Genomic DNA, 144,179 nt, shown 5'->3' with positions numbered 1-144,179 from the left:
AGAAGCTGCTTGCTTTGGCTGCAAACATCCTGCAGACTAAGGTGTTTTCATAAAAAACAAAATGGCAGCTCTTCTGTGCAATGAGGTCCACACATATCCTCAGCAGATGGTCAAGGTACCTGCAGTGATTTAAACCTGCTTCCAGATTCTAACAGGTTCCCCTGATGGATGTGCATCCTTCCCTCTCCTTTGGCACACAGATTTTGTCACTCCCAGCAAAGGTTTCTGTTGCATTTGCTGGGAACATCCTGACAAAGGCAGGAATGATGGATCTGACTCCATGTTCTCAGAAGACTAATTTATTATTTTATGATACTATATTAAAGAATGCTATACTAAACTATACTAAAGAATACAGAAAGGATACTTACAGAAGGCTAAAAAGATAATTATGAAAACTCCTGACTCTCCAGAGCCCTGACACAGCTTGGCCCTGATTGGCCAAAGAGTGAAAACAACTCACAGCAGAATGCAATGAAACAATCACCTGTGGGTAAACAATCTCCAAACACATTCCACATGAGCGCAACATATGAGAAGCAAATGAGCTAAGAATTGTTTTCCTTTTTCTCTGAGGCTTCTCAGCTTCCCAGGAGAAAAGTCCTGGGACAAAGGGATTTTTTCAGAGAATGAGAATGCCACAGGTTTCACTCAGCATGTACGGATGTGCCACAACTTGACAGCTATACAATTTACCCTCCCCAACAGAAGACAAAAGGCACTTATGTCCCATCATCCTCACCAAATCCTGGCCTGGCCTAAGATTGTAGAAGCACTGAAATTTCTATTTTGCTGCAAAAAAGCAAACTCAAAGTTGACTAATTTTTTCCTTCTTTTTAAAAGGATCTTGGTGCTTGAATTAGGGCCCACTTCTATTCTGTAAAAGAAAAAACAGTTCTTATCTCATTTGCTGCTCCTATTGTTGTGCTCGTGTGGAATGTGCTGGAAGATTGTTTATCTGAAGGAATTTGTCAATTGGATTCTGCTGAGGGATGTTTTGTTTCCTTGGCCAGTTGGAAAAAGCTGTGTCCTGACTGTTTTTTCCTGTTTCAATGATAGGTAGATGAAAAGTACATTTATCCTGGGAAAACTTTTAGTACTCTCATTTAATCTTAGCATTCTCTCAATTCACCTTTTTCCTTAAGATATGATCCAAACCCTACTATATTTAATAGAAGAGGTTTTCATTGACCTCAGCAAGCTTTGAATCAGGCCTGTAAATTAGAGTCTGACCCCTTTCACAGATTTTATTATCTTTGCAGCCTATCCTTGCAAAATTAGGACACTGTGGGCTCCATGCTTTACAATTCTTAAAATAACTGCCAACAGATAGTGCAAACCATGCTGTTCATTTCAGGATATCCTTGAACCCTGGTTATTTGTCTAATTTTACTCCTGCAGACCTCTTGGCCCTGATCAAGCTTCCTTCATCTCAGTGGTTCTAGGCCACCTGTCTTGCTGTCAGGTTAGGAAGCTCAGGCATGAGAGAAAAGGATGGAACTGCTTGGCCATCTAGTCTCATATGAATAATTTAAAATAGAGTTTTTAAAAGTAAGTTTTTCTTGTACTATATGAAAGGAAGCACAAGATGAATGGTTAGCAGCAGCCATCCTTGACTATTACAATGGAGCATGTAGTTAATATTTAGATAATATACACATTCACATGCAGAGAGAACAAATGGTTTGAAGCAGAATTTCCAGATATCCCCAAGACAGGGGATATCCCGTGGTTCCCTCAGATGACAGTGGCAGCCCTTCAGGGGAAATAAGCCAACCAAACCCGGCTCAGCCTTTTCCACTTTGCAATGAGCAAATTCCTCTTCAGCTGCACCTCCCAGCCACAGTGCTCAGTGCCAAGGGAAAAGGTGTGTGACTGAAGAAACATCACGTTCTGTTTACAGCCAGTCAGTGCCAGATGTCTGACCAGACCAGAGGAGAGAATGCTAAACCACATTCCAGTAACTCACAGGCAATCCTACTGCAGTTCATCCTCACTGAATCAAAGGATTACAGCCCACTGTCACACCTGTAAGGACACTCAGGAAGAGGTGTTCTGATTTAGCAGCATTTAAAACACTCTGTTTGGAGGCCTGAGTCCACACACAGGGAGGCAGTGAAAAGTCAAGGGTAGCAAATTCCTGTTTTTCTGCTTTTCTGCAGTTACAGAGACTGGCAGAGCAGCAGGAAGCCTTTATGTCACCCACACCATCTCACCAGACAGCTTTGTAGCACTCTCATTCAACCAAACCTTTTACCATTAATATCATGTAGGTCTTGGGGGGAAATGTAGACAGAGACAAAAAACGTTTCTAAACTTTTCACAGAAAGGGACAAAGAAGAGTTAACTATTTGTTGTTTGAGAAGCTATTTGACTGGTGTATTTAATCATTCTATAGGATCAATTTCTATCAGAAAAATAAAATGCTTCACTGGACCCCAGGTGACACAATAAGAGAATTCAGGTTTTATTTGCATCTCTTTGCAAGTGACTGACCAGTCAGGGTGATTTTGTTGTTCTTTCCTACTCTGCTTTGCCACAACTGCAGAGATTTCCATTGTTCTGAGCTTTGAAGTTTCCAGAGGGTTGCAGTGAGTTTCTCTATTGGAGGCTCCCTCTTGGTGCCTCTAGGCTTCCTACAATGTTTCCTAACAAATAGACCTGATTTTAATTAAGGGAGGTAAAGAAAGAGCCCAGATGCTCTGCAGTCTCACAGGTCCCTGCTCAAATCTTGTGTCAGAGCAAACCCAGTGGCAACAAAGCATTGGCCTCATGTTGAACCAAAATTATTCATTCCAGAGGGAGGGAAACACTCTGGGTTCACTGGGGTTTGGGGTGCAGTTTGCTCCCCTGGCAGCTCCTTCGAGTAAAAAAAACCACATTTACTAAAAGCTCCAGAAATATCCTGGATGGATCTTCTTTCCATCATGATTTATTTTGCCTGCTCTTTTGAAAGGCTCTAGTTAAGACAGTCAAAAGTGACCTAGAAGCTGATGCAGCTGTTTAGCCCCTGAATAACTTGTGGTTAATTACAAATATATATAACTAGCACAAGCACTGTGGTAAACTGATGTACTGTTGGAATTCACACAGAAATCATTGCTTACAGCTTTCCTAGAAGTAGAACAAGAGCAGGAGAATGATCACATTGAAAATAAATGGAGTCAAGTTTTCTAGGCAGTCCTGACGGCTGTCTATTAGTGGGGATTTACTGCAATGAATGCATGGAATTAATCCAGAATTTAACATTTATGCTAGTTTACATCTGTTTACAAGTCCTACTTCCTATTCAATTGAGTAGCATGACTCTTTTCTCACATCAGCCAGGAATATCATTATTAACTGATAACAACCTCAATTTGCAAATTACTTAAGTCTAATGGGGCTATATTTCATTACCATACTGGCTGTAATTCCAAGCCAACATTGATTAGTGACACAGTTCCATTTTAATTCATTGCTGAGAAGTTATTTATAATATCCTAAATATTTGACTATGAAAGAAATGTGCCCTTTTGGCTAGGAAAAGGGTCAGAAGAAACCCAACACCACTGTGTAAAGAAATTAAAAGCTGAATTCAGGACTTCCTTGCCTACAATCATGTAGAACATATAATTAAAGAGCTACATGCCCAGACAAAGTTCTACACAGCAAGGAGGTATTCTTCCCCTTACATATCTGCTTCCTCACCATATCAAGAGCATACTTAGCCAAAACCTGTTCTTCTATTCCCACTTTCAAGTCCTAAAGAGGTAATTACTGCAGCATGCTATTAATTCATTTCCAACCTGTGCCACACAAGTGTCTGGGTCAGAACTCATTTTTTCCCCAGCACCAGGCAACAGGAGCACAGCACATCCTTCCACAGAGCTGTCACAAATTCAGTGTTTCTCCAAGTGACACAATACCCTGTGTAAGGAGCAGAAGGACGCAGGAACTGCTCTGGCATCTGTAAGGACAGCAGCAGATGCACCCACAATAAACCCAAGCTGAAGAGCTCTGGGAAGTTCACCATTATTTGCAGCTCCATTGCATTTGCAGACTGGATGTGCAGCCAGTCTGGACAGCTGCCTTCAGGACCAACTTCCTGAAGAAGTTATATTCCTCCCAGGGATTAAAGTTTGTGCCTTAACCCAGAGTCTGAAATGCATCCAGCTGTTTTTCAAATTGGATTTTTCTCTGTCAGCCTGATTCCAGTCCTCGAACAGATCAATGTTATAGTCCATTGCTTCCATTGTCTTCTCTCCCCTTTTAGGACAGCTCCTGTTTTCTACCTTTAATTGCATCTTTGTGGATTAATGCTCTCCAGCTCAGACCTGGTTCCTCTCTCCAGCAGCAGAAGATCAAACCTTATCTGGTTAGTCACTCCCACCTGAGAGAGTTACCTGACAGCAAGAAGGCAGCAAATATAAACACAATGTGCATAATCTCTTTCTAGCAGGCCCTTTTCCAAAAATTCTTTTAGATAAGTACAGCAAGTGAAGTTGCACAAGTTTTTTTTAGCTGGGTCACTGCCCATGAACTGTTAGGAAGCAACCCTGGCAATTTACTTTGAATGGGCCTTGGCAAACAGTCAGCAGCACTCAATCTCATGGAATGCCAGAGGCTCTTTTCCATTTCCTGTATTTGGGACATTTCACACCTTCCAGAGGATGCTTATTTAAGCATAAGACATCACCTCAAACTGCTTTATCAGGAGCCAGCCATTCAGAGACTGAGACTTTAGTCCCAGAATTCTGCTACCAACAAAGTATGAGCCAGGAATCCTGGACTCAGTAATTCACTCAGTAACAGTTTTAACTCCAGCAAATGCTCAAATCCACCAGAATCCAGAGGGGAATTATTTGCAACTCACCATGGTAACAGTGCACCAAGGCCAGCTATAAAAGTTCACCCCTCTCCAATAAATGATTTTCCTACAGGAATAAACAGAGTATCAACAACTCCTTTTGCTTCTAATACAGATGTCATTACCATGCTTTGGAAATGGTGTGGAGGTAATTTGTGGTATTTTGTTGTTGGGTTTTTGGGTGGTGGTGGATTTTTGTTTGGTTGGGTTTGTTTTTGTGGGGTTTTTTTGTTTGTTGGTTTGCATTTTAAATTTTTTTCTTTTTAATTTTTACATTCTTATTTCTGTGTCAAACCAAAACACTGAAGAGCTCTTTGTGCAGCCCCTGTACAAGCCAAGCCTGCTCCCCTCAATGCCAACAGAAGCCTTACAATTGACTTCCAGGGAGAAGAGCATATATTACTGTTGTTAAGCACAGTAATAATTTGTTTCACCTTCACCCATGTCAACCTCTTAAAAGGTTTATATTTATGGGCAACAGTGTCTGCTCCTCTCAGAGGGGTATAGCCTTAACCTGTCATTTGATTTCCCACTTGATCCTGTGCACACACGGAGGCAAAGAGCAGCACTGAGGTGTGTGGGTAATGACTCCCCTGGATAAATCCATGCATATTTTACATTACAGGGTGACCCTTGCAGCTTGGGCTCCTTTTTTCCCACAAAAAGTGATTTGCATCAGGCTGGCTTCCTTCCAGATGGAGACCAGGAAGGGCCCAGGGAGGTTCCCACAGGACACCCCCAACATTCCAATGGCCTCAGTGTGACATTTTGAGTGCCATTATGTGACACAAAACCATCCTTCAGCAAGGACAGCTGCACAGCATTAGCGCTTTGTTCTTATCTGATCCACAGTATGATTTTTAGTTCATTTAGTTTGAAGTAGGAGGCAAGGAGAACATCTGAGTCCCATCACAGTAGGCACTACACACCTGCTATGCATTTCTCTGAGTCTTGCTGCTCTGAATCCTCATGTTATCTCCCAGCTTCACCTTACACTTCTGATGTAGTCATTTATTGCAAGAGCATTTCTAGGCTAGCCTATTTCTTTCTAATGGAACAGCTGAGATAAAAGCAATAAACAGGCTCAAGAATTGAATCCTTTCCTGCATCTCCACAGATTGCTGCAAGCTGCATGTTCAAAATGAATTGCAGTGATGCAGTTCAAGCATGTTTAAAGTAATGATCCATTCATTCCCAGGTATGGGGCTTTGGCAGGTAAGGCAAATAAAACAACTTATCTGGTTTGCCAGGGAAATGGCTGAGAAACATTTGATTCTTTCCTGCCTATAATCCATGTCTTCTGATGGCACTGAAGGGAGCAGCTTCTGTCTCCCTGTGCTCTCTCTCAGGTGGGCTGTGGCGCTGCTTTGCCCTTCCACCACTTCCACAGCAGGTGTTCCACACTGATTTCTGCTCTCTGTGCTCTCCCACAGGATCCAAGAATTTGATCCAAAACTTCTGGCAATGCAGGCTTTAGTTAATGCAACTGCTTCACATACAATGGGCTCTGCCCTTGTGGCTGCTCATCTGTTCCTGGCTACCCCTGCTCCCTTTATTCCCTGCTGGTGCCCACCACTGGTTCTGACTCACCTGATGGGTTTGTGATTCAATGGTTTTCTCACCCAGATGCATTGCTGCTCTGAAGCACCCTGTGCACACATATTTCACATGAGGATGGCCCCTCTGGGCCCCTTCCCTGCTCACCAGGGACAGCTATACAGTTATCTCTGCCATCAGCCACGGTCTCAGCTCCCTCCCCACATCTGACAGCTCTTTAGAAGGGAGCTTGATAATACTCACATTCCAGGCACCCCTTCCAACAGCAATTACTCTGACACGAGTTGTGGAACTGAGAAATACCTTTTATAATTACCAAATACCTTTTGCTGCTGCAGCACAGGTTCTGCTCAGGCTCCAGGGCTCGCAGGGTTATCCACAGCAGCGTTAGGATTTCATCTCCTGCATGAACAAATCCAGCCTTGTGTCCTGTTCAGAGCCCCATGGCACTGCTGGTGCCTCCGGCTCATGGTCTCAGCTTGCCCCCACAGCAGGCACAGCTGCACATCAGGAGTTCCTCAGACCACACAATTTGTGATTTTTATAAAGATCACGAATGCAAAGTATGGAAACAGATATAGAACTGCTGAATGGAGAGCACAACAAACCATTGCTTTCCCCCATCTCTGCCTAAATTACACCATGCTAGAAGGTAGCCACACTGGCAGAGCTGGTATTGCCCTATCAGTACTCTGCAATCTCCTATCCAACACTCAAATACCACTTCACACCTCAAAAATTTACCTTTACTGACAGAGACTATTAACAAGTTAATAGGACTTCAGGCCATTCATCAACAGTCACACAAACTCTGCTTTAACATAAATGGTAAGAATGGCTCATTAATTATGTTCACTGTCCTTAATGTTCAAACATCTCAATAGAAGCAGACTTCAAAAGTAATTAATATTCAAGTAGCTCAAAGACTTAAATTTGCATATTAATCATTGCTTTCTAAGTCACGTGGAAAGGTATTTGAAAGGCTGGGCTCTGATCCTGTTAAAATAAAAGTGTTAGAATTCTTAGATTTTCAAAACCTTTTGGGCAATGGTTCTGAGATCACAGATCCTCTTTTTGCTTCTCCCATGACAACTCTGGGTCCTTCAATGAAAACTGGGACTTGAAAGAATTTGATTCTGTTCCTGGTGCAGTCCTAGGAACCAGACTGAGGGTGCACAGCCTGGAGTGATGCACAGCAAAGAAATGTCTGAAATGGTTGAGTTTTCAAAGCAAGACTCTAAGTACATCCAGGGTTAAAGCACAATGTTGATTTTGCTGCTTGTGTGATTGTAGCAGAGACATTTCCTAGCAGAATTACCTTGATTCCCTCCCATCACCCTGGAGTCCTAAACCATGTAGTATTTGTTAAATTAAAATAGAGAACAACATCCATTCTATTCATGCATACACACACAGCAGCTGAAATGCACTCATAGCCTCTAATGTGTATCTTTAACACAAAAGCTAAAAACCCCTTCAGACATCCCACAGAAATACAGAACAAACACATTTAGCAGTACTGGAGGTCTCTCACAGCCTGGGAGCCACAGGGAAGCAGTTGAACCAAGTCCAGGAACTGAACTTTACCCCCTAAAACACAAGAGCAGGGAAAAATAAAGATCCCAATAGTCTCTGCCAGGGTAAACAAGGATGAGAGGTTGGGGGATCTTAACTTCTCCCCTCAAATCTGCCAACTGCACAGCAGATGGCATTGCCAAGCATAGGTAGAAAACATAAACAGGATCATTAAGATTTCCCATAGGAATAACAGTATGGCATGTTCAGACTCCCATCTTTGTTCCTAGCAAAGAAACAAACAAACCAACCCAACAAATGTAATGATGAAACAAAATGTATAGTGGAAAGATAGGAAAAAAATTATTATTCAATCCTTCAGGTAATTAGTGACAATCATCAACTAAGATAATTTATTAAAAGCAAAAGTTTAACAACTGTTTCTAATCCATTTAAATATACAAGAACATCCTAGGGAATCATATAGCTCCTTCCTTGAATTCATCAAGATCTATTTTCAAATCCTGTGCTCTTTAGCCTTCTGCTCTACTTCAAAGTTAGTTTCATAACTTCAGTTGTGCTGTTTACAAATTCAGTTGCAGTGGTGAACTAGCCATGAAAACACTGGACAGAGCACAGAATCCCAGCTCTGCCATCCTTACTGATGGCTTTGTTTAAGAACATTCAATAGCAGAGAATAGTGGAAATCTATAAACTTTATTCTCATCATTTTTCAAATTAGAAGAGGCATTTCATTACCACCAGGATTTCACCCATGGCTTCCAAACACAAGGTGACAAGACTAAAAATGTTATCTGGAAAAATACTCCAAAGAGGCACCTCAGAAAGCACAGAATGTTATACAGGAAATATATGTAAGAGTTAAACCAAACTTCCCCCCTCCTCTTCAAGAGCCTCACTGGCTGCCTTTTCCAGACATCAGCCCAACCCAAATAACCCCAGACTTTCCCATCATATCTCCTCTACCAGGCCAGCCAGGCACAGCTCTCAGCCTGACTCCTTAACCTGAAGTGGACAGTGTTATCTCAGTTTTCCATCCTCATTGTTTTATACCAGCTTTACCTTCAGCTCTAGTGCTGCTTCTCATTTCCTGTTCCCTAAATGAAGAGAAAATTAGGTTCTCGGTGCACATCCCAAATCCTATCTTCTTTCTTTTCTGCCAAAAATAGCTCATTTCAGCAAGCTCTCTGGAATCATCACACCACTCAGATTTAGCAAGGCTGTTTTTATAGCCTGTTTAAACAATATATTTGATGACATCCCATCTGCAGCTGGTCTGAACCAAACCAGAAATACTCACACAATATTTGTTAAGCTACTGTCTCCACAGTTAGAAACATAAACTCGGTAACACACGTGGCATTTCCTTCAGAACCCCTTCCCTGCTCATTTCAAACACTTAACAAATACTCAGCTAAAGTTAGACACCAAGATTTGCTATGAAAGCAGAATGCCTTCAAAATCTTCAAAATAAATTTAAAAGAACTAAGTCAAGTTTTTGGTTCCACCACAGCATTTCTGGCTACTCTGAAGCTGCATTTCACCTGCAAAGGAACAAATCAGAACATAATCCACTGCCATTGAGCAGCACATTTCAGAGCTGAGTTAACATGGGAAACAGATGGAAATGATCTTCAGGAGCAATGAATGGCTAAAAACCACCACTTTGTACTCCATACAAATATCAAGTGCCTTTTGTCAGGACTCTGCTAGTAAATCTTAACTCTGTGTGTTAGCATCAAGACAGAATTTCAGGTTGTTATATTGCAAAAGGTATTGGGGATTTCCTTGAGCAATCTCTGAGCTAATGCCATCCATACCTTTCACCAATGCACGTTACTCATTCAAGAGAAATCCTAAATGTGCTGCAGCCTTCTTACACCCACCCATTTTTCAGCAAGGCATTAGCATGTCACTGAGATTGCTGCAAGAAATCTCTTACACTGGAAGTTATTATAGATACTGCATGCTTTGGTTTGGGGAGGTTTTACTCTTTCAGAAAAACACAATTAAAGGCTTTAGGCTCACAGCAGCTGTCAGTGCTTGTTTTTAAAACACAGTCAAGGTTTTCTGTTCCTCAGTAGATTTTTCTTCCAGTCTTACCCCACATATTCTCCACAAAACCTGCTGCCTGCTAACTTTTGCTACTGGCAGTGCCATCAATATCCATCACTTGCACAGGTCTCTCCTCCCCTCTGAGACTGGAATTACAAAAGCTCTTCCTGCATATATAGCTCTGTGTCTTGCAGAGAAGTTCTCAGAGCCCACATCTCGTTTTGGTTTCAATAATTTCCAGTAACATCTGACCTTGCTGAGCATGCTGTTGGCAATGGTGGAAATAACACAGCTTTCCATACTCAGTGCAGGACACAAGCATCCTTTTCTCTTCTGGCTGCTCCTTCTGCTGCAAACAGTTCTGCTTTTCAGCTTTTACTCTTGCACAGGGCTTTTACAAGGAAAGCAAGAAACAACTGCCCCAGAACATTGAAATGCACATTTATTGCATTCATATTGCTGTTATATTATTATATTCACATTGCTACTATATTATTGTAAAGTCCTGTGCCTTATAAGCAGCTCTTCTCAGCAGTGTTGTTCCTGCTGCTTAGTCAGGACTCCTCCCAGGCTCTCCCTGACCAGAAAGCCCACCGCCTTTTATTCCAGTTATCTTCACTAGCCACAGCTGCTGCCCAATTAAGGACATCACAGCTGTAACCCATCTAGAACAACCAGGATTGGGGCAAGGCCACTTATACAATACATAGATTTTACAGGGACTCCTACAGGGACTCCTACTTCTTCCTTTGCTTTTACTATCAGATATTCAAATACAATATATACATTTCCCCACAATACATGTTTTTATCCCAACACAATACATATCTTTCACTGTGACTCAAAGGCCACGTTAAAATACATACATTTTCCCATGACTCAAAGGCCACACACATAGCTCCTTACTCAAAGGCCATGTTCTTCACAGCTCTTGGCTGTCTTATCCACAGCTCCTGGCTCAAAGGCCATCCACAGCTCTTGGCTGTCTTATCTCTGCCAAGTATCACATTGGGGTCACCACTTATTGCATCCATATTACTGTTATATTATTGTAGAATCCTGTGCCTTACTAGCAGCTCTTCTCAGCAGTGTTTTTCCTGCTGCATCATCACAACTCCTCCAAAGCTCTCCCTAACCAGAAAGCCCACCCCCCCTTTTATCCTAGTTGCCTTCACGAGCCACAGCTGCTGCCCAATTAAGGCCATCACAGCTGCATCCCATCTAGAACAACTAGGATTGGGGCAAGGCCACTTATACAATACATAGATTTCACAGGGACTCCTATACACAAATTATTTTCTCAGCCTACTTATATAAAGTGTTAGGATACTGTCAGGGGTTTTATCTCCATTTTGTTACCTATGAGAAGGTTCATTGCAAGTGTCTTTCCCTACCAGGTATGTTTATAATGCTGGATTTCTGTACCAGCCCAGCCACAGCCATGAACCCATTGCGTTCAAATGTGCAGCTCCTGTTCCTGCTGCAGCTCCTCACTGCACAGCTGCCACAGAGGCCTGCAGGCAAATGGAACAAAACAATCTGCTCTTCCCCAGCACTGTGTGGAGTCCTAAACGACCTGGATGGGTTGGGGGATCTTAACTTCTCCCAGGTAAGCTCCCTACATTTCCAGTCCCATATTCCCATATATTCTGTCCACTCTTTCCATTACTCAGGATTTCTGCAGAAGCTCCTGTCTTCACTCAGCCTTTCTCCTGGCTTCATTTTTATCTGCAAACAACAACTTTTAATTTACCTTTCTTTTTATTCTAAAACCCTTCAGCTTCTTCTTCAACATCTCCAAACTTACTGTAGTTTGTAATAATTTTTTATTTTCACTTTCCTTCAACTGTGCAGTGGAATGCATGCACCTACAATCTTTCACCTGCCAGGCATGATGAACTCTAAGTAAATATTTCATATATAATTTTATATCAAATATCTCACTTGTCACCTTAAAGGATGTCTGCTTTTACAGCTCTGATATAGCAAGGCATGCACCATAAAGAAGTTGGTCTGTTAGCAAGGCTTGGAACTCACATTCCCTGGAAAGGTCTTCCACAGCCCAAAAACCTGTTTTGCTTGATTTGTTACAAGTTACTCCTGAATAAGCACCCCAAAGACCTGAGGACTTCCAAAGAGGATTACATATTCTTCTACATTAACAGCTGAGCGTTTTACACTAATACCACTGCTTTTGGGCTTTATTTAACTCTGCCCCATCTCCCAATGGCAGAATAATACCAAATTTCTTCTTAGCAATACTGTGTAAAGCATAACATTTATTAATTTATTGTGCTACTTTCCAGGCAAGCCAATCTAATAGACAATGCTTGGGACTAAGCAATATGTATTGTAGTTACCACACATATTACCCCTTAAAAATTCATGTACAGCAAACAGAACAGACACTCATCTCAAACATGCCAGTATAAAACCTTTGCAAACAATAGCTTGTGTTTTTCTGGTATTTTTTCAGCTTTAAGTTTATTCCACATCTGTTATAGCAGAATGAGAAAGTGGAATGTGGCCCAAGGACTACTTCTGACAAATCCTTTCCTTTATTAGTAGAAACAATGTTATTCACCATAGAGCATATGTTCCTTTAATTATGTTTTTGAGCAAAAGTATTAATGACATTTTGGCCATATGTCTAGTTATTCTTCTCAGAGTAAGCCTGGGGATTTTTGGTACATATAATGGTCAGAAACTTTAATTAAAAGTTTGAGATTTCAGCATCTCTTATTTAAAGTAAAATAGAAGCCAAATGCAGACCCATCCAATGATTTTGAGCAGTACTCAGCTACTCAAAATCATTTTTATGATTTTCCAACATTCCAGCATTATGTAGGCTTTTGAAGAATCTATTTATATCAATGGTACACCTTTATCAGGATATGAATAAATGGAATTTTAAATGTTTACCTCTGTCTATCCTTGTAATTCCAACACAAATCCTTAAAGCATGGGGAAATAAAATGGGATGGAAATTTGAAACAGAACATTCCACTGGTTTTGAGGAAGAAGTAAATTTTGTAATCTGGTCATCGTCAACAGTGTCTTTGCAAATTCTTTCATGACTGAAGCAAGGTATTGAAAAAAGAAATACTCCTAATTATTTCTATGTTTCTTCTGAAAATTATAGACAATCAAATAGCTTTCAAGAGTCAAGCAACTACCAAGATATTCTATGAAAATTGCACACATGGATTATAATATAAACTTGGATTAGCATTATTCTAGCAATGAAAATAAATAGGCCATACTAAAACCAAGTATAAAGCAAAAAAATAAATAGGCCATACTAAAATCAAGTGTAAAGCAAAAATTCAGCATTTCCTTAAACCATCTGATATCCATATTGTCCTCTTTGCCTGCTTTTGTATTGCATCCTCTGAATACCCAGAGAGAATAATGTTACCTGTACTTTCTTTTATATCCACAGCTTCCTTCCTTCAGCAGTCTTAGAAAATGTGTTCAAAGCCACAGAAGCAAACAATGCTGGTGGTAAGTTTGTGTTTTGGGAGGCTGTACTGTGAATTGCTGAAGATGAGGAGAGCTGCACCAATAAAAATCCCCAGGTACATTAAAGAACAAATTAAAGACTCGGGTCATGCATTCGGTTTGGTAAAGTTTAAACATATGAATTTTGATATCTCTGAACATTAAGTCCAACACCTGGAGCTGTTAGAAAGTTATATACTTGCAGACTAAACCTGCCTTAATCCTAGAAGTGCAAACAAACCTGTCAATAAAACCGTATCTTAAGCATGGTGGATTTTGAGAAATTGAAAGAAAAGGTAAGAATTTCCTTTTGTGCTCAGCATAAAAGCTTTCAAGCAAATGAAAATACAAGACTTAAAATATTTTCTTATTTAAGTATTATTGCACACCAGATAATATTTCCTTGAGATAATAACAGTTGCTACCCAGAATAGCAAAGAACATCTTCATTACTATAAAAGAGGCACGTCTCCAGGCTGTCATGAAAAATGCTCTCATGATTTAAAAATGAAAATGGTCTTGTTAGTGGAAAATCTGAAGAAAGGTGTAAAACAACCATATGAATTAGAAATTATTGGTCTTCAGCTCATAACTCATGCTGTAAAATCAAAATCAAAATGGTAATTAAAAAAAAAAAAAAAAACAACAAAAAAGTATCTATAGCCTTGGGAAGCTCAACTTCATCCAAAAAGCACAGTGAGGATTCCTGTATTTCCAAGCTTTTTATTACTAATGGGTAAGGCCAGATTGGTAGACCTGGTTTTAGAATCAGGAATAAACTTGATCTAATTCTTTCAGAAGTTGATCAATGCTGCCCTGAAATAAAATAAACTGAAGGTTGATACTTCTAATGGCTCAAACAGCAGCTCTTCCATCATTCCTGATTATTTATATGGGGAGGGAAAAAATATTAAAAACTCCATTAAAACCCCAATTTAATGGTCTTTTTTTTTTCTCCTGTTTTTATCTTCTTACCCTAAAATTCTGACTCAGCTATTACTTCAGGGAGAGTAGGATCAAGCCTTGAATGAATAAAAACACTCAGTGGACATGGAGGGAAATATGTGTCAATCTGAAACTAAATTTCTGTGAGATACTTCTGCTTAGTGCATTTGAAACAATCAAATGTTGCTGCTGAAACCTCAGGACTGCAAATACAGTATTAACTAGAGTCACAATAATAATGACATAGTTTCAACACAATTCATCATTTTCATCATGAACACAGCAGCAAATTAATGAAACCCATCCAGGCCCGTGCCTGATGCTGATCTACAAGTTCAGCTAACACAAATGAGCAAAGCTATCAGAGTTTCTTTCACACACTCGATAAAATGGAAATATTCAAATGCCCAGGGCCTCCTGTCTGGTGCAGGCGATGGTTTCCCTGAAGTGATGCTGCCATCTTGTGAGGGAAAGGCTTAAATCCACTTTTATTTTCATTCCTAAGATGTATCCACAGTAGATCTGGGACACACAGGACAGGGATGGCAGGGAGGGGGAGCTGGACATTGGCTCTCCCTGCCCAGAAGCAGCTCTTTGCACACAGAGTGGAGAGGACAGGCATCCCTGGCCAGAAATTAAGGATTCTTCAAAGCAAGCTCACCCTTGGTGGAGCAGAATATTCAGATTGTAGTGGGACATTCAAAACAAAGAGAACTTGCATTTCAGGTGGAAATGAAAGCAGAGGAACCATGGGCGGTTCACGCTAAAAGTTGGTGAACTCCACTTCCCTTCTTCTAAATTCCACTGTACAGCTGGTACCTTGTGCTGCTAGACTGGGAAACCCAAGCAAATTTTAAAAATGCCTTTTGCATAGCCAGGTATTCCATCCATCCACCAGCCCTTGACATTAGGGATCAAGGGACAGGGTACAGCTAAAGTGAACAAAGTAATCTCTTGAGTGTTTCACCAAATAACACACCACTGTCATTCTAATTCTGATATAATATCTTACATTCTTCTGAATCTCTGTATTCTAATTCTCCATACTCTCATCCAAATGCACACACACCAGATTTCAAGACAAGAACTAGAAGCACCTACAGTTGGATTGAATTTCACAGCATGGGCTAAAGAAACTGACTGCTATTAAATCTAGAGTGAAATTTCCCAACAATGCTTCTGCAGCTGAAAATGCCACTTCAAGTGTTGCGTGCACTCAGCGTGAATCTGTTTTGGAAAAGGAATAAAGTAGTTTCAGTATGATCAAAATATTCTGACTTCATATTTGTGAATGGAGTATTTAAATCTTCTACTTCCACATTTATAACATGTAATGCAGAAAACACAATTTTATAACGTTTCATTTCTTGAAAGCAACTAGAACATGTGTGGTATTCTAGAGGCCATACACCACAGAGTCTGTGTACATTCAGTTTTCACATGGGTGTACAGAGAAATGTCCCTAAAATTAATTTTATTAGCACACCTAAAGGTTTACTGTTGCTAGAAAAAAAAATCACCTGCTATCCTGGCTGCAAAATCCATGTTTTTCTGCAGACCCCCCACACCAGAAATAGCATCCTGCTGTTTGGGTTTAGAGTTGTAGCTCTAAGCAGTGACCTCTCTGCTCTCCCAATATGCAAACTTGTTATGTTACAAGAAGGTATTTTAATAATCCCTCACAGGTGTTACTGAAATGAATCTGTTCCTTTGTAGTTGGAGCAGCTGGTGAGGAGACAGTGCCCACCACACTGCTCTTAGATTTTATTCCTGCTCTGTCACAGGCTGTTACAGCTCTGGGTCTTCATTTATTCCTCTGGAAAAAGAGTGGAAACCACCATGGTGCCCTGTCCTTCAACAGCACAGCTATTCACACAGAAGTAAAAAGAAGAAAAAAAAAAGTTTTGGAATCTCTGAAAGAAATGACTACAGCCTCGATTATCAGGCATTTTGGCAGTTTCCAATTGCAAACTATTTTTGTGGTGTTGTGAGGGTGCTCAGGACAAGGTGAGAGATGAGAATTTGACTCCAAGTTCTCAGAAGGCTGATTTATTATTTTATGATATTATAAGAGATTATAGACTAAAACTGTACTAAAGAAAGAGAAAGGAGACATCAGAAGGCTGGACAAGAATGAATAATAAAAACCCATGACAGACCAGAGAGTCTGACACAGCTGGACTGGGATTGGTCACTAATTAAAAACAATTCACATGGCACCGATCAAAGATGCACCTGTTGGTAAGCAACCTCCAGACCACATTCCAAGCAATCAGATAATTATTGTTTGAATTTCTTTTCTGAGGCTTCTCAGGAGATAAATCCTGGTGAAGGGATTTTTCAGAAGATGTCATGGTGACAAACTATGTGCAATGCATTCATTAGCTTGCAGCACACCCCAGCAAGCATGGTGTGAGCCAAGAATACATTTTTCTCTCTGCTGCTCCTTCAGAAGGGCTGGAAGAAGAGGGGAAGTTCTGCCCCAGGCTTTCCAAAGAACAGTTTTTCACTGGGAAACTGTAAACCAGACAATCTGGTCCTACCTAATTATAAAATGTTTTTGTTTCTTGACTTAACAGCAAGATCTGCTCCTTGTAATTACTTGGAAGAGCACTGAGTCAAAAGATACATTCTACTGCCTCCTCTGTAAAACACGTGGCCTTTTATTCACCACAACAATGGCCCTGAATTTTATTTTTAATTCAATATGCTTAGCGAGTCTGGAGTCTCTACACTCTATATTCAATTATCTAATCTGAAATCACAGCCTAAAATAAACTGTGTTCATCAGAGATTAGAATATGTTGTACTTCTCCATCTGCAAAACTGTTGTGGACTTTGGGCAAGAGCCTCTGAATCCTTTGATGCTCCACATGCCCACGTTAATTCCTGTAAATATGAATGTTTCTGGCCTGAGAGAGGAGCAGGTAAGGGGAAAGGATGATGTGACCCACACTCACAAGCAAAACCCTCTCATTGTGTTTCCTGGTACTGGCTACCCAGCTGATAAATGGAGCTTTTAAATTTGCTGGTGTCTGAGAACTCTTTGAAAAATGGATTCAGGAGATGTATCTATTTCATTGGGAAAGCAACCTTACACTGCCAGCATGCAGGTGTTCTTTCAAAGCTCAGGGGCTTTGGTTTTAATGTGATTTATCTCTGTATCTCACCTCAGAACGTTGGTCTGCCCTCAGGTATTTCACCTCTCCCTCACACCTGAACTTTGCTGTTTTGAACCTATTAAAATTTAAAATAGAAAAAAAAAAAAACAACAGATGCATTAGAGCAGTGGAATACAGAGGACATGTTTGCAAGGGTGGTGTGTACACACTGTTATTCCTCCAAAACATGAAAAACCATAAAACCCATCCAGCAGACCAAGCAAGGACATATCCAGAGTCACCAAATGCCCTGTGGGGACTCAGTGACAGAGCCTGGGGTCACTGTGGGGATGCAGTGACAGAGCCTGGGGGTCACTGTGGGGACTCAGAGCTTGTGGTCACTGTGGGGATGCAGTGACAGGACCTGGGGTCACTGTGGGGACTCTGACAGAGCCTGGGGTCACTGTGGGCACTCAGTGACAGAGCCTGGGGTCACTGTGGGCACTCAGTGACAGAGCCTGGGGTCACTGTGGGGACTCTGACAGAGCCTGGGGTCACTGTGGGGATGCAGTGACAGAGCCTAGGGGTCACTGTGGGCACTCAGTGACAGAGCATGGGGGTCACTGTGTCCCCACAGCCCCTCTGCAGCCCTGGCCACCCAGCCAGCCACAGCCAGAGCCTCCTGCAGGGCCCGGGAACAGCTCTGGCCACCTGGACAACACAAATTCTGCTCCAAACAACTCCAGGAGTTTGGGAACCAGAACAAGAACCAAGAGGTCTGAATCTCTGAGCTCCCCTGAGCTGATTTGAGCTTCCTACAAGAATTCTCATGTCAGAAAAACCTTTCCTTGGCAAGCAGTGAATTTTCACACCTCTATTTGAAGTGCAAAGGAGGTGAAAAGACTAAGGTACTTCAAGAGTTGCAAAATTCTACTTCTGTCTTCTTTTTAAAGCCTTTTTTTTTCCTTTCTTCTTTTGAAGGAGTGTCAGTTGTGGCTACAAGTTCATGGGGAAGATGTACAGAAGTATCTCCAGCTGAGCTGAGCCAAGTACCCAACATAGCTGCAGGGAGATGATCATTATCGGTACCTGCAACCACCATGAATATTCAGATTTTAACCCCCTGGGTCCCTTCTTCTAAATGGACTTCTTTACAGAAAAGTTCTGTCAGCAAACTGAAAGATCACTTTCTCAAACTGGATGAGTTCTTACCAAAAAAAAAAAAAAAAAAAAGTTTAGAATGAGAATATTTAGAATGAGAATGTTTCTAAGCATTTTTCAGTAATGCAATTCAGCAACTTGAAATATCCATATGAGTTAAGATATAGCTCCCTGCTCAGCCAAACATGACTAAATAGGAGACATCTTGTTCCCTCTGATTCACAAAGTACATCCTGAGAATACTGTGGTGAAAACTTTCTATGCATTTATTATCTGATGAGTTATATGTGATGAAACTGTTTTTAGCTGTTTATACAAGTATGGTAAGGGATGCAGAATTCTAAACATTTCCAGGACAGTTTCTGGAAAAAAGGTTATTTCCTGAATCAACAGCTAAGGATTGAGACCTATTCAGGGTACAGTTGGCCCTCCCTCAAAAAATTAAACCAAAATACTAAGTGCTTCACCTTGCTGGTATAATATATTGCAAACATCAATTAAAGAATGACTACTTACCTCAACTGAGGCTTTAAGAGAGATGTTTTCCTTTTTAATGTCCACAATTGTCAATGCTACACACAACCAATATTGCTACTTAAAATATTATTGTCCAAAATGAGATTTAAGAAAAGCAGCAGACATTAAAGAAAACAAAACACAAAGAAAAGTTACCAAAGAAAGACAATTTTATTTTAATCACAAGGCTGCTCAAACCCATTAATTTCTAGAATAAATTACCTTCACCTGAACTATTCATCATACTTAAGCTTGTACTGGTTAAATGACTTTCTTTTTATTAATTTCTTCTTTGGTTATCATTCCTGGCTCCAGTAATTATTTCTGCACAGCAAATAAACACACAACAATACACACAGTGAAATAATTACAGAGGAGCTAAAAATTAATGGAACCTTTCACCACAGAAGCAAAGGAAAAAGAAGTCCCAAATTACTTGGAATTTTGGGAAATGCAGGATTTCTCTTGCAGAACTTCTCTATAACAGCAGGAAGCCTCCAAAAAGTGTAACCCATCCAGCAGAAAGTCCAACACCCAAAGCAGTGGTGCTGAGGTCCTCTTGTGTTTTATGGAACATCTGAATAACAAGATGAAAAGGCAGGGCAAGATTAAGAGAAGGGCAGCCTACAACTGTTCTGTTGGAGCTATGCCTTAAATATTTCATGAGGTTACCTCTGAAGGTTTAAAAAAGAATGTATGAGTGATGCAGATTGCTAGATGAAGGAGAAGGATCGTGTTCCCTGCATAGAAATGCAATACTGAATTTTACATTAATACAGGGCTTTCTAGAAAATATACAAGAAGCACCAAAGAACTTTATTTAAATAACTGCATTATTTAAATCAAAACCGAGTAGAAATTCTTTTGATGAATAAGAAACTAATTTGCCATGAAAGATTAACAAGACAAGCAAAATATTTTCCCAATACTTATGCTATTTTTGGACTAGTATTTTTTGTAAATAGCCAGAACACACAGCATTTCTTTGACATTCTCTGAACTCCTTTCAATTTGATAGCTCCTAATCCAACAGTCAGTTCAACCTTCTGCCTCTCTTTTTCTTGCCTCCCAACACAACCAACTGCACAAACAGAGATTTGCTAGGTGTTCCTTGAAAATAAACACATTCCTAAAACAGTCTAAACATGACCTAAAGTGAGTTATTGCAGGACTTCACAGATGCCCAGGATGAACACTTGTCACAGTACCAAGTGTCAGAAAAGAACAGCACAAAGGTTTTTCTGTAATGCTGACCTTTCTTTCCAGTTACCAGAACCTAACATTAACATTGAAACATGGTTGTTGAGCCTGAGTTATTCAGCTAGAACCTAATTAAACTATTCCCAGCTCAGAAATTAGAAAAAAAGTATATTCTTCCAAGACACACTAACTGGCTGATGTTGTACAATGGAGCACAGAGGTCTCTGGATGTTATTGTGCAGAAGGCTTGGGGAAAACACAGACCTCAATAAGATAAATCAAACATTCTTTATCTCTGCTAGAGGTGTAATAATTTCAATGTAAGGGCACACTTCTTTACAATCCACTCACTATGTTCTGCTATACTGAAATAAATCAGCCCTAGCAACTGCCAGTGGATCCATGTAAATACATTCCTTGTGGTTTGCTTAGCAGTGGAACACAAAGATGTTTTAGTCTTATTAAATTCCTGATAGGTTTGGGTGTTTTTCACCCTGTTTTCTGGCACTGGATTCATGTCTGGTGTTCTGGAAAACCCAGCATCTGAGTAAAGAAACAAGATTAATGTAGCAGCATCTGATCATAACATTAAATATTTATTACTTGGTGAAATCACGATTTTCCCTTTCCTGTGACAACACTACACCTGCAGGAAGATGTTTAATTGGTCCAAATATTTACACATGCTTAGAAAATACGTGGAAATGTTACCAGCATCTCCTAGTGGGGAAAGCACTCATTATCATCACTTCTAATTGTGCAAGGCAAAGGGAGGCCAGCTGGCTGAGTCAGCCTGCAGGTATTTCCCTGCTTCAGGAGGAGTAGGGAAAAACTGTGGATGGTCTCGGCTTGCCTTGCTCATTCTCTTGAGGCTGAAGAACTGTGGATGGTCTCTGCTTGCATTGCTCACTCCCTTGCTGGGAAATTCCTCTTCCCCATCTCACTGTCAGGCTAAGAAACCTGACTCTCTTCACCACACATTTCTCTGCTCAAAGAACATTAGGAAAATTTGTAAAATACTTCTACATCATCGGGGAACGGAGAGGTAAGGGCAGTGGGCAGGGCTTTCAACTTCTATGTGTGTCTATTAAAGTTAGCTTACTGAATAAATAAAAATACTGGCAGAAGCAGCTTCTGGGTTTAGAAAGCTCTGGTCTCTGCTCCAAAGCACCACATTTACCCTGTTCCCAAGGGTCTGTGATGTTAGGAAAATTAATCCACAAATGCCAGAGGTTTATGTCCAAAAAGGAGGCAGAGGAGTCCTTTTGCTTTATTCAAATAAAGGGAGAGGCCGTGGGGCATTTCCCTGGTATCTCTCAGATTTTTGGAGGATGCTGCCTCCTTTTTATCCCAATTTGCGATATTTCCCTTCTCTCATTCCCCATTTCGGAGGTACTTGAGAGGCACAGACTTCCCAAAACACCTGATACCAGAGACTTCCCTCTAACAGATAACCCTCCATTTAATTTTTAATTCTTACAGAATTTAGGAGTTTGTCTTCCCCATTGTTTTTTTCATCTTTCAATGCCTAATTTCATTTCTCAGCAAACCTAAAGCTTATTTGTAAAAGCAAATATCTTTTTCCATTCATCAACCAGTGGAATCCTTCCCATTGTTTCTTTTATCTCCCAGTCTAGTTTTACCTACAAGGTTGTTTGGAAAGACAAATCTGCTATTCCTCTCAGTGGCAAGCTCCCTTACCCCATGGGCTTCCCTGAATGCAGGCCCTGAGCTCCCAGTTCCCGTTGCCAGTGCTGTCAGGCTGGATGACAAAAGGGACACTGTGCTGTGCACAGATGTTTATCCCAGTGCCACTGGCTCCCAGTAAACAACCAACAGAGAGTCCTTATGCAATTTCCTGCTCTCCTCAAAGCTCTCTCCAATTGCAGCCCCAAAGCAGCTCCCAGCAGAGCCACAGAGCTCCTGGCTGAAGGTGTCCCACACCTACAGCTGCCTCTGTGTGCCTTATATTAGGCTCAGCTTTTCAGCAACAAGACTATTGTGAAATAGAAAGGACACAGAGATTGATTTATTTCACTTGATATTAAAGTTTTAGCGTTTTTATAATAGATTTTTTTAACCAAGGTTTCTCAATTGTCACTGCCTAATGAAGTATCAGGAAGTAGCTTTGTTGCTTTTGCTTTCTGTCCTATAAAAGCACCTGGGAAAATGTTTTGGTTCTTCCCAGAATGTCTTTGGGTACAAAAACAATACAAAAACCAGCTGGACAGTGTCCTGCTTGTTCTTTTGAAGATGCTGATTCCTTCTATGATCACCATCATGGCTATCCATGCATTTTCCCAGGGACACAGGTTTCATCTGTAGAGATCACATTTCACTCTCTCTTTTTCACTTTGTCTCTCATTATTTTCCAAACCTTTTGGATTTGCCTTTCACCTTGCCACATCCATTTCTGGGAGGTTCTTTATCATCACGTTAACCTTCAAATTTACATAACTTCAGCAAGTTTAGTTCCTTCTTCCAGGTTTAACTGGGAGAGCTTAGGAAAAGAGAGAAGTCTTGAAATTATTGTGAAAAAAAATCTAGTATATACAGTAATTTGCAAAATTTAAAGTGTCATAAGTGGCATCATGCATGGTAAAGACTAATGTTCACATGCATCTATGTGATGCTGTTCCCACACTTCCCACATTTGAAATTTCCATCTTCTTTTCACGTGCTCACTGAGCACAAGGAAACATAGCTAAATATGCTGTTAGAGCACGCTATTAAATTTAAAATGGTCTCCCTGCAGACCCTAAGGAATGTGAATCTGTTCACCTCAAACCTCTTAGCACAGTGATAGATGAAGGTCTAACTGTGCTCTCCAGAAAACCTTGGGTTGCTGGTTCCTTTAATGACATCAAGGCACGTTATAAATTCAAAGAAGAAAAAACATCAAGCTGCAGTTAACATTTCACAAAAGGATTCTAATATCTAACTTCTTCTAATGTACAGATACACCCAGTTTACAGCAGAAGAGACTGTCTGAGTTACTCTCAGTTTTGAAAACCAGAAATTTCATTCTCTGGGTAGCAGCACTCATCACTACTCTAATTATCTCAGGATTTGTATACTTGATACAAAACTCTAAGCTCAACTATTCCAGCTGTGACAGTGTGGACTTAAATGTTTGCTAAGTAGAAATAAATAATGCAAATAGGCAAAGGGACTTCCCTTTTAGAAATGGAAGAAAAAGCAAAATTGCTAATGAAATCTAAGTGGATATTCCAAATCATAAACCTCAGCTATTTCCAAGACTCAAAGCTGCAGCAACACTGAACATCTCATGTACCTAAACAATAAATTACAGACTGCTGTGATGTACTGCAGCAAACAGTCAAGGGAACAACAGGACTAAACATAACCTTGTATTCAAAATCAAACTTCTCACCCTCAAGCCTCAAGGCTTTAGACAGATGAGGTAGGAGAAAGTGCCTTGGGTTTGTATTTCATATCTCTCTCTCTAGTTCTGCCTGTGAATGTCCCCCAGCTATTGCAGTTTTAACCAGATTTCTCCACACTGCATATTAGTACCAAACTAACTCTGGTTGAAACACCACCTTCCCCAACTACTGTTTTACAACACAACAGTGACCAGAAAAATGGCATTAAGCAATCCAAGTGAACTGAGTGGCACCATTCTCAGTCATATGATGGAATTAAAATAGCCAGAGCAGCACTAGTAACTTCTCTGGAATCTCAATAAATAATCACTTTGATTAAAGATTTTAAAAAATTGCATGTCCACTTTAATTCTTGGTGCTTTCAGTTTTCCCCTTCCTCAATTAAAAAGAAAAAAACCAGTTAAATATTTCATCCTGAGGTAGTGCCATGGTTTAAGCAGCCAAAGGACCAGAATCAGATTAGCAGTGAGGCTTTGAGAAGCATTTCTTATGCCATAAATTTATTTCCAAAAATTAAATCACAAAAGCATCTTCAAAACAACTTTGTATGAACATTTTTTCTGTTCATTTCAACATAGGAATTTTTGGTTTCATTACCTGTCACAAAAAGCTGCCCTTTCAGTTTTCAAAGTGCTGTTACAGCCAAGGACTGTACAAAAGGACTCCCCTGAAGACCCTGTTAAATCTACTTTGGCTGTACAGAAATGTGGAAATCAAAGAGGAAAAAAGTCCTTGGATGTGACAGGAACCACCATCCCAGGCTGCCAGGAATATGGGTGTTATCATGAGGCAGTCAGCCCAAGCTTCATTAACCTCTCCATGCCTGAAATGTGTACTGCATTAGTGCCATCCTGGGTAAATTCAAATACATGACAGTGAATAGCATGGAGATACAAAAAGCAGATTAACAAAAGACAAACTACACTTTCAGCCTGTCTCTGAAGGAAGAGACTAAGGGAGTAGCCATAAAATAAGGAAGAACAGACTGAGGAATGATCAGGGTATTAGCAGAAAATCTGCAGTTAGAAAAGTATGTCATCATCATGCTTTCATTTTTCTTAGAATTCAGAGGTCAGAAGAGATAAAACCCCTAAAAGACAAATACATCTGCTTTGATTATCTTTGTTTATAACTTCTTGGGCAGTAGGGATAAAAAGCTTCTGACAGTCTGAGGCTTGCATTTTCCCCATTTGGGAACCCTGCCAGACTTCAAAAGGACAAACCTGCCATACAGCCCAGGTCTGGGATGCAGAGCAGGATGGGAGCTTTATTGTGTGTGCAAGTTTTCTTGTACGCAGAAACAAACCTAGAACATCAAACAGTTGATGTAAGATTACTCTAAACCTAGTAAAGAGCATTCCCATCAGCAAGACTGGAATCTGGTTCCCTCTAAGTATTTGCATTGCTGGTGGTATCAAAAGCACAGCTCTAGTACATGTAAGAATTTAAAATTGGTCTGGGCTGCTTAACATAAATCTTTTGCTCCCATAAGGAACACAAAGGTAGCTTCTATGCAAAGGCACACGTTTCCAGCACGAGGAAGGACACAGATTAATTCCATATGTAAAGCACTGTGGTAAATACTGCAGTGGCCAGCCTATGATTATATCTCTGAGCCTGGCACTGAGACCCTGCTGATTCATGCACCCCTGCATTCCATGGATGCACACCCCATGCAGCTAATGGTTGCACATTAGTAACCAGCCACCCCAAAACCCCAAGGAGGCCTCTTCCTTTAACTACTGCATAGAAAAGAATGCTCTGCTGAAGACTTAAATCTCAGAAGAGGATTTGGATTCAGTCCAGATTACCTGGAACTTATGTGGATACCTCTGCAAGATGTGCTTAAATCCAACAGGCCCAATTAAGAAGCCTGGTTTAAACTACAGGTGAGAGGTAAATGGGTATGCATCTAACTTAAAATAGCCAGCACAATTCACTGCAAATAACTAACAATATTGAAAGAAATCTATTTCCCATACTAACAGCCAACACAAGATTCCAATTCTGCAGCCAAGCCTTCTAATCCAAATGTTGAAGAAACAACTGCTCTCCAGACACATCTATTCACAAAGGCAATGATGACAAGCAAGAACAGTAGTTACAACTTTTTTTTTTATTTATCCCATGTTAATTCAGTTCAATCAACAGATAAATTACAAATAAATTACAAACTTGAAAGAAGAAGAATCCATTAAAAATAATTAAAGTTCAGATACATGTGACAAAAATTTCAGAAATTACATTCTCTCAACACTCTTACCACCCATGCTTTGCTCTACTCTTCCAGCCAGAAGAGAGACTCCCAGCACCACGGGAGCAGTGCACACCCCACACTCTGACAGCTACTGACAGTCAGGGCTGAGTACAAGCCACAACACCCAGGAGAATTTCCGTGTCTATGACCGAAGCAGCACCAGTGAGAGAGAGATTTCAAAGGGCATTTCACCAACGTCAGGATACTCTGTACACAAGTCCCTGCCCTGGCTGACTCATGCTGTGTCCACACTGGCATTCCCTGCACTTGTCCTGGGACAACATTCCCCCTGCCAGAGCTCCAGTGCTGGCAGCTGCTGTGCTCTGGCAGCTGACATTTGAAATGCTATGTAAGACCTCTGGCAGCTCCCTTTGCTGCTGCCAAAGGTAAAGCTACGTTAATTAATGCAAGAAAGAGCTCAGCAAGCCCACAGCAGAGTGGCCCTTAAAGCCCCAGAAGGCTGCAGATGTTCAGGACACACACAGCACGTTGCAAAACAAGGACAAGGTTGAGCTTGGAGAGCCGCAGAGCCAGCAGCTGGTTTTAGACCAAGCCTCCCACCAGCTATGCAGAGACTGCCCAAAAGCTGCTTTAGCAAGGTCTCAGCACAGCCTGCTCCAAGCCCTGGCATGAGGAATGAGGGAAGATGAAAAGCACCTCCTGTCCCATCAGAGATCCTAAACCAGCTAGGAAATAACCAGGTCGGGCCCAGCACTCCTCAAAGTACAAAGTTCCTCCCACCACCAGCGGAATGAAGTTATCTGAGAGCACAGAGCAAAGCAGAGAGTGGTGTCAGCACTGAGAGGAAGCACCAATCCAGCAGAAATGGGGAGACGGTGACAGTCCCCACCTGCCCTCCAGCCCTGCCCAGTCAAGAGGCTGGCAGGTCTGCACTGCTGGGCACTGCCCAGGCCCAAGGCACATCACACCAAATCCTGCTGCACCTACTGTCCTGGCACTCCATGCCATGGGATTTGAGACATTCTAAAGGTGCCTTTTCTTCCCTCTTCTCAGTGAGGGGATGGGGTGGAGCCCAGGCAGCTGTGAGGTGTCTTTACACTGATTATCACGACACCTTAGAAAGAAAAGGTGAAGAAAACATCTTTGATGCAGGGTAAGGCCACCCAGGAACCCAGCTCTGGGAGGATGGAATGTTCTGTATGTGCTAGGGCATGCTGAGGATGGGAAACCACTTCCTGCTTGCCCAAAGAGCTGCAAGCAGCATAATTAGCACTCACTGGGAATATTACACGTCACCAGATGTAATCTGAAGGGTCACTGGGAGCCCCTGGTGCAAACCCCAACTATGAAATTCCCCAGGAGCCAAGGGCAGCTAGAAATACCTTGAGTGTCCATACTGAGAGCTCCTGAGTACCGAGGGCACACTGAATCCAGGCTGCTCTGTTCCTTTTGCACATGACAGCCTCTTGTTTACTGCTGCCTTTGTGTCCCAGGCTGACTCTGCAACAGCAATTCCTCACATGCAGCAAGTGTTAACTCAGTGCTTTTAAATACACTGGCTGTGGCACAGCGAGCTCTTTTTGAACCTCCAAAGTAACTGAACCATGTTGATGACTAGTTTATTGTCATGGTATGAATTCAAGGCAGCTCTCCTTCCTTCTTGCTTTCCCATGGGCAATATCTGTATCTGCAGACAGACAGTTCACTTATGCAATTCAGATTTCAGAAGAATTGTGGAAAAATAATTACATTTTCCTGATGCCTCCATATTTTCCTGTTAACTGCAAGCAGCAGGGAAGGCTCAGGCAATTCTATTTCCCAGGTTCTGAAGTTTTCTGTTAGTGTCCTTCACAGGAAGAAAGGCACAACCACAATGCTGAAAGTTTTAAGCCAAGCTGGTAAAAGAATTCGGTATTAATAAAGGAATATATGGTCCTGCAAAACTCTCTGCAGTACTTCTACTTCTTTTTACAACTGTCATTTGAGTTTCAAACTCTTGTGGGAATTCATACATAAGATTAGTGCTATCATGGAAAAGACAACTAACTTCCTAAGCCAGTATCTGAACACTTGGTGTCTTGAAAGTAGAGTAATAAGATAATCTTTAACAAAAATGTTAATGAATCTAGGCTGCTGATTTATAATTAATTAAAATAATCCCCTACTGGCTTTGATCAAAAAGATGTTGGCATGAAATACCATGCCAGAGGAGAGAAAAGCACTTGCCTGTTCATAAAGATTATGGCAGAAAACACTGCTTAGGAACTGCAGAACACAATGTTTAGCACTGAACATAAACATTTTTTTTCCTTAATCTCATGATGTTTCATTTCAGAGAGCTGCTTATCTACCTATTACAACCACAAGACCTCCAACATTGGTCCCTCTAAAGCAAAATAATACTTTTTCCATAGTATATCTCCCATTTAATGCTTTAATTTTCCCTACCATTCTCAACTCTTTCAAATTAATTCTTTACTTTCTAAAATTCTGCTTCAAAATATTAATCTTCAAACATAAAAGTCTATATGGGGGTTTTAAAATACATATAATAGAAAATAATTTTAAATTTTTTTATCTTTACTGTCTTGATTCAAGTACTTAACACATTCAAGAAACAGTCTACAATACTGAAATATAGAAGCATTTTAATAGATACAGAATAATTAAAAATAATTAGTGTTCTTTTTTCAAAGACCTTATTTGCTCTTTAGCCTTTTATTGATCTGTTTCATACTTAAGGAGCTAAAATCAAAGAGCTTATTATCTAGTTAAAAGGGCATTTAAAGATGCTGAGTTCCATAATTTTCTCTTTTTTACTTCTACTAATTCTATTTATTCTTCCTATTAGTTCTCCCCTCCATCCATTTAAGGGCTGAATTTACTGATTATGTTTTTAACTTTCCTTGTTGAAAGGACTGGATGGTACAGGCAGATTTTCAGAGAAATACTCCAAATTTTACTGCGCAATTGGGGAAAAGTGACTTGAGGCTCAAACTGCAAAGTAAATCAGCAGTGCAATGACCTGCTGGACTGTGATATCCTGAACTTTCACACATCTCTTCTATCAGCAGATGTGGAATTGCCAAAGATTGAAAAGGGAAGAGGCCTTGAGCTGTATTTTCTGAGAGTGCTGACAGTGCAGACGAGCTCTGAGTGAACACTGCCAGGGCTGGGACATTTGGGGGAAATGGCAGCACCTTGCCAAGGACTGCAAACTTCAGCTTTAGGGGTTTTGAGAATTGGGGGATTTTTTTGGGTTTTTTTAGTTGGTTGGTGGGAAGGAGGTTTTTTGTGGGTTTTTTTGGTTGGGTGTTTTTAACAGGACAATACAGAAAAAACCAAGCAAGCTGGCTCTACCTCTAAAACAGGCCATGGATGTCCCACCGACGGCCTATTTGAAAAACCAAAACCAGGAGTTTCAGAGAAGACATCCCAAATCCATGGCATCAATCCACACAATCCTCTTTCCATTTCAAAGAGGTAGGCTAACATGCTAACATTCCTTTGGGAAAGACATCAGTTTACAGCATCTAACTGCACATAGGAAAGAGCTAGATGGCAGCACTCCATTTCATTCTCAGAACTTTCTTCAAAACTTTATAATTATTTGTCAAATAGTGGGACAGGATTCAGTGACTCCTTACAGACAAGGAGGAATGATAAGTGCACAATCTTTAAGGAGGTATCCCATTCCTACAGACTAATTTACAAGTTCGGCATCCTTTAAAACAGAGGTTTGCTATTTCCTTCAGCACATTGACATTGCATAACTGTATTTCCATTATTCCAGTGCATACATTAGTGTGACAAGCATTGTACTGAAAACAGACACACTGCAGCATTTGTGACTCTCATTAATGTGTCTCTGAGCAAGTCTGACAATCAACAGCCCAACAAATTTATCTGTACCTGCAAATCCAGAATCAACTGCAGTCTGAGGCATCAGTTTTTCTCCTTCAACATTAATAACAAGTTAAACCTGTGCTGTATTAAATGAGCCTTTATGTAAGGCCAGGATTCTCTTAGTGAAACTCAAACACTGAACATTCCTCTTTAAGAAGTCTCACATAAGGAGATTAAATGTTGTAGCATCCACAAATTACAAAAGCTCCTGGAGATTTAATTATTAACTAGAGATTATTACTCCATTAAAGATGTTTTATGCACACATGCTACACTGGACGTTTGCACAGTTTTAAAGGTTGACAGGAGGATCTAACAAAGTATTTATTAAAAAAACAACTCTAGCAGGCACATATTTATGGTAGCTACCTCTTTATTGTAATAGAACAATATATTTCAAAAAGTCATTGAGTTGTGCAGCTTTTTCCCTCGATATGCACAAATGGCAGCAAAAACAAACATGTAAGATCATCACATTTTAGAGAGTCAAAAGAACTTTCCAAAGTAACATCTCTGAAAGCTTCTTGTCCCTGAATTCTGGATTCCTTACAACCCAGAGGAAGAATCCTCCAAGTCTGAGAGGTTTTGTGGGGTGTGAGTGGGGGAGAGGGGGAATTACAGCAGACAGTAAGACACACACAGTTTTGCCCCAGTGCTTGGATCCCTTGCACTGGAAGCTTGGCTCTGTTCTGGCTCTTCAACTCGAGCACTTGCTCATTCATCTCCTGGGTCTCTGGGCACCTCTGGGCAACTGGAGATCACCAGGCAGCTGAGCTCCTTCAGGTAGCTACACATCTTGATCATTTCTCACTCCTGCACCTTTTCTCATACCTAGATGCTCACAAGAAAGAATTGTTTCTAATATTCAGTGTTGTTATTTGCTTCCCAGTTCTGCTCAAGAATATCACTTAACGATCAGCACCTCGTTTTGCTAAGCTCCACAAAAACGGAGCACTTGCCTGACAAAGCTCTCAATAAAACCCCAACTAAATCCCAAACTTTTAATGCACAACACAGCTGATAAGCATGAGTAAAACACCTCCTTTCACAATTACAGGAGTTCATTCACTGCCTTTCCTATCAAAACCCCTACTATTTTAGATATTTTTCTTCCTCTTGTAGAGGGGCAGCTCTACAAAACCCCGTGCTAACATGAAGTAACATTAACAGCAAGGGACTCGCAGGTTCCTGTCTCAGTACTTGATTTTATCATAATAGAGCTCAAAGGTCTAAGATGAGGGGCTTTCACGTCCAACATGTTTCAAACCCACAGGGCAAGAGCTCCTGTGCCAAAGAAGCCTCTGACCTTTACAAGATAAATAACTTGAACCCATTAAGTTACATAATGCAAAACAGAAATATACTTAAAAACTGCTTTAAGTTTTTCAATGAGAGGATTTCTGTGTTTAATTCAAGGAGCAAAAATTTAAGAAAAAACAAATAAACCACAACAAAGCCAGAAATATAGCATTTCCACAGCTCACTTAAAAGATGAAAATAAAACCACTGATGATGTTTACAGAAATTACCATTTTGAAGCCTTTTTTTTGAAGCATTAATATACTATAGGAATAGAAACACTACCAACATATCCTAATTCTAAAAGCTGCCACTTACCTATGAGAAAGCAGAGGAAGCTGACAAGTTACACACTTTGAACATGAAAAGCGAGATGAGATCATTCAACTTTATCAAATCCTCAGTAGCCTCCAGTACAATGGGTTTCAAAAATTACCCCAAACTCCAAAACTTCAGGGATACAAACCAAAACCTATCCTCAGTACTACAATTTTCCACAAGAGGACACTAACATAATAAGAAAAACAGTTGTGCAGAAATGTACAGCTACGAAACAGCATCGTTCATTAGCCAAGTAGAATGTTTTGCACGTACAAACTATTTTGCAGTGAAGTAGACATCAACTACTTTCCCTCTAAGTGTGCGTTTTAGTCATTCTAGTATTTTGGCTTTTAGCGTGTTTTAGGTGGCACAAAAAAACAGATATAGTTCAGCTTGTTGTGGACAAAACCCAACAATTAAGCAATGCCACAGAAACAGCCTTGCACTCCGTTTGAAAACGAGCTATCAACATTGGATTTACAGCGAGCACATGCTGAACTCCATCGCATGACTTCAAGGAACAAGTTCTGGGCACCAGTACGGGCTCGGATGCCAGCGGGAGCGGGCTGTGCTTACGCGTCCCCTCCAGCTGGCACCAGCACCGTAACGGGGCGAGGGAATCGCACGGAGAGAGCCTCCGGTGTCCGCCAGAGGCGGCCGGGGAGCTGCGAGGGCACGGAGCTCGTGTGGCGGGGCCTGGCGCTCCGAGCGCGCCCATGGCCGGGTGCCGACGAGCTCCGAGACTGCCCCGAGCCCCGCTCCCTGAGCGCCCCCGGCCAGCCCCGCTCCCTGAGCGCCCCCGGCCAGCCCCGAGCCCCGCTCCCTGAGCGCCCCCGGCCGGCCCCGAGCCCCGCTCCCTGAGCGCCCCCGGCCATGTGCCGACGAGCCCCGAGCCGCAGCTGGGGCAGTGGCCCCGGCGCGCTCCCTGCCCGCTTGCCTCCCACCGCTGCATTTGCGCGGCCTCAATCAGCTTGGAAAATAGCTCTGAGATCATCCATGCCACCCCATGAGCGAACACCCCCGCGGCACGTGCAGTCTTTCCCTAAATAAGTCCGCAGACGGCGCCCACTCCATTTATTGCCTCCCTGCTCCCCCGCAGGCCCCCCGGCGCTCCCCAGAGCAGGATAACGTGACGGAGTTATCCCGGCGCTACGAATAACCCGTGCGCGGGGCAGCTCTGGCCCGGCCGCCCATGGAGGTTCCGCGTTGCGGCTCCGACACCGCCCCTCGTGCTCGGTGAACACCGCGCGGCTCGGCCGGGCCGGGCAGCGGCAGCAGGGCCGGGCAGCGGCAGCAGCAGCAGGGCCGGGAGCGGGACCCGCCGCGGCCGGGCCGAGGGCGATGAGCGCGGCGGAACGCAGCGAGCCCGGGGTGGGGCGGCTCTCGCGAGACCCGCGCCGGCGGCCATTTTGCCATGGATTGGCGGCGGGGCGGGGCCGCGGCGCTGCCCGCGGGAGCGGAGGAGGTGGAAGCGGAGGAAGAGGAGGAGGAGGTGGAAGAGGAAGAAGAAGAAGAGGAGCAGGAGGAGGAGAAGAAGGGGGAGGATGAGCCGCGGCCGTCCCCCCGCCTCCCGCTGCTGCTGACGACGGCGCTCGGTTCAGCCTGCTGCGGGCTCCGCGCCGCGCCGCCGGCCATGGTGCCCAGCGAGGAGAACCAGCTCGTCCCCAAGGAGGTGAGGCGGGAGATGGAGGCGGCGGCGGCGGACAGGAGGCCCGGGGCACCGGCGCCGCCCGAGGAGAGAGTGGAGGAGGCCCGGCCCGGCCTGGCCTGGCCTGGCTCGGCTCCGCTCCGCTCCCTCGGTGCGCGGCCCGGCGGGCGCGGGCCTGTCTTTGTGCGGGCCCGGGGGTGATGGTGGAGCGCGGGTGAAGGGGCTGGCCAGGGCAGGAGGAGGAGGCTGGAGCTGAGCCCGGGCTGCGCAGGGCGCCGGGCGGCCCGAGGGCTGCACCTGTCCGTGCCGCGGCATGCGGGGAGCCCGGCCTGCGCGGCGGGGCCCGGCCGGGCCGCTCCGGTGTCACGGGGCTGGGAGGCAGCGCGGCCGCTCCTGCCGGCCCGCGGGGCTGCGGCCGAGGGGCAGAGCGGGGAGCCGGGAACCGGGCGGGTCTCGGCCGAGGGGCCGGGGCCGGGAGCGGGGCGGGACGGGCGGCAGTGCCCGCGGTGTTTGCCGGGGGAAACGGGTCGAACAGCGGCTTGTTCGCTCTGCTCTGGGCCCCTCATCTCTCCCCTGCTGTAGGGAGAAGGGGAAAGGCTTGTTTTTGGCCATAGGCTGGAGATAAGAGCCCGAGAGAAAGAGGAAGGCGAAGCCTCTGTCCTGCAGCGATAGGCGAATGACACGTGTCAAGTTGGAGCGATACCGTGCACAGGAAGGAGTTCAAGTGATGGCATAAAATGTTTGGAAACAGCTGCTGGTAGGGTAGTATCAGCATAAACTTTGTTTCCTGAGCAGGTACACGTTTTGCCAACTTTTCTGACAGTTTCGCAGTTCTGATAAATTACTCAAAGCCTTCCCGGAGTTTTCGTCGAACGTCAGTGTTTGTTACATCTACCTGTCCCGTCATGTGTCCTTACGGGAAGCTTTGTCAGGCAAGGGCTCCGTTTTTGTGGAGCTTAGCAAAATGAGGTGCTGATCCTTAAATGGTATTCTCGAGTAGAACTGGGAAGCAAATAACAACACTGAATATTAGAAACAATTTTTCGTGCATGTAAACACAGGGCATATGTAGGAAAAAGGTAACTTTACCTCGTATCCTTACTTTAAATACTAAGGTATAAAAGACTATATTTTGTCTTTTACACAAAAGTGAAATCTTGAGAAACTTTAAAAGAGATGGAATGTAGTAGCTAATATACTTGAATATTGACTTCTAACAAAAATCTTCACAAATATAAAACTAGGCCAGAAGACAGAGTAGCTGATAGACTTAAAGATTTAATTTTAAAATCAAAGAAACAGATAAGGGATAGTGGCAGGAGAAACATTGTGGCAGCAGCTGTAGAGAAGTGGAATAGACAAGATATTAATAAAAGCAGCTAGCCAAGGCTGTGTCTTTAGTTATATGTATTAATAGTATCCCCCTTGGCTTTAGAGTTGTATTCAGAATATGCTTATGATTCAGCTGTGTATTTTTAACTGACTCATTGGAGGAGCCTTTTGAATGTACTTTTATCTGTAGGGGGGGAAGTATGGGGAAAGGAAGACGAATCTATGTGATTATAGCTATGGGTATCTTAAACAAACAGTGTGAAATCTATAAACTTTGTACATTGATAATGCTAACGGGAGGAGTTGTTTTTTCTCAGCAAGTTTTGTCAAGTTCTTTGTTGTGTCTCTAAATGAAACTGAACAGAATATTAGTGAAATCAAATTGAGAAAGAAAAGAGATGAACTACTTGTGTTAAGTCCATCTGGTTATATCTATATATGTGTTGTAACAGAAGTTTATCTTCAACTTTTCCAGTGTTTTTCAGTATAACCTCATTTTTTTAGTGATAGGGAATTTTAACATGCTACACTGCAGCATTCACATTAAGTCCTTCTGAGATTCATTAATAGTCCCATTGCAGAGCACACTGAGCTATGAGTAAACAGAATTCCCCAAGTCTCTGAGTTTTCAACAGCCTGCTCCTAAATATTCCTGTAATGCCCCTAGGAGCAGTTGGAGGCAGAGCAGATTGTTGGGAGTTTCAGCTGTGCCCCCCAGGGATGGATAGAGGAGCACAGTTGATGTTTTGTCCCTTCCTGGTGGGCTGGCTGGTGTCACTGTGCAGCTTCAGAGATTTCAGCTGGGTGCTGAACCAGCCTCTGCTGAAGATGAGCACACAGCCAGAGTTGCCTTGGCATTCCAGTGTGCAGGAATGAGAAGAAATGTAATGAGTTTGCTTTAGGCTGGTTTAGGGAATGACTAATCATCCAAAGCAGTGGATGGGAAAAGATGGGAAAAGGATTTTGGTTCTTGTCTACAAGTTAGTGATGCCTTGGTAGATAAGTGGTGGGAGGTGTCTCTAACTCTGCCAGTCTGCATGTGGTGGAGGGGAAGGATGAGTATTAAGTTGATTATGAGTCTTCAATTTGTGTTTTTATCCATATTTTTGTATATTAACAGGAGCTCAGGCTGCTGTTTGCAAAGTAGAATTGCTAGGATGTTTTCATTAGGTTTTGTGAGTAGTACTATGTTTTCATGGATACAGAGTCCATACAAAGGTTCATCTTTTATTAGTCTGTTATGAAAGGTTTTCTTTTGGACATTGCATAGCTTTGCCTGCGTCTCTGAAGTCCGAGTAATCAGGGCCTTGTCATTTTCTCTTGCTCATAACTTTGAGACAAAATTCTTTTTCCTTTGGAGGAGATGTATGAAAGCAGGTTCTAATAGATCAGTGTTTGGATTTCTTTTTGCATAAAGGTTTTTGGCTGGGCTATGCAGGTACTTGGTGAGTTCCCTCTTGCATCCCTACTGCTGCCTAGTGCTTTCCCTGCTGTTCCTGCAATGGTGTGACCAGTAATTCCCTGTGAGAATCCCTGTTCTCTGCTTCTGGGGCTCAGTGTAAACTGCTCCCTGTTCCTTTCCCTTCCTTCCTTTTCCTCATCCTCAGTTACTTTGCTTTCTTCGTCTAAAAGGTGAAAAGACTCAATTCAGTTTCCTTTTATATCCAATAAAAAGAAGTCACTGAATAAAAAGTGTTCATTGCTGCACCCTGGTAGCAAAATTTGAGCATATTCTATAAAATTTGCTGTATTAATAGGTGTGGATTTTTACCCAGGAACCCTGGGAAGGGAGGGTGAATAGTATGAGTTAGATAAATATGAAAATAAGAAAATGCTGCTATCAGATGGGAGAACATTTCTATGGCTCTCAGTGTTTCTTACAGGAAAAGTTGACTTGAAACTTATTTTGGGAAAATCTACCTCAAATAGAAAATAATAAAATACTCTTGCCAACACAGTTGGTGAGAAAGATGCCTATGTGTGTTTACTGGTAATGTAAGTGAACTTTACAAAGACTTATCTTGAAAATCAAGATGTATGAGAACTTAGTGAGTATTGGTCATAATATGAGAAGTGTGTTCTGCTATGAGATTTTTGAAGTGTTTGTCCTACTGATTAAATAAATGCTGTGCAGATGCTTTTTCAACATGTTGTAGCATGAACTATCTAAAGTACACCTGTCAGAATGAATAAATAAATACATATAAATATATAAATATATACTTGCTGCCATTAAATTGACCAAGGTGGTGTGAGTTCTCTCAGCTCACTAATGGGAGTCTTTTCATCCCCGCACTAATGAGTCCATTTTAATCATCTGCACTGAACAAATCAAATGTGTCTCTTGATGGGTATCGTTCTGACTTCCTCATTATACGAGCAGGAATCTGATTAAGATATTTTGCAATTCTCTTTAGTAAAGGGATGCTGTTCTTTTCAGTGCTGATGACATCCTTGTTTTTTCTTTCCATGTATCAAAAGATTCTACAAGTGGTTACAGCTTGCATAATTTATCCTGCTTTCCTTCTCGTGTGCTCCATTACAAAACGTAAAGGAATGGTTGTGACAAGTAGAGAAACTGTCTAATTCATTGACTGAGAATCAATTTTGGAAATCAAATTTAGGAAACAAACAGAAAATTCACAGGGAAGTTCACCAAATAATTTGTTCCTTGCAAACAGACACTTTCTGAATGATGTTCATGTAGATATTGAGTTTGGTGAATAAAGCTTGGAGTAGAATTCCAGAGCGTTCCTGCTTTTTTCCAGCCATGGGGCTTCGCAGTGAGCGTTCACTTTCCCTTGCTATCAGCTGGGTGTTTAATCTGAGCATGGAAGGATGATCAGGACAGTGAAGTATCAGCACCTCTCAATCATCTGATGAAATGTTCTTGCCTGAGAGGTAGCAGTGCCTGATGGGCAGCCCTTGGTACTGCAGCCTCAGACTGGAAATGCTGCTGGTGGAAGTTACTACCCTGGAGAATAATCTGACAACTAAATAACTGAATCCTTCTTTTTTTCCCTGCAGTGAGACGTTCTGAACATCATCACAAACAATAAATGCTATTTTATGTCATTACCGTTTTGTGCGTCACTGCTGATTTAAAATTTCACATTCAAAAGCATCAGTAGTGAAAATATTTTTTTGGTGCCATTTTCTGTTCTTTTTAAAGCCTGTGGATACAATCAAGGCAGCCTTGCATTATAGTTTTAAAATGTTAGTTGTACAATCACATAGTGATTAAAATTATTGTTGTGCTGCCTCTTTTTCTGACAGAATGTAGTGATATCAATATAAGATTAAAACTTGTGGTGATTTACTGAAATAAGTTAGTACCTTGAATTTGTGCTACCTTTGAATCACGTTTCAGTCTTGTCAGAATTAAATGGGAGTGGGGGAAATGTTTTGTTCTAAACCTTCCCCCACCAGTACATTACAACTGGTACTGCAATGCACTATATTATGTACAAATATTCATATATATTCATAAATGTTCATAAATATTCCCAGCTTCATTTTTTGTTGTGTTTGAAAATATGTTGAGTTTTACCTAAGAGAATAAAGGTGAAAGCTACGTTTGTAGAAAATGGAGTGATTGAGTTACATGTACATATTCAGGTTTTTTATCCAGTTTGAAAAAGTTTTTCTAAATTCCTTTTTGAACATTTAAAGCTGCTCTTTTACACTTTACCCTTTAAGATTTAATGTGGCATACCTTTGGCTGGGCTGCCATTTATAATCTTGTTATTTTCTTGTCTTGACTGAAATATTCACAAAACAATGTCACTAGTTACTAAAGAACTGATAATTTAAGTCACAGAATTTTTTTTGTGGAGCTCTGATAAAATAACAATGAACTTGACCACAGTTTTAGGCACTGTGACATGCTGGGATTTTTATTTTCTTTGGTTTTTGCAATGCTTGGCATGTAGTCAGCTTGCACTGAGCAAATGCTCTTGCACAGCATTGGCAGATGAAATAATTTCTAAAAAGGATGTTGTGCATGTTCTAAAAATACTGAGGGGTGAAATTGGTACAGATCATTTGATTCAATATAATTGTTGAGATTGTAATCACAGGGGTGCTTTAGGTGCTTCTGAAAAATGGCAACAGATTATTTTTAGATTGGCATTTCTGTGAATAGCTTAGAGCTGGTATCGTGCTGCAGTTCAGGTGTAGCTTCTCAATAAGCACATGTGATGAAAGCTGCCTCAGTAACACGAGCAAGTGTGCCTGGATTCCTGAGCATTGGTGAATGCTCTGGTTTTGGAGCTTCATGAAAAATATGTTTGATATAGCATGAAAGTTTGCCCAGTAAAATAATGTCTGAACATATAAACAGCATTTTCTGAAGAAGTTTGGCAGTGTTCTACAGGAGCTGAAGGAATGGAAGGCAGCCATGCTCACTCATTGGGTTGAGATCAACAACAGTGAAGGAAAAGAAAAAAATAGCAGATGCAGAAACTCTTATTTAGTACCTTTTATTTTATTCATCAGTTTATATATGGAAAAATTGTCTAAGTCCTTTCTCACATGCACATTGTGATCCCTGTTCCTTCTGTGGGGACGTTGCCCCAGAGTTGTGTGCTCTCCCTGCAGCCCTTGGTGGCAGTGGCAGCAGGCAGAGTTTATGGTGCTTCCACTCTGGGCTGGATCCTTTGTTCTGTGCAGAGTTCCCAGGGAGCTGCACAAAGAATGCCTGCTCACATACCTTGCTGTTCAGTTTCCATCTTTCCTTCCCCAACAGAAGCTGGACAGCTGAAAATTAGAGAGCCGTTAAAGAATTAAAAACTTTGCCTGCAGTCATGTTTAATGTCTGAACTGGATTTTAATTTTTTACCATACATGTCTGTTGGTGATTTTGTAGGGAAGTAAACTTTCATTTCAAAATTCTCCATGAAGCGAAAGCTCTTCTGAGTACTTATGCTAATATTGCATTTGTAATTCAATCCAGCAGAAAGTTCTTCAGAATAGGAGCAGCAAAGGAAAACATTTCCATAAAATTCATACTTGAAGAAATGAAGGGCAAGTTCATCCACTACTTCTGCAACTCTCAGTAGGAGACAAATATTATAAGTATTGAGCAATATATAAAAGTGTAGTAAGTGTCTTGGGCATTCTCATATCCCCATTTTTAGCTTTTTTGGGTTTTGTTTTTTAAGGAAAACCAAGGAGCATGCTGATTAGGAAGGTGGAGAGAAGTTACAAGCAAAGGAAGTTCTATAAAAATGAGGCTGTTTCAGATCTGAGTGTAAAGGTTACACTGTAATAAATGTTGAGAGTCTGGCAGATAGATTGTGAATGTAGAGAACTTCATTGACATTTAATTCTCACAATTATTTTAGTGTGGTTACAAAACCCTTTGCAAGTTCAACTTGGGTCAGAGGAAAGAAAATAGGATCAGCTGAAATTAAAACTTTTAAGAGTAAGAGAGTGAAATACAATGTCTAGTGGTTAAGAGATTGCTGTAGATATATAAACTATTCTTTGTTACTCCTGAAGAAAACTTTGTTTGTTCTTGTGTGATCTGCAGGTATGACCAGGAAATATTTGCACACTTTTTTTATTGACAGCTGCTTTGTTTGACTTTTTTTAGGGGAAGTAATTTATCTTGAATCACCTTAATTTACTATATTTAAAAGACCATAAGGAGATAAGTGTAAGAAGACTGGTTCTTCAGGATGTCCTTAGTAAGACATATTTAAAATCTTGCTTTAAATATGAAAAATGCATTCTGTAAAACTGAAAAGTGGATCTTTTGGTCTTTAGTTCAGCTCTCCCAAGGCATGTGTCCCCTTACACTATATTTTTTTCTATAGTCTGGATTTTGCCTGAAGTCTCCCCAGGTATAATGAAGAATTCAGAGATGAGGACAAAGTATGTTGTTGAGGTACTCACAAACCTGATACTTCAAAATCAGTCAGATTCAAGATTAAATTATTGTATCTAAAGGTTGTTCAGATTTTTTTTTTTTTTTTGCTTCAGGAAACATTCCAACATACAATACATCAAGTTAACAGCTCAAAATTGCTCTATTTAAGACATTCTGGGATCTGTGTTTTAAGAAGTGTGTTCAATTTGCCACAAGTGTGCTGTTAAATACATCTTTAAGTGTTTTGGTTCAGGCGTTGTAACAGGATTCTAAGTGCACTGTTCTCTCATTAAAGACTGGGCTGTGGCAAAGCACCTGTGTTGAGTAACAAACCCCTCAGTGCTCTGACAGGATTAGTTTAGAACCTGTGTTTCAAAAAGAAGGTGCTGCTTTCCTCTGAAATAAAGCCCAACGTGAGTGTGAGAGCACCTGCTCAATGCCTCCTTCATGATGAGAACCTTTATCACCCTGTGTTCCCCTCCCCTGGTTGTACCAGGGAAGTTGGCCTCTGAAAGAGCTTCCTTGGGCTTGGAAACAACCATGGAGCATGAGTAGCTCTGCTGGGGTGGAAGGGGTGGTGGGTTGTAGGAGTCTGTGGTTCAAAAGCACAGGGTAGAAGGAGGGGGAATGGTACCCCAGTTCTCACTGACTCTTCTCCCCTTATTTGCTGTCTATTGGAAAGATCTTTGATCTTTGCATTTTCTGCAGGAAGCAGTGCTATCAGCGTATATCCAGTGTGGCATTTAATGGATTGGACCTCTTGAAATAGGTGGGAAAATTCCTAAATTATGGTTGTGGGTTCTCAAGGAGCTGATTTGATAGTATTTGGTCATTGCTGAGAGAGAAAGGAACATTCGGACACTGACAATGGTTCAGCTGAACAGAAGCTTGTTTCAACTGTGATTATACTTCAGAAGTAAAGTTACACATCAGACTACTTGTGTGTCATTGAAGGTCCCACATTTCACTTATCCTTGTAACTGCTGGAAATGTGCATCCAGTCATTTACAGCACCTGGAATGTGCACCCCAGAGTTTGCCTAGCACTGGCAGTAGTCACTCATGTGCACTTCATGTGGGAGTCTGAAGTTGCTGAAGCTACATTAGGTTTAAGAATTGCTGTCTTTGGCTTAATCATCCAAGTAATTCTGTGAATGTGAGCTTGATGTCTGCTGCTTCCTACTGATCTCTTTGTCTTTCCTCTGTACTGCAGTGATTTGTGAGAATTATTTATGGGGTGTGGACATGCAGAGTCTTCTCTAGTGGTGATCCTTTCAAGTCTCAGTAGGCCACTAAGTTTACTTGGCAGTAAAACTTCACACATCTATTAGTTCAGCTCTTGACCTGGAATTTGGAAATATTGGGTAGAATCTGTATGAAGTTTGACCTTAGCTTTAGGTTTTGCTTTCAGTCTCTAAAGTAATATAGTAGGAGTGCTAGTAAAACATCTATATTGTATTTGAATATCTGTATATAGGCCTTGCCCTGATAAGCCCCGGTTGTTCTAGATGGGCTGCAGCTGTACCTAATGAAGATACCTGGGATAAAAGGGGGTGGGCTTGGCCAGGTAGGGAGAGCCTGGAGGGAGCCCTGACTAAGGAGCAGCAACAACACTGCTGTGAAGAGCTGTGTGTGAGAAAACCACCCAGAAGGTATAGGACTCAAAAAATATGATAACAACAATATGAATGCAACAAAGTAATTTTATAAAAATGAAGCTGGAGTTAAAATAGTGAAACGCTGCTATAGAATTTTAATTAACTCAGTGATTCAAGGCTGAAAAATAGCAAGCCACTTCTATATGCAGTGTTAAAACCACTGCAGTTGTACATTTGAATATTGTTGTGACAGATCTAGTAACACTCTATTTTTATTGTTCCTTTATTTTCAACAAATACAGAACCTATATGGTCTAAGCAAACGTCTGTCTTGCAGATGGCACTAATAACAATGCTGCCTTTGTATATACAGAAATACACCAACAACATGCTTTATGCTCTGCAACTTGCAGGTGCAGATCTTTCATGGAAGAAAGATGAAATATATTTTTGAAAGGTACATGGGGTATGAATTCTTGTGTAGCATGGCCCTCTAGAATGTCCACCCAGGTCAGACTTGTGTGTTGATTGCATGTTCCTATTGTAAATTGTCTTTTTTAAGTCTGGTCTAATAGTCAGAAATCTTATTCATTCAGGTTTATCATCATCACCTTTCTAGAAATGGAGCAGTGTTAAGGGCCATAGAATGGTGTGGGTTGGGAAGGACCTTTAATATCATCTAGCTCCACTCTCTTGCCATGGGCAGGAACACCTTCCACTAGAGTTGGTCACTCAGGGCCCCATCCTATAGTAGGAGTCCTAGTAAAATATGTGTATTGTGTAAGTGGCTTTGCCCCAATCCTAGTTGTTCTTGATGGGCTCCAGCTGTGATGTCCTTAATTGGGCAGCAGCTGTGGCTAGTGAAGATACCTGGGATGAAAGGGGGTGGGCTGGCTGGTCAGGGAGAGCCTTGGAGGAGCCCTGATGAAGAAGCAGGAGGAACACTGCTGTGAAGAGCTGTGTGTGAGAAAACCACCCAGAAGGTATGGGGCTCTAGAAACATGATAACAACACCATCCAGACTGGCTGTGAATGCTTCCAGGGATGGGGCATTCCACAACTTCCCTGGGTAAACTGTGCCAGTGCCTCACCACCCTCATGTAAATGATTTCTTCCACATATCCAGTCTAAATTTGCCCTTTCAATGTGAACCCATGACTCCTTGTCTTACCACTACAGTTCCTGATGAACAGTTGCTCTCTGGTTTCCATGTATGCCCTTCAGATGCTGCTGTTATGAGGTCTTTGTGCAACTTTCTCTTCTCCAGGCTGAACAGCCCCAGCTCTGGCAGCCTGTCTTTGTAGGCAAGGCACCTGAGTCCTCTTATCAACTTCATGTCCTGCTCTGGACTTGCTTCAACAGCTCCATGTCCTCCTTATGCTGTGGGCACCAGGAATGTCCCCAGCACTTGGGGTGGGGGCTCAGGAGGGCAGAGTGGAGGAGGATCCCCTCCCCTGACCTGCTGGTCACTCTCCATTTGATGCAGCCCAGGATACTTTTGGCTTTCTGGGCTGCTGGCTCACGGCAAGTTTTTCATCAGCCATCACCCCCAAGTCCTTCTCCTCAGGGCTGTTCTCAGTCACTTCTCTGCACAGCCTCTAGGTGTGTTTGGCACAGTCCCAACTCAGGTGTAGGACCTTGCACTTTGCTTTGTTGAAATTCATCAGGGTCACACAGCCCCCCTCTCAAGCTGTCAGTGTCTCTCAGGATGGCATTTTTCCATCCAACATGTTGACAGCACCACCCAGCTTATTGTCATCAGCAGACTTGCTGAGAATGCTCTCCATCCCACAGGATTCCCAGCCTCAGCAAGATGAAGTGACTTGGGATCAAAGTGTCAGCGTTTCAATATTTTTTTAAAATTACAATTAACACTTGAAATTACAATTTCAAATATTTGTTGACCAAAATATTAGCCTGAGAAGACTGATGTGCTAAAATAATAGTGGGATGATTTTGTGAATTATAGCTTTAATTAACAGTCTGCAGTTAATTTGCCCTTTAAGTCCCTATGCAGTTGAGGGTCTGCAGCTTGTTTTCCTAATCCACTGGTGTACTATGTCACACTTTGGCAAAGTAGCAGCATGGAACTTTGAGCATGGAGCTTTGAGGACTTCTCCCAAGCACTGGATAGATGTGCTTGCTACCTGAGCAGTTGCTCTTATGAGGAAAAGGCAGTAAGGTGTTCCTGCATTTGCTGTGAATAGTGTGTATGTTCATTTGAAAGCCTTGAACTGTGTAATTAATTGCCTGTTGATTTTGTGAGGTGTAATAAGAAATTGGCTTGGTGCATTCCGGAATAACTTTTATGAGGGTAAAAAGTTCTATAGAAGACCTTTGATCTCTTAATTGTACCTTAAATATGTTTCCATGCTGAGAGGAGCTTTTTTGTAAAATGTAGAATTGCACTAGTGGTTATTATAAAGTTTATTTGGAGTGTGAGTGAACACTTTAATTGAAAAGTAGAGAATGAATTGAAAAAGTAGAGAATTTGAGAGATGGACACATCCTTGTGATTTGAGCGAGGCCAGGTGCTGTGTCCTGCACTTGGGTCACAACCCCATGCTTTGCTGCAGGCTTTGGGGAGCCTGGCTGGAAAAGGACCTGGGGGTGCTGATTGCCAGCAGCTGAAGTGCCCAGGTGGGCAGTGCCACCCTGGCCTGTATCAGCAGTAGTGTCCCCAGCAGGCCAGGGCAGTGGCTGTCCCCTGTGCTGGGCACTGCTGAGGCCAGGCCTCGAGTGCTGTGTCCAGCTCTGGGCCCCTCAGTTCTGGAAGGACATTGAGGGGCTGCAGTGGAGCTGGGAGGGTCTGCAGGGTAAAAGCCCTGTGAGAAGCAGTTGAGGGAGCTGGGGATGTTCAGCCTGGAGCAAAGGAGGCTCAGAGGTGACTTTGTCACTCTCTGGAAGTGCCTGACAGGAGGGTGGAGCCAGGTGGGGGTCGACCTTTCCTCCCAGGCAACCAGGGACGGGATGAGAGGACACAGCCTCAAGCTGCATCAGGGCAGGGTCAGGTTGGACATCAGCAGGAATTGCTCCACAGAAAGGATTGTCCAGCATTGGAAGGGGCTGCCCAGGGAGGTGGTGGAGTCCCCATCCCTGGAGGTGGTGATGAAACAACTGGATGTGGCACTTGGTGCCATGGTCTAGGTGACACGGTAATAGTCAGTTAAAGGTTGGACTCAGTGATCCTGGAAGTCTTTTCCAAACTAAATGCTTTTGTGATTCTGTGACTTGTGATTTGTCTTGTCTAAGAAGCTCTCAGTTATTTCTAAAATTTCTGAACATCATATAAACAGTATAATTTATAAATCTGATTTGTTTGATCTTTTACATGGAATTTGTTTAGTGAAGTAGCTCTTGAAAATCTTCCAGCAGACCTTAAGTGAAAAAACAAGAGCTGATAACCCAGCACAGGAATGTTTTTATAAAATAAGCAACCTGTAGATAGTTCTGTGCAGGTGATAGCTGGAGCCTGTCCTCCCCTTCCACCCTCTGCTGTGTGCAGCAAGTCAAATAGCACACTACAAAATTACACATGCCCCTGTGTGTACCAGACTTGGATTGCTTGTCTCTGGAGAGAACAAATTCAAGCTGAAGTCAGGGGTCTTTGGAGTCCCTGATTAGGAGGAAAATTTTTTGTCTTAATTAAGTCCTTGACACAGGGCAATGCATTTGATAACAATGATAAAATTACAAATCAGCGGTTTCAGATTGGTGGCTCTGGGACTCCATTAACCTTTGTGTCATTTTAACAAAATGTATATGGCTTTTGATTAAGAGCAGGTAAAACCAGTAGGCAGCAAAACATTTAAATTGTGTCATGTAAATCTGAAATCTCTCAAATCTGAAATTACAGACTGGTGTGTAAAGGAAACTGCTAGACACAGTCTTGTCATATTAAGACTTCCAAACTGGATCTTCAGTTCAGTTTGTGAAGAAAAAAACGATGCTTTATGTGTCATCCTGCTGGGAAATTAAATGCAGTGGTCTAATTTGGGCTAATTTTGTAGGTCATTTGGTGGGGCAAACAGGGCATGTCAGTAAAGATTTGTCAGGGCTTTTTGTTTTGGTAATCTTTACCAAGGGCACAGTTGAAGGAATTTGGAGAAAATCAGTGATGTTATGAGCGTCTTCATTCTCACTTCCCTGTTTTTCCTTTCTGGAGAAATACAAAGTGCACCGCTTGAGATTCAGAAACTGGTTAATTTGATGTTTAGTCAGAAAACAATTGTGTGCAGTCAGTGTTTGTTGTTGAATTTTTGATGATCCATCAGAGATACCAAGGCAAGATTTCTTTAAGAGTAGTAGAAATAAAATCAATAACTTCATCTCTTTACTACCTTCGACTGCATACTTAAAAATGGGCTCATAATAATAAACCTTCCCTACAGGAAATAATTTAGGCAGGAAAGAATAGTTTCATATGAAACTGGACAGCTTCATAATTTATGAATACATTAATAAACTGAACTACAGGGTTATATGCTAATCCTACCCTTGAATCATTTGAGGTAAAATATTTACCTCTGTCTGTGGCATATTTTAAAGATAATCAAGGAACGTGTTAATATGAATTTGTATCTTGAATTGTTATTTACATTTTCTTATCCATTCACTTCTTTCTTTAGGAGATGTAGTCTGTGTATTACAACTTAACTGACATTGTAACATTGCTCCTATGATAATTTAAATATTAAAATAGGCTATTCCTTCTTGAGTTACTCTGTGATTGGTATTTCCAAACTCAGTAATGATTTTTTTAATAGTATAAGATAAAAGTCAATTTACACCTTTCAGTTATTATGACTTGTTAATTTTGTTTTTATATACTGTAGGATATGTTTTGGAGTTGCAGACAGAGTATCTTTGCTGAAATGAAGAAGAAGTTTGCACAGGTAGACAGATGAAATCAGCTTTATAAAGTGATAACCAAGAAATATAGCAGCAGCATGATGCTGTAGCTTCTATTTATTTTAACATGAGCATGAGCTATTGACACTAAACTCTGTGCATGTTCTTGAATACAAAGATGATGTACATATGCAATTCAGTCTAAGTGGTAGCTTCAAACTGAGTATGTGTTGTTATGCTTTTACACTGGTGTGTGAGGCTTTGGCTGTCTCTGCGTTTAAAAAAGTAATTGTTTTGCTCTCAAAATATATCAGATTATGTAATGGTTTCAATTAATTTCTGTGTCCCTGTTGTGGATTTGGCTTGCTAACAGCCTGTCAGAGTAGCTGAGGCATCTATCACTCACCAGTCTTGCTTTTCACACTATTTCTGTAAAGTAAAGTAGCCGCACAGGTGTTGCATTGTTGTCTCCTAGTTCAGCTGGTGTGTGTGAATGCTTTAGGTGAGTAGAGTTGAGCTGAGGTTATTTTTGCTTTATCTGTTTACTCCTAACAACTTGAAGTGGTGACAGTGTGAATGAATGACAGCTTAATACCCTTTGCTATACTGACGGTGAGTTAGAGCAGTTCAGTCTGTCAGAATTACATCTGTGAAGAAGAAAGAGAGGATTTGTGTGACGTGCTACATCCAGCAACCCAACCAGCAAATCTTCTGTAATCGTCTACAATTTGTTCCCTTAATGTTATTTCCATCCCTCAGATACTGTGTGCCTAATTATTTTCTGTAGCAACTCTAATGCAAGTCACAACTGATTCACCATGCAGGGTAGCAGGGAGAGTGGGAGTGGGAGGAGTTCCCTTCCCAGGGAGCTCCTGCAGGGAGGAGGGGAGTCAGTGCTGGTTATGTAAAGGCAGGAGCACAAGGAATTGAGTGTCCAGTGGAGAACTGCTCATGACATGTTTATTCACAGTTACATCGAGTTACAGCATCAGTACAAAATCAGCGTGGGGATAATTAAATCCAAAGTACCTTCTGGTTTCTGAGATGAGCCTGTGTGAATAGTAGTAAATACCTCTTAACCCCCCTGCAGAGTTCTGTAGAGAAGTGTGGGCTCCCACCCACAGCAAACCTTCACCATTGCTGAGGCACCTGCATGTAAGTATGTGTTGATCTTCCAAGTTTGTTGGGTCTTAGCTGCTGCTCACCTTCTCAAAAAAAACCAAAGACCACTGAACAAGCTTTACCTTCTCTTCCTAACCACACAGTGAATGAGAGAACTTGCTTTTTCAGCAAAAAAGAAAAAAAAAAAAACACCAACAAAATAAAAAAGATGCTGTGCTGGGAAATTTCAAGGGAGTAGCCCAGGAGAAGAAATCACTGGTGAAATTTAATTTTAGTCTACTTAAGTACAGCACTATGTGTCCCTGTGGGTGCAATAGATGAAAGTGAGAATATACTATGTCAAAATTACTTTGACTTCCAAACTCTGTTTTCTTCTTAATGTGTGGTTAATGTTTCAGGAATAGTTTTCTGTGTCTTCTTGGAAAGTAGTTCATAAATGTAAAATTCTCCCACAAAGATGAAATATATGAAGTGTTACAGATTTGCTGCAAATAACACTTTGAATCTTTTTGAGCATGCAGTTAATGAAGACTTCCACACAGGATATTTCATTTAATAAACCTAAAGAAATGGGACTCCAAAGTCTTTAAAAACAATCCCAATCAAAAGCAAACTAATGTCATTCAGATTGGATCGAGGGTGGTTTTATTTGCCTTCCTCTAACAACTTTTTTGTGATGCTGATAGGAATAGATGCTGCAGTCAGCTAACATTTTATTCTATCCCTGTGTGAGCACTGCCAGCAGATCTTGCAATCCCCTGGAATGAAGGCATCAGCTGGAATGTCCGTGTTCCTTTTCCATGGGTTTGGTGATGTAAGAGCTCTCAAAAGGGGCTGTACCACTTTGGTGGTGCTCATCTGTGTTGAGAGGCTGAGTGTGTAGAAACACAGGAGATTCTGAAGACGTTCAAATCTGCTTTGCAGTTCTCTATTCTCTAGAAGCTGCCTGTGATGTTTGGCTGAGAGTTTGGGCATGAATGTAATTATTGCCATTTGTTGTTCTTGTCCACTGAGAATGGTGATAGCACCACATGTGATTTTTTTGCCTTTTTGGGTGCTGTGGCCTTTATCCATGTTCTGAGATTTGGGCACTTTGACAATGCATTACTAATGCTTCTGTGTGTGACAGCTTGAAAAGGCTGAGTACCTGAAGGACTAATTCCTTTTACTTACCTGATCCTTTCCTATGAGATGTGTATTTAAATATCAGTTATTCTTGTTCTACAGTTTTGGATAATTAAGATAATTAATTGATTGTGCTTAGATTTTTGACTTGCTCGGTTTTCAGTGTTGGCAAAATGCTGTTTTTCTTGACTTACTGGGTCCAGAAACTTTTATTATTATTCCATTACCACTTTCATTCAGGATCATTATTGTTCTGATTTCAGATACATTGAAGTTTCTATTTAAACTCCCTTTACTTTGTTCAGTAGCCATTTGTCAGTGTTGATTTTCTTACTTTGTTCAGGCAGAAGAATATCTCCTGCAACTCAGACAGTTGAGGAGTTAGTAGGAAGTTGGTGGCTTGATTATGAAACTTTTTGTTTAGTGGTCAGCTTCCAAGGTTGCTTGGAAGCTTGCAAATTTTCTGGGTTGCATTCCTGAAAGTCACAAAAGGTATATTCTGCCTCAGCAGGATGAAGTGATGACTTGGAAGTCTGTTCCTGATTTTGAAGGAGTCTCCTATGCGCTTGCTAGCTGGAGTTCTGTGTGGAACCTGAGCGGTTTCTCTGTCCCCACACCAGAACAAATTCCTTCTTGTTCTATAAAAATGAAGCTTGTCTTTATAGATTTTTCAAAACTGGAAGGTTCTTCATTTTCTCATGCTCACTTCAGAAAATAAAGTCCAGTTTTAGGAACCTTAGTTTTTAAAAGTACACTACATTTTATTGGTGAAGTCTCGTTTTGATTTTTCAGTTAAGCTCCTAAATGTTCCTGCTGTTGCTCCTGACTTGTTGTGTGCTGTGATTGCAGGCAGAATGTGCTGCTGAGGAGCCCAGGGTGCTGTGTATAATCCAGGACACCACCAACTCGAGGACGGTGAACGAGCGCGTCACCCTGAACCTGCCCGCCTCCACCCCGCTGCGGCGCCTCTTCGCAGACGTGGCTGCCAAAGTGGGCTACGAGAACGGCTCCTTTGATCTGGTGTGGGGCAACGGAGACACTGCCACTGCCACGGTAGGGACTGAGCCTGCTGCTCCTCTGGGCTCCAAGCACTTCACAGTGCAGCAAACCTCCTTCTCTGTGCTGGTGAATTCCTGTGATGTTTGGTTACAGCACAGCAAACCACCTCCTTCTCTGGTGCTAGTGAATTCTGTAATGTTTGGTTACAGCACAGCAAACCTCCTTCTCTGGTGCTAGTGAATTCTGTAATGTTTGGTTACAGCACAGCAAACCTCCTTCTCTGTGCTAGTGAATTCCTGTAATACTTGGTTACAGTGCAGAAAGCCTCCTTCTCTGTGCTAGTGAATTCCTGTAATGTTTTCCTGCTGTGTTGATTTGGCTGAATTTTAGTCTCAAAGCGTGCTCTTTAATGATATATCTGTTTAATCATTAAACAAAAAGTAATGTGATCATTCAGATGTATTATTAGGTTTTGTTATCAGTATGTATTTTTAATAATAGTACCGTGATAAATAGTCTCAATTTCCTCTAGTCTTGTTTGAGAAATGCTTTCTTCTCAGCAGCAGCATGTTGTGTAGCAAGTCCTGATGTTTCTTAGACCTATTTGAATATATTACATTAAAAAAATTATTTATATCACTCCTATGCTTTATTGTAAATCAGTGTTGATTTTAGTTAATATTATTTCTATAGATGCATCTAGAAAACTTTCTATGTTAAGAAATAGACATTAGTTTGTTTCAGGTCAGGTTTATGCCTGCTGAAAGTAATTAATTGCTTCCTCTTTTAAAGAAAAGTGTCTGCATGCTATAGAGTTCACTGGATAATGTGATGTTTACAAGAAACTTACAGACTGGCTCCTGAATAGATTAACCAGCTGTTAACATTAGCTAACTGCATTAGACTGTAATGTTTCCTAAACTGTTTGCAAGTTATTTCAGTACTGATGATGTGTTTTGTTTACTGGATAATTATTTATTTTCATGTGGTCTTACTGTGTCAGCAACCACATCAAGCAATGTACTTGGATGGAATCTGTTAATTGCATATAGATCTGTTTCTAAAAAATGTTGTTTCACTCTTTTTTAGCAGACTCCAATAGATCAGAACAGTGACAAAACCATTCTTGATGCTGGTTTTGAGCCAGGGAAGAAGAACTTCCTGCATTTGACAGACAAGGATGGTGAGCAGCCTCATGTAATGCAGGTAAAATCTTCACTCAGCTGCATAACCCAGTGTCGTGGGAGAGGTGTGTGTTCTCTGTAGTGCTTGTCTAAGATTAGAACATGAAATAAAACTGGGCTGAATATTTCATCCTAAGCTTCTTTGGGAACCTTCTCAACAACTTTGACTATATTTACATCTATGTTCACATTTCTCCTGAGTGGGACCAATTCCATTAGTAATGATTTGCTGTCATTCTGTTCATGCTTGTCAATATTTATGTGATGTTTGCTGCAAGCAATTTTCTAAATCTAAAGTTATATAATTAATTAATCTTTGATAGATTCAGAGATAAGTCTTAACAATACATATTTAATCATATATCCAATCCCTTTCCTCTGGGTATTTGAAAGCAATGTTTGGCCTTTCTGGCAAAATTCTCAGAAATGGCAACCCTGCATTGACAGCAATGAGCTGATTCCACATTTATCTTTATGGAAAAATGAATAAATAAAAAAAATTATAGAAGAAGAGTCAGCAGAGTTGCTAGAAGCCACTGTTTGCCATAACAAAGACTTGGAAATTTTCTGTTTCTCAAATACATGATGCACAATGCTACAGTATCCTCAAATCAAGGGTTGGATAGACTAGTGATATATTAAGATTTATTGCCTAGCTCTTGTATCAGCATAATGCTGGCTGGCTTAGCCTTTGTTGTGGAGTTTAATTACCTGAAAAATGGGGAAAAAACCCCCATATGTAAATAATTGTGCTCAAGATCAGAATTTTGAAATGGTTCTGGAAGAGTAATGGAATGAAATTTGTATGTCTAGAAAAAATCTATTCTATATTGCAGTGCTGAAAACTTGAGGCACAGGAGATGCTGAATTGCCAGCTTGCTTGTTGTGTACATTGTAATAGCATATTTGGTTGTGCAGTGTTCCAAAGGACCTGTCTTTCTGCCAGTGCTAAAGAACAATGTGTCAAGGGAACTAAAGTTACACTGTGTATCTGCAATGTTGAAAAAATTGTGTGATGTGCCTAAGCAAAATTGATTTCCTAGCCAGGAGAGAAAAGCAGATCTCATAGGTACTTAAGTAAAAATGTTTTGTTTAACTTGTGCACACCATGGGTGTGTTTGTGTTTCAGGAGGAGTCAGGTTCAACAGAGGATGGTGCACAGGAGAGATTTATAGGCCCCCTTCCCAGAGAAGGCTCCATTGGATGTACCCATGACTATGTCAGTCAAAGCTATTCTTATTCTTCAGTCCTGAGCAAATCAGAGACAGGTATTGTGTTCTCCCTTGTAAAGGCAATGCTAGTTTGTAATTATTTTAGCACGTTTTCAAATAGCAGCACTTCAAGATTTTTTTTTAATAAATTGCAATTTATTTTAAAAATACCCACATCACTGCTACATTTTTTATTCATATTTTTTATTATATTCTCCCATCCCTTTAGAAATGGAAGAACTGTGTTCTAGCCTTTCCTTACCTGGGACAGGGTAATTCAGACTCTGTCAGGGTGCTCCTTTGCAGTGCTGCTCATCCCTAGTTCACAGTCAGGGCAGGACCAGCAGTGCCAGCTCCAGCTGTGCTCACTCCCAGCTGAGGGAGGACTGGATTCCCTGTCACTGGAGGGGCTCCTGCCACATCTCTGCTTGGCCAGAGAATTCCTGCCAGGGCTGCAGGTCTCTGTGCCTCCAGGGAGAGGAGGCTTCCCCTCTTGATGAGGCTCCTGTGCATCCCCCAGCCAGCAGGCCCTCCTGGGGTTCTGGGAGGCTGCTCTGCAGGGCAGGAGGAGACAGCACATTACAGCTGAGGTGAAGGTGCTGAGCAGCCACTAAACTGACACTCTATTGCACTACTTCTTACCTGTTCGAGGCTTTTTGGCAAATAACAAAGTTTATCTGCCTTTTTGTTGATTTAATGAAACTGAAGACATGATTTATATAGAGTAATAAATAAAATACAAATGTTCTGATTCAGTCTCTTCACAGAAAATGCCTGTGTGTGAAGTAGCTGCTTTTTCATTACTAGTATGATACTGAGATTATTTTTTTTGAGAATTTTGGGAGTATAAACAAACATTAAGTCCTTAATTATATGATGCTTCAGTATATGCTCCTTGCTTATCAGCTGTTGTTAATATTGCATACTTTGGAGAAAATCTTAATAGTACAGCTTAGATTAATATAAGTAAATAATTTCATTTTCAGCTAGTAAAAATGACTGTTTTAGTAGTTCAGTTAGTTTTTAAAATTAGTTATTTAAGGGGGAAGGGTTTAGAATAGTAGTGTTTTGTGGGCACTTGGGATTTTTATTTTTTTTCTGATTTGAAAACAATAATAAAACCAGTGCAGATACATATTATAATAATAATAATATTATTACTAGGATACTTTTAGCAGACATAAAGCAATAAACAAGCTGATACACAATTGATTCTTAGAAAATTCTAATTTATTCTGTGAAATATTTAAATCTATTATTTATAGTTACCTACACCCCCATTAGTGTAGTATTCAGCATTAAATATTGCTTTTTAATGTGATCACAAAACAGCTTCATGTCATTCAGGAGAACTATTATTCTCTGTTGCTTTCAGAAGTTGTAGCATTCCCTTCATTTATAGTGTAAATAACAATAAATAACAACAGATAAATGCAGTTCTTAAACACTATCACTATCACAGAATTGTTTTCTTGTCAAGTGTTTTAACTCTTGAATTGATGTGCCATCTTTTTGCATTATTTCCATCTCATTATTCTCGTATTTTTAGGTTATGTGGGGCTGGTAAATCAAGCAATGACTTGCTACTTGAACAGCCTTCTGCAAACACTTTTCATGACTCCTGAATTTAGAAATGCATTGTATAAGTGAGTATATAGAATCAACAACTTCTTAAATTTGTACTGGTTCATATTGGTAGAAGACCGTTTGGAATTTCACTTCTCAAAATTTCCTTGTTTGGATACTGAAAATCATAATGAAAGTCAAGCTGAATAGCTTTATAAATTATATCTGCTTAAAAGCTGCAGCTTTTAAGTAAAATATAAGTTACTGCTTGTGGCATGGATGCTTTTTGTAGAATCTTGAAAACATCAAACTGCAGGTTAAATTTGATGCTAAGTGCAGTTCATGTTTATACAGTGGATGTCTTCAAAATTTTTGGTCTTATGTTTATGCATTTGAAGAGTATCATTGCCACTTACTGCAGAAATGGAAAGCAACTGCATTTGACCTCTCCCAAGAAAGAGAGCTGCAGTTAACCTGTGATATGGCAGACCTGAAATGTAGTAAATGTTGATTTAATGCTTTTTTGAGTAATGTTTTCAAAGCAGTTTTATTTGTCAAATATCTTGCATTCCAAATAGGTGGGAATTTGAGGAATCTGAAGAGGATCCTGAGAGGAGTATCCCCTACCAGCTACAGAGACTGTTTGTTTTACTGCAGACCAGCAAAAAAAGGGCAATTGAAACAACAGATGTTACACGGAGTTTTGGATGGGACAGCAGTGAAGGTAATGTGCAGCTGGTAATCTGCTGTGGTTCGCTTCAGCTGCTGCCTGCTAGGGGCTGAACTGCTGTTTGTGGGGAAAAATACCAGAATAATTAAGAGTAATTAATAGAATCGACTTTTTCAGTGGCAACAAAATAGCCTACATGGATACTTTGTTGTGCAGTGTGTTTGATTGTTAAAGAAATGGCATCTGTGAGTTTTAGGCTGTTAACATAAAAAGCATTCTTTTTTTCTAATTAAACTGTCATTACACATGTAAATGGTTTCTAAAAAAGTAATTCTTTGTGGGAAACTTGCTTTTGTTTTGAATCACGAATGTCAGATGCCCATGTTGCATTTATGGAGCTACCCATATTATTGCATACTTCAAATCAAGCACTGTGTGTGTCTTTTTTACTCTTGGTGTGGAGTAATTTTGCCCCATCACCTGTTGATGTTTCCATCAGCACATGATGATGAGAACTGGGAAGTTGGGTTTTGGAGAATCACTGTGAAGTGGGACAGAAATCAGAAGCTGTTTGTTTTACACCAGAGTACATCAGCAGTTCTGTATTTTTCACATATTCTTGCTTGTGTACGCAGTTCTTGTTTATGTATAAACATAGTGAGCAAGCTGGTTGCTTATTTTTCTGGCTTCCATTGAGAGGCAGCTGCCTGTGGAATTGAGCACTGGCCCAGTAGTCAATAGGTAGCAGTGTAGGTACACACTTGAACTAATTAGTTTTTTAGGAAGCATTCTTAGGCTACAGTCAATATTTGGACTAACAACATCTCCTGTTTTAACTAATAATAACTTCAATTTTTAATAGCGTGGCAGCAGCATGATGTGCAGGAGCTTTGTAGAGTCATGTTTGATGCTTTGGAGCAGAAATGGAAGCAAACGGAGCAGGTAAGCTTGGAAAAACTGTCTTCATTCACTGGTGTAGTATTGTGGGCATTTGTTGGGTTTTCTAATGATTGTAAAAATCATTTACTAAATTTTAAATACCAGCTTGTTGAGAATCTGTGGTAGTTTCCAGTTTTCTGGTTTCTTGTAATAAGCTACTGTTATGTATGACTTTCAAGAGTGTGTTGCATCTGTTTTCCTCCCCCAATTAAAAGGGGAATATTTGGAATATATATATATATATAATCTGGAATATTATACTCAGTCTTTATTTGAAGCACAGAAAGTGACTGTGTAACTCCTACAGTAACTTCCTTGCTGTCAGTATTTATTAGGCTTTGTTGTGGCCTCTAGAAGCTCAAGCTCTCCCTTCTTAAGGAGAAAGTTAGGAATATATTCCTGGCACGGGATACATTCTGATAAATAGTCACCCTCTTGTACACCAGTTTTGGTAAATAGGAGTAATTGTAAGTTGTCTCTGGAAATACAGGAAAGGACTGCAGGGTCAGTGTTAACAATGTCTGCAAGATCAGGCTCGTTTTAATATTCAGTTTGGTGCTTTTGTAGTCACTTAAGGGATGACTCTTAAGGACACTGAAACTTATGTAACATCACTTGAGAAGCTTGTTTGATACATGTTTTGGGCAGGGCAAAGTAAGAATTCAGGAGATGGATGTCCTGTTGGGGAATAGCATTTAAATGTGTAGCCATGCAATTAAGATTTAATTGACAAAAAGGTATTTCCTTGTAAAACCAAAGAAATAGCCTATTGGTCATTTTTTTAACTCCCTGTTGCTGCATTTGTTTGTTTCAGGCTGATCTTATAAATCAACTGTACCAAGGCAAACTGAAGGACTATGTGAGGTGCCTAGAGTGTGGCTATGAAGGCTGGAGAATCGACACGTACCTGGATATCCCTCTGGTCATCCGGCCCTATGGCTCCAGCCAGGCGTTTGCTAGCGTGGTGTGTACTATTATGGTCCTAATAGTGCATCCATACACACATAGAATACATAATGCCCCAGTGGTAGAATTGGTTCCCTGGTAAGTATCATCCTAGATACTCCATCTTGGGGTGTTCGTCTTTGTGCAGTGAACCAGCTAGCAAGTTCTAGAAGATTTTTCTTTTTTTTGCCTTTTTGGTTTATTTTTTGTTTTGGTTTTTTTTCTTTTGCCCTTCGATGAGTCCTACTGGTGCATGTATAAGGGGAGGGGAAATGCAACTTTATTGCCTTAGGGCTGCAGTAATCAGTTATTTTCTTCCTGATAAAATCTTCAGCATTTACTTGAGAGATTTTTATGAGATCACAAAGTTTTATTTGGGTTGGTTTTTTGACTGCCACATCTGCTAAATTTTCATAGCTTTATTTAAAGTGTTAGTGAAAGAACAGAACATTGACATAAAATTTTTACTTTACTTACCATGTTGTTGCTGTGCTTTTTAAAGGTCACTTCTTAGATACCAAATACTTTTAATAAGCAATTTGATGATGATTCAAAAATCTTGTTCTACATCAATGTTTATAGTCTCTTTTGCTCCAGCTTTACTGATGCTGGCAAGCATAACTATTGCTTAGTAAGTCTGTGGAAGTTCTTTTGTTTGAGTTTTTCCACCCTGAAAAAAAAAGTATTACAAGCTGTGGCATTCCACAGTACACTATGGATCGAGTTGTGAGAAAGAATAAGAATGAATCAAACAAATATTTCAGTAAAGGTTGTTTTAAACAAACACTTGTGTAATTGGCTTGTTCATTAAACATAAAGTGTTTTGCCTTCTGTATTTAGTGTGCTGGCAATATTTTTAAAGCACTAATAGTCCATAATTCTTAACGGTAATTCTGTTAAGAATTGTTGGAATTAATTTAAACTATAGTATAACTTCAATGTACTTCATACTTTGAAACTTTAAATATCAGTGTTGAGAAGTAGTAAAAGTGAGGGACATTGGTCTTGTGAAAAGAATTCAAGTTAGTAATGTCCTTTGAATTCTTCTTAAGATCAAAATTTTCTGGAACTATCCAGCTAATGGAAGCTGTCTTAATACAGATTGATATTTTATACAGATGGCTTCCCTTTTCATCTCTTAACCCTTATTTCTAGCAGTATTCCCTGAACTAAATTTTGTAATTTTTATTCAATAACTAGATTTTTATGTTCTATTAAAAAGAATGAAAACTATTCAGTTTATATAGTTTAATTCTGCATTTAACAATGTATTTTTCGTATGTCTTAAATGGAAAGGTTTTTTCCTTCAATGGACAAGTCTGTAATGCAATGCTAAAAAAAGACTTTGTCTATTTGTAAAACAAAACTTGAATGAATAAGGACTTAAAGTTCAGATTAGTTTTAATAGTACATGATATTTTTCCTTTCAGTCAGCATTTACTGGGTTTACTACATTGAGGAACGTAGTTTTAAGATTTTTGTTACACAAACTACATGGTTGCAACTTGTATTGATGCTTCAATTTTTGAGCTTTTTCAATTCCTATTCTGATTACACTTAGTTGATTCTCCTCCCTGCATATGTATGAACAATAGCAGATGTCATTTTTAGTTCTGTAGTCTTCAGCAGTGGGGAGATATGGAGGATACTTGCTTTTGGAGAAGGGAAAAATCGCCTGTTTCTAAATGGAATTCTCTGAAGGTAGTATCCTCCATTGATCCATAGATGATGTGATTCAGTAGGTGTAGGTAAAAGGGTCTGAGAGATCAAAAACTTGACACATGCGCTAATAGGGCTTATGGAAGGGAATGGAAAACTTTTTAGACCTTGCTAGTCAGCTCCTGAGGGAACTTGCAGCAGGCGACACAACCCAAGATAGGGGATCTAAGGAGGATACTACCTTCAAAGAACTCTAGTTAGAGGTAAGTGATTTTCCATTACTTTCCAATAAGAGAGAATGGATGGATGAGCCTTGAATTAGGTTAATCTGTAGAATGCCATTTAAAGAGCATTATCCCACTGTTTGACATTGTGTATTACCAAAGACATGCAGATACTTTAAATGTTGCATTAATTTATATGTATATTACTTCTCAATGCATGGGGACATTGAAGAACTGGGAAGGATAATGTCATGCTTTCTTTATTTCCTACTGTGAACTAATTCTGAAATTCTTCAGTGTGGTCTTAAGGTTTGCATTTAGAATTGTTCTGATTTTCCACTCTATCCCCCCACTCCATGTAGCATAGCTGCAAACTCACTAGGGCAGCTCTGGGGCATTGAGATGTCAGTGTGTGACTCAAGATGGTTTCTGAAAAAGTACTTATGTAATCTGCATTGTTCAAGGGTATGGTGTCAAAAAACCCCTGAATCAGGCTTTTCTTGAGTTCAGTAGAAATCTAGACATAAAAACATATGGCTTATTTCAGGGAGGTAAACAGGAGCAACAATTCACCTTCTGATTTTCGTAGGTACTAGTGTCTTTTTGAATTTAACAGCACTAGGCATAAGCTGAAATGTTTTGTAGTAAAAAAAAAATATTTTGCAGGATGAACAGTGGAGAGAAAGACGCAACTGGGAACTAGCAGTGATGCTGAAATTATGATACTAAAACAGTGAGAGTTGATTTGCAATAGCAGAAAGCTAGTAATGATCTAAGTATTCTGGATATGTGGATGTGTAGCCAATGCAGTGATGTTTTGTTAAGTATTGTTAGTTTTCAAGATCTTTTATACCATAGCTTTTCTTTTGAGAATGTAAGTATGTGTACAAGTAGTCCTTCTAAGGGCAGAAATTACTTTGAACTTTATGTGAACTTAATTTGTGGTGTCCTTGCCAAACTGTTGAAGACAGAATATGGATGATGTGATAATTCCTTCTTTGTTTTTAAGGCTAGATCAGTAACAACAAGATCTTGTATTTTTCATTGAACATACTCTTTGAGCAGAGGAAAACTGATGACCTCTGAAAAACTGAGACGGCAGTTTCTAGCTTTTTCCAACAGCAGTTTCACCTAAATGCCACTTGTGTAAGGCTTCATAAAGGTCCTATTCCTCCTATTCACAGGTTTTACAAATTTACACATTTATGAAGGCTTGCAGTAGGGCACTTGTCCAACTACTGTCTAGATCATAAGGCATTTTTATGGAGGGGTAAGTTCTCTGCAGTGCCTCTCTTAAGCCAGACAATAATTAGGTTGAATTGTTACAACATTTTAGTGTGCTAAGTGATAGAGATCTCAGAATATTAAAAACTGAATACACTCAGAACTTGGCTGGACAAGGCTCTGAGCAATAAGTCTAAAGTTTGACCTGATTTGAGCGAGGGATTAGGATCAGATGATCTCCAGAAATTTCTTTCAGCCTGTATTGTTCTTTTGATTCTTTGAACTAGAAAGAAGTTTAAATAGCTTTTGTCACCCTAATCTGTAGGTTGATCGCTTAAGCTTTATTTTGAAGTGTGTGTGTAGGGCATTTTGGAAATGGTCAGTGACTCCAAAGGTAGATAAGAGCTGCCACATTGAAGGGAACTGCTGAGGTAACACTGGCTTTGGTGGCACTGCAGGGCAGGGATGTGTGCTGTGAAAGGCTGTGCAGCTTGGCAGCTTTGCCCCTGGTTTTGCTGAGTAAACTGTCAGAGCAGGGAGCAGTGAACTGCACTAGAGTAGGAAGTGTATTAAGAAACCTCCTAATCAGCAGAACTTACCTTGGTGTAAAGACTATGTAAGAGGGAAGAGAGTCAGCCTGAGGAGCAGCAATGATGATTATCCAAGGATTGAAAAATACATGGCTATAAATATATATATAGCTCAAAAGGAATGGAGGTCCCAGGAGCTTCAATCAGGCCTTTCAAAGCACAGCTCACTATGAGTGCTAAGCAGTGAAACCTCAAGAGTGATGTAATAATGCTTCATTGCCTTCTCAGGGGTCTAAAGCATCATCACTTCTTGCCTTATGTAAAAATTTGTAGGGTGTTTCCTTGTTAAATTGCACATCACATGGGTCTACATAAGCATTACACAATAATTTATGCCCCATCCTCCATATATTCCCATTTGTATTCATGTTGATACATGAGCTGCAACTTTTTTCTTACACTTGAAATATATTTTTCTTGCCTTAACTGGCATTTGGCTCACAAGACAGTTCTGTCACTGATTATGATGTCATCATGTGATGTTTTCTGATTCATGTTTTCTGTGTTGGCCATTAACTTCTTTGCTTTTGCTGAAATAGTTATGAATAATAATCAAAATACAAAAATTCATTTCTTCTGCTTTCTCTTTAAGCAGGTTCTAACTTGTTTAGTCTTTTTTCTTACACTTTAGACTGAGATTCCTCACATTTCAGTACATAATCTTACCAAACACTAGCTGTCTGTGGCCCTGGAGTAAAAAGCAACTCAGCTTCTGTAGCATTTAGGAAGTAAAGACATAGACAGCAGCTCAATTCAGACTCTGAAATGTTTTCATATGTCTGGAGAGTCTCTGCCCATGAGCTGTGATTTCACACTGTTCAAAAGCCTTTCTGGCTGGCTCAAGAAGTGGGAAACTGAGATGACTGCCTTCACTGTACAGTTGTTTTATGGAGTTTGGTAGGTCCTTCATTTGTGAATAGTTGTCACCTGGAATAGAGTCCATTTTTTTAAAGTCCTTTCTCCTAGAATAGCAACAGAGCTTTTGAAAAATACTTGCTTTGTTGTTCTTGCTGATTGCCTCCATTCTTGGAAAGAAAGAAGGGAGGAGAGAAGAACTGAGGGCTTTTGTGAAGAACTTGGCATATCCTTGATTTGTTCCCAAAGTGGGATTTGCCAAACAACACGATTTAGGTACCAGTCATGGCTGCTGAGTTTACTCTGCCCAGTTAAGCCCCTTACTCAAAACTTCACAGGAACAGCCACAGACCTTCATTAACAAATGATGATTTAAAAAATGATGGTGCAAATTGTGTTTGCTTTCACCTCCGTGGCTGAACAGAGAACTTCTGCCTTCAACTTGGAGTTCAGAAACCCAGAGCCTATTGGCTTGCAAGCTGACTGGATTATAGGTTTTAACCTGGAACATCTCTGGGTGAAATTCTTCAGTGAGCCCATCTCAGTACTCCTAGTGAATTCTGTTTGAACAAGTTGGTTCTCAAGTATTTACACCTTAATGTGCAGTGTCATTGCTGCAAATTGTGTCAGTTTGGTTGTATTTTGAATATTGATTGCTGTAGTGAGGAGCAAAATAGAAATCATTGAAGTCCTGGGCATTAGTGACAGAACTTGTGGTTTTGTTTTTTTTAACTACCCCAAACTAGGCAGCTGTCAGAAGACAAAATTCCAGTTACTGCTTAGTTGCCTCATAAGGTTTAGCTAGGAAACTACTTCTGTCTTTATAGGAGATGACCTTATCTGATTCTCACTCCTTTGGGAGCAAAACTCAAATACTCTTCCCTCTGTCCTCTCCCCAGCTTTCACTTAAAAATAGGACCTTCAAATGTAGTTTCCTGACTCTTGGTAGAGCCAGGACGAAGGCTGCCCTTATGCAGGGCGCTGAGAAACTGAGTAACATTTTTTTCTGCTGCTTCCTCTTTCCCCTTCTAAATACCAGATTGGCTCTTTTGAGAAAAACTCCTTTAGAAATGCAGAAGAATCATCTCAAAATTCTGGGAGAACAAGGACAAGGCAGGGTTTAAAAATAAGCTCGTTTTCACAGCAGACGACTTTACAGACACGACTAAATGTGATGTGCAAGGTAACAGGAGTAAACGTAGCTATTGAACCAAAGACAGTTGAGATTCATCAAATACTCAACGAGATACAATTGACAGTAATTGTGGTTTTGCTGGGTAGAAATATTGATTTCTGGTTATGTTTACCTAGCTATTGTGTCTGTACCAAAGTTTGTCAATCAAATTTTGGTGGTAGATTTAAATGAATTATTTGTATGTGTTTGCAGTCTTGTTGGAAATTTATACCTGCATAGTAAACACTGTTTAAAAATGGGGTAACATGTTTTTATTCTTAGGAAGAAGCACTGCATGCTTTCATTCAGCCTGAGATCCTTGATGGCCCAAATCAGTACTTTTGTGAGCGATGTAAGAAGAAATGTGATGCAAGAAAGGTAAAGACTAGTCAAATGATTTGCAAAAATTACTTTTAATAAATACCAATCCTGCTAACAGGGACATAATCTTGTCCTTGTGTCACTCAGGGCCTGCGGTTCTTGCACTTTCCGTACCTGCTGACATTGCAGCTGAAGAGATTTGACTTTGATTATACCACAATGCACAGGATTAAACTCAATGATCGCATGACTTTTCCAGAGGAGTTGGACATGAGTGTCTTTATTGATGTGGAAGATGAGGTAAGGTATTTGTTTTCAGAGAAAAGCATTTAACTTCCTTCAAGTTTCTCATTCAGAAAATCAAAATTCTAGTCTTATAAACCCATTTTAACAATATTATTCATCTACATATAATGTTCTTTAGCCATGCTAGTGCTATAATTTGAAGATTTTAAGTCTGTCCATATGGATTTTCTTTAATATTGCAAACAAACATGTTCTCTGTAGAACATGTTTGGGGTTCCTGCTTCCATAAGGAAGCTCTTTCAGATTTCTTACATCTTCAATAGACAGATTTAAAGACGTGAGTCTCAGGGCTTCTATATGTACTCCAATTCCAGAAGGAAAGATTTATCTGAAACTTGTGTCTGAATTGTGTTGGTCATAAGAGGTGATGTAAAGTTTCAAAACTTTGAATATTGAAGTTAGTCCAGAAATCATTAATAATTAATTTCTTCCCTCTGAATCACCATGTAGTTAGTGTATACTGTAGAAATAAGATTTTAAAATTTTTATTTTTTCCCATCAGTCTTCTGGCTTTTTACTTTTTGGGTTTTACCAAAATTCACGTTGTGCACTTACATTCACCTTGAAGTATTTACTGTGCATTTTGCATTGAAGACCAAAGTAATTTCTCTAATGTCATTCCTGAAAACATTTGTTGGCTTGCACTGGTGTAAGAGAAATACTGCCTGGATGTGCACATGGAGAGGCTTTTCTGGTTCTCTACAAACCCTTGTCTTAGGAAGGATCCCATGTAGACAATTTGATACCTCTCAGGGTGGGATAAATAACAATGAAGATTGATCTGGGAGGACAGAACTCAGATAAAATTAAGGACTGTCAGAAAATCAAAACAATTATCCAGAGGCAAGAGGATCAGGTAAGAGATGAGTATACTGAGTGAGCTGCATTCACAGTGTTGGTGACACCATGCTGTTAAGCTAGCAGAGCACTAATCAGTCTTACTGTAATACCTTGGCTCGGTCCAGTGAGTTGAAATGGAAAAAAAAGTCTTTGATCGTGACTGAAAATATTTTCAATCAGTTCTGATTAGCAGGGCCACATCACAACAGATTGTTTTTTGGTATCAGACTTCCAGGTACTGAATTGGGATAGCTAGTGAGTGGAATAGTCTAGTAACAAATATAACTTTGCCAAGTCTGAAAGCTCCTAATTACTGTTCAGTTGCACACAAACCCCAGGAACACTGAAGAGGTGGACTGAAGACACCAACAGAAACAAGTCTGTTCTTGGTGCTGAATTACAGAGGTCTCTATAGTTTTTGAGGAATTTGATTGCTTCATAGAGTGGATTTTTTCATTTCACAAGCACTGTTGTTTCCTGTTCCATGTAACTTTTAATGTTGTAAAATGTCTTATTTTTAAGAAGTCTCCTCAGACTGAGAGTTGCACTGATAGTGGAGCTGAAAATGAAGGCAGTTGTCACAGTGATCAGATGAGCAATGATTTTTCTAATGATGATGGAGTTGATGAAGGAATCTGCCTTGAAAGCAATAGTGCAGCAGAGAGGATCTCCAAAGCTGGCAGTGAAAAGGTATGGGAACACTGGCTGTTAGAAGGATGGGCAGGAGGCTGCAAGGGGGGACACAGCTGGAAAGGCTGACCTGCATTCACCACCAGGATATTCCATGCCAGATTCCCTCTGGGCACCATCATGCTCTGCAGGAAAACTGGGGGCTTTCCAAGGTTGCTGTTGTTCAGAGACTGGGGGGGGACGGGGGTGGGGGTGTGCTGAGGAACGTCTTTGCATCACTGCACTATTAATTTTTTGTATGTTTCCTTTATCTATTAAACTGTCATTGTCTCCAAGCAGTTCCCACTTTTGCTGTTCTGATTTTCTCCACCATCCCACTTGAGGGGAGTAGTGACTGACTGGCTGGAGGGATGCTTTGTTCTTGGCTGGGGTCCACCCACCACAAATGTAAATGATAAATATATAATTCATTCTGACATTGAAGGCGAGGTGAGAGGTTGGAAGTGTGTGAGTTTATTTGAATTTTCAAAAATTGACATTACAACAAAGGAAAAAATTCAACTAATTTGGAGGTCACCTGAGATACATAAGAGTCTTCCCAGCTTGTCAGACTGAGAATTTCCAGTAACTTGTTTTGCCAGCAGACCCTTTAACTGAAGATCTGTTTTGCCTTGTGAGCAGTGGTTTTACTTGTGGCCAGCTGTCAAAGGTCTACCAGATTTAGCTGCAAAGTAGGAGAAGACAACTGGGAAGTTTTGATTAATTTTATAGATGAAGCCAAAGGTCTAAATGTTAAATATTCCTTCAGTCATCTTAATATAAAGGAATTAAATAGCAAGTCAGTCAGTCCCATCCTGCTGTGGGAAATCAGGGTTGGTAGAGATTGCTGATGAACTTGGTTGAGTTTTCATGGAAAATGTTGACCTTTATGGTGATGTCCGCAATATGTACTTCATGTATGATTGTTCAGTGAACTCATCTGAAGTTAGGCCACTAGCTTTCATTCAGTCTTGGTAGAAAGCTTTTGGGCTTCATCTGGTACTTTTGTAAAGTAACAGTTTTAAAGGCTGACTTGCATGTTAATCTTCACATCTGGCCCTGTTTGTATTTACCTTGAACCATTTGAGAGGGTGTTTTTGGTATATGTTCTGAATACTGTCAGTCTTAGTTGGAAATGAGGAAAAAATTAATTCTAGTCACTTGACTGGAACAAGACCAGAATATTTTGTCTGTAATGCAAGTGGGATGTCCAAGTATTGGCCAGTTGTTTCTTACTACTTGTTCTCAAGGCAAGCCAAGCTTTTTGGTTTGGATATCTTAATAATGGATGTGGGATATGCTGAGAACATAAGTGTTTCTTCTACATAGTCTAAAAATATCCTTGTAACACTTGTGAATCAGTGTGGTTTGTTTTTATTTTTTCATTTATATGCAGCAGTGAAGGCATGTGCTCAGTGCCCTCTATTTCTATCCATTTATCTATGGAATAAAAAGAGGTGTAAAGCATCAAGTGTGGAGAGGGGTGATAGCAAATAGACCTAAGCTTTGTAGCTACAAACTGCTGAATAAAGTTTAGCATAGCAGAGCCTGGTTTTGTTCAGTGCCTATTGCATTAATTAATCTCTATCACACAAATCCACTCTTTGCATCCAACTATTTACATACCTGGGTTTGTGTACTTATTTTGAATTTTCTTTAAATTACCATTTGCTTAGCTTTTCTTCAGTGGGTACGTTTCACACCTTTTTCTTCTCTCCACAGAGTTCTTTGCTGTATGAGCTCTTTTCTGTCATGGTTCATTCTGGAAGTGCTGCTGGTGGCCATTATTATGCCTGTATAAAATCTTTTAGTGATGATCAGTGGTACAGCTTTAATGATCAGCATGTTAGCAAGGTAAAAATAGTAATTTTTGTTATGTTTTGTACTCATACTTTGTGGTTTTTCTCTTAGCTGCCCATAAAACCAGTTTCATTATACATATTTCAAGTATTTCCTTGATTTCATCATCTCCTAATGTCCTGCCATATGCATACGTTTCACTCATCAGCTTAAGTGATTTCTAGTGGTTTGGAGAGTCTTTATTTATGTATCTATGTATTTTTGTGTGGTGGGGAAAGGTGTTTCTGCTTGGCAGTGGTGGTGGGATGGTTCCTAAAGAAGCTGTCATTCATGTGCAGACCAGGCTGTATTTCAGATTTTGTCTTCTGTACATGTGAAGAGCATTTCTTGCTTAGAGAAGTGTTTGTAGATCTGTTGCACTCCAGACTTTGCTCTTAAACCTGTCCAGCTGATGGAGGTGTTCCAGCTATCATCCATAGGTACTATTGCAATCAGGAAACTTGGTCTCTTTCTCTAAGAAGTTCCCACTTTAAAAACAAAAAAAGTATGTTTGCATTCATTGTAAAATGGAGAGCCAAATCACTTTGAAATTGATTTTGGAAGTCAGCAAATAAGCAAAAATAAATTATTAATATAGTGTGTTGTGTAATGCCATGTTTCCTTGTGAGAATAAATGCATCTCGATTAGTGCAAGTTTCTCAAATAATCATTACATTGATTTTCTGTTAGATAACTCAGGAAGATATTAAGAAAACATATGGAGGATCTTCTGGAAGCAGAGGATATTATTCCAGTGCTTTTGCTAGGTTAGTATTACTGTAATGTTACTTCTCTTTCTGGTAGTGTTTTAGTGTAATGAGATGAATGGCCAAGGTGCATATGCCTAACATATTACATTAAAAGTATTAGCAGATGCTTCAGGTAGTTGTAAGAACTACCCTGACTGCTGTTTCAGATCATTAAAATAATGTGATATTTATTTTTAAAAATCATTCTTGGTTAATGTATAACTTAGATATGATATAGCTCCTTACTGAAAGATAAAGAAACCAGAGCAGTTTCTGAAGCCAATATTGTCTCCTGAGTGATAAATTCACTGTCTCTTCTCTTCCCCCAGCTCAACAAATGCTTACATGCTGATATACAGACTGAAAGATCCAACAAGAAATGCAAGTAAGTTCAACAGCTGTATTTGCAAAAGTTGTTTGTTTTTTTTTTTTTTAACTTAAATGTTGCATGTTGTGGTTTTGTTTGTTGTTATGAAACAATGTCATAAAGTACACTAACCTGCATGAAGTGCGGTATTTATTTTATCATAATATAGTGATACCTTGAGACTTTTATTATCAACTAATTCACTTTTTGGAAGAGTATTGGCACTTATTGTAAAAATGGATTAAGTGCAGTCATCAGCTTTAGTGTATTTCTCTACTACAGAAAAGCTTTACTGGTACTGGAATCTTTTGCTACTATCACCTTCTTTGTTGCTGATAACATAAGCAAGGGGAATAAAAGACTGACTTCAGTTTAATTCAAATAATATAAAAGAGAACAGGGCATGGTGTAGTGGGAAATTTATGTGGAAAAAGAGTGGGGTGACAAGGCAAGAAAGATAACTCAAATATACCTGTAATGCCTAAAGGTGGAAATGTAATGCTTGCTGTGGAAAAACTCTATTTTTTAAAAACTATTGCTTTGTTTTTACTGGCAGAGTTTCTTGAGGCGCATGAATATCCAGAGCACATTAAACAATTGGTACAGAAAGAGAGAGAATTAGAAGAACAAGAAAAGAGGCAACGTGAAATTGAACGCAACACGTGCAAGGTTAGAATTTCTGCTGGACTGAGTAACAATACATTGCTAGTGGGAAATGTTTCTGCAGTAAACAGTGATTTTTTTACTACAGTGCAAGGGCTACTTTGTGATAAATGTTTGCACTAACAATTCTTTTAAACGAATTGCACACCTTTTGGAAAGCTGTACATAGTGCAGGCATCTGTTAGAGGTATTCATCAGACATTTTTGTTGAATTAATGTATTGCATGTGAATTTGAATTTGTATTAAAACCAAAACAACTTAGCACTTATTTTAAGCAAAATTACTTCCAAAGAATGTGTAATGCTGCACATTGTGTTTTGTACTGTTAAATCTTTTCATATTGTGACCCTTCACTTTGTGCAGTGTTGTTTCTTAAACTAATTCTAAATAGTTACTTGGCAGAAAGAGCAGAATTTTTTCAAACCCTAGATTTAATGGCAAAGAAAATTGGATCTTAGTGCCTTACAAGCATGGCAGTCAGCTGCTCTATCTATGAATTAAGTGATTTTCTGAGGAAGTTCTCTCACTGCAAAATGTGTAACTCTCTATGCAAAAAAGGAATTTCACATTCATTGTTCATATGTGCATTTGGCTTTGGAGCATTTGCTCACTGCCTGTGCCCACAAGATGTTCTGGTTATAGAAGCTGTACCCTAGCTGGGAGAAAGATTCGTATGCACACAAATACCTCATGTGCCTTTGACATACTCTGTCTGCAGTTGTATAACCAGCTGAAAGGAAACTATGCCACAGCTGAAGCAGAGCTAAAGGTGTATTTCATATTAGATTGCATGGATATGGTGTTTTCAACTTCAATGGAAAGACATTTGAAAATGCCTTCATGATAATTTTTCTTCCTTTTGTATTGCATAGATTAAATTATTCTGCATGCATCCTACAAAGCAAATAATGATGGAGAACAAATTGGAAGTTCATAAGGACAGAACACTGAAGGAAGCTGTGGAAATAGCTTACAAGGTATGCCATGTGTAACAGAATAGTTAAATTGTTTGTAGTGATTTCTGCTTTGTGTCTTCAGATTTTTAATTGGTAATACTGTGGGAGTGTTTGAGAGGGCTTGGCTGTGGGGATTTTTTGGGGGGTTGGTTTTGGAGGCTGCTTCTTGGGAAGTTCTGTATAATGGGTTTTTTTGGTTTTGTTTTTTTAAAGGTGTTCTAGTTTGTCATTATTGATGAAGTTTTCTGCCGGTAGCTGTCAGCTGATTGCTGATTGGAGTGATGCAGCCTGCCCTTGTAGAAAGCAGTATGATCTGGCATACCCTTGTTTTAAACTCAGACAGTGAGAGTTGCTGTTAACTCACTATGACCTCAGCAAATTGAAAGAATTCTGAACACTTTTATTGGCATTGCAGTAAAAAACCTTATATTAGATACATAATAACAGAAGATTCTCAAGAATCTTCCTGGGTAGCTAATTCAGTAACAGGAGTGAACACCAAGGCCTGTTTGATCTCTGCCTTCCTCAAACAGGTGGGGGCTGAAGACATCAATTTTTTCTCACCTACTTGTACTCCTTGCTTCTTGCTGTGTATGTTTTTGGCTAGGAGAGCACCAGCAAGGTATTTACATATTTGGGATGTGCTGACATCTTCTTGAGATGCACAGTTAGTGGATGTGACTCCCTCCAGCCTCAAAGATGCCATCTGGTAGAAGTGATAGGCAATATATTCCTCTGAAAATACTTCTGGGAAATGTCTTCATGTGCCTCTGTACATACTTTTCAAAATTCCCTCTTTTCTGCATTTTCATGCAGGCATCTATATAGTAGAGGTGGCCTTTGAGTGCCAGTAAAACATCTATATTGTACTTCAATATCTGTATATAGGCCTTGCCCCAGTAGGTGCCAGTTGATCTTGATGGGCTGCAGCTGCAATGTCTTTCACTGGGCTGCAGCTGTGGCTAGTGAAGGTAGCTGGGATAAAAGGGAGTGGGTTGGCCAGTCAGGGAGAGCCTGGGAGGAGCCCTGACTAAGAAGGAACCACATGCAGAAGGAGTCCATGCTGTGAAGATCTGCAGCCATAAGAAAACACCGAGAGAAGATATGGGACTCGAGGAAATATAACAACAACACATCTATTTGAATTTGGAAACATGTATATATATTGCATGTATAAATGCATATATAACATGTATCTATATTGCAAAATATCTGTGATGTGTTTTCTAAAACCACAATGGCTGTTGTGAATTCAAGGGGTTCTTGGATGTACGCACAGTGAGGTATTTCTAGCTTGCAGGTTAAGAACTAAACTCAGAGCTAAGCTGTTACTGATGTTAGGGGGGTTCTGTGTGTGCACATTGCAGCTGATGGATTTAGAAGAGGCTGTTCCCTTGAGCTGCTGTCGCCTTGTCAAATATGATGAGTTCCATGACTACTTGGAGCGCTCGTACGAAGGAGAAGAGGATACCCCAATGGGTTTGTTACTTGGAGGGGTCAAGTCAACCTACATGTTTGACTTGCTGTTGGAAACAAGAAGGCCTGACCAAGTTTTCCAGTGCTATAAACCTGGTGGTAAGATATATAATTGCAATATATGCTTTTAGTCTATCCTTATCTATATTGTGTGATGGCACAAGCACAGAGCTGCAAAACAGCTTCAGTATGAGATGTTGCAAGAAAAAAACCTAGATTTTACAGTCAATATTCAGAACTACATAATGTACTGTGCTGCTGACTTTGCTTCTAGTTGAAGCAGGTCTAAGGTATACTAAAATTTGCCAAACTGGAAGGTTTTTTCTTTTTTGGCATTAAATTTGATCAAAAAATGTAATTCTGAAATTGGACTGCTTTTTGAGTTTTCACTGTTTGTATTTAATGCAGCCCCTTAATTATTACATCAGATAAACATTCATGTGTTTTCTTTGTCTGTTGAATTTTCTCTGTGTATATGTGTGACTTTGTTTTCTTTTTTCTCCTCCTGCAGAGGTCATGGTAAAGGTTCACGTAGTCGACCTGAAGACTGAATCTGTTGCTCCTCCAATAAGTGTGCGAGCTTATTTGAATCAAACGGTGTCAGAGTTCAAACAGCTCATTTCAAAGGTACTTTACAGTCCTTATGGACTTGTGTTACAGAGTTTTCATTTGTTGTCACTGTGAAGTGTGTCATGATTTCCATACCTCAAATGAGAGCCTGCACCTTTTGCAGATCATGCTGTGAGTCCTGTCCAGCAGGGTTCAGTTAGAAGCTACAGCTGAGTTTGTCCATCTGCTCACTCCTGCTGAGAGCAGCAGGCTGCTTCTTGCTTCCATGCAGAGTTAGTACCTTTAACATCCTCACTGAGAGTCCAGCTGGTGACACAACTAATGAACTGTTACCACACAACTGAACCTAAGTGTAACTTCCCCCAGCTTTAGCATTTGACACCCAACATCCAAAGCTGTCCACATCTATATTACAATCCTTTTCTTCCCAGTAGCCCCGTGTTACCAAGATGCAAATTGATTTTTACATGGTTTGAAACCAAGGGACATTACTGCTTCCGTTGCATTGGAAGACACAGATTGCATTTGCACATTTCTGTGTAAAATAATTCAGTAGTTGGTGTAAGTTCATAATATTTGTTATAAAATATGATTCCAGGAATTTGAGTTCAGTCTAAGAATTAAGTGAATAGTGTGCAAAACCTGTTGTTCAAGAATATTTTTAATTTTCAGTTGGTTCATACGTTAAAGATAAGACCATTGTCATAAATGATTTTCCACTTCTCTGCAAAGCCAGGCCATTTTATGCTTCTGACCTTTTGGGAAAACTGACACTTACTACATATTAAAGGGTGGAGGAAGGGTACTGGGACTGAACAGGTTTGGGAGATCTTCCCCCCGTGTTCTCTTTTGCAATTTCCAAGTTGATGAACAAACCTGCTCCTTTCCCAGTGAATAATCCCAGAAATGCAGCAGCTTTTTCAGTTTTGAAGGCATGTGTGATGCCCATGTTCTGTCCATGTCCTGCTTTAGGCCACACACCTGCCTGCTGAAACCATGCGGGTGGTGCTGGAGCGCTGCTACAACGACCTGCGGCTGCTGAACGTCTCCAGCAAAACTCTGAAAGCTGAAGGCTTTTTTAGGAGCAACAAGGTACCTCCTCTGTTTCTTGAATTGTTCATTCCTTGTGTTTGTGGTTACCTGTTGTGTTATAAAAGGCATGGACAGGAATTGATAATGGATAACTGTCCCGGATTTTGCTCTGTAGTGTGTGGGTTTCTGTGCCTGGTACAGTGGTGCTGGTGAGTACTCTAGGCAATTTATGAAACCAAATGTGCATAGGAGAGAGTGGACTGAGAATCAGACATGTGGCTGTTACTCTGGTTCAGATGATGCTGAGCTTAACAGCCTTGTGAAGAACACTGTTAAAAGTCAAGCATTCTTAGGGATCAGACTATGAAACCTGCTATGGATGTGTTTGCTAAAAACACCTGAACAACTGTACCTGCTCTTAGTAGTATTAAACTTCCTAAGAAACAAATATCAAAACTAAAAGCAAGTTTTTGGTGGGTTTCCATCTTAAACTCAGTAGTATTCACTGTGAAGATTCCCCCTGGACAATTTACATTATTTTTTCAAAAAAGACTTTTAATAAATATTTCCAATAATAATTGTATGATGAACTCAGAAGAAGAGTAACTTAGCACTCAAATAACTTTAACATTTTAAATGCATACATTGCCCTTTTTTACTGCTGTAGAAATAGCCCATCTTTTAGCACATTTTGCACATCCTCTGTCTCTGATGTTGAAGCTCAATATTAAATCATCTTGATGAAGGAAGATTAAGGAAGACTTGGATGGCTCACAGCTGAGCAGAACAGTGGCACTGAGTTGCTATTCAGTTACTTAGAGGCCTTTCTCAATCAATGTTGCTACAACATGGAGCCCTTTGACAAAGGGAAGAGAGCCATTTAATTTGCACTATTGTTGGACATGTATACATTTAAAACTTCTTATGACACTGTACTAGAAAGTAAAGACAGTCTGCTGCAGTGGTGGGTCTCATTGCTGCCATAACAGTGCTGTGCACAGGTGAAGGATGCACGTGGTGTGCTCTGGATGTGTTTCCTGCAGCTTGTCAGTCTGCTTACAGTTCACTCCAGTCTTAAACATGGTTATGTAAACAAGGAAAAGTGAAATCATTATTGTACTGCAGACTCCTTGGTCTGTCTTTTTCTAAGCGTGTATTTTAACATTTTGATTAAAAGGGATGTTTCTTGATGGCATTATTTCTAATGTGTGCTCAACCCCGTGTTTGCTGTTGCATTTGTTTAAAAGAACACTACATGGTACAACACTTCTTTCCTGTTCAGGTGTTCATTGAAAGCTCAGAGTCCTTGGACCGCCACGTCACATACACAGACTCGCAGCTGTGGAAGCTTCTGGATCGCCACGCAAACACCATCAGACTGTATGTGTCATTGCCAGAGCAAGCTCCTGGCTCTCAGCTCCGACGGGCCCTTTATCAGAAGTCTGCTGGGGCTGCAGGCAACTTGGAGGAACCTTGTGAAAGAGTAAAAGGACCTGTAGGTAATATGAAATCCGTAGAGGCGATTTTGGAAGAAAGCACTGAAAAACTTAAAAGCTTGTCCCTGCAGCAACAGCAGCAGCATGAGGGAGATAATGGAGACAGCAGCAAAAGCACAGAAGCCAGTGATTTTGAAAACATTGAGTCACCTTTAAATGAAATAGACTCTTCAGCATCAGCAGAAAACAGAGAACTTGACAACCAAATTCAGATTTCTGATGCAGAGAATCTGCAGTCCGAGGAGCGGTCGGACTCGGATGTCAACAACGACAGGAGTACGAGTTCAGTGGACAGTGACATCCTCAGCTCCAGCCACAGCAGTGACACTCTGTGCAACGTGGACAATGCCCCCCTGCCCCTGGCCAACGGGCTGGACTCCCACAGCATCACCAGCAGCAGGCGATCAAAGGCCAATCAGGGCAAGAAGGAAACCTGGGACACAGCAGAAGAGGATTCTGGAACAGACAGTGAATATGATGAAAGTGGCAAGAGCAGAGGAGAAGCACAGTATATGTACTTTAAATCAGAGCCCTACACTGCAGAGGAGGGTTCAGGAGAAGGGCAGAAATGTATGTATTCTTTTTTAAGTGTCTTAAAAGAATTCTGTGGGTTTTACTACTTAATTTATGTGCCGTGTTAAATACGTCTAATGGCAGCATTGAAAAACTTGATTATAATGTCAAATTAAAGCTAATGGAAGTGCTGACAGGATGTGATGTTCAGCAAAAATCTATTTTGATCTTATTATAAGTGATTACATATTTGAAAAGTGTCTTACTCTTTTGTTTCTAAGAAAATGAACCTCTGCTTAAGTGTATTGATGGTGTTCCCTGAAGAGCAAGCTGAGTTGCCTTCTAGTGAAAGGATCATAGTTACATCTGCTGCTGCTGATTCACCTGTTTCAGAATGCACTTATTTAATGTGGTTAAAACAGCATATTTCTGTTACCATTTAGGCTAACAAACCTGAAAAGCCTTAGTCATTTGACTGTAAAGAAAACTCAAATACACTTGATATTGATGATTTAATTCACTAACTGAAATGCAGTGGGTACAGCGAGGCATATGGCTGACATGAAAGTATCCAAACAAGTGCAGTGTAAGAGCCTAAGTGGTATATAATTGTCATAAAAAATAAATAATTTCAACAACTCTCTGTACCTGCATGTGCTTTATAACTAATGGAATAATAATAGAAGAATAATAGGATGTAAGATAAATATTTTCAAAGGCAAAGGCTTTCATGTCAATCCAGAAATCTGATTGTAATAATAATAGATAAAGAAGAGTTTCTCACAGAGAAATTGATTTGCATCTACTAAAGCTTTGATAAAATGACTCCTTTAGCTTGGAATGGTCTTTCTTTAGGGCTAATTCTGAACTGCTTTCATTTTTGCCTGTTTTGTTTTGGTTGGTCTAGTTGGATTCAGGAACTACTTGTTTGCAGTAATTTTGATGTTATCATAGTACACATAACAATTATCCTGAGGAGAAAGCTTTCTTTTATTTTTAATATAATTCAAATTATTTATTTGTTCACTTCAGTATTCTGGATAATTTATTCTGGAGTGTCATGAAGTTACATAAATCATGATATAGTTTGTAGTGTAGTACAAATTGCATGTATTAAGAAGAACAATTTCTAAAGGTAACTATTCCCTTTACATTCCAGAATTTAATGTTACTACAGTTGTTCCTTAATAACACCATTATTCCATGAAAAAGTCCCTTAATCTGGATTTGAGCTTGTCTTGTGATAGCCTGTGGCCTTCCAGAACACAATTTACCTTTTTAATGCTGAATGCCAGGAAGGAATATAGAAGGGGCTGGGTGGCTGTGCCCAGCCAGTCCCAGCACCAAAGCAGCTCCCTGTCCTTTGAGGCAGAGAAAGATGGAGGAGGATTTAGCAGTTGCTCCATGGAATTCTGTTTGTTTCCTCAACTGCTGTGTCCCCCAGAAATATCTGCCCATAACCACTTAAAATATAGAAAAGTTTTTAAAGGTTATGATAACATCATTAGATAAAGTGTAAATGTAGCCAGTAACCATAATTCAGGCTTTTCAGTGCTCTTTTGCTGCAAGTGCTAACTCTGAATATATGACAATTGTATGTGAGTGCTTTTTTTTGTAGCAAGGTGTTTCATACCATTTTTAATCTTTATTTTTGCTTAGGGCTGATGGTGCATGTTGATAAAAGAATTACACTGTCTGCCTTCAAGCAACACTTGGAGCCTTTTGTTGGAGTTCCATCTTCTCACTTCAAAGTCTTTAGAGTCTATGCCAGCAATCAAGAGTTTGAGAGTGTTCGGCTGAATGAGACCCTTTCATCATTTTCTGATGACAATAAGGTTGTTTAGAAGTTATTTTCAATCATTGAAAGTATATTGGTACAATATAGATAAAGTTAATTTGTAACAGGTGAAAGAATTCTTTTGGTCTTGGTAGCACGTTACAAAACACAATTCTGATTTTGATACCAGTTCTAACAGATATTCCTTTTGCATTCTAGATAACTATTAGACTTGGAAGAGCCCTTAAGAAGGGTGAATACAGAGTCAAAGTCTATCAACTCTTGGTAAATGAGCCTGAGGTAAGGCATTGCATGTTTCAATGCTGATTCATGAAAATATTGGTGTGTGCCTTGGCCGAGGTTTTGCTTCGAAATCTCAGAAAAAAATGAAACTGCTTTTCTTCATATTTCTCCACAAGGGATATAGAAAGGATTTAGAGAGGAAGTTAAGAGATTATTTCTGTTCCAAGTAAGCATTTGGAATGTGATTTACACTATCTCTCAAGTGTCTCTATTTCTGTAGTGTAAATGGAGAACAAGTGAATCCTTTCTTTGTTTCCCTTAAAAGTGTGACAGTCATGTAGCCTTCTCTCCAAAGAAGAAACTGTTTGCTTGTGGCTGTGGTTTCCAGTGATGCTGAACTGATCTAATTCATCCCATTCATGTGCTGCAGATAGTGCTGGTCAGGAGGGTTATCTGGGTAATGGTCCGTCTGCATAAGGCAAGGCTGAAACAAAAGTGCCTCTTTTGCAGTAAGGCAGCTCATGCTTGTTACATCTTCTGGGACATGAAAAATACAGAAGTGGTTATATAGATTGTGGACTGGATAGATTGCAGTCTTTAGAAGTTGATTTTGTATGCACTTCAATTTTATTTTTTGGACAAAATTGCAGAAGATGTATTAATAATGGATAAGAGACTAAGCTGAACTGCTAAAGCAGGGAATAAGATAAATTTAAAAGCAACTTCCATGGATGGAGCTGTGTCTGATCATGAAAGCCAACAAAATGGCATTTTTATGATGGTGTGGCTTATTTAATTTGAAAGCTCCTTTGCCATTGTGTGGAATGTGAATGTAATGGTAGCATTAGCAGTAGAGCACAGGCAGTATTTCTGCACAGGCAGGCAGAGGGTTGGAGTGCCCTACCAAAGGGCTGCTGCTACACTAATTAGTTCCACCCCATATTAGTGAATTCATTGCCTACCTTGTTAACAAGAAACTTGCTGATCTTTTTGCCATGTGGATGGGACGGGTCACAAGGCATAAACAGTGGTACAGTTTTCTGTTTGAAAGAATTCTGTCCTTTATCTCTTTTTATTTATGTTCACAGCCATGCAAGTTTCTTCTAGACGCAGTTTTTGCTAAAGGAATGACTGTCCGACAGTCCAAAGAGGAGCTGCTTCCTCAGCTTCGAGAACAATGTGGCCTAGACTTGACAATTGACAGGTAAACCTGATGAAATATCATTTTAAAATGTGTTTGGGGATTTCTTTCCTCTTGTGGAGAAAGAAAATAATGAAAGAAGCAGAAATAAATTGCTCTGGTCTTTGAATCAGTTTGTGAATGCAAACACTAATTCAGCAATTCTTTACTTTCATCTCACATAAAATGAATTCTGTAGGGGGTAACATTTACATAGAATTGCTTGCAATATATCTGCAGCTTTAGATCTCTCTAATGATGATTTCCTTCAGAAAGGGGGGTGTTAAGTAAATCAGTTCTTAAAAGAGCCACCTGCTCTCTACATGCAAGCCCAGCATAGATCACTGCAGCAAACTGCTTGTGCAGCATCACTGTGTGAGTGTACAGCACTGATCTGGGCTATCTGCCCTTTACCATAATTGGGTAATCCCTAATTAGGAAATGGTTTTCTTCCTTTAAATCCCTTCATATTTCCTGCATTGAACAAGTGCAATACAAACTTGTTTCCCTTGTGTTTATGAATGATTCAGCACTAAGCCAGCAGTGATGCCCTGCTGTCAGGATTTCTCCTGAACATTAAACTTGTTCCTGTTAAACTTCACCAAGCCTTGAATCAATGAGTTGTAGTATTTGTGTTTTGTCAGAAAATACTCAGTTTTGATCTCTGCCAGTGCTAAGTGTTCATGAGCAGATAGAAACTCTCACTGGGGTTTTTTGTGATGTATTTATAGGTTTCGCCTACGAAAGAAAACCTGGAAGAATCCAGGCACTGTGTTTCTGGATTATCATATCTATGAAGAAGATATCAATATTTCCAGCAACTGGGAGGTCTTCTTAGAAATACTTGATGGTAATGATTTCTTTTTAAATTAGTATTAGTGATGACTAGGTAGCTGAAATATGTACATGCAGATACATAATGCATTTGTATAATTTAAGTTGGCCCAGCAGTTCAGTCATTTAGTAATTTTCAGACAGGATTGAAAACACTTCTGTCAAGGAATTTGGAACCAAAGCTTCTGTTCATCAAAACAATTTTGGAATCAAAGATGAGAGAGCAGAATGTTTCTGAAATTCTGCTTAAATATAATTTAATTTATGCCATTTCTTAAGCATTCTTTTGCATGTACACTTAAAATTTTGATTCTGAATTCAAAAGTAATTTAAAGGTAAGAAAAATGGGCCATGCTCTTTGGCCTCTAGATTAACAGGTACTGCAGTTAATGTATAGATGAAGAATGTGAATTCCATTCACTCAGGAATGTTCTTCCTAGGCATACCTGGTTTAAGAAGTCTCACTTAGCTCTTAGTCAGGTATTTTGGGAGCTGTGTTCAATTCTGGTATTTTCAGTTTTAATAGAATTATGCCAAGGAAGGTATCAAAATTTGAAATGAACCCGGAGATTCAGGAAGCCTGCAGATTCTTTTGGACATATGTATCAGCTCCTGCTGTAGTTCAGACTTTACAGCTCAAAATTTTTATTAAAAAATTTTGTTCAGCTCCTGCTGTACTGTTTCAGTAGTGAGTAGGTCTTGGGGATACAGCTTTAGACACTGGAGCCCACCTAACTCACCTTGCAGATTACAGGGCTTCCAAGTGTTCTGCAACAGTTTCCACCAAAACAAACATGTAATGTTAGACATAAATGTCTAATCCTCATGTTCTGCATGCTAGATGATGAAATTATAGGCTAATTAAAATAAAAAATAAATCACTCCTTGGATATCATTTCTGCTTATCTAATTGTAATATAAACAGTATTGTTCCATCAGCCAGAGACCGCTCTGAAACCTGGAACAAGGTATTAAAAGGCTGGAGGCAGCAAATACTGAAACTCTTGAAGGTGGTGGGTGAAAAGATTATTTGAGTAACAAGTGTAGAATTGGTGAGGGAAATCTAGAAGTTAAAAGGGAAAAGCTTATTTTGGTAAAGGAGGTGAAGCACATGAAGAAATACCAGATAGCTGAGGAAGGTCTTGTGCAGATGCCAGATCTGGAGTCAGCCTCTGGTTAGGGGGACAGATCTGCCATGGATAACTGAGCTGGGCTTTATGGCAACAGCCCTATGGCTTCAAAGAGATTCTGCCCATGAAAAATTCATTGATAGGAGCTGGTAACAGAAAATTTCAACTAAATCATAGTCTTTTCCTCTTCCCCTTTTTTACAAGTGAACTGCTTGCAGCACACTGGGTCACTTGATTTGTGCATGTATCTCTAGGGCAGTCTTCCATATTAAAGTATCTTTAAGCTATGGACAAACTCTAATTTAAAATAGGATATTTTGCAATGTTAATACAAAAAATTTCTTTCTTTGCTAGGAGTAGAAAAGATGAAATCCATGTCACAGCTTGCTGTTTTATCGAGACGATGGAGGCCGTCAGAGATGAAATTAGATTCTTTCCAGGAAGTAGTACTAGAAAGCAGCAGTGTTGAAGAATTAAAAGAGAAGGTAAAATGTGTAATATGATGCAAGTTTCTTGTGATGACCAAAGAGCCTTATTGATGTTCTCTGGTGGGAAGCACAAGGATGTCACAGCCTCAAAAATCTTGTTGTGTGGTGATTATTTTTCCCTGGGAACTGATAACCTATCCCATCCCATTACCAAACCACTTGAATTATCAACTTTATTTCTTAGTTTCACCTAATGGTCTGGTCTGAAAGTATTTGAGTGAATAGATGCAAAAAAAGTCACATCGTGAAGTTTAAGCAGCTTAATAGTACCTTTGTCCCTTATCATCAGAAAACACACATGAAAGAAAAGCTGAGCTATTGCCCCAAAAGAAAAGAAAGAAAAGCTGAGCTATTGCCTCTTGGTGTTTTTTCATGTTAATGTTTTGTTATTCCAAAATACCAAACCTTTCAGCCTCCTCATATTTGAATTTAACAACTGTTGCTGTATCAAGTAGGCTGAACTATGTTTTGGTTGGAAAAAAGTGTGGCTGTGGTATGGTTTGGTTTTACTCAAGGTCAGGATGCTCTAACAGGTAAGCAGACCTGTGTCATGCCAGCAGAAATCTGAAACTGTTTTGTTAATTCATGTATCACAGGGTTCCACACTTGGAGAAATGTTTATTTATACATGGCAATACCCAGTTGTTAGGAGGCCACCTTGGATGTTGAGGCCAGTAAAAACTCTGGTGTCATTGACCCTGAGAATTCATAAATTAGGGGTGGTAGTTCACAGGCTGGGTTTATGTTGTACAGATTAAGCTATGGGCTGCCTTCTTGCATTCCTCAGGTAGAAATGAAGGTTCTTGCATGCAGTCAAGAATTCCTCCTCACTTGTGTCTGAAGAAAGAGTTGGCTGCCTTGTTTTCTTGCCTTAAGAATTGATGTGCAGGGAGCAATTTTCTTTCTTAAAGTTCTGGTAGGAAGTGCAGGTGTGTGGAGGTGGATCTTAGTCATGCATACTTTCCAGCTGTGCCTGCTCCCAGATTGACTGGATAACACCTTCCATGTGACACGGGGTTTAACTTGAGGCACTTGGTCTCTTTGTATCTTGGAACTTGAATGTTATGAATTAATTGTTTCTATGAACTTTTTTTGTCTCCCCTTCAGTATTAAGAGAAGTGTGATGAAATGCTGTCACAGCAAGCGTCACTTGTGACACACTGGTAACGTCAGAAATGTTAAGAATGTGTACTTGTCACTTCAGTTTTGTACATTGGAGGACTTGCAGATAATTCAGCTTCTAGATTTGGCAGCTGTTCACTTTATGTAGACACTGTAATGTTGCTTTGGAATAGTGTTAAATGCACCATTTCTCTTCACAGCTAAGTGAAATAAGTGGAATACCCTTAGAAAACATTGAATTTGCAAAGGTAAGTAAAATTTTATGGTTTTTTACCCTTTAATAGTACAGATGTGTGATTATGAGTTTTATTGTATTCACTAAGCAATTGCTTTTTTCAGGGTAGAGGAACCTTTCCCTGTGACATTTCCATACTAGAGATTCATCAAGACTTGGACTGGAATCCAAAAGTATCTACATTGAATGTCTGGCCTCTGTACATTTGTGATGATGGTGCAGTAATATTTTATAGGTGTGTATTTCATTACAGTATAATAAACAGTGCAAAAAACCCCCTGTGGTTAACATTTGTGGGGTGATGTAATGGACAGGAACATAAAATACCCTTTGTTACCTTAAAGAAAAGGTTTGAAATATTCAGCTGAAATATTTGTGCTCCTCAGCTTCCTAAAAGCCTGAATATTAATTAAGGTTAAGAAAACAAGAACTGTGTCTTTTTACTCAATCCTCCCTCCTGAACCACTGATATTAAAGCTAGTTGTTATGCTTGAGTGTGTATCTGGATTTAATTTCTTAAAATAGAACCATATCCCATGTGGAGTTAGTGAGAGTCTTGCTGTAGGTTTTGGAGAGCAAGGATTTATTATCTGAGTTTATTCCTTTGAGAAATTAGTATGGATTATTTTTAAAAAGCCTGTTATGCTAAAAACTCTGTTAATGTGGGAAATGTTGATCAGCTGAGGGCAGGAGTTGAGGACTGAGAGCTTGAATATTGTCATTTCTCCTAAACTTGGTGGGGCAGCCTCATGGACACATTGCTGTGGCAATTTGCATAATGGCATGTGGGCTGGGGAAAACCAGCTGGTTAATAATGTGCTGGTCCTGATGAAAATGACTTGGGAGAACATCTGGTGAGGGCTGGCTAACACACAGCTTCCAGCTGTTGGCACTGAGACCAAAAGCAAAGCAGAGCTATGGTTGTCTGTAAAGAACAGGAGTAATGTAAGGGAGATGGAGGAGTATGGGCTTGTTTCTTGCCCTGGTTTGTAGTCAGGCAGAACACTGAATGTTTCTGCTGGAAAAGCAGGTTTGGACACATTGCCTGTTCCTGCAGAATAAAGCAATCCCTAAGAAATATTATGCTTAGTTGTGGTTTTTATGAAGTTGCTCCAAGCCGAAAAAACCCCAGAAGTCTGCTTGTGCTTACTGTATTGATCTGAATTTGAACATATGTTTACATTTTAGGGATAAAACTGAAGAATTAATGGAATTAACAGATGAGCAAAGAAATGAACTGATGAAAAAAGAAAGCAGCAGACTCCAGAAAACTGGACACCGGGTAACCTACTCTCCCCGTAAAGAAAAAGCACTAAAAATTTATCTGGATGGAGCACCAAATAAAGATTTGACTCAAGACTGATACTTGCTATAGCATTTTCCCTGGGGAATTTTTTTTGTTTCCAATCAAAAGGTTCACTACTACTGTGTAGTGCCATTACGGCAGGACATTCATTAGGTGTAAAGCGCTGACACCAGCACAGCCGGGCGGGGCCGGCCGCAGGCAGCGCCCGCTGGCCTCCGTGGGACTTGGAATCATGTTGTGCACTAGAGTCACATGTACTGTAAAGCTAAAAGGGATGTGCAAATAAAAGATTAGAACTCAAAAGTGGGCGGGGAGGGAAACGAGTGGAAATTGTTGAGGACAGTGTGCACATAGTAGCTAGTGAAACTAGCCTCCAACAGGATACTCATAGCTTAATAATAAAAGCTGTGCAAAGGCCATGAAAGAATCCTTTTCTGTTTGTTTCACTGATACACGCATTACCTCATCAGAGAGTCTGGAGTAGATGTTAACTCATTGGTTCTAGGACAGCGGCGGGGAAGGGCCGGGCGTGGGAGTGCTGCAAGTGTCAGGTTTTAGAATATTCTTCCATAAAACAGGGGGTCAGAGAGTGTCTGCAGGAAGCTGCTGGCAGGCCTTGTTTGTTTGCAGAAGTGCTGTTGTAAGGTAAAGTGGTTTTTAATAGGTTACCGATGAGCAGCTCTAGTGTATTGCGTTCAGTGTGTAAATAAAATCTGCCCTATCCATTTACCAGAACTGCAGTTCAGCTATTTACCATGCTATTCTTTACACATATCAACATTCATTGTGTACATTTGGTAGTTGCCTATTTAAATTTGTATTCATTTTATGTTTGACGATGCTGGGTACTTTAGGGTTGTACTTCCCCTTGTTAATGAAGTTTTTGTTCTGTTCTGCTACTTTTTGTACATTTTGTTTTTAAGACTATTACAAGTTTGCATCTTCTCCACCTGCTGAAAGTCCAGTTTATTTTTTCCCAGAGTTGATTCCATAGCTATATGTAGTCAAATATTGGGGCAACCTCTTAACACCTCAACGTACGAACTCAGTAGGTCAGGCTGTGGTGCAAAGACTGATGCAGTCAACATGATTTCATTGCAAAGCCTAGGAACAGCAATTTTTTGCTTTGGTCCATAAAGATCAATAGAGAACAATTCTCCATAGTTTTTGGAAAAACCACCTAATTTATAACAATCAAAAGATTTTGGTAAACTTTTTCATGCCAGATGCTGTTTACAACAATGAACATGCCAATAAAACATTTGTTCATTCTGTTGTGTTATTTTAATCATTAAATGCTGTGTTTTTTATTTTAAAAATTATGGAACTGTTTCATGGAATTACAGACTTCCCAAGGCAGTGCTGGAATTGCAAGGCTGTGTGTTTGTGTGTATGTGCACACCCCCTCCATGTACAGAGTGTGACAGGAACTGGTTCATGGCCTGGCTGCTGCTCCTCTTTACATTCACACCACATTTTGCTTCAGCTCTGAGTTTCCTTTTCTACAACTCAGTTTCTCACCAGTGGAACCTCCAAGTCCCAAGTATGACTGGCAGCTAAATTCTGCTGCAGTGGGAAAGGGATGTTCAGTAACAGAACCTTCAGTTCTTCCATCCATGCTGGCCTACAGCAACCTAAAAATGCTGAGGGATGTGGCAGCTTGGGAAGCAGCCACATGAAGCCCCGCCCATCCCCGCCTGGGGCCCTGCCCCTCACACATGGAGCCCTGCCCCTAACACATGGAGACCCACTCATCACTGCCAAGACCCCCGCCCCTCACTGCGTGGATCTCTGTCCCTCACACGTGGAGCCCTTTCCCTCACACATAGGGCCCTGCCCCTCACACATGGAGCCCCGACCCCGACACATGGAGCCCTGCCCCTCACTCCCTGAAGCCCTGCGCCTAACACATGGAGCCTCGCCCCTCACTCCCTATGTCCCCGCCCATCACACATGGAGACCCTTCCCTCACACATGGGGCCCTGCCCCGCACTGCCTGGAGCACTGCCCCTCAAAAATGGAGCACGGCCCATCACTGCCTAGAGCCCCGCCCTTCACACATGGAGCCTCTTCCCACATACATGGGGCCCTGCCCCTCACTGCCTGGAGCCCTGCCCATCACTTCCTGGACCCCTGTCCCTCACACATGGAGCCCCATCCCTCGCACATGGAGCTGTGCCCCTCACTGCATGGATCCCCGCCCCTCACACACGGAGCCCCTTCCCTCACACATGGGGCCCTGCCTCTCACACATGGAGCTCGAAGCCAAACACATGGAGCCCCGCCCCTCAGGCATGGGGCCCTGCCCCTCGCACGTGGAGCTTTGCCCATTACTGCCTAGAGCCCCGCTCCTCATTAACTGGATCCCCGCCCCTGACTGCCTCGAACCCTGCCCCTCACGCATGGAGCCCCGCCCCTGACACATGGAGCCCTGCCCCATACAAATGGAGCACCGACCATTACTGCCTGGAGCACTGCCCCTCACACATGGGAGCCCTGCCCCTCACACATGGAGCCCGGCCCTTCACTGCCTGGAGCCCTGCCCCTCAAAAATGGATCCCCGCCCATCACTGCCTAGAGCCCCGCCCCTCACTGCCCGGATCTCCGACCCTCTCATATGGAGGCCCTTCCCTCACACATTGGGCCTTGCCTCTCACACATGGAGCCCCGCCCCTTACACATGGAGCCCTGCCCCTCACACATGGAGCCCGGCCCCTCACACATGGAGCTCCACCACTCACACATGGAGCCCCGCCCCTCAAATATGGAGCCCCGCCTCTCAAACATGAAGCCCTGCCCCTCACTGCCTGGAACCCTTCCCCTCACACATGGAGCCCCACCCATCACTGCCCCTCACACGTGGAGCCTCGCCCCTCACACATGGGGCTCTCCCCCTCACACATGGAGCCCCGCCCCTCAAACATGGAGCCCTGCCCCTCACTGCCGGGAGCCCTACCCCTAAAACATGGCGCCCCGCCCATCACTGCCTAGAACCCTGCCCCTAACTGCCTGGAGCCCTGCCCCTCACACATGGGGCCCTGTCACTCACAAATGGAGCCCCGCCCATTACTTCCTGGAGCCCTGCCCAGCATTCCCTAAAAATGCTGAGGGATGTGGCAGCTCGGGAAGCAGGCATGGCACAGAGGCATTCCCTCATTATTCCTCTGTGCACTGGGCTGTGCTGCCTCTTGGCCAACATAGGTGAGGTTGGAAGTGGGGGCAAAGGGAGCAGAGAGGGAAATACCAACCCCTGGTTAGGGAACTTCACTGAACTACCATTTACCACAGGTAGAGACTGCTAAAGCATCCTTAGAGCTTTTGGAAGAGAGAAATGGATCAAGAATTTTCCTCTAACTCAGGTATTTGGAGAGGCAAAAATGTAGAGATCAAATCTGGGGATGGCAGCACCAAGAAACTGAAAGAAGAACAGTGTCCTTAAGAGGGCAGTATTTACAGAGAGTTACTGCTCTCGTGGATGTGGTTTGAAACAGGAAAATAGGAGTGGCATTTAATGCCTTCTCTTTGGGGAGAAGGGGCTGTCTAAAGCACAATGTAATAATAATAATAATTTTATTAGGGATAGAAAGGGAGGGTAGACCCAGTGAACTCTCAGAGATGATGTCTGTGTGTGTGTGTGTGTTGGTGTGAGAATGGGTTGTAGAATCCTTAAACCACAACTAAGACAGTTACAATGAAATATTATCCTCCCTGTTTATAATTACAATGGGTATTCATTATTAATTTTGGTACCCAAGGAATTTTTTGAAAAGCCTTCTTACACCAGAAGTGGGGAAAGCTGTGCAGATTGGTGGCACAGTCCTACATCTGCTCTGGTTACTGGTGATCTGCTGCTCCAAACTAGACATGAGCAATTGGGATTATCTGGGAAGAAGCACCATGGAAAGTTCCTTGGCTGGACCCTCACATCTTGTTTTACCATGTGCAACAACAGATGGAGAAATCTGGCAGAAAACCATTAATAGTGGAGGAGCCATGGTGGCAAAGTGGTGAGACAGCTGGGAGCTGGGGAGTTTGGGGGGTCAGATTTTACTCTTAGCTGGCTATTGATTTTTTAAATCAATGACCTTTAAGGTGGTAAAAATAATCACATCTTGTAACATGCACAGATTTGTGCCTTTGAAGTATATTAAAAATACAATTCTAAAGAAAAAAATTTAAATTCCTTTAAAAATTCCTTAAAATTTATGACTGCAATAGTGTCAGAGTAGATGGTTCTTTCCCCAGAGAAATAAAACAACTCTGAACATCCATACTCAAAGATCACTTGTATAGTTTCTAGTAACTTGAAATAATTGATGCTTGTGTGTATTTTTTAATGAGTACAAGTACAAAGAAGTTTATTTCTGACATACAAGAGGAAAGTACAAATCCAGAAGAGCACTCCTACGGTTCCCATTTGGCAGAAGGTTTGAAGCAGGCACTGAATGAATTCCACAGCAGCATGAACTCCACAGGGACATGCAGGTTTGGTGCACAGAGAAGGATGCTCCTTGAAGACCTTGTTTATTGCACTTCTATCCAGTAGTGTGTGTTCAGGGTTCAGACAAGCAAGATACTAAACAAAAATAAATCTAGAAATAACTAACTAAACTGGTGTTTTGGGCTTTAGATTTCATCTCCCAAAACCAGCTCCTGAGCTGCCTCAGGCTCAGCCTTCCAACCTCCTTGGTCCTCCAGGCTTTCTAATTCTCTCTGCACCTCCTGGATGACACTGCTTTCCTCATAATCAGAGAGGAGATCTTGAGGGATCAAGCTGAGAAAGGGCATCTCATCCATGATCAGGGGATCTTCTTTTTCAGTGTGCTGTGTTTCATTGGCAGACAGCTGGCACACAGATGTGGTGCTGTGGCTGTTGGGAAAAGGCACATCTGGTCACACAGGACATCGTTTTGTGTTCTTCTGCTGTCTGTGAAATTCTCCATTCCCTCCCCATAGGAAAACATGTGAAATGCACAATGGATCTACCCCAGCTGACTTCACAAGCACCTGATTCTTACATGCTTGACAGCTGGTGAGTTATAAATGTGATTTCCACATACAGAGATCCTAACTGCATAAGATGTTTGATCCTGCTAAACAAGAGCAGCGGCCCTCAAAACGAACAGGTAACAAAAAAAAGCCACTTGAATCTTCAAATTCCCGTAGAAACTTCTGGACAGTTCAGCTACATTCACACCCCAATTAATTTCTGTGTTTCTGTATCCTCATCTGAAACGTTGTTATTGCTAGAGCTGACATTTGCTGACAGACCTTCCCTGAGGTTAATGGCACACTAACAACAATTCTGGTTCTGATGGGATGGGATGGAATCTGCTCTGCTTGCTTCCTTAGATGACATTTATGAAACAAAATGTTACCCAATTCCTTTTCAAGCATGAAAAAACACAGAATTGGACAGAGAAGAGAGAAATATTAATCTGCATCTCTATCCCAGCTATGATGCCCTGTTGGAAGTTAATATGATGCTGGAAGTGTAGGAGAAAACTTGGAGTGTTTATTTCATAGAAAACATAGGTTTTGTAAAAATGCTTTTAGCAAAACTGAAATGATCTCACTTTCTGCCAATGAAATTGCTGACGATACCAATAACTCCTTTAAAAGAAATATTAAAAGCATCACCCATGAAAAGTTTGTATTAAAATTCCTTTAACATATCTTACATTCTAAAACAAGCAAAAATCTGACAGAAACCCAGTCTCACACAGAGAGTTGGTGGACAGGGACTGCATGCAGAGAATGAAATTGGAATGATGCATTTCAACAGCTGCTAGCACTGACTGATTAAAAAGCAGTACCAGCCTCATTAATTCACACACTTAATTCACACTGGATTCATGTGCTGCCAAACTCAATTAGGCACATCTGTGAAGGACAAAGCAAAAACTGTCAAAACCTTTTCTAGTGAGGCAGAATGAGAGTTCTGTAGCTCCTGAGCACAGAAACAGCCCCCTGCCAAGCTCCCAGGCACGTGTTTGCCCAGCTCTGTGCTCACCTGTGGGGCTGGCAGCTCAGGCCCCCTGCACAGGGGCACAGCTCCAGCGCCCCGTCAGGCTCCAGGTCCCAGGTGATGAGGTTCAGGAGTCTGTTGGAAGGATCATGGCAGGGCTCTCCCTCCTCAGGTAAGGGTGTGCACACAGGGAACAGGAGCTCTGCAGGCCAAGGGAAAGGCATTTTAGCTGTCTGCTTAACTGGGGTGACCCCATGTTTAATTCCGCATGCAAGATATAAAAAGAGGCTCCATCTCTTTTCCAGTTCCCTTTCGTGACAGGGAGCCACGAGCACGTTCTTTCCACTAGGTGGGAGTGAGGCATTTGAAGTTCATCCTTAATGAGCAAGATCAGCCCACTCAGAGCCTGCTCTCGAGGCAGCACAGCATCCCTTGGAAAATGAACGTTACAGGGAATCCTCTGCAATGAGTAACAGGTTTGAAATCTGAACAGACACATACCTCTCTATCTTAAACCTGTTATTTGTTTCTATTTCTTTGCAGAGGCTGCAAATACAGAGCAATTGTTCAGAAACTAATGAGCTTACAAGAACTACAACTCAGATATTTAATTTATTTTATCAATATTTTATTGATTTATTTTATCAATTCTGCTGTGGGCAAAGCTGTCTGATGGCACCTGGGGCTCAGCACTCTCTGAATTTCAGCCTGTGTAAGACATTATTTAAAAAGGCTGTGTCCTTTGGGTTTCCTCATGTCAGTAACTCCCAATCTCAGTCTGGAATTCAGCTCTTCCAGATGTTCCTAGAAAAGCTCCTTTCTTCCTCCTGTCTTCAGTCACCTCATATGGCAGGATGAAATATGAGAAGAATTCAAACTCTAAGTTTTTCAATCAGGTTTGGTCCAAAACCACATATATGTGTGTGCATGCATAGACACGTGCTTTAATGCACATAACCTATCAGTTCCCAGGCTCAAAACATTATATACTGAGCAGAAAATACTCCACAGTTTACCACAGTTTTATATAAAAATACACATCTTTATTAGGACAATCATTTGCAACTCTCCAGTGATGGAGAAAGGCCTTGAGGTTAGGCCTGACCTGAGAAACCCTAAAGCCCTGCTAAAGCAGACAGCCAGAGAATAAAAATGCATTGCTATTAATCAATAGCACTATTTTATATTCTAACAAGAGTATTCTATTAATATTCATCAATGTTCTTACCTATTATATATCTATATTTATATATAGATATAAAATTTTCTTAATTTTAGTATTCTGTCAATATTCACCAATGTTCTTACCTACTATATATATATCTATATATATATAGATACAAAATTTTCTTAATTTTAGTATTCTATCAATATTCATCAATGTTCTTACCTACTATATATATATATACTGAGATATATACATTGAGATATATATCTATATATCTCAGTGTATATATAAAATTTTCTTAATAACTATATATCTTTCTCCTTCCAAACCAAACTTACTCAGCATTGAAGGTCCACTGTGCAATGCTCAATTTTAACGTGGGGAAGCTGAGCAGATTCTCTTCACTTTTAAATGGTGCTGGAGCTTTCTCCTTTGTTTTCCTGGAATGCCCTGCAGCCTGATCCACCAGGCCCAATCATCAGTACAAGGCCTGCTCTGGCTCTCAGCAAGGAAAAAAGTCAGGGCAGTATGTCCCTGGTGTAGGGAGCTGGCTGGAATTGTGTGCTGTCACTAATAAACGAAGGTGAACTGTGATAAATGCAATGGGTACGAAACAGCAGAGGAAACTGGACCCCACCAAAGAGGATTGGGGATTGATTTCAGGCCCAAGACCTTCTCCTCTGTGCTCCCTTCTGTAAATCAACTTTCACATTCCCACGTGGACTGACAGCATCATTCCTGTGTGTCCCTTGGCTGCCTGGTCCCCACTGCATGGTGTGATGCCCTGGAAAGCTCACATGAAACTTGGGCTATGAAATGTGTCTGCAGCCTGATTCTGATGGGCTGCTTGCTGAGAGGAAGGAGAAGACACTTGCAGCCAGCTCATTAATTCCTTCTGCACATTTGTAATCCTATCACTTTTGGTAATTGTATGTAAATTTGACACAGAACTCCGCCTTAGAAATGAACTTTTTTGTGCTTCTGCTGCTGGTCTCATCTCTAGTGTGCAACAGGCTTTGCTTTCACCAGCATGCATCCCACCAGGCTGCTTCTCACTCCTGATTCTGTCAAGGTTTCCAATGGAGTCAACCCAGTGCATTCCACAGGCCAAGGGACAACAACCTCCTGATTCTGCAGAGATTTAACCACTTCCCCTGTGCAGCCCCACAGGGAAAAGCGGGGCAAGAATATTCTTGGGATTCACATTCTCTGAACCTCAGAGAAAGGAAAAACAATTCTTATCTTACTTGCTGCTCCTGTGTTTGTGCCAAATCGAATGCAATATGGAGATTGTTCACCCACAGGGATGGTGTTGTGTTCCCTTGGCCTGTCAGGGCCAGGTGTGTGTGTGTGTGGGGACTGTGGGTGACAGCCACGGGATTCTGGGCACCGTGAGCAGGTGAGCGCTTGGCAGATTCAGTTTAGATGTAATGTAATATATTGTAACATAGTATAGAATAATATAGTATAATAAAGTAATTAATTAACCTTCTGATATGAATGGAGTCAGATGCAAATTCGATACCCCTGGGCTCAGAAGAGCCAAACACCAACAGTCCTGCACTCTGAGCTGGGCAGGACAAAGCCTGGGTACCTTTGTGGAAAGCACAGCACGTGCCAGGGCTGCAGTCGTGCTGGCTCTCACAGATGGTGCCGTTCTCCCCTCTGGAAATGGATCTCCTGCACTGGCCCCACACGCAGAGCTGCTCCCCACAGCACTCCACATCCCGAGAGCAGGGCTGCAAGGCAAGGGCAGGGCTCAGAGCTGGCACTGCAGCACCCAGAGCAGGGCATCACACACACAGAACTGGCACTGCAGCACCCAGAGCAGGGCATCACACACAGAACTGGCACTGCAGCACCCAGAGCAGGGCATCACACACACAGAACTGGCACTGCAGCACCCAGAGCAGGGCATCACACACAGAACTGGCACAGCCACACTCAGAGCAGGGCATCACACACGGCTGTGCTCAGAACTGGGCCCTGGGCCTGAGCACCACAATGTCCACTTTAAATAAATGTCACATTCCCACTGTTGAGGTAGAACTGCTTCATTTCTCAGCTGAAGCACACATGGAACTGCTGCCAGGCAGGAACCTGCACAGCAGAGCAGCAGCCCTGCATCCAGCCTGGCCTTGGGCACTGCCAGGGATGCAGGGGCAGCCCCAGCTGCTCTGGGCACCTGTGCCAGGGCCTGCCCACCCTGCCAGGGAACAATTCCTAATTCCCAATATCCCATCTAACCCTGCTCTCTTTCAATTTAAAGCCATTCTCCCTTATCCTGTCACTACATGCACTTGCAGGATGTCCCTCTCCAGCTGTCCTGTAGCCCCTTTAGGCACTGAAATGCTGCTCTAAGCTCTCCCTGGGCTCCTCTCTTCTGCAATCAAACAAAAAATTAATAAATTAAATGTCATCAGTGGAGAACATTACTGATTTTTTTCCATTGTCAAATGCAGTCCGGAACTAAACAAAATTTTCAGAAGAATTGTTCTTAAAGAGCAAAGCAAAATACAAGTCTTACTAAAACCTGTTTTTTAGTTGTAATAAGAACTAGACCTCATTGGTAACCAACAGTCTTTGAAAAAACTCACAGAAAAAAATCTCTTTGTGAATTTCTAGCTAAAGGTTGCTTTGTATGACAATTGCCCAAGTGTTTTAACCATACAAACCTCAGGAATCAACCCAGTAAGAGCCGTGTGTGTCACTTTGTTTCCTTTTTTAGGTAGATTGATTATCAATCTTAAACATTCCTGGCAGGTCAGCATTTCAGCAGCTTTTCCCTGTCTGGGCAGCCATACAAAAGCTGTGTTTCTTTTCCAGTGGATCCCACAGGATGCTGAACACAGGGCAAGGAGCAGCACTGCACTGGCACCACTAAAGAGGAAAATGCTCTGTAGCTGTCCAGCTTCTAGGGCAGGGAGGTGATCCCACCTCCCTCAGCCTGGGCTCACTTTACAACACACGATCCAGCTTTTACTTTCTTTAGCCTACAAGTGTTCTGCTGAGAACTGAAAAGAAATGTGGGGAGGGGGGTGGGTGTTGGGCCATTTCAATCTTGATTTTTAATTACTCTCTGTTAACGTGAAAATTTATTTTACCCTCATGCAGAAAGCTTTGCAGCTTCTTTTCTGTCAATTTTGACTGGCTGACATTAGCAACAGTAACTTACTGAGTTTCTAAAGATCACATGAAACCCCATCTCATTCAGCACTTACTGTGTGCTGGGGCTTGCAGAGCTGACATTTGTATTCCAAGGTGGAGAACTGGCAATACTTCCCTGGTTCACAGTCTTCATCAATGATACACTCCTGGAGGAAAGGATAAAAGAGTGATTTACCAAAATTCATTCTCCTTGAAACACCACAAGTTCTTCACTGATTATATTTCTTATTTGGGAACCAAGACAAAAAGCTTGCTGGGGTTCTTTGTTCAATCACAGCTCTGTAACAGAGCAGTGCCCTCTCCCTGGCGTATCTAAATGCTCTGGCCTCAAATTTCACCTCCTGAGCTTGTGGCAGTGAGGAGAGCACAGTGAGAGTGATATATTATTGCACCCTCATGTCTGGTTCACAGGGAGGGAGGGGGTGTTTTCCCATCTAATGGTTACCTCCTTAAAACTGTGTGATTAACCCTCTTCTCTAAATATTTTTTTTCCTCTGGGCTGGAAACAAGTTAGTCAACAGAAGAATAACTCCTAGTTCTGAGTCACCTGTTTATGGCCTGCCCAGCACTGTATTCTACCATTGTTAGTGGAAAGGGAAAAGGAAAAGGGGATTACACAAAAATGCCTGGATTCTCTGAATTAAGCACTTGACTGCTCTTTGGCACACACTAATCTCACTTGCTGATCAGCTGTGCAAGCTCTACTGAAAGTTCCCACTAAGCTTCTCCTTTCCTTCAGATCTCCTCCAGATTTGGGGGTTCCTGCCCTGGGTGAGGCAAGGCTGCTCTGCAGGAACCAGCCTCATCTAAGTTACCCATCCTGGCCACCTCTGATGTTTTCCAGCAGTTTACTGTGTTCATTTTGTGCAAATTCACAGAATCACTGGGTTGGAAGAGACCTTCAAGATCATCCAGTCCAATCCAGCCCCAACAGCTCAGCTGAACCCTGGCACCCAGTGCCACATCCAGGCTTTGTTAAACACACCCAGGGATGGGGACTGCACCACCTCCTTGGGCAGCCATTCCAGAGCTTTATCACTCTTTCTGTAAATAACCTTTTTCCTAATATCCAATCTATATTTCCCTTGGTGCAGCTTGAGACTGATTACTCAGAACACAGAACAGAAGCTAAACACAGTCTGGGGCCTGATTCTTTTCAAGTCCACAACTCAACATTTAAGTATATGTGTTTATAATTCAGAAGAAGTCATTTTAGCCGTTTTAAGGAATTAGTATCACCAGGCCTAGGCTGCTATAAATTATTGAAATGTTTTTCTGCTTCATTATCCCAGTACTGTGTGGGGGTTTTTTTTCTTTCTTTTTTTAATTTTTTTTTTCTTTTCTGTTGCTACATAACCAGGTGGATCAAAATCCAAATATCCAAATGCTATGCAGTGTGTTGGAGGTTTTGTGCTCCAGGTGGACAGCCAGCCTCCCCTCTTCAGCAGCTAGGCTCTTCTAGGCCAACTTTGTGTTTGTAGCTTTTATGAATGCTCTGTATAAACCATACCAGAACAGACTATTTCACTCCTGTTCCATCCCCTTTCAGGCACACAGCCAGGTCTTGCTGCAGTCAGGTTTTCCAGCTGTCCTCCACAAAGGAGAAACCTTGCCATGATTGCTCTAAGCTCATGGAATAACTCTAGCTCTAAAACCACCTAACACCAAAGTTGCAATTCTCCACTTGCTGCTTCCTCCTGAATTAATGAGCCCCACACCAAAAAACTTTTTCCTCTTACTGAATTGTGTCCCACCAATTCAGACATTCAGTTTTATGAGAGTTTCCAGTCAGGGGGAAAAAAAAAATCCCTTTGTGGTTTTCTTTCCTGGCATGGCAAAGGCTTCCCTTCACATGAGCTCTGTGAAATTGTGTGCCACACTCCACAGACACCCAGAGTTCATGCAGAACTCAGTTGTGCTTACATGTATTTTTAAAATTATTTATTTTTCCTTATTTAATCAGGCAACAGAGCTTTTCTGATTCAGCTACCCTTAGACAGAATAATTGCTGGACAAGGAGCAATCTGAACACCATCATCAGCTGCAGCACATTCTGAATAATCCATTTTTTCCTGGAACTGCAAAACCAAATTATCTCTCAGAATATTTTGTCATTGCAGGAGCAACAGGGTAAAGTGAGGAGAAGGAGAGGTGGCCTCTGATGTGCAGCAGAGCACACAAGCTGGGCAGATAACTTACAGACAGGGTTAGACACACTGATAATGCTGCACACCTCTCTGAAATCCCTTCTGGTGCAGTTACAGTTAATGCTGTGGCAAAGGAAGAGGCTGTTTGGGATTAATACAGAGTGAAAGCAGCACTGCCTGTTTATCAATGGGTGTACTGGGACCCACCAACAACAGAGGCCAGGATGGAGAACCCATGCCATGTACCTGCAAGGACACACTCAGCATCCTGTGGACTCTTACTATAATACTGTGCTCTGCAGTGAATATCCTGCAGCACCTGGAAGCTATTTGGGCATTAGGATCTCTTCCAAAACCAACAGGGGAAAAAAAAAAAACCAACAAAAAAATTGAAAATAATTGAAAAGGTTCCTATGTCTGCTGAAACAACTGCTGCTGAAAGAAATGTCAGGTTTCTTGTCTTTGGTAGATTATGTCAAAGATTATTGCTTTCCTAAAGAATGATTAGTGTCCATTTTATTTGAAAATACAGCGGTGAGTGATGTTGGTGATAGCTGAACGGGGCAGGTGTGGCTGAGCAGGCCTGAGCTGGGGGACAAGCTGGGACAGGAGCATTTCTCCCAGGGCTCTGCACACAGGGAAAGGCACAGAAGAGGAGAATTTCCTCTCTGTGTGATGTGCCAGCCTGCACCCACAGCATGGGCTGGGCTGGAAGGGGCTGCAGGCAGCTCTGCAGAATGGGCTCTGTGAAAAACACCAATCATCGCTTGTTTTTAAAAGTTTAAAAGTTTAATAGTAATAAAATGGTTATTAAAATAGTCATATAATTAGAATAATAATAATTTGGACAATTTGGATTAGGACAATATGAGACAATAAAAACAAAAGAGTTATGGACAGTCCGGGTACCTTTTCTGGGCAAAATAAGCCTGAAAAAGGACCCACATTAACAAAGGATTAACCCTTAAAAGCAACAGCCTGCTGCATATTCATACACCTCATGCATGATGCATAAATTCCATTCCAACACAGGATTCTGTCTGGGCAGTGTCAGCTTCTTCCTCTGAATCCTCACAGCGTCTTCAGGGCTGAGTGAGGCAGGAAGAAGTTCATTTCTTCCGATAATGGAGCAATAAATTCTCTTTCTCTGAAAGATTCAGGTGTCCTGTGGCTGCTATCTGGGGTGAGTCCTTTCTTTAGAAAAGTATCTTACATAGCACAGTTTCTATTTTAACACTATGTTATAACCTAAAACTATATTTAACACTCTACTTACAAGAATTAATACAGCATCACTTTCTAACATAACCCATATAATATTCATTTCAATATTTGCCAAAAGCCAATCATAAAATAGGCATTTTTCACAGGCTGATGCACTGCACCCAGCCCAGCCCAGCCCAGCCCAGGGTGGGCCACGTCACCTCTGCCCATACCAGGGAGCAGAAACAGGGACAAGCCAAGAATTCCTCATTTCAAGTCACGAAAGCAGAACAAGCCAGAGTTAACCAGCTTTCATACAGAAACCCACTGTCTTTGGCAGTGCTTCTCTGGTTTCTGTGCCTCACCGTGGCAATACCTTTAAAGCTGTTTTGCTGGTGATGCAGTATGTACTGAAATAACACTCATTTTGCTTTCATCTTTTTCCCCTTAATCCTTAATTAAAACCCTAACTGTAGACTAAAAAATATTCTGATGATGACTAACCTTCACGATGGATTCATTGATTTTAAATACACAACTGGCATTTGATTTATCCTTTCCCCACTCACACTCACCCTGCCTCCACATTCTCACAAAGTTCTTCAAAGGTAACTTTAAGCAAAACACTACTCATATCTTCAGCCAATATTTGTCTGGGACTGTCTTGAGTGAGACTTTCTCTCCTGGGCTCTTTACTCTTTTGTTTAGAAGCCAAAAAAACAGAGGAAGGCACAGCCATGACAATAGAAAACATTTCTGTGGTTCTCTGGCATGGGAACGGTGAGATTCACGCAAGAGAACCCCTTTTCCCCTCCCTGTGTAATCTACATGGCTCAGTTTGCTGGCCTGTTGTGATCCAGGTAGAGTTTGTGCCTATAAACTCCTGCAGGAGCTGAAGGGAGAGGTAGGATTGTTTTCTGCACAGCTGGTAAGCCAAAACAGCCCTTCCACAGTGTTCATTCCTAAACCTCTGTGCACTTCAGCTGCTCGAGCCATGAAGTGTGGAGGCAAAAATCAATGATTTTGGAGAGGTGAGGAAGTTCTGCCAGCAGAAACACAGCACAGGAAACAATTCCACTAGAGCAACTGGTGTGACAATCAGAAAATGAGTTTTAGTAATAACCTTGGAAATGCGTGGGAGCACCTCTCACTGTATTTCGGGACAACTGTCCTCCAAAAGCTTCTCTGAACAAAAGCCCCTTTACATGTTAATTAAAAACTCCTCACACAAAGCAATTCCCTTCTCAAAAACCTGTAACTCTGGTGAAACTCAGTGTTAACCTCCACAAACCACAGCCACAGGTCCTTCCCAAACAGTGCCAGAGCTGCACCAGTGAGACAGCAACAGCTCCAGCTGTGGCTGCAGTGCCATGGTCACACTGGGACTGGCATCTCTCAGCAGTGAGTCCTCCTAAGAGTTAACATTTCTGTGTTTACCAATTCCCTTCTAGGTTTTGTTTCAATTTCTGCAAGTTGTTTCACGCAGGGCTGCTCTCCATTACTGCAGCAGATGGCAAAAACTGCTGAGTAGTAGGGAAAAAAAAGAAGCATAAAAACCTGGTTTATATTCTACATGTATTAAAAAAAAAAAAAAAAAGGCAGAATTACATAGAATGGAATATTGCTTTATGGAAACTACTACCTAAATTTGAAATGCAGTAGCATTCCAGTTCCTAATCTCTCCGTTGTCTAGACAGGGCATGCAATGCATTTGTCTTTAATGAGATATGGATTAATTTGCCTTGAAATACCTCAAAACCTCTGTAATACTTTCCAGCAGCACAAGTCTCTCACTGCTGTCCTGCCAAGCACACAGCACTGGTAAAATCAGGAACTTCTGTTAAAAAGAGACGTCCTAAAAAGAGTAGACACGAGCTGAGAGCTGTGCTGGGGGTCAGGGCTGTGGGGAACGCCAGCTCCTTGGGTGGCTGCTCTACAGGAATGTGCCTGCTGAGCTCAGAACCCATAAACAACACTAAACAAGTCCCCAGGCTCTGCCTTGAACTTCTCCATAGAGCTAATCCCATCTGATTCCTTCTCCCCCATTTCCCGGAAACATTTCATTTGGGAAAACTTCATTTCTGGTTCTCCACATGGCACAATATAAATGGAGGCAAAATATGTCTACATGACATAACTGAAAGTGGCCTGAGCTTGGCTTTAGGTACCCAAAGCAACACAGCTGTGTTAGCCTTAACATGGTGTCAAAAAGGGAATTATTGAGGCAGGCTGTGATCCCAAATAAACTGCTCACCACCAGGGCAAGAACTGCATCCCTTCCTGCACCACCTGCTTATTCCCCCACACAAACAGTGATCCTGGCACTGCTCAGACCCTGGTGCAGTTAATGCTCAATGGCAAAAGAGGAAATAAATAAAATATAATCTTATCCACGGCTTCAAGGAATTTACTCCAATGAAAGAAGAAACTACACCCAAAAAAACCTAAATAAACAAAACGAAAAAAAAATCCTGGCAAATGCCTCAGAATAGTGAGAAAAATGGTGCCTAGGTGCTCTCCCAGGCCATGCTCTGCTCACTCTTGGTCAAAACCTCTCTGTATGCCTTGTAATAATTTAATAGCAGGTCACTCTGCAGAAGCAGCCACTGCATTTTCTTCCCTCATCCTTCTTTTTCCTCAGTAAAAAGAACCTGATCTTGGCAGGACTACAGCTTCTGCAAATGCTCTTGTGTAGGAAACACAGTGCCAAGTACTCATTTCAATCTGGTTTGCAGTGGTATCAAAGAGGGCACATGAGAACTATTTTAATTTAATAAATTATATATCTGTCAGGTAATTAACTTAGTCTGAAAACTAAGAGCTAGCTAACTAGGAAAGGAGAAAAGGACTGTGTCTATGTGTGTGTGTATACATATTTATGTATATGTGAGGTCAAAATACTGATGCACATTTATAAATAAAGCTTTCCTAACAAGTCTGCAATTTATAGTGCTAACTGAGAAATGCATGCACCTGTGGATCTGTTGATGGGAGAACAGCAACTCTTTGACCTTTGATAACCAGAAGTGTCTAAGCACTCGTGCTCTGTCAGAGCCTGGGTTTCACTCCAAATGTCCTGAGCTCCAGCAGCAGCTGTGGAGCCACTGTAGGGCTGTGCCACAAACCTGTGAAGTGCCATTCTTAGTGAGCACAGACACAGCTTGGAGGCAGTGATGCTCCCCAGGAGCTGGGTCTGACTGCAGGCTGCTCTTGTCTCTGCAGTTGGCAGCTAAAAAGAAGTTCCTGTGATTCACTACTCAACTATGGCAGTTCTGCAAATCTGTAAAAGCAAAACAAGGCAGAGTAGCTGTACACAGCCAGGATGTGAAACAGCTGGAGGAAAATAAAAGCCTTTGGAAACAGGATTTCTGTACTTAATAGCTGCTGGCTAATCTTCACCACCAAATTAAGAGTAGCACACCAAGAGTAAGATGTTGACCTGTGCCCCATCCCTCACTAAACTGATTTCAAACCCTGAATCTTATGGGCTTTGTTCCTTTATAATGTGCTTTTTTTGGTAGTCTATGGTTTCAACAGACTTCAACAGATTCTGTTAGAGGTGCCAGCCAAAGACAATAATACTGAACAGCAGTACATTGGTGAGGATCCACATTCAGTGGATTTTGCCCATGGCAGAGCTGACAGTGTAGGAGACTGCTTTTACTGTAGAAGAAATGGAATAGTTTATTTTCCATGAGCTGCGGATGGAAGTAGAAGAGGTTTGAATTACGGCAACAGCATTGAAATAAATTATCTCCAGCATGCAAGGATTTTGGGAACATGAGATCCATGTTTACCTAAGGCTGAAATAGGTATTTGGGTCATAGGTGTGGACTCTTTGAAGCTTTGTAAAGACCTCCTCTTTGGGGCATTTGCTGGGATTACAAAAGAGCCTCTTTTATTTTATTATTCCCTTAATTTAATTTTCCATCTGAAATCATGTGCCTAGAGGATATTGACAACATGAGATGTTCATGAATATTCATTCCATTTCCTAAACAAACACAAATGAGAAAGAAACGAAAAAGGGTCTTCAGCACACTCTTTTTGTCCTTCCAAAAGGAACATGAGAATACAGACATACTGCAGATTTCCAGCATGTATGAAGTCCAAGACAAACACCAGGGGACCAAAACCTTCCCTTGCTGACAGATGTCAGGTATCTGGGACCCAGGAAAATCACTAAGCCTCCCCTTTGCCTGACACGACCGTATCCTAAGATACTACTCCTCCCCTTGGGCTTTCTAAGGGAAGAATTTTGAGGGATTCCTCACATGATAGAAATTCAGGAGCAGGCTCTGAGTCATTTCCACACAGAATAACAAGTAAACAGACCCAGAACTCCCACCCCACCCTGTGTACCTTTAGCACAACCATGCTGCATTACAGTATGTGTGACTGGAAGGGAGAAGGGGATTTGTTCTGAAGGCGAGGATCAGGACAGGGCAGGGGGCTGCAGAGGTGAGGAACCACAGTGATGCCATCACCAGAGTGGTGTCCCTCAGTGCCATCAGTGACTCAGCCTCTCGCAGGCCAGCCAGACACTCGCTCCACAAAAGAAGCCAAAATGCTCCTTGTGAGTCACATGGGGGGAAGGACAAAGTTGAGACTCACTCAACTGACACAGAAATGCATTTCTCGAGGCATTGCACTGCATTTCAAACCACCATTCTATAGCAGGAGTCCTGGTAAAATCTATGTATTGTAGGAGTGGCCTTGCCCCAATCCTAGTTGTTCTAGATGGGCTGCAGCTGTGATGTCCTTAATTGGGCAGCAGCTGTGGCTAGTGAAGATAACTGGGATAAAAGGGGGTGGGCTGGCTGGTCAGGGAGAGCCTTGGAGGAGCCCTGATGAAGAAGCAGGAGGAACACTGCTGTGAAGAGCTGTGTGTGAGAAAACCGCCCAGAAGGTATGGGACTCTAGAAATATGATAACAACAATATGATAACAACACCATTCTACAGACCTCTCCTTCCTCCCTCTCCCTCCTCCCTCTCCTTCCTCTCCACTAAACAGACACAACTTCAATTCCCCATTTCCCTTCAATTTCCATGGTTTAGCTTAATAAACCATAGTGCAAAACACCTTCAAGTTGGACTGGTAACATCTCACACCTCTTCCTGATTCTACACAAATGGAAATGCCGAGCAATCACTGATCACCTTCATTCTCTCTCCTCCTATTCACTGGTGTAAAACCAGTATCATTCCACATTTTGTAGATTTTGATTTTGTAGAATCTAGCCCTCCTCAAGTCCAGGCAAAGATGACATTAGGCTCATCATATATGGAACAATGTGTTATTGTTCCAACCTCCCAGCCACAGCAAATTCTGCCACCCTGCCTATGACAAGACAGATGTAAGCAACTTTAACTCATTTATCTGCATCCTCTGCATCTATCTCAACCAGTCCAAATTATAACAGAGGCAAATAAAAGATTAAAAAAAAAAAAACAACTCTGCAATACATCCAGTGCTGTAGCCTTAGCTGCTGTTGTTACCCTTCCAGTTAAGGCTTGCTACTTAATTAGATAACATGGTTTCAGCTAAAATCTCAAATAAGCAGCTGCTGGAGCCAATGGATTAAGTTACGTAATCAAAACTAGTGGAAAAAAAATTCTCATTTGCCTTAAAGCTTTTCCTCTCATGGGTAATTTGCTATCATGTGTATGGCAAGAGGAAAGAAACACTGCTGATGAACCTTCAATGGAGAAAATCCATACTATTATCTCTTAACAGATGTCACCAGATCACAAAATTGCCACCAGCACACATAAAAGATTCACTCTTCTGGATGGATGTTACCAGAAAGCGAAGAGAACCCCAAACATTTCTCTTAGAATAAACAGGTTGATCTAGGAGAGGCAGAAAACAAAATCTTTCATGGTGATTTGCTTTAATATCTCCCTATGATTTGGGCATGATCCATGAAATCCAGTTGCACAGCCCTGGATCCCCAAACTCAGTATTTAGCTACTCAAAGAGTAACAGCCTAGGGAGAGAAAAACGCTGAGGTGACACTTCAAACAACTTGATAAAAATATTCTTTTTCTTTGGGGTTTAGCTGGAATAGAAATACCACATTACAGCACATGAGGATCTGGCAAATTTCTTACCAATTCTAAATACAGGCATAGACTGGAATTGCTAATGAAGACTTTTGGAATATCTATTAGTACTACATAGTTGTGTTTCCCTAACTCAACAGAAAACAAACTAAACTAGACTAACAGGAAATATGAGAGAAATCCTAGTCACTCTTTTACTATTTTTTTCATTACTAACCAAGTAAATTTACTAAAGTTATCTAAACTGCTTCAGACTCCCACTGATACAAACAAGAACAGGATTTGATACCTTTAATTAGGAATAACCCTTTTGCTGTTCCATCAGTTTGCTTGTCTGGAAATCTAAGCCACCATTTAAGAGGGGAGTAAAAAAAAACCCAAAAGGCTACTGATCTGTGTTCTCTGACATGGCTGGGTGTGTTTCCAGCCAGAACACCTGCCTGGCTTCACCCTCAGCAAAAGGCACCTTGTTTCTCCTGCCCCTGGTAATTACAGGGATTCCCCACCCTCCTCCTCAGAGAAGTTTCTTTGTGCAGGATCAGGCCTGACACTTGTATTTCAAACTCCTCCTGGTAGCCCTTTGCAGTTACTGAGGCCAGCATTCAGACTGGCTTCTGGCCACAGCCCAGTGAACATCAGATGGCTGTCAAAACCACTGGGTTTAGATACTCTGCCATCCTCTCATCCATGACCTAAATTAAATCCCTTAACAGCTTTTGCATCACTAAGGAGCACTTGCTGCTTATGGAGTTACCTGTGAAGTCTCAGAGATATGCACGCAGTCCATCACCCCCTTCATACAAGAATAAGTCCCTCTCTACAACAAGATTCACAGCCTGAAAACACTCCAGATTAATAAGAGCAACGCAGAATGTCAATTGAACAATTCTTCTCATCTTTAGCTAAATCCAGTTTCCCTTTGCACATCATTTTCTACTCTAACAAACACAGGCTACTTGTCCCCATGAACTATTCCCACTTGCCCCAAAGCTTCATATTCTACACTGCTGAGACCAAAACTGAAAAGGGAACCAAAAAAGGGGGCTCAGTAAGACATTAAGAACTGGCTGAGGATGTCTAACCATGCCTGTCTGAGGAGCCATGGCTCTCCAAAACAAGCACAGTTCGCCTTATCTGCTCCTCCACCAAGGATCCCCTAAAGGGTGGCTGCTGTGCAGAACAGACCTGCACTGCCCCATGATTAATGGGGCAGAGCAGGCTGGACAGCTAAGAGCAGACTCAGAGTACCAGGGAATGAAATTATTAAATATACAAAACCTACCAGATTTAGATATTACGTGGTTTTTGGCTAGGCAGAGACCTGGATTTCAACCCAGGAATGCACTTAGTGTCTATTGATAGTTTAAGGTTGTTGAGTGCAAGTCACCAGGGAGTAAAAGTTCTGTGAAAAAAGCAACAAAAAAATTGGACCCAAATATAAGACTGCCCAAAGCAAGTGTCCTCCCTGAGATATCAGGGAGCAGAAGTCAACACTAAAATGCTGCATTTTCAAACTTCTGCCATTGACTCCTCTCCTGCAGTGCTGCTAATGGAAAAATTGCAATTTCCACTCCATTGATTCTTCCTTCTCAGTTTCCAAAGCTTCCTTTCTACAGAGCACTGGTAGGAACTCCTGTCCCTGCAGCAGTATGAGCCTCAGAGAGAGCAGCTCCAGTACATGGTTGGTGAAATCACAGACAAGGTGCCCAAAGAGGAACCAAGTGGTTACTTTCGCAGTGAAATGAGAAATGCATTCTGTTCTTCCAGCTCCCTGCTTCACGCTCCCTAGACACCAGCATCATTAACAATCTCCTTCAAAAAAGAGAATTGAAAGCTAACAGATATACTTCTACTAAAATTTGAAAAAAAAAAACCCCAAAAACTGCAAAGAAACCCACAAAAACAACCTAGCTAAAAAGAGGCATTGCTTTTTTTAATTATTTGTCATAGTACTAGAGAGAATAAAAAAGGTCGGGTACACTAGCTTTGAATTACAATGAATTACTGCTCTGAATGGAAGTGAGAAGAAATGCAACTAATATTTCTGTAGCAAACCTTACCAGTACCAGTTTTGCTTCATTCTATTTTTCATACTTGCTCTTCCTTGGTTCAGCTAATACATCACACCTGATATAGGCCTAGCCAACGAGCTAGAAAAGATTTTGATTTTCATAGGATAATGAGGAATGCTGTTATTTTTTGCTGTGCTCTGTGCTTGAACTTTTGACTGAAAATACTTTATTAATTTGCAAGCTACCCAATGCTCCCTGAGAAAACAAATTACAGAGTATTTGAGCCTTAAATCCAGGAACAAATGGATGTGAAGCCCTCCACAGACTTTATGCCCATCCAGCTACCTCTTGCCTGTGTCTGGCCTCTACACAGAGTGCTGGATTGAAGCCTGACATCCACAGGGGTGCCTGCCAGCCCTCAGTGACATCTGAGACAGTGAATGTGAGTCTGGGAATGCACTTGGGGTTCCCAGAAATGCAGTGCCTCTGAGGAATGGCAACGAGCCCAACCCCACTCATGGAGACTCCAAAGAGCCCCAGGCACAAAAGCCCTGCCAGAGGAGCCACCACTACCAGAGAGCAGCCCGAGGGGAATGCTGCTGGGATGCAGAGCCAGGAAGAGACAGTCTGGAAGGAAAAGCCTGTGTGGGGAGGATTCTCCCTCGTGCTTCTGTCATATCTGCCTTTTATGTACGTATACATGCTTATGTACATTTATTTATCTGCTCTGTGTGTGTATTGGTACCTGCTGCAGGAGGACAAGCACTGGGATTTAAAATGCAGGCACAACCTGTTTTCCATGGAGCTGCTTCTCCAGGGCTGGATTTCTCATTGCGGCCAGTAAGTGGATTTATTATTGCAATGCAGACACTTCTCTGCCTTCGTGTGAGGCTCTTCTGTCATCTCTCAAAGCCCAAAAATGTCACGTGAAAAGCTTTCAGTGATTTCAGAGGCTTATAACTCAGCACAGAAAATAAATGTAAACTGGGGAGGGGTAGGGCTCCAGTTATCACAAATTACTGCAGGAATGAATGACACTGAGCTTAAATTTCAGAGTATGTGGTTTGTGACAGTGCTTGGAAAATTCTTCTTTCTACCAACCAAATTTGTGAAGAGCAGGAGCTGTGGAAACCCCTGACTTGTATAAATAAGGGCTACAAACTGAGCCTGTGGAACCAGTGGAATGACTCTTCCACCACCTGTGGTCTGTGAAGCCTGTGGCCTGAAGAGTGACCAGGACACGTCACAGTGTCTCACAAAACTTCAGGTATGAAAATCTGTGTACATAAAAGTGACCTAAGGGTCCAGTGCAAAGTTTTCTGCAACTCATTTCCCAAGACTTTCACGTTAAGTTTGCAGACCTAAGCAACAGTGCCTTTTCACTTGGACAAAATCTTTCTTCTGCTTCACAGATCTCTCCACAGCACCACTCCTTTCCTTGCTGTAACCCAAATCTTCCCATTCTTAATAGCATTACTCCTACAATATTTCTTTGTCCTTGCAATAGCAAAAGTGATTCATATTCCCCCTTCATGTCTAAAGTGTGCAGGCATTTTCAGATTTGCTCCTTTTAGGCACCTCTTAGTCACATTAATTTCACTCTCTCCTTAACCAAGGACCAAGCACATCTGGAGGCTGCTTCTCCTCCAAGCTGGCAACCTCTAAATAAGGTGTTTGTACCCTGGGCATGCTGGAAGTTCAGAATGAGTGTGAGGGGGGAAATGAGCATTACCAGCTCTGCACCGAGGCTGCCACCACGAAATCAGACAAAAATCATCTGTGCATTCAGCCCTCACATCCTTCAGCTGGAGCTCTGAGAGCACTGGGAGAGCTCTGCGTGCAGCACTGGCTTGGTCAGTGAGGCGAACTTCCCAGATGGAAAATGCAGCTGTACCTTGATATATGAAGCTTATAAGGAACTGTGTATGAAACCTGGAGAAAGTTCATTCAGAAGTAATTTTTGCAGCTGTGAGAATGATTAGCCACCACAGGCAAGCCAAATACATGATGAAAATCACTAGTGTTGTGTTGCAGTGCTGAGAAGGATAAAAAGTTTGCCTTTGCACACTGGGTTTGAAGATGATGATCACATTTGCTTGGAAAAAAAAATTGTATTGTCTTCATTACTTATTAAAAAGCACTGTGTAGGATGTTAACACTTTGTATAGAATCAGCTGCAGTTTAGAATAGTTAAAATTTATTTTATACCTTGAGTTTTCACTTAAGCTACAAGCTTTGCAAAATAGTAAAAGGAAAAAAAGTAAAGTTAATAGTAAAAAGAAAAAAAGTAAAGTTGCTTGTGTGTGCTGTATTTTGCTGCTTGCCATTTTCAAGCTTAAATAGCAGTATAAAAACATGAGCCTGCAAGAGGGAAAACTTTAGAAAAGAGGCACTAATTTCAGGTTCTGTATCCATTAGAAATCTGACCTACTGACATAATTTTTCCATAATTACATTTATAAAATGATTTCCATAATTATATTTATAAAATAGTTACAGAGCTGCTTCTGTGAAAGAACTGGAGGTAAGTTCTAAAAAAAGCCAGGGTATGTTGAAGTAAATCAAATCACAAACTATTAGTCAGATGAAGCCAGCTCTCAGAGGAAACCTGGCAAGCCCAGTCTTAGTAAGAGCACAAAAAATATTCCACTTTGGTAAGACTATAACCAGAGAAAACCCAATTTTTTAAAGCAGTGGTATGTGCTGAATTTCTCATGGGACTACTGATGTTTAACAAATGTACCTGTGCTTGCAAGACTCATGTAAAGAATATTATTGATATTTTGATCTTTAAACTCCTTTGAGAGTCCTTAAACAACCATATTTTTAGGGGAGGGGGATTTATTGTCCCATCTCTCTCCCTTCTCCTCAAAGTGGCATTTCAGAACCAGTTGTCCATCACTTGTTAGGCATAAAAAGCAAATAGAGCCATCTGTTGTTCCAAAGATTCCACATAAATGAATGATTTGGGGTTATTTGTTTTCAACTCTTTAAATCTATGAAGCATTTTTTAATGGAAGACAAGATCACTGTTATACTAAGGATTTATCCACACTCACTGGAAAGGGCTGTGTAACTACCTTTGCTATTTAACATTTACATTTGACAGACAAATTGTCAAACATGTCTATTAACCACAACACTGGAACTCTGTTTCTAAGTCATAATATTCTTAAGTTAAACTAATTAAAAAACACAGACGTTTTTGACTGCTTACCCCAATAGTTTTATGTTTGAAAACATTCCAAAATTTTGTTAGGTGAACTCTGTCACGATCTTCTGAACAAGGAACCCAAAGTTTTTGTTTGATTTTCAAAAGAAAGAAACATGCTCACTTACATGATTCCTTTTGTTTTCTCCATCTCTTATGGATGTGATAACTGTCTCAGAAAAAACTGTTGATCCAGTTTTGTTATCTGTAACCTGATACCGGAAAAGAACAAAATATCAAACTACAGTTTTTATTAGTCCTTTGTTACTCTCAGCCCTACATCCTGCAATCATTAACCCACTCCCACCCCCTCTTTTTTCCCCACTTTGCTGTCACTCTTAGTAAACCATAATCAGAGGGGAAAAGTAGATGACAGAGCTACCTCCCTGTCTATTTAAAATGGCACTGTAAAGGAGCCAACTGAGCAGGAGATGGTTGGGTTTTCATTCCTCATGTAATAGCTGTAGCTGTGCCTGATTTTTAGCAGGCCCTTTTTCAAAGTAAATTGTTATTTCACACTAACCTTTCGTGACAGGTGTCTTTAACACTGTGACTAGTCAAGCACAGAAGATACAATCAAACCCCAAAGTAATTATCATCAGGAAAATTTACACTCCAAATTATTTTGTGAATAACCATGTAAAACTGGGCTGGGGCAGGGGACGTTCGAAGAAAACCTGTTTAAGAATGGAGAGCTCACCATATACAAGTTTTCTCATACCTTATCAATTTCTTGATGGGTCTGAACAGTTCTGTTGCCCACTCTGGTTTCCGTGTTGGACTCGTTATGGTAGTTGGGAGGTAAATCCTCAAAGCTGACTTCTGACAGCTTTTTTGCCCCTTCCTCTTCGGCTTCCATCTGCCAAATTAAGAAAAACATAACAAAACAACTGAAAACTATCAAAAATGTCACAAAAGAGACGGAGCCATGCTTCCTGCGCAGGCCCCAGTGACTGACACTACCTGCTCCAGACACTGCCTGCAGCTGCTCTTTTCAGGGGCCACAAAAACAGAGCTAAACCCTTCAGCTCTGGGCTGGTAAAGCAAAGCCAGTCCCCGGGAGGGAAAAAAGTGTGCAGGCCACTGGCAATTTGGTATCTGCACAGGCTGGTGTCAGTGGAGAGCCCAGCTTTCTGCTCTTTGCAGAAAACTCCAGGCAGACTTTCCATTCTGACAAAGAAGAGAAAATCTCCTCACAAGAGGAGAGAGAAACAAAAGCCCCTTCAAGTCAACCCTGCAGATGAGGGTGCACACATCCAGAATTTAATTCTCTGTTTCAGTTCCTGCTGTTTCTGTGGGATGAAGAAGGGCGTGAATCTTGCAAACACACAAGAATAAATCTGTCCTTTTATTTGCAGAGCTAGGAGGCCAAAAGTTCAACCAGGATGAACAACAGGATTTTCCCCAAGACAAAATCCCTCCTTTTGGTGTGTCTGTTTATTTTAAATAACAGCTGCAAATCTTTCTAAGTGCAAACCATTTATCTCCTAAGACTCTGCTCAAACAATTCACACTTTGCGCTGCACCCAGGCAGCAACCCAGAACCGACTACAGAAAAACAGACAGAAATTCTGATTACACCCTTAACATCTTCACAGCATTGTAAAGAATGGTTTGTCTCAATGTATTTGCAGTCTAAATGAAGTGGATAACAGTGGTAGATTTCAGAAACCATCCAGAGGACAGCAAAAGACCCGAAATTAATTTAATTATAGTAAACCAAGTCTGTTTCTGCAGCAGGTTGTCAGTTACAAGTTTTTGCAGACTAAGTATTTTTGAACGAGAGGAGAAGAGAACTTGAAAGGAAGATTCTTAAGAGGTAGAGGAATGAAGAGCCCACAAGAAAGGGGAGTGCAGGGACAAGGTGTTTTGACAACCATATGAGACACTGGTTTGGGGTCTGGTCTCAATTTCTGGCTCTGAAACAGATCCTGGGCAATTCCGGGCCAGCAATTTCAGATCAAGACATGCAATCGCACCACAGGCAAGCTGCTCCTCCACATATTCCCAGGACACTTACAGCCCCGAATGCCGGCTCGGGATGCCCTGGTGCTCCTTAGCTCCCGCAGCACAGAGACCATCCCGTGGCTTTTCCCTCCGCTCCTCCCTTCGCCCCGCTCTGTCCCTTTGTCACCAGCCGGACCATGGCCCGCACCTCTGCCCGCCGCCCCGGGCCGGCCCATCCCACCCCATCCCATTATCCCATTGCATCCCATGCCATCCCATTATCCCATGCCATGCCATCCCGGGATGGCACCGGACGAGCCCCGAGGGCCGGCGCGCACCGGGCCGGGGAACCCGCGCCGCCCACAGCCGCTCCCTCAGGGCCGCCCCGGGGATGCTGCTCGGCCGGGGAGCGGCGGGAGCAGGGAGCCCCGGCCGCCCTCACCTCCTGCACGGCGTTGCGCAGCTTGTGCTGCGTGTCCTCCATCAGCGCCTCCACCTCCCGCAGCATCTCGCCCAGGCTGGCCGCCCGCCGCCGCCCGCCGCCCGCCGCGGGCCCGCACAGCGCGGCCAGCAGCGCGGCCAGCAGCGCCCAGCGCCGCATCGCACCGGCCCTCGGCTCCCCCGCTGGCCCTGCCGGCCCTGCTGTCCCTCCGCTGGCTCCCCGCTGTCCCCACACGCTGTCCCCGCTGTCCCCACGCTGTCCCCGCTGTCCCCGCGGTCGCTCCGCGCTCAGTGCCGGCGGGCGGGCCCGGCCCGGGCGGGCGGAGCCGCAGCGCCCGCCCTGCGAGCGGGGAGGATGCTGAGAGACGGCGGAGATGCCGAGGGGAAGGAGCAGCGCGAGTTTCCCGCTCAGAGCCGAGACCTTCTCCAATCGGACAGATCAAATCGGACAGATTTGATAGGAAGAGGACGGTGGGAGCTGCGTGGCACCTCCGCCGTGTGCTTTGCTTTCCGAGATGCTCTCGGCTCAGAGGGGTGACCTGCATCCGGCTGGCAGTAGTAGAATAGTAGTAGAATCGTAGTAGAATCCACCCAGTCGCCAACTTTGAAAGCTAGATACTTCTTTGTAATATCTTTGTGAATTTGGGCCTCAAACCAAATTCCCATAAGTTCCAGAAGAACTTACACTCTAAACAGAATAATTGAGGATCAGAAGGACTTTGTAGTATTGATCACCTCTTCTGGTCATTTGTTCTACTGTTTTTATCTTGTATGATCAAAGCAACCGAGACAAACTCTCCAATTAAAAAAAACCAAACAAAAACAACAAGCCAAACTCATCTGCATTTAATATAAAGGAACCCTTGTAATCAGGCTCTCTATACCAACTTTTTACAATGGGAAAAATGTCATGTTTATTGAAAATATGCTTCTGTATGAAAGCAAACAATGAATAGTAGGTTCTTATGTTGGACTGGAACAAAGTCTTGTCCAAAAGGATGTTAGGTAAGTAATGGATGCTAGAGAATGTTTTGGACTATAACAAATTTATATAGTTAAGGTGCAGCCCAGAGAGATAAACTTTTTCTGAGGCAAACTAACACAGCTAAAAGGCATCTGATATATAGCAGAAAAAACATACATCACACAAGAACACATATGATCTTTTTGCCAAGGTATAATTTATTAATTTAGAAAGAACATAATGAGCCAGAATAATCTTAGAATATATACACACATAGTTAGAAAAAGCACATTTCAGAGCTATTACATGAAAGGAATTTGTAAGACTTAAGTCAGTGTCAATACAAGCCCCTTGAGATGGATTGGAGGCAAAACCAGCCCCTGTCACAGGGAATACACTCTTGTCAAAGGCATCATCTGATCCAGTGGTTCTGGAGAATAGAAATCACCTTCTGCTTGGATGAGTTTGCAGACAAAAGACCACGTTCCTGAGAGCAGCAGGGTAGGGAGTCGTACATCTTTGATTTATTTTTTTCCCACACATTGTTTATTCATTTAGACACAGTATATTATATTCTGTTGTCCATGTTTCAAACATCTGGGGTTTTGCGTGTCCATTTAGCAATTTACTTAATAGTTCTCTTCCCTTTCCAACAATTGTAGTGTGGACAATCTATCAATTGGTCAGCATCAGAAAAAAGGAATAGCAAGATGTTGTAGGAATGCTTTTCCACTCATAGGAGGTTTTGCAGTATTGAAACTTGTAAATGTTGGGACAAGAACTTTAAGTTACTGGATTATTGTAAAATTTCCTAGTAGTTGGATTATTGTATGTCAGGGGGTCATTAAACACTGACCTACCAGCACACAGCATGCCCTTGGCAGTTTCCTCAAGCACAGCCCTCATGTGGCAGCTGTATTTTACTCAGGAAAAACAGAATTACACTAATACAAATATTGTTCACTTTTAATGGCTCATTATTTAGCGAGGTAGCAGCTATCCATCTGAAACAGGAACGGACTTTGACCTCATTTTTATTGCTTTGTGGGCTGTATTTTCTTTTTAAGGTACTCCAGGTTTTAACTGGTGAGGGCCTAACTAATGCCCAGTGCTTTTTCCTTAGAGTGCCCTGCATTGTGTCAGCTCCTCATGACCAGATGGAGCAGTGAGTCACCTCCCTGACCTTATCAGAGCTGTGACAACAGGAGACCAGATGAAACCTCTAACCTGGATCTGCTTTCCATCCAGAGCACAGAAATACAGCACATTGAATTTGCCCTGACTTGCACAGACTGCACAGCCTGGCAAGGGCTCTCCTCTGCTGCCACAAGAGCAGATCATGTATGCAGGCAAGCAGCTGCACTCTGGTACCTGGCCTAGACACTTGAAATGCCTCTCCAAGACTTTGCCTCCATTTAAAAATAATGCTGTGTGGCATAAAGGCTCTGAAAGTTTTAAGAAAGTATTTATTTATTTTTACTTGTAATGCATAAGTCCATGGCAATGGATGGGAATATTTTTGCTTCTCAAATGTATTGTCCATGTGCATTCAGATATGCAGATGTGGCACTCAGGGATGTGATTTAGTGCTGGGGGTGGCAGTGGAAAGTCAACAGTTGTTAAGGTCTCTTGTGATATTTTCTGGGGTCTCCCTTCATGGGGAGGAAAGATGAATCTGACTCCATGTTCTCAGAAGGCAATTATATTATATTATATTACATTATATTACATTATATTATATTATATTATATTATATTATATTATATTATATTATATTATATTATATTATATTATATTATATTATATTATATTATATTATATTATATTATATTATATTATATTATATTATATCATATCATATCATATGTTATATTATATTATATTATATTATATTATATTAATCATATCATATTATGAATGCTATACTAAAACTATATTAAAGAATAGAGAAACGATACTTACAGAAGGTTTAACAAGACACTAATGAAAAACTTGTGACTTCCCAGAGCCTCAACACAGCTGGACTATGACTGGTCATTAGGTGAAAACAATTCACATCAAACCAATGAAACAATAACTACTTAGTAAACAATGTCCAAACCCCATTCCAAAGCAGCAAAACACAGGAGAAGCAATCAGATAATTATTGTTTTCATTTTTCTCTGAGGCTTCTAAGCTTCCCAGGAGAAGAAATCCAGGTGAAGGGATTTTCCAGAAAATATGACAGCGACAGTCTCTAAGTGCCCTTAAGGATCTTTTCCCTTACCAATGGTTCTCTGATTCTATACAGTCAGTTCATGCCTTAAAACTCCTGCATGCCATTTTTTTTCCAACCTCCCAGGAAGCACAATATTGTCTGATGAATGAAAAAGTTAATTCTCTTTACACAAGCGTGCACACGTTTTTCCTGGAGAGGGGGGAGAGTGTCAACTGACAATCCACAAACACCCTCGTGAGGACTGTGGTAGTATTTCATGCTTTTAAGACTTTGTGGTTAAGAAAACTGGGAGTGGAATACAGAAACTGTACCTCCTGATGTTTAGCAATACCATAAACATTTATGAAGTTAAGAGGAAAACAAAATTATATATTAAATCATCAAAAACATAAGTTTTAATTCATTAAGACCTAAAAAAATAGGTCTTTCCAATTAATGCACTGTGAGTTTTATTATTCAAATTTTCTTATTTACTACATAGTCAAAACTTAGTTTAATATCACTGTCATTTCAAAATAAAGAAAAATGCAAACAAAGTGATAAAACCTTGTAAAAAAGCATTCATATACTGATTTCCCATTTGCTATTTTAAATGTTTTGAACTTATTTCACCTGTGTGTATCTAACATCACATTGTTAATTTCACAGAAGCCAGAACAGAATCCAAGCCAAAATTAGGCATTGTACTTTCACAGGTTTCAGCAGATTTGCCATTATTTATACCCATGTAAGAGGAGCAGCTCCAACAATTCCAGTTTAAAATTGCCTGCCATTGTGAATTACAGTATTTTGTACATCTTTCCATTGTGGAAATGAAGCTGGCTTAAATTAATATTCCTTCAAGAATGGGTATTGCTGCCTTTTTTGTACTTTTACTGTTTCATGCCACACAGTTTTTAATGGTTGTTATGGTGAATAAGTTTGTGTCTTACATGAAAGAGAAGAGAAATCCCACAATAAAGGTTAGCCATTCACAGCTGGCTGCTTCCCTGAGGCTACAAAAACACATGAATCCTTCCTTTGCAAAGATCTGACTTTTAAAATCCATAAATCAAAGATGGTCTAATCCCTCTGCTCAAGGCAGGGCCGGTGCTCTGAGCTGACTGAATCTCCAGAGCTGCGAGAGCCAGTGCAAAGTCACTGCCACGCTGATATTTAACCTGCACATGGTCTTTGTCAAAGTACACAAGATAAAGCCAGGCAGTCCCTCAGAACAAAGAAATGCATTTCATTAAGGAAATCTAGGTGCCCTCTCCATCTTGACTACTTGAGTTTGTGAATCATTACAAAAACCATTTTTCTTGCATTAGTACGTTTTTTTACTTTAGCACTTCTCTGTGAGTTTGGCTTCTTTTTTCCAGTTTTTTTCCCCAGTATTTTCCTGGCAAGATGCTTACATGAGTTCCTATTGAAATATGGAGGGCAAAGTTCATAATCTATATGGAATATCATCTGCAAAAAAAAGCCCTGAAGCACATCCCTCTGTAAGTTCACATTATCTGCAACCTATTGGAACTGTTATTCATTTTAACTTTAACACAAGTTTATTATGCACAAATACCATTTTTAAGCAATTTTCTTTTAAATTCAGGATTTTTAAAAATTGAAAGCAAGGACTGGTAGCCTTTTTAGTTTTTGACATGAAAGGTTTTTTTTATGTAAAAAAACCCCATAAATCTACTGAGATAACAGAATTGAAACAGAGTCATTTACAGGAAAAGGTTTTCATAAGCATTCTGATTTTTTAAAAAATCAAATACTTCTGCATAGTTCAATACAAGGGAGGATTCCACTTTTAATGGAGTCCTGTGTTTAAGACTCAGGAAGGGTCAGGGGCAGAGGCAAAGACAAAACTATGAAAATTAAAACAAGTCCTTTTGAAATGCTTGGATGCAAGTGGGCCAAAATGCTACTGTGGAGTGAATTTTTGTGGTCACAGTAAAGGAACAGGGCCTGCCAACCCCATGCAAAAAAAAAACCCTAGGTGACACTGACTTCACGAAGGAGAGATAAAATGTTCTGGATAAAATGTGCTAGAGGAGTGGCATGTGGGTAGCAACGGCAACAAGAATTGCTGCAAGAACTGTGAAAATAAACAAGCGATACCATGAAAGCCATCTGGCCAAAGCTCCTGGAACATGGAGCTTGTCATTGACCCTAAAATGTTGCTAGAAATGATGGTCAGAAAGTGCAAACAAGCAGCAGCAGGAGAGGCTTTGGCAGCAGCAGATGGTGCAGCCCTGCAGCTGGAGGGACACGGAGGCAGCTCGGGTGGGGCAGGAAGGATTGGCCATAAATGTTATCAGAACTCTGTGGCTGCAGCTGAGCAGGATCACCTGCTGCTGCACAGCCTGACTGACAAGCACTCAGCCTGGATTTGTTTTGCTTTAGGGCAAATTTGGGAGAGAACTCTTAAAGGGTTTTTTTTTTAGAAAAGCAGATTCAATTGGCCTTTCCCCAACTGGTTTGGGAGAAAATACCTCCTTAGAGAAAAGCGGAAAAAACCCTGTTTATTAAACAATAAAACCTAAACAATATTAAACAATCAAACCCCATCTCTTGTTGCTCCAAGAGAGATGACAGAGTGAGAAAGTCCCTCCCCGGGGTGCAGCTCAGCTCACTCAGGCTCTGATCAGTCCCTCAGTGCTGGAAATGTCGCGGGCCAGGCCCGGCCTGGTGGGCCTCAGGTGCAGCTGCCGGTGCTGCCCTGGGTGTTCAGGCCAGAGCAGGTTAAACAGGGCCAAAGAAAAGGGAAAAAACCCCACAGTCCAGGGAACTTCTTTGCCTCAGCTAGCTAAACTAACTAAAAGCAAAGGAGAGCTCTGTCCTGCTGTCTGTCCATCTGCAGACAACACAGTCAGGAGCAGGAATGTGGAGGAGTGAGTGCAGTGTCTGAAAACAAACTGCTTCTTCTTCTCTCCCCCTTCACTCTCTGGAACAAGGTGTAAAGGTTCAAAACTTATTATTCAGCATAAACAGAACAGAGGACTGGGGATAAAAGCATCATAAAGTCAACCCAGCACATGGCCCAAAGACAGGGCTGGCCAGGGAGCTGCAAGGCCTGGAGATGCATTCGTGGTGCTGATCCTAGGCTTGTGCAAGCACAGGCAGAGGAAGGATGGTTAGAAAGAGTTTGCTACATAACACAGGATTTGTGGTTAGAAACTGGCTGTCAGAAAGAATAAAAGAAAGGCTGATGATGGGGCTAGGCTTTAAACAAAGAAAAGGCAAAAGAATCACAATGCCTGCTGAAAAGCAGAATGCTCATTAGCTGTAAGGAATAACCGGGAGGAAAAGAACAAGTTGTGGAGAGAAGACAATTAATCAGAGAAGAAAATTCATCAAGAATATCTCAAAAGCATTATCAATGGCCACTTTATTATTGCCTTATTCAAGAGAGGAAGAAATATCCAGGATTTGCCCCAAATGAATATAGGGGTGAAAGAAATCACCATTTTCTCAAAAGAGAGAATCTGGGGAAACTGAGGGAACATGATGTGCCTGACACAGCCAGGCAATCATTGACTGATTCAAACACAGTCATACTTCAGAGTAAACCAGTGAATCAGCACAGTTATCAGCCTGCAGCAAAATCAATCATGGCAACTTTCTGGAGATGAGATCAGAGTGCAGAGCAGGTGTGAGACAACTTCAGGGGCAGTGCAAGGAGGGATTCCTGGCACTGAGGTGACCAAGTCATTTTCTGGGCACGTTTCAAAGCACATTCTTTTCACCTAGGAAGCCTTTCTGGCTTTGAGTAGTGTGACTTCCCTGGCCTTTGGAGGTTGTTAGTCTTCCAAGAGCCCACTTTTAATTTCAGCATCTTTGAGCATCAGCAAAGGGGCTGACAGGACCACAGACCCTAAGAGCTGTCTGACCTGTAAGGTGGTGGTGGCAGGAAACAATTCCTGCAATGCAATAAGAAACAATAAGGACAAAACACTATAGAAATATAATTCAATTTTGTGTAAAGACTTTTTTTTTTTTTTTTTTTTTGCTATCATCTGTACTCTGGAACAAAATCTGACAAGGAGATAAAAAGAGATTTCATTTATTTGGGTTTTGGTAATCTTTAAGCTGGGCTATATCACCTGACAATTCTGTTGCATCTATGCCATGAAAACACATCTTGCTGCAGAAATAAATGAGTAATAAAGTAAATGCTGCAGCCAGAAGTTTCTGTTTTCTCCTAATCAGAGCAAAAAGTACTCTGGGCATGCAAGGAATCTTTGATTTCTACATCCTTCCATATCTCAAGGCTTGCGATTTGCAAGTTGAGTTCTCACTTTTTTCCTAGACAGGCAACCTGTGGCCAGGAGCTGACTGGGGACATGCCACCTTCACTGAGCTGGAATAAAAAATTCCATACTTCAGCTTCTCCATTTCACAGGGCTGCAGCCTTGCTTCTGTCTCTGCCTGACTGCTCCCAAGCCTCCAGTCAGCCAAACACTTTCACCACCACTGACCTGTCAAGTCCTGCAAAAGCAAAGCCCAGTTTCTGATCCTGCTGTAACCTTCATCCTTCTGGGATGCATATGTGGTACATAATTCACAGAAGTGGGTGGATTTGTGTGCATTTGCTGCATGTACTGGGTCAGTCATGAAAGAAAAAGGGTTTCACCCTAAGTTATCTACTTTGGCAGCACTGGAATATTGAATCCATTCAAATTTTTTTTTCCCCATTTCAGTCACAGTCTCTCTCTGGTTTCTCCTGGGACAATTGAAATGAGGGTTGGGCTGAACCTGATCCTTGGCACACACTGAGCTCACTGCTGGGCCTAAGCCTGCTCAGAACTGGCTCTGCTCTGTGATCACTGGTGTCTCTACAGCTATTCAGCTGGTGAGAATGGCTTCTAAATTCTAAATCTAAAACATTCAAAACTGTTGTAGGCTCTGAGAAGTCTGGTTAAAACTGTTTCACTCTCTCCCATGGTGGGAATGATGTGGAAGGATAAAGATGTGCTGGTGTGATAAGGAGCTGTGAGAATGAGACTTGCTGTTGAGCAGCACAAACCATGATAGTGGTAGCATTTTCATAAAAAGATAAGAGAAGGTCATGCAGCATGGAACACAGCAAAGCTGTAACAAAAGCATTTTCTAGTGAGCAATGTTTTTTTTTGTAAAAGCCAGTGTTAAAAATGACTCATTATAAATGATTGTCTTTACTCTTGTCTATAATTCATGTGCTGCTTTGGGCTAGCTCTCAGCTGCTGTGCACCACTCTCTTTCCAGCTCTTTCACTTTATGTATTGGAAAAGGGATCCCAGCATTGCACATGCATGAAGTTAATTTAGTTTGTTTGTTTTTTTTTTTTTTAAAGAACATGTAATTATCAATAAAATTAATTACATTAATTATAATTATCAAGAAAAGCCTTTAAAACAAAGCTTCTGATTATTTTCTTCCAATGGTGTGTAGTCAAACTGAGACATAAGATGCTCCCCCCAGCACTTGCTATTTTAAGTTAATTATTTTAAGGTAATGGGGTGTTACAGTTTGAAGAAGGAGCAATTTGCTGATAAAAACAAAAAGAGACTGGGCAAACACTTCACTGAAAACATGATGTTACAAAGGGCACCTTACTTTAAAATAAAAATTTTATTTAGGTTGTCTTGGACAATGATTTCCGGCAGTTCCACTGGGTTTTGTCACCAATGCTGGAAAGTTGTCCAGAATTAAACTTGCATGGATTACTGGCTGATGGTTTATTTCAGAAAAACTGCAGGCTGTGGATGAAGTGTCAGTTTTCTTACTTGTGCTGTGTACAAGCAAGCAGATGGGGTTGTAAGTTGTGGGGTTTTATACATACTCTAGCTTAAAGCATGCCTCCAATTTGCCATTTGACACACCTCTGAAGGAACAAATTAAGAGGGGGACAAAGAAAGCACTTCAGAGAATCCGAATTGGACCTGGTACTAAAAGAAAAGCTGGTTGTGTCACAGAAATACAGCAGAGAGCAAGGAGTTAATTTGTTCTGATGGATCATCCCTACATACTTTTCCCAGTCACCAGCTGAGTTATTTCTCAAATGCCAGCCAAGAGCTGCTTGCAACTGGCAAAACCCCACAGTTATCAGTGTGATGGAAAAGAGGTGAGACCAAAAAACACGAGCAGTGTGTCCCTGTTGATAGTGAGGTGTGGGTTCCTGTGCTCTTATCCAGTTTGTGGGTGTGAGGGAATGATAAATGGTAAACAAAGAGAACATTTAGGGAATAAATAGTTAACAAAGATAACATTTCTGCAGTGATTCAGCTCAGTGGTATTTGTGATGACTTCCTAGGTCTCTGGAATCTGTTTTGTGCTGTGGAGTGTGTGAAGTTCATGCAGGACCTGTGGAGTTCATGTACAACCTGGTTTCCCTGAGGCTCACAGAAAGAGCATTTTAATTGGAAGTGATTTCAAGAAATACCAAACAATTTGTTCTTCAGTTATGTTGGGTATGACACATTAGGAACACAGAGAGGCAGAGAGAGCACAGATAAAATACTGGTAAAAGAGGACAGAAATATTTAAAAATCATGACTATGTGTGCTCAGTCTGGAGGAAAAGGGGCTGAGGGGTGATTTTATCACTCTCTAGAACTGCCTGAAATGAGGCTGTGGCCAGGTGGGGACCAGCCTCTCCTCCCAGCTGGTGACAGGAAGAGAGGACATGGCCTCAAGCTGCTCCAGGGAGGTTTAGATGGGATATCAGAAAACATTTCTTCACTGGAAGAGTGGTCAGACCACCCAGGAAAGTGGTGGAATTGTCATCCCTGAAGGGATTTAGAGGATGTGTAGATGTGGCATTTAAGGACATGGTTTAGTGGGATTTGCCAGTGCTGGATTAATAGATAGGCCATCTTAGAGGCCTTTTCCAGCCTAAATGGTTCTATGAATCTTGGAAAGAGAAAGTGATCTCTAGCAGATGCCCAAATCTGTAACATAAAGTAAAAATAAGGTATATTTCCATGTTCTGATGCTAGCACCTGTGAAGGAAAAAGGACCTCATAAATCTCAACATTTCTGTAGTTTCTTATAATCAGAATAAGTGACAACTCCATGTAGGCCTTGTTCCCATTGCACAGATTGTTACAGACTGGAAAACACTGGGCTGCAGAAAAGGATTTACACATACACAAAATGCAAGTTTCTGATTTTCAAGCACTCCTTTTAGAAGTATCCTGCAAATACTTCTGAAATGTAAAGCTGAGTTTAAACCTTGTCTTAACAAAAATCAGAAGGCCATTGAAAAACGAATCTGTGCCTAAAGTCTCCCATGTCTGAGATGCTTAACTTTCAAAGGGTGTAGAACTTACTCCAACTAAGGAGCAGGGGGATTTTCACTCCATTTAGGCTCTGGAATACACCTACATGTGCAAGTGTGTGTGTGCCCATATGTGTGTGTTTGTGCACAGGCACACATTCAACTGGTCTCATGTAAAAAAAAAAAAACTATTTGGATTGGCTGCTCTTTAACCAGAAAGCCTGCCCCAAACTGAATTAGTTACTGCCCTGAATTACTACTTATAATGAATTAGTGCTGGTCCAATCCAAAAGGGGAGAGTCTGAGAGGTGAGTGAGCTGGTCCAGTCCCAAAAGGAGAGAATCAGAGAGGTGAATGAGCTGATCCAGTCCCAAAAGGAGAGAATCAGAAAGGTGAATGAGCTGGTCCAGTCCCAAAGGGGAGAGTCTGAGAGGTGAGTGAGCTGGTGCTGGTGCAAGCACTCTGAGCCCTGCCCGGAGCCAGGAGTGTCCTGCGGAAATGTCCCCATCTAGTGGGGTTCCCGGGCTGAAAACACACCAGGACACTGCTTCTACAGCAGTTCCACTGTATCTGTTATTTTCCTCAAGGGAAATGAGATTAGGAACCTCCTACTGTCTGCAAAACTATTTCCAATTTTACGTGGGCATTCCAAAGCCACGTACAATGGTTAGTGTGGAGTTTCCATCACAGACTGCTCTGCTTTTTTCACTGCAGACTCCATTATCCCTAAAACACACAAAAATATCTCTGATGGTTTGTCCAGAAATTTTCTGAATCCATTTTAAAAGAAATTAAAAACACTGAAAAGTTTTCAGGCTTGACATACTCTGCCCACAATTAATGCATTTCTCAGAATATATTTTACGTAAGAGGAAGGAGTTTATTAGGGTTTGAGAGCTGCTATGTTTGTACTTACTTGTTACTGTGTTCAAGACAAATTCATGTGAAAAGATGAAAATACAGTATTATCCTAATGTGAAACATAGCTACAAAATTCTGCATCTACTCCCTCCCCTATCTTTTGAGGGAGTTGTTCTTAGCTGATGGGGGGGAAAAAAGGTTTTTTCTTAGACCCACTAAAATTAGTAGGAGTTTTGACATTAATAGTGTTAGGGCTTAGTGAGGAATATTTCAGGAAGGAAAAGAGCACGACAAAAATGGCAGTACATTCAGTCCCACAGAAAGTACAGTCAGCAATGGTTACCCAATTAATGCTTTCTTACTTGTCATTCTCAGAAAGGATTAGTGGCTGCAATGGTGTCATAGTTATTTTAGAATGGTTGAATAATGGCATCTAACTAATCAGATGCCTGCTGCTGATATTTGTCAGCAAGGCTTCAGGTCCTCCACAATCCCATCCAGGCTAGGTATTTCTGCCCTAAATCCAGCAGAACACCCCAGGCAGAAATTGAGAAGGTTTTCTGGAATGAACCATGTAGCACCCTATGTGGCTGGAACTGTAAACAGTCCTTATCTTTCTTGTCACATCTTTTAATGCTGATCCTGTTATCAACACACAGAACATACCTAGTTTTATACACACACACACACACATATTCCTAAGAACAGGTAAGGTCCTTCCCCTACAAACACACTTATGAGTACATATTGCTTACTCATGTTTTTCCTTCTCACCAAAATCTCCCTCAAAACGTTTTCCAGTGCCCAAGGTGTTGTTTTAACCTGCAGGTTTGAGCTCTGTGGCTGTGAAAGCAGGGGATTAGTACCCCTAGCTCAAGGCAGGCACCATGGGGACAGGTGTCATGCATGTTTCTCTGGGTAGCTCTGCCAGTGCACATCAATCTTGATCTGCAGCATTCCTGCTATTCCAGTCCTGGGCCCCTCTTGTGCCAAATTTTATACTTTATTTGTTTACAGCTACAGCAGTGCTTGCAGTGAGGCAGAAGTTACTGTGAATAGCTGTTGTGCATTTTCAGCTTTCACCTCTTCCTCTGCTGGCTGGGTAGGTCTCCTCCTCGTGCCTGCTATGAAGGGAAGGGCCCAGACACGAGGCTGGCTGGCACTGCACTAATCCCATGATTCTACATGATCTGGATGCCAAAAGCAGAGAACCCCGAAGTTAATCATTGCTTATGATGACTGACTCAGCCTCTCTAATCCTTTTCCATCCCCAGTCCTTGTCACAGTGCCACTTGACCTGCTTCCTCAGGGCTGCAGAGTGGGGTGTGTGCCTGCAGCTCAGCCTGAGGAGGGGAATGTCGCCACATTTCTCCTCACAGGGAAAAGCAAGGCACGGTTTTTCCCAAGGATTTCTGGGTTTCACATTCTCTGAACCTCAGGGAAAGGAAAAATAATTCTTATCTCATTTGAGATCCTTGAGCACGTCCAGAGGAGGCAACAAAGCTGGTGAGGGGGTGGGAACACAAACCCTGTGAGGAATGTTTGAGGGAGCTGGGACTGTTTAGCCTGGAGAAGAGGAACCTTAGAGGTGACCTTATTGCTCTCTACCTTCCTGAAGGGAGGCTGCAGACAGGTGGGGTTGGTCTGACAGAACCAGAGGACACAGAGCAGGGAAGGGATAGGTTGGATATTAGGAAAAAAATTTTCACTGAAAGAATAATAAAGTACTGGAATGCTCTTCCCAGGGAGGTGGTAGAACCACCATCTCTGGATGTGTTTAAAAAAAGCCTGGACATGGCACTTGGTGCCATGTCTCTAGCTGAGGTGTTAGGGCACAGGTTGGACTCAATGATCTTAGAGGTCTCTTCCAACCTCATTATTCTGTGATCCTGTGAATCTTTGCTGTGCCTGTGTTGTGCCACAGCAGAATGCAATATGGAGATTGTTCACCCACAGTGAGGGTGTTCTGTTCCCTTGGCCTGTCCAGACCAGGTGTGTGTGTCAGGATTGTGGGTGACAGCCACGAGATTCTGGGCACTGTGAGCAGGGTGAGTGCTTGGCAGATTCAGTTTAGATGAAATGTAATGTAACATAGTATAGAATAATGTTTAGATGTAACATAATGTAATATAGTATAGAATAATATAGTATAACAAAGTAATTAATTAGCCTTCTGAATATCAGTGGAGCCCTCCTCATCATTTCCTTCCTTTGTCGGGGGTGCCCTGCAAATTTGACAGGGGAAATCATCCTGAAAACTTCAGGGTCACACCAAGAGTCACTGTGAGGAGGGACGGTGACATTGAGCTCCCTGGACATAAAACTTGTCATCTCATGCAGCTGCTCACTCCTCTCTCGCTGTGCTTGCAGCAGAACCACCTCACCTTCCAAAGCAGAGAGGAGGACCCAGTTCCAGACAAATCAGACATTTGGGTGCAGGAGTTTTGGCTCCAGCACCGGGAGGAGAGATCCAATCTCCTGCCACCACCACACCTGTTCTGAATCTGCAGGAGGTCACTTCAATTTCCTTTCATGGCATTTATCAACCCTGGCAGAGGGATAAGGGCAGCAGAACACTGCTGGACAACTGATGAACACATGATGATGATGATGAACACATGATGTATTGTTCTTCACTGAAGACTGAGGTTGTGCATCCCTCAGCTCACACACTTCTGGTACATCCTGTGTACAGAAAGAAATGGAAGGATGTGTTTTGCTTCTACTTTACTCACCTTATATATTACACTGAAGAAATGAAACATGCCAAGTACTTGTAAGAGTAAAAAAATGTAAATTTGGCCTTTGTAAAAAAATCCTGTGAGCTGATAAGTTGATTTCTAACAGCTTTCCTCTGTTCTTGCAGGGTCTGAACAGAATCTTTGCCTCTGTTTCTTGCAGGGTCCCCTTCTTGTGCAGAAGGGACCAGCTATTTATACATTACCAGCAAGGCAAAATAAAGTACAGAACTATAAACCACAGGATCACACTGCTGGTATTTCCAGTTTTAAGCAGTACAAAAAAAAAAAAATCTTGATTTTAGTTCCTTAGAACATCCAGCTGGTGGTGCCAAATAGTAATTGCTAAGGAGATTTTTTTCTGTATTTTGAATGCTTGGAATACAAATTGTTTGCATAAAGTCTTAGACTGTTCTTAGCAACTGTCCCTCTCACTCACAGTGAACTTAGCAGGTCAGCTTCTAAAAGTCAACAGTTGTGTGTTTATGCCTCACACCAAGGGACATGACCCCTTCTACTCTGATTTATTTGAAAGCTTACTCCGTGCATGGGCTATAGAAGATGCAAACACATGTACATGATCATAAGCAGTGGAAAATCAGGCCCAGGACATTTTGGCCTGGCATAATATGTTTATTACTTCATAAATCACAGGAAACCTTAAGAACACACACACCTGTTTCCCTGGGTGGTGAGTATCTCTGTACCTGGCATTTATAACTTACGTGCCCTGATGTCCTGTCCAGGCTCCTCAAGAGTCCAGCCTGCTGATGAGTCAGCTTGTGACCTTCTTTTTCTGTGAAGTCCAGTAGTTAAAAGTATTTAGCTTGGAAGAAGATACCTGTTTTCAAATTTAAAAAGAGGCGCAAGGGGGAAGTGGTGAAGGAACACCGTGTTACGTTTCACTGGCCAAACAGTGACCTGCAAAATGTGCTGGTGAGAACAGAAAATGTAATGCACCATTGGCTGCAGCCAGTTTGTTTTCATTCTTTTTGCTATTTGATGATAAGGGTTAGAGCAGGGGGAAGGGAGTGCTAGCCTGAAGTGCCACCTTTCCTGTGGCTCCCTGCCACCCAAGTCGGGGCTGATTTGCAGGGGTCACGTTCTTTGCTGCCAGGCACGAGGCAATGAGGAAGAAACTGCAGGAGGGCTGGTTCTTACAGCAGGCTGTACTCAGGGCTGGTTCTGGGAGTGCTTTGCCCTGTTCTGCAGGGTGCCACTGCTGCCATGGGCCTCCTGCTTCCCGCTGGGAGATTGCAGCATCTGCTGCTTGCACAAGCCGCGCTCTGCTGAGCGAGGCCAGGCAGGTGGCACAGCGGGAGTGTCACCAGGGAAAGTGTCACAGGGGTGACTCAGTGATGTGGAGAGTGACACAACCCAGCCATGCTGCCTTACCTGGAGCCCAGAGGTGCTGGACTCATGGCCCATGCAATTCATGCAGGCACAGTCATTTTCCAGAGAGCAGCTTCTGTATCTTGGGCCACTGACACAGAGCAAGAAAATTGTGGGAACTCAGCACATCACTCCCGATGTCCAGAGTTACCGAGACAACCCTTGGGGGGCTCGGAGATCCTGGAATGTTAGCCAAAATACCTGTTGGCTTGACTTTGACCCTTCGAGGGATGTGCCACCTGTTTGAGGACATCAGAGTCACTTGGGGATGAATGGTGTAAGAATGATGTATTTACAGAATGAAATATAGATTTTAGGGTTTTGGTACAGGGGGGTTATGGAGACAAGATGGAGGGATCAGGACGTGTCTTGTCCTTCTTCTTTCTTCTTCTTGTCATCCATTTTCTGTGGTGATGTTGGCACTTTGGGATTGCTCCATGGTGAAGGTACACTTGCTAATATGGGTGAAAGGTATTGGGAAATAAAGGTAAATATGATGTACGTAGTTTTTAGTATAAAAATAGACGACCGCACAGTGGGAGGTCAGAGTGCCCTTGGCTGCCTTGCTGGTCAGACCTCTGTCGGGCAGAAAGAAAATTCTATAGATAAGAAATAATAAATAAAATAATAAAATAATAAAAGAAATAATAAGAAATAAGAAATAAAATCCGAAGACTGAAAATCTGAAGAGTCCAGACTCGTCCTTTGAAGCGTGGGCTGCCCCAGACCCATCCTATGTGTGTCCGGGCAGAGACAAACAGCCGATCTGCACAGAAAATGGCATGTGCTGAGGGAACACTGAGAAGGACCTGGCTCCAAAGGTGTAAGATTCCCACTTGTCCACTTTCCATAATAATTCCTTACTTGATTCCAGGGATAAAGACACTTCATGGGTATGGGTCTTTATGGTAAAATCATGACATAAAAAGGAATATCAATTACATTGTAAAGAAAAAAATTGTGTATGATTTCTGGTGTAGTAAAATCAATCAGTGTGACTGGTTTGCTCAGAATTTTAAAACATACTGTGCAGTAGAGATATTAGAAAAACAGCTTGCTGTGTTCTGAGATCACATGTCCAACTGGTGTGACTTTGTCTTGTTGTGCTGTGCTGAAGCATACCTCATAAAATCTCCCAAAGTATTCCCTGTGCCACACTGAAAGCTAATGATTTTACTCAGATTCATTAAGAAAATTAAAACCTCCTCAAATAATTAGGCCCAAACATTCTGCAAGTGTTTTGAAGCCCAGCGGCTGCACTCTGCCCCAGGGGCTCTTGTGAAATCCAGCTGTGGTGAAGGTGTGAGGACAGGGCAGGAGCACAGCTGGATGAGCACTCACAGCTCCCCTCCACAGCAGCTCTGCAGGGAACTGGGCAGATCACTGAAATCCTCACAGAACCCTTGTTCTCCTCTGCACAGAGCCTTGCATGTGCCTTACAGCAATGGCCTGGGATGCAGCAAGGAGGAAAGGCAGCATGAACACTGCTGGCTCTCAGATCCACATGGACAGGGAGGTACAAGAGCAGTGCCTGCTTCAGCTCTGGCTCTGCTTTGGCTGCTCAGCCTGGGCTGTGTGGCTGCAGCAGGGAACAGAGGGTGGCCACCTGTTGTAGTAGGAGTCCTAGTAAAATATCTGTATTGTATTTGAATATCTGTATTGTATTTGAATATCTGTATATAGGCCTTGCCCTGATAAGCCTTGGTTGTTCTTGATGGGCTGCAGCTGCGATGTCCCTAATTGGGCTGCAGCTGTAGCCAGCGAAGATAACTGGGATAAAAGGGGCTGGGCTTGGCCAGGCAGGGAGAGCCTGGAAGGAGCCCTGACTAGGAAGCAGTAATGAGCAGAAGAAGTCTGTGCTGTGAAGAACTGCCCCCAAGGAATATTGCCAAGAAGGTACAAGACTTTAGAAATATGATTGCGACAGTATGGGACTCTAGAAATATGAAGTATAACAGCCTGTCCTTGTGTGCATGCCCAGCCAGACAGCTGGAGCCAAGAGTGTGAGGGTGCCAGTTGTGGGTTTCTCTGGGTCTGAAGGCACTTGAGACAGTAATTCATGTTCAGACTGAGGTGTTTGTTATTTCTTATCAGTGAAACAGTCTCACTACTGTGAGCTCAGCAGCTTTTCATTAGAAGGCACAAAATGGCCAACAATCTCTTGTTATAAGGTCTTTTAAGACTGAACTATCCAATTAAGAACTGACACCTAGATTATTTTCCCTTTTAACCCAATAACTGATCCCAAAGATCTGCAATGGGGACTTTCCTGCCCAATCACAAAATGCCACCCAAACCCATGGAGAAGGAAGAAGAAGCATGAAGAAGAAACCCAGGATGACACCCTGTGCCCTCCATCTTGCTGCCATCCACAACATACTAAAAATCCCAAACCCTCCATTTCTCACCCAGTGATACACCCACACTGCTCTCTATAATTTGTTTCACACTTTTGTGGATTCCAGTCTGTCCTGAAGTCTGGGAAACTTTCTCCATGGATGAGGGTCAGAGTCAGTGCTGCCCTGGGGTCAGGGCACCCAGAGCAGAGATAGTAATATTCCCTGTGGTGCCCTGGGCTTCCACACAAGATAAACTGTACCACGGATGGAACTTCTCAGGCTCCCTACCTGCTTAGTTAAATGAGCTTTTGCTTTTCCTGCAGGCCAACAAATAGTTTCTTTTTTTCTTTTTGATGTCTCAGGACTCTGTTTTATACCCTGCCTGCCTTGCCTTAATTCCTTTTGAAAAAAGAGCCTTTTATCATGCCTGCTAAAATTGTTGGATAGGTCCATTTGCCATGCCAGGATGAAAATAAATAAGCAGCTTTTTTAAACCCCCTGCATCAGTTCATTTTTCCATATCTTGTCAATGGATTTTCACAATGTCATGAGAGTGTCATGATTTTTGGTGGGCTGTTTTTTGTTGAGCTCCAGCTTCTGGATTTTTTTAACTTAAAAATAAATATGAAAATACCTTACCTATTAAGCTGTGGTTGCTGAAAAGCACTTAATAACCTGCTCAGTTTTATGTGAAAAGCAAATTACAGGCACATTTATTATCAGAAAGCCTCAGACAAGGGCCATGATTATCAAATGCTTGGGATCAATGATATTTAATGCACATATTTTCTTGTTGTTTGTTAGCAGGCAAGCAACAAGATAGGATACTGAAACATTCTGGATTAGGAATTTAATGACTATTTAGGCATACTTACTGACTGTGCTGTCTTAGGCACATGGTAGTTTTCAACATATCTAGAAATGTGACTAATAATTTAGCCAATTATTATAAAAATTAAATGTATTTATGGGCTGGTCAGATGATCTCCTGCTTATGAGTTTTTCTAAACCAGGAATATCAGAGCTACTTAATGAGTGTGGCCTTTAGTTACTAGGAAACACCTACAATGAACACAGTATTTTAAAGAATGACTGGAAAAAAATAGAATTTGTATAGCTTTTTAAAAATTTTTTTTTATTAGCTATAGAATTGTAAAAAAACCCTCAACACTTCAAGGTTTTACTTGGAAAAGAGTTTTAATTTTTTTTTCCAAACTGTTGGGTGGCTTGAAAACAGCAGCCTATTTTTATACCCTATCACCTTTCTTTTACACAAATAACTTTGCACTCAAGTTGTCAGTTCTAATCTAATTAACACAGAATTCTGTGCAGTAAACAACGGTAACATATCCTTCTCTGCTGACAGAAAGTGTAGAAAGATGCTTCAATTAGTGCCTAGATTTTTCACTTGTCTAAACTAAATTTTGGAAACTTTTTTGACAGACTGGGAAAGAACTACTATAGACCTTCAGTCTGCAAGGAATTAAGTACCTATGGGAACTTGAAGACTAAGATGTAATTTAGCAAGGTCAGTTCTTTTATTATATTATGACATTTTTTTATTTTAGTCTCCGCTCCTGTATTTCTGGCTCATGCAGCTTTTCAAGACCTTAGGACTGAAGCTTTTAATAAGCTACTTTGATGTGAAGGCTTGTTGAAAACCTTGAATTTTGCACCAAACCTCCTGTAATGAGAGAGGGGGAATTTTATTTGTTTATCAGGACTGGAATCAGTACAGAAGCAAGCACAGAGGACACATTTAGCTGTGAACCTGCTGTGGGAGCAGGGACATGCTGCTGTAAAACAGTTTTGATTTCATCAGCTGAGTTTTACTGTGTCTCTGCAGCCTGTCAAAGCAGAGTTGGCTCATTGCACAAGGACTGGAAATGAGCTAAGGAGGACAGCAGGAAGTGATGTCCTCTGCAGAAACATCTGCCCCAAGTGTTCCCTCACCAGGGCAAGCACTTCTGCCTTGTGATTTATCAAATGGATGATTTTATAAATAAAGGACAGAGTCTGAACTAAGTTAGATTCTTAATGACATGCTAAAGCTTGTTCCTTGATACTGCACTGTTCAGTACTTGAACAATCACACATTTTCTGACCAGCAGGAATTGATGAACTTACTGTTCATACTCTGGTCTTACCCAGTTTTTCTTCCTCTGGTATCTGAATCTTAATTGCGCACTGATCTACAAAGCCAGCATTAATTACTGTTGGGCTTTTTTCCTGGTCTCATTTTTATTGCAGCAAAAAAGTAAAAAATTAAAAAGTTATTTTCTTCCTATTTTGTTTCCAGAACACTTCTAATTTTTCTGTGAGTGTTTATTCTCCCTGTGAGAGAAGGTGTGTAAGCAACAGGGCAGAGGCTTTCTAATGACAAACACGTGCCTAAACACAGCAGGGCTGTAGCAGATCCCCAGGCAGAAATATCCATGGAAAATTTGATACATTTTTCAATTATCCAATATCAAACCTAGCAGTGACTAAACAAATGCTTCTCACCTGACACATCTGTAATCTGCCCAATTTTTTAGAATATATTTTTTTTCTTCTGCTGTTTCCTCCTCCCTCCCACAATAACCACACAAAACTTGTCCAAGAAATGCAACTATTTTTCCCTTAAATTAAACTTCCAGCGCTTTACACAGAAGGCAAGAGGTCAAATCCACAGCCAGAATTTTTCAGGTGGTAAGGTAGCTCGGCTGAGGGCTGCAAGCACTCATTGCTCAGCTTTTAAATTAGAGAGCAGCTTCTCTCTTTCAGCTCTCCTATTTCTAGTGTTATCTTGATGGCTGTTGCAGGTAAAAGCCTCACAGCATTTGTATGCTGAGGTGTCCAGTTTGGAGGATGAAGGTTGAAAAAAAGGAAGCTTAGCAACAAAAGTGGTAAAACACTAAAATAGGCATGGGGTCAGGGCAAAGTGCAGAATATTTGTGTCAGGAGAAAGACTGCTATAGCCCAGTCCCTATCTCTTGCAGATTTACTTAGCTTTGCATGCTGATTAAAATCCTTTGAGGCTGATAGGAGTGAATATTTGTGGGTGAATTTAAGCTGATATCTAAGGCTTGAAATGCTGCCTTCCTAATAGTCAGGTTCTCTCAGCAGCCACCCTGAATTTTCCTCATTTCTGCTGTATCCTTGATGGATATAACCAAAGTTGGAATTTGTTGAATTTTCCAGTTCTGACCCAGTTCCTCCAACATCCCTTTTCACCACTCACATGATAAAATTATTTGCAAATGTTAAATCTTTGCAGGATTATGATCTAAGGGAGTATTAGAGCCTGATCCAGCTACTTCAGAGGCCTGCCCTAGATTTTGGTGATCAGTGTACCAGAGCCATACTAAGGGGATTAAAATGCTGCCTTCAGTGCTTGCTGAAGGTAAGGTTTGCCCAGTGTCTGACACATCCAGGGCACATTATGTGGAGCAGCTCACCCTGCTGGGGCTGGCACCCCTCTGATGGGTTCCAGTGGCTCCAGCAGCTTTCTCTTTGTTTATGCTTCATCCATCGTCCAAATGCTTAGCAGTGTAAATATTTCCTCTCTGTGGCTGCACACACACACACAGATGGATTTACTTATCCAGGCTGTGTCTTGGAGAGGTGTCAGGGGTTTGCCAGTGCCTGGGTGACACAAGTGGGTCACCTGCTGCAGTGACAGCATCACCTCCATCCACCTGCATCCTTTCACTTCACCTCCCTGCTTCCCTTTGTCAGGAGAAACTCCCCTTTGTTTCGCAGGTGTGGCAAGCAGAGCTGGGGAAGTGATACAGGGAGAGATTTGGCTCTTTTTTCTTTCACCTGATGGCAGGAGATACAGCCAACAGTGAGAGAGGGGTGTCCTGAAGGTCCAAGAACCAGGTGATTGAAAACTAGGCAAAAAAAAACCTCCCAAATCTCTTTTTGTTGTGGTGAATCCTTTTTTTGTTTTTGTGTTGTAAATCTGCTATTGCACCAGAGAGGCTGGAGGCCTGTTGCCCTGATTTTTTAAAGTTTTTCTAAGCCTTCTGATCTTTACATTTTTGTAACAAACTTTCTCACACACTTTATGTAAATAATTTATTGTTTCGTATTCTTTTCTAGAAAAAGAGAAATTTGATGGGACTGTTGCTTTGTCCAGTGTCATTGGAGAGGTGGTACTGTCACCCTCCAATCCACTGTCACTTTTTAAAATCTATAAATAATAGAGTCAGAAATTAAAAATTCTCTTTTCGCCTTAGAAGAGCTGCATGTCCACATAGTGTTATTTTGTGTCCTGTACTGACAGAGGCCCAGAAAAGGAAAGCAGCGAGCCAGTGAAAGACTTTATGTGCAGAAAAAAAAGCTATTTCTTTTTCCCCATCTGATTTGCCACTTGTTTCAGACCTACAGAAATGCTGTTGTCTTGTCTGATGTGATGATAGCCCTGTTATGATGTGTTATATGGTGTGCATGTGTACCCAAGCACTTTCACACCCATCACAAACACACATCACTTCTGCTAAGAACACTAAGGGGAAAAAAACCCTTTCATCACTTCTCTTTTGTGGTCAGGGTCTGTGATGTAGCTGTGTAGCATATGGGCATGAAAACTCTGTGGCAGCCAGAATCCCAGTTCCCTTGCCAGACCTCGGTGTCTAGTTTAAGAATTCTTCCTTCCTCATTATGTTACATCATAAGGAACAAATGATATTAACTTGTGTAAAATAATCATTCTTGCATAATACCTTTACCTTTCATCTTGGATTTCAAAGCACTTTACAATCATTAATCTTTACCTCTCAACCCACTAATCACATGAGTAAAGCCTTCCTCACAGAGAAGAAACATTTCTAAATACTTTTACATCCTGTAGAAGATGAGAGGAGAAGCCAAGTTTACTCAGACAGGAACTGGGATTAGAATTCGGTGCATCTGCTGTCCTTGAGCATTTTTCTTCCTTTCAAATGTATCTACAGATCCAAAAGACCAAATAAATATTGACATGTAGGTGGTTTTGGTGCATATCTGAAACCTGATGCTGCTGGGGTTAAATTTAGGATCTCCAGCTGACACAGCTCTGTTGCTGTGCAGAGACATCATTCTGTTGTGTCACGTGTGTCACCACAGCTGTCTTGGCCTGGTGATACTAATTCCTTAAAACAGCTAAAATTACTTCTTCTGAACTATAAACACTTAAACCTGAACATTGAGTTGTGGACTTGAAAAGAATCAGGCCTCAGATTGTGTTTAGCTTCTGTTCTGTGTTCTGAGTAATCAAACAGTCTCAAGTTGTGCCAAGGGAAATACAGGTTGGATATTAGGAAAAAGTATTTTACAGAAGGGTGATAAAGTTCTGGAATGTTCTGCCCAGGGAGGTGGTGCAGTCCCCATCCCTGGGTGTGTTTAACAAAGCCTGGATGTGGCACTGGGTGCCAGGGTTCAGTTGAGGGGTTGGGGCTGGGTTGGACTGGATGATCTTGAAGGTCTCTCCCAACCCAGTGATTCTGTGAATTTGCACAAAATGAACGTAGTTTGCTTGTCCCACAAACAGCTTTCTTCACAAGCTGGACTTTGTTCAATATGCATTACCAGTTCTGGCCTATCCAGCAGTGTTTGGAACAAGAATAAGCCTTAACTAGATGAAGAATCTTCTCCCATGTGGATAACCAGTGACCCCTAATCCACTCAATCATTCTGTGTAAATTATACAAACAAAATCTATCAATGGGACAAGAACAGAGCTTACCTCAGAAAAAGTTGCAGAGTATTAACTGCAAGTTACTGGAAGATTTAAATTCTTCAAAAAACATAAAACACCACTGTGACTTTTCAAAGTCAAACATTATGTTCTGTGTGCTGATTTTGCCCTGATTAGTGTTGCACTCATTTTTGTTCAAGTGTGAATGGGCTTAGGGCCAGTGTAAATGTGGCCTTCCTGTGTGAGAACCAAGAGTGTCAACCCTGTGAATGAAATAATTTCTTCTAGCAGATGTAACTCTGCCACAGAAATCCACAATATCAGGTTTTGATCCCTGTAGAGCTACTGTGTATGATCCAGTGCAGCCTTTCCCTATCTGCTTCTGCAAAGCCTTGGTCACCCTTGTGTTTGTTTCTGGTGACCAAAAGCTGCCTCTTTGATATGACATATCTTTAGAAGGAATAGGGTTGGCAACAATTCATTGCCCGAAACCCAGCTGGCACTGAGGCCTTCTAAATATAACCACTTACTGAATTTTCTGATTTTATTTTTTTTTCTTTATATGGAATTACTTTTCAGCTACTGTACCCTTTTGGACTCGGGCTGTTGTGCTATTTTTTAATTTTCCCATTGAGGAACAGTATTTCAAGCATTTGAACATTTTCTTTTCACCACTTGTAGGAGAGTCCTAGGCTTTGACCTTGTCAGCACCTGAGACGTTTTGAAACTTGCCCACACCTTTATTTACCTCAGGCTGGATTACTGTGAGCCCTGCCAGACTTCCTGCTCAGACACTGCTGTTTGAAGGTTTTACTACAGTCAACACAGTGAGAGCAGAAATTTATAGTATTTTTTAATTTTCCAGTCACTTCATTATTGATTCTTTGCACTGTGTGATGACACGCCCCTCTTGTAATTCATTTTATACACAAAACCATATTTTCAGCTTTGATTGTAGTCCAATACTTCAGGGGTATAGCTGGGATGATTAAAGAATTCTTTGACCAAGTAGCATTTTTACTGAATTGTAAAAATGGATAAAATGGACTAAAACCAGATGATATACCAGTATTTTAACTGGGAAAAGGGACTTCAGAATAGTTACTTTAAGATTGCCAAAGGCAAAGTCAGACCAAATTCAAGACAGTTTGCAAAAAGAAAATAAATAATTGATGGTGCCATAAACAGCATCAGTTGACAAAGTTTTATGGGTGATAGAGCTTGACAATGGACATGTAACATGTAAGTGTGGCTTATAAACACACCTATGATTATTGAATATATTATTAATTTGTCCTTAGAAAATTCTGACTTAAAAAAAAAAAAGAGAGAGAGAAATGCAGTGTTGAATACCTGGTTAAATGATAGTAAAGGCAAGGAGACTGTCAGCTCCATAACCAAGCAGAAGAAACACCCTAAATTTGGAAGTAGGAACTAGATATGTTCAAGCTACAAATAACCTACAGCAGCAGGAGTTTTTTGTTCTGAGGCAAGCTAGCTCTTGCTGCAATTTCTTCTTCTGCAATTTCAGAAGCTTCTTTAATATTTCAGCCTTTTTAATTAAGGCAAAAATACTTCTAAAAGGGGTACTATAATGCTATATACCGAAAGAACATAGTTAAAAATTAACAACTGGCATTAGATAGGAAATCAAATTAAGATAAAGTTCCTCAGGTACTCATTTATTTATGTATCTTCCTCTGAGTCCTATTTTCCTTCTGATTATCAGTAATCTCTGCTGTCAGGGGTATATTCAACCTGTATTGAACTGGTAGAACACATGGCTCCATTCCTGCTATTTGCTGTCTCAAACACATACATAAAACAATTCACAGAGAACTTTACCAGGACTGGCAAGGTAGTGAATTGTTTTAAAATAATCCATCACTCTGAGTATTTTAATGTCCAGTTTCAGCAAATGGCATGGCTTGAGATGCTCCATTTACTTTGCATGACAATTGCATCACTGTTGGATAAGGTGCTGCACTTGGGGCAGCAGCAGCCCCCAGCCAAGGGCCATAACTGAGCTCAGAAATCATTCAGCCTCTCCTCTCTGCAGCCTCACCTTTTTGTCATGTGTGTTTGTGGTGTTTGTGCTCCTTTTGGAACTATTTCTGGCATAATTGACAGATCCTTGCTTCTTAAGCGCTCTTAACTGAGGGCCAGCTGATATCTTGCTCCTTGGTGAGGGGTTTAATTGTTCTGTCTGGCAGGAAATATTGATCAACAGCAGTTCTTAATTTGCCTGGTCCCAATGAAGTTTGCTTCTGTGATCTCCCAGGAATGGTGCACAGAATTCCCTGTGGAGGGGATGTGACCAAGCTGAACTCAGGCAAGTTTGCTCTTGGCATCCACATCCAAACTCATCATAGCAGGGCATGGGGAAAGGGCAGAGGAGAAACTAGACAAGTTACCCTGCATAGAAGAGGTGAAGGACTTTTTAAGAACACCAGAGAAACAGGGGCCTTGGAAAGTAACACTGACGCCCAATGTTACTTTTTGTTCTGCACACAACTTATTTTGCTCCATCTAATCTGAAAAATGCAGTTGTATAATGACTTTTTGTTAAATAAAAGGTACACTGTTGAACTGTTTAATTATACTTTGGCTGACTTTGGCTTGTATTTCCAAATCATTATTTTCTAAGAAGTTTAAAGTAGATGGAGTTTTCCAAGGTCTCTCTTTAATTATTTCACCTATGTTTACTTGGGGAGTTTTCTTTTAATCCAATTTCCTCCCTCTTTCCCCCTTCTTTGCCTCTTCCCTCTCTGTTGCAGAATGCAGCACAGGCATTCAGACTTGGGCAGCTGTCCAAATCTATTTTGAAACAAAATTTTAAATCAAAACTTCTTGCAGCTCTAGGGCGAGGGTCACATGTGCTTGCCCTAGGTCTTGTGATGGTGTTGCAGACCCATCTCTCTGTCCACTCCCAGTAAATATGTGCACCATGTCAAGCTATAAAAATGTTATTTTTCAGAAGAATTCAGGGTGACCTTGTCCCATACAGGACAAGAACTTGGGCTTGGAAAAAAAGAGGGACAATGGGTATATATTACCTAAGAAACATAAATTTTTCCTAATTAGGAGAAAAGACTTAGCAAAGCATGTCTGGAGTTAATGTGCAGTTTCATTATTGCCATAAAAATATCGCTGGGTATCTGAGGCAGAAAACTGGAAGCTGAAATGCCAAGAAGAGATGGGAGAAGCCACAGCATTCTGAAGGCAGTGAGACACACACTTTGTAAGAGCAAGTTCATTGCTCACATGTGTCAGTTTTCCATCCTGAACCCCCAGTGAGCACTGTTGGTGCTTGGGACAAGGCTTGGAGCAGACATAGGTGGTACCACATCAGAAACTGCACTTGGAGCTGAAAATGTACGGGTATTTTGATTTTCCCCTGATGTTTCCATGGCAGTTATCCCTGCATGCTTTCCATGTGCTCTGGAGCTCTGTTTTGGTGCAGGCAGTGAGAGAAGCCCCTGCAGATGAAAGAGCAGCAGTGATAGGGCTGGAATGTGCCCTGGGCCGTTTTTCACAGTGACATTGTCAGCCTGACACCGACACCCCATCCTTATTTATCCCACAGCTTCTGGCACCAAAGCAAGGATGGGGCACCCAAGCCATGCCAGCCATAGGCCCACAAATGGCCTGTCAACACTCTCAATGTGAATTTAGCTCAGTTAATGTGGAAAAGGCTTAATTTCAAAACCTCAATGTGGAAAAAGTTTCGTTTCAAACCCCCTCTCTCATTTGTAGCTGTTTACCACATTCCTCTGCCACTTCCAACCTGTTTTAAGGATCTGCCTGAAAAAAAAAAACACAGTGGCATTAGAGAAAGGCTGTTTAGTCTCTCTGAAAAAAGCAAACCTAAATAAATTGAAGTAGGTATCAAATGCAGGTAATTTTCTAGCTGTGAATCATATGTGCTCTCCTGCTTAACAGGCCAAGATCTCATAAACTCTGAGACATGACTCAGGTTCCAAAGGGTCAGGAATATTCTGGGGTTTTTAGATTAGGACAAGACTTTCAGGTGATGCTCTCTTTAAGCTAAATGGCTGAAATGCCAGAAATGTGGTGCTTTTACATCTGGACAAAAGGAAACACTTTTTCAGCTGTGGAGTGTGGAAGAATTTCTGTGGTCGTAGCCGTGATGAATCATGCAGATTGCAGCTATGTATCAGTTCTTGTTTTAGGATGGAACTCCATCCTGTTTTTGATAATGTTCCTGCTCTTGAAAGGAGAATTGAGAATGCTTCTGCTCTGTGTTCCAGTTCCATCTCCAATTTTTTTTGCAGATTAGTGTGCTGGAGGCGGTTTATGGATTATTTAAATAGTGTTCACTTTTGTACATGGAAAATGTAGCAACATCTCTCATATTCTAGAGCTTAAAAATTAGCAGTGAATTAGTAAATAAGCTGAAAATCACAATTTTAACCAGTTGTAACTCCAATATAGTTTCTTATGCAAGCTAAAAGTATAAAGTGCTTCTTCATAATAATGCCCACCACAGCCCAAAGAAGAGCAGTGGGAGACTTGTCCATGTCAGGTTTTGGCCATTACTTTTGAAATATAATACAGTGGTAGAGTAATTACAGAGATAGAAAGCATTTCACAGTGAATGAATGAACAAAATATCATTCTCAGAGAACAAGCACCTAAGTGCTCCCAAATGACAAGGTGAACCATTTCTAACAAGTACCTTAAAAAAAAATCCCAAAAGAATCAGTTTAAAGACTATTTTGACTCATCAGTCAAGTTTTGAGCATGTTCATGATTTTCTCCCTAGCTTTGAATCCCATGTTTGGGAAGTGACTGGACTGATTGGCTGAGTCATTTTCTGGTGTCTGAACAGGAAACATACTGCAAAAGGCTTAGGGAGGTTATAAATAGAACATGTTCTGAGGGAAAATTGTTTCTCAGAGAGCAAAGTCTCTTGCTACATGACTACACAGACATACCACCAGTATTCCTAATGAAAATTTTCCTGTTTTTTTTTTTTTTTTAATTTAGATCGCTTTAATTACTTAACACTATTTATTACATCTTATTTTTATTTAAATGAGTGTGTAGGGAGAGCAATCACTTAAACTTCCTTCATAGCAGTTCTTTTGTTTTCAGGGCCTCTGCTTTTAATTCCAAGAACATGTATTTCTTTAAACTTGTTAAAGTGACAAAATCCTGATTTCCTGTGCACTTCCTATGGGCTTTCTTCTGTGACACAGTCTGGAAATGTCACAGGAACAGAGAGAGCAGAAACGGGACATAAGCTAGATATTCCTTTGTTAACTTCTGCCATTGGCCAGCCAGGGAGTCACAGGAGACCAGTTTTCCTATCATTTCCTAGAGCTCTGATTTATCTTCTAGAAAGGAGATAACATTGTTCTTCTGGAAAGGTGGGATAGCAACTATTCCTCCATTTCAGAATGCTGAATACAAAGAATGACAGGACACTGGGTGATTGCCCTGAAGCCAGTGACTGCCCACAAACCCAGAAAGAGGTTTTTCACTCTTTTCCATCCAGCAGCAATTTTAGGGTGCCTATCTGGTCATATTGCAGTGTAATTTACTGACAAATGGATCACTTGACTGGAAAGATCAGTTCTGTCATTGTTTAAAAAGGAGCTATGTTGTTAACACAGGCAAAGTACACTGTGGACAAGTAATGGAAATAAAATCCAAGTCCCATAATTTACAGCTGGATGCAAAGCTAACCCAAAGCCAGTAGGAGTCTTTCCACTAACTTCATTAAACTTTGCATTTTTGTGCTCAGCAGTGCTGGTAACAGAGCCCAGCCAGGCCCTGGGAGATGCTCCAAGGCCTTGTTCTCAGCTGACCCCTTTGGCCAGAGCTATTAGGGTGAAACTGGGGCTGCACACACTATCAGGGGCAGGCAAAATGACAATCTGGAACAAAAAGTACTGCAGAAATGCTAAACCACAAGCACCTACACATTTAGAAGTAATGACATGCAGACATTAGTTTAGTTTCAGATGCTTATTGGTGCTTTGCAGACTAACGTTTCAAGCCAAACTGAAGGCGAGACCTGGCAAGTTTCCAAAGTCTGGATATGTTGTGAAATAAAAAATACAAAAATATAAATCTGCTGTCCGTGAGCACCCAGCAAAAATCCTAACACTGTGCACTAGGAAAAATGTCCTGCTCTGTCACTGCCTGGAGTAAATGACAAGAGAAGTGGCATGAAGGAAACCAGCCCTTTAACTCAATTCATTAAAACGGGAGCCTGCTCAAAATGCAGAATTTTTTTTTATTGTTTTTAATAAGGAAGTTTCATCTGTGAAGTTTCACAAGAAACCATTCTCTGAAACAGTCTTGGATAGCATTCCTATTGTATTGAAGTTCAATATGAATTATCCACGTACCACTAAACTTTTGTTTACCATCTGATAACAAATATTTGTCTCTGGGAGTGAAAGTAAAAGGCCAGTGATCTCTTGATCACCAGGAAGTAAATAGACCATTGGAATCTCTTGATCACCAGGAAGTAAATAAACCATTGGAATCCAGTGGAGATATTTCAAACTGACTTTTTTTTTTTTTTTTTTTTAATTCTGAAAATGCCTTTTAATCTTTATCTTATCCATCGCTAACCAGTGTGTTGGTGAATGGATGATGGCAGATGGTATCTTGAAAGAGCAGCATGATTGCTGCTCATTAAGGAATTGCCAGGATGCAATACAGGGAGCTGAAAGGAGCAGTCACACGCAGAAAGGAGCGTTTTGAGCTGTGCTGTTCCACAGGTCCGTCCCACTCCCACGTATTGGGAACTGCAAATATTGCCAGAAAAAAAGGCACTTAAAGAAATGCCAGCTCTGTGAGCAAAGAGGAAAAATCCCGGAGCCAGCTGATGGCCAGGGTTTCTGCTGAAGAGGATTTGCCCTGGGAATGAGGTATTGTTAGTGTTCATTTCAGTGGCTGAGGGAATGCACTTGTGCCCAGGCTTTGTTCCCTTCCTGAGTGCTGCTGCTGCCCTTCCAGGCACTTCTAAGTGGTTTTGCTCTCAGTGTGTTCAGGCTCTTCCTCTTCAGTGTTATTTCAGACTCTGGCTGTTGAGGAGCAGGAAGGGATGCCATCTGCCCTGCTGACAAATTTGCAGATGTACAAGACCTATTTTTTTTTTTTTTTAATTAGAGAATACTCCTTTTTTTTAATGCTGGCACGGACACAGGAAAGCTACTGGCAGATGGTGCAAGCCTGAAAAGGTCTCCCCGTAAGCTCTGCTTGTTTGTTTGAAGTTGCCACCATGACATGTTTAAACACTAAATGGTGAAGTTCACACAAATATTTTGCAGGTTGTCAGGAACAATATTGCTGGTGCTGCCATCGTGTGCGCTGAGGCAGCCAGGGAAGGGAAAGGAGGCTGTTCAACAGACCCTGCTGTCACCCTGGCAGCTGGTGACAACTTGTGGGCTGGCACGGCTCTGCCAAGCACTGAGCTAATGGCCAAGTGCTGGCAGGAGATGTGGTCCTGCATCCCTGGGGAGGCGGCATCCTCGGCATCCTCAGCATCCTCAGCATCCCCAAAACCAGAGCAGGGAGAACGGCCATGGCCTCATCCCACACACGGTCCCAACGCTGTCAAACACTCACTAAAACCCCTCTTTGGCTGTGCCCCATGGCAGGAAGGAGTGATGAATCTGACTCCATGTTCTCAGAAGGCTAATTATTACTATTATTATTATTATTATTACTATCTTTATTATTATTAACTTTATTATATACTTTATTATATCAAAGAATGCTATACTAAACTACTAAACTAAAGAATACAGAAAGGATACTTACAGAAGGCTACAAAGATAATAATGAAAACTCCTGATTATCTCCAGAGCCCCGACACAGCTTGGTCCTGATTGGCCAAAGAGTGAAAACAACTCACAGCAGAATCCTATGGAACAATCACCTGTGGGTAAACAATCTCCAAACACATTCCACATGAGCACAACACAGGAGAAGCAAATGAGATAAGAATTGTTTTCCTTTTCTCTGAGGCTTCTCAGCTTCCCGAGGAGAAAAGTCCTGGGCAAAGGGGTTTTTCAGAGATGTGAATGTGACCATCCCTTCCTGAGCCCCTCTGAATGAGGCAGAGGGGTTCTGGCAGTGCTGGTGTCTGTGCACATCACCAAGGCAGCACTGAGCCTCCCTGGGAGCGGGGATGTTATGTAAACCTTCCCCACAGGGTGATGGAAAACTGACAATGCTGGCAGGGGGCCAGTTTAACTGGGAAACTGAAGTTGACTAAGCTTGAATAACTTAATTCTCCCACAAGGTTAAACAGGTAAATTGCTTCAGGCCCCTTTCAAGAAACCAGGGATGAAAGGGTGGAAGCAGAAACAAGCTGCTCTATTTTTTTCCTTTTCTTTTTTTTTTTTTTTTCTCTGTGATCAGATAAGAAAGAGAAATCTTCAGTGCTGCTGTAGCTGCATAGAAAATTAAAAAAGAAAAAAGACTGGAGTTGCAGTGAGTAGTTAAAAAGCAATTAAACTTTGAAGAGCATATTCTTGAGTAGCAGGTTGAGAACATGGCTGTATTTTTACCCAGCAAGAAATACAATCTTTTGAGGATAATTTTCCTAAGTTTAAGGTAGTGATTAGAGACCTCTAGCTCTCAATTTTATAACACCAAGTTTGGGGAAAAGTCTCTTCTGTGTGTGTACTATGGGCAGCCTGGCAGTGCCAGGAATACCTTTAGGTTTAGCAGTTGTGTTGCTGCGCTGCCACTTGTTATATTTTCTTTCTTTTGTTTTTTTTCTCTTTTTTGGCCATGAGCAAGTTCAGAGGACAAGTTGGTTTCTGGTCTAAATGAGCATAGCATTGATTCTAGTGAAATGTAAGAGGCTGGATTAATTTTCTCTCTTAACAATAAGAACAGTAGTGAAAAATATCAATATGCACATTTCCCTGGGCATACCCACTTAACCTCCTGGCCCATGACAACTGACCAGTTTTGGACAAAATTCACAGATACAATTATTTGTAACATATTTAAATCATACTGAAACGCAAACCTATAGGTAAACCAAATTTTTATCATTATCAGCACTTCTTGCTGAAGTATGTTCAACTATAATGAGCAAAACTTTAGTGGAACCTGTAGGTCTCAGTTATTCCCCTCCTATTGACAGGATCCTCTGACCATAAATGGCATTAAATGTGCATAACTCTTGTATCTTAGCAACCTTATTTTTCAAACAAAGGGGGTTTGAATACATGTAGTTTATTAATTTTATGCTGTCAAGACAGACAATAATGTATAACAGACAAAACTCATGCCCAGCAGTTGCTGGTTGTTTTCTATTATCTCCATAGAGCAGGTCAGAAACATTTGTGTTAGATGATTTTTAAAAAAGAACATATCTTCTTCCTGGCCACTCCTTCCTGGCTGAGCATGAGAAGTGAGGTCACCTCTCCTCTAACACAGTGCAATGCAGCACAGTAAGTGATCAGTCACCAGAATGTCCCAAAGTAAACTCTGGCATTGCCAAAGAAAGTCCCTCAGTACCTCCTTCTCCAAGGTTCAGCACCAGCCTTGTAACAGAGCTTTGCTCGTGTGTGTGAAATCACAGCAATTAAAGCAGCAATTTCAGTGGTTAACTTCAAAATGAAGACTCTGAGAGACTGGAAGGATGGCACTGAGAAGTGTTGTGGTTTCACCTTGAGTTAGGCAAGTATGTTTGAGTGTTCAGCTGAATGAGAAATGGTGATTTCCCTAAAATATCTCTGCATTCAGACTGATGGTCCTCCCTGGTTCAAACCCTCTGTCACTTTTCCATTAATGACACTCAGGGAAGTCTTTCTTTGTTCAGTAACACCCACAAAACATAAATAACATTTAATTAAATAAAGTCTCTGCTAAGATTTAATATGCTAAGATCAAAGCATGTGGAAATTGATCTTTGTCTCTGACAGAAGGTTTCCCACAGACAAGAAATAATCTAGATTCTTGCTGACAACACATACAGAAAAGTTAATTTGTATTAAGAATACGTTCACAGAATGTTCCCCTTACTCACTGACAGTCACATTCTAGGAACTGTTTCCACGCAGGTGTGTGAGTTGTTTCTATTCTTTGGGTTTGGTTGTTTTTATTGTTTTTTCTCACAAAATTTCCCCAACATGTCTCTCACAGAGCTCTGTTTTTCTCCAGATACAATCTGAACCCTCTCTGCCTGTTTTGCAATGTGACAATCCCTCAAGCAGCTGGTAGTTACTGGCTCATGCAGGTGTTTTAGCACCCCAGCAAGGCAGAATCTATTTCCCAGCTGCACATAGCCTGGAATCACTTGGCTTGGAAGAGCGTGCATTAGCTTAAATTCCTTTATCACTTTATCACATCGAAGTTTCATTTTTCTCTGCAAACCCTCAGTCTGAAATCAGGTATGGGCAAAGTGGGAGCACATTTTCAGGGAAGGTGCTAGCACGGCAGTGCAGGAAGGAAATCTTATCAGCTTTGCTGAGCTCGGTGGGTTGGTTTTACAGAGTCGTTTGTCAGCACAATCCAAAGCAGCAATGCTGCAAGCATGGGCTGGGGAAATGAGGCCTGATCCAAAGCCTGCTGGAATCCATGCAAAACAACACCTAATTACTTGATCCTTTTCTCTCTGAAGTCAGTGAGATGTTGGCATTTATTTCAACAGAAGCAGCTCCCTGGCTTTGATATCTCTCATGTATTTCTAAGTACTGACTTCTGCAAACCAAAGCAGAATCAAAAACTTCTTTTTTTTTATTCTTTTGAGCACACAAACCCAAGCGTCAGAAATGAAAATATGAAATATCTGTGGAATAAACTCTGATGACTTAACATTGATAAATGAAGGCTTTTAGTGGTATTCCTAAGGGTAATTATAAAAACATACCCTTCTGAAAGACTAAATCTTTTAAGAGTTGACTAAAAGACTGCCTACAAGGAGGAAAGCAAAAGATGCAACTCTTTTTCAT

The 144,179-nt window shown here is 41.3% G+C and overlaps 3 protein-coding genes across 4 annotated transcripts; 2 read left to right on the top strand and 1 right to left on the bottom strand.

Moving 5' to 3' along the window:
- The first annotated feature begins 33,009 nt into the window (after nt 1-33,009).
- LOC131084948 (ubiquitin carboxyl-terminal hydrolase 47-like) lies at nt 33,010-50,355 on the top strand. Its single transcript, XM_058026705.1, has 2 exons — nt 33,010-33,244; nt 49,969-50,355. The coding sequence occupies exons 1-2, from the start codon at nt 33,206-33,208 to the stop codon at nt 50,353-50,355; spliced, it is 426 nt and encodes a 141-aa protein (XP_057882688.1). The 5' UTR covers nt 33,010-33,205.
- Nucleotides 50,356-51,207: 852 nt separating this feature from the next.
- USP47 (ubiquitin specific peptidase 47) lies at nt 51,208-83,760 on the top strand. 2 transcript variants are annotated; one of them, XM_058025781.1, is made up of 26 exons: nt 51,208-51,324; nt 52,432-52,570; nt 54,063-54,159; nt 54,658-54,803; nt 55,612-55,691; nt 56,503-56,652; nt 62,642-62,737; nt 62,828-62,980; nt 64,349-64,516; nt 66,218-66,349; nt 67,025-67,101; nt 67,413-67,468; nt 68,007-68,119; nt 68,987-69,091; nt 70,438-70,645; nt 71,058-71,173; nt 72,089-72,208; nt 73,431-74,214; nt 75,817-75,992; nt 76,154-76,234; nt 77,266-77,381; nt 78,089-78,207; nt 79,676-79,806; nt 81,132-81,179; nt 81,271-81,401; nt 82,355-83,760. In XM_058025781.1, exons 1-26 carry the CDS (start codon nt 51,319-51,321, stop codon nt 82,527-82,529), a joined length of 3,723 nt encoding a protein of 1,240 aa, XP_057881764.1. In that variant the 5' UTR covers nt 51,208-51,318; the 3' UTR covers nt 82,530-83,760. The 2 variants fall into 2 exon arrangements, with proteins under 2 accessions (XP_057881764.1, XP_057881763.1); XM_058025780.1 differs by having other exon boundaries at nt 51,250-51,324; nt 64,352-64,516.
- A 3,016-nt stretch (nt 83,761-86,776) lies between these two features.
- On the bottom strand, nt 86,777-109,965 carry DKK3 (dickkopf WNT signaling pathway inhibitor 3). The gene is made up of 7 exons (XM_058026462.1): nt 109,807-109,965; nt 108,139-108,276; nt 107,546-107,629; nt 92,830-92,922; nt 91,203-91,347; nt 88,486-88,642; nt 86,777-87,342 (listed from the first exon to the last, which is right to left on the bottom strand). Exons 1-7 carry the CDS (start codon nt 109,963-109,965, stop codon nt 87,099-87,101), a joined length of 1,020 nt encoding a protein of 339 aa, XP_057882445.1. The 3' UTR covers nt 86,777-87,098.
- Between the last annotated feature and the right edge of the window lie 34,214 nt (nt 109,966-144,179).

The sequence above is a fragment of the Melospiza georgiana genome, chromosome 6 (assembly GCF_028018845.1).
Source record: "Melospiza georgiana isolate bMelGeo1 chromosome 6, bMelGeo1.pri, whole genome shotgun sequence".
In the NCBI taxonomy this organism is placed as follows: Eukaryota; Metazoa; Chordata; class Aves; order Passeriformes; family Passerellidae; genus Melospiza; species Melospiza georgiana.
Note: the sequence above shows the minus strand (reverse complement) of the source record. Positions and strands in the feature narration are given on the sequence as shown.

Bases quoted from the DNA above. Each gene is read 5' to 3' on its own strand.
- USP47 (XM_058025781.1), top strand. The intron at 67,102-67,412 runs GTTAGTATTACT...CTCTTCCCCCAG, and splicing joins TATTCCAGTGCTTTTGCTAG to CTCAACAAATGCTTACATGC. The intron at 77,382-78,088 runs GTAAACCTGATG...ATGTATTTATAG, and splicing joins CTAGACTTGACAATTGACAG to GTTTCGCCTACGAAAGAAAA.
- DKK3 (XM_058026462.1), bottom strand. From the start codon at position 109,965: ATGCGGCGCTGGGCGCTGCTGGCCGCGCTGCTGGCCGCGCTGTGCGGG. The intron at 108,277-109,806 runs GTGAGGGCGGCC...TTAATTTGGCAG, and splicing joins TGCGCAACGCCGTGCAGGAG to ATGGAAGCCGAAGAGGAAGG. The intron at 91,348-92,829 runs GTAAGTGCTGAA...CTTGCCTTGCAG, and splicing joins TCTGCAAGCCCCAGCACACA to CCCTGCTCTCGGGATGTGGA.
- LOC131084948 (XM_058026705.1), top strand. From the start codon at position 33,206: ATGGTGCCCAGCGAGGAGAACCAGCTCGTCCCCAAGGAG. The intron at 33,245-49,968 runs GTGAGGCGGGAG...CTGTGATTGCAG, and splicing joins ACCAGCTCGTCCCCAAGGAG to GCAGAATGTGCTGCTGAGGA.